General features: G+C 38.1%; 4 protein-coding genes across 4 annotated transcripts; all 4 read left to right on the forward strand.

The window, feature by feature from the left end:
- The first annotated feature begins 28847 nt into the window (after nucleotides 1–28847).
- Nucleotides 28848–96266, forward strand: LOC128741864 (T-box transcription factor TBX1-A). Its single transcript, XM_053837967.1, has 7 exons — nucleotides 28848–29091; nucleotides 53619–54132; nucleotides 73116–73272; nucleotides 73427–73594; nucleotides 74630–74697; nucleotides 92908–92975; nucleotides 95740–96266. The coding sequence occupies exons 1-7, from the start codon at nucleotides 28848–28850 to the stop codon at nucleotides 96264–96266; spliced, it is 1746 nt and encodes a 581-aa protein (XP_053693942.1).
- Nucleotides 84885–87008, forward strand: LOC128741862 (hexamerin-1.1-like). The gene has a single exon (XM_053837965.1). The coding sequence runs from the start codon at nucleotides 84885–84887 to the stop codon at nucleotides 87006–87008; it is 2124 nt and encodes a 707-aa protein (XP_053693940.1).
- Nucleotides 96267–105258: 8992 nt separating the features above from the next.
- LOC128743112 (splicing factor ESS-2 homolog) lies at nucleotides 105259–106924 on the forward strand. The gene is made up of 3 exons (XM_053839635.1): nucleotides 105259–105436; nucleotides 105498–105651; nucleotides 105716–106924. The coding sequence occupies exons 1-3, from the start codon at nucleotides 105302–105304 to the stop codon at nucleotides 106882–106884; spliced, it is 1458 nt and encodes a 485-aa protein (XP_053695610.1). The 5' UTR covers nucleotides 105259–105301; the 3' UTR covers nucleotides 106885–106924.
- A 6698-nt stretch (nucleotides 106925–113622) lies between these two features.
- LOC128739671 (uncharacterized) lies at nucleotides 113623–114709 on the forward strand. The gene is made up of 2 exons (XM_053835167.1): nucleotides 113623–113948; nucleotides 114268–114709. The coding sequence occupies exons 1-2, from the start codon at nucleotides 113623–113625 to the stop codon at nucleotides 114707–114709; spliced, it is 768 nt and encodes a 255-aa protein (XP_053691142.1).
- Nucleotides 114710–144179: the final 29470 nt, after the last annotated feature.

A 144179-nucleotide genomic window follows, 5' to 3' on the forward strand; every position in this document is an offset into this window, starting at 1 on the left:
AACCCCCACATGCCAAATTTGATTCCATTTGCTTAATTAGTTCTCGAGTTTTGCGGAAATTTGTGTTTCATTTGTATGGAAGCCCCCTCTCTTTGAAGAGGAAGGGGCTCAGCACACCATAGAAAAAATTCTTACCTCCAAAAACCCCCACATGCCAAATTTCGTTCCTTTTGCTTGATTAGTTTTCGAGTTACGAAGAAATTTGTATATTATTTGTATAAGAGCCCCCCTTCCTAAACAGGGGAGGAGTCTCAATTCAGCATAGAAAAAATTTTTGCCTTCTGAATCCCCCATATGACAAATTTGGTTGGATTAGTTCGAGATTTATGAGGAAATTTCTATTTCATTTAAATGGGAGCCCCCCCCCCCTCTTAGAAGTGGAAGGGGTCTCAGTACACCATAGCAAAAAAATCCTACCTTCAAAAAACCCCCAATGCCAAATTTGGTTCCATTTGTTTGATTAGTTTTCGAGTTTTGAGGAAATTTGTGTTTCATTTGTATAGGAGCCCCCCTCTTACGCCCTCCATAAAATGCTTTTGTTACCCCCTCCATAAAATTGCTGATAATTTTATCTATCCAACGACATATAAATTGTACAGTGTCGTTCAGTAGTTTAGTAGATATTAGCATTTGAAATCTTTCATTCAAACGTTACACTTCTATTTTCGTTTTCACAAAGTGCTATCCAGTCCCTAAAAAAATTCTGACTGTGAGAGAATCTTCGAAGGCCGAAATGTTCGCAAATTCAAGAAAGAATCTCTTTTAGGTTGCAACATTAGATCTCCACAAGAACGGTAGTAAAAATCGAAAATTCCGAACCAGTTGGAAACAAAATGAAATGTGCATGTCGATCGCAAATTGAAGATAAAATACAATGCACCGTTACTCTTCACCACGGTAAAAACATATGTTGTACGCAAAAACCACAACATGCCGCAAAGATGCATTTGTTGTTAAACAAAGCACAAACCAAGTGGTAACTTAGTTCACACATCAAGTTGGAAATCAAACCAGCTGCAGCACAAATAGGAAATTAATTTTTCATCGTGTTAGACTGTATTGTAACAAACGTTATGACCATGAAATGTGATTTCATTAGCATAATTATTCCCCTACAACTTAATTAGTAAACATTTTATTATCTTATAGATATCTATTCCACAAACATACAACAGTACAGTACTACAAATGTGATCTGAGCATCATCTAAATAACTGATAAAGCACCCGTTCATTTACTATACGAACCGCTATAGCATTCAGCGCATTGTATTAACATTTCTACACACCTCGTTTAACTATCTATTTTGAAGTTCACGGTTTACGGAAATAATTACTGTTTTAGCTGCTCGCCGGCATCTATAACAAGCATGTAAGGTAGAGGCTTATGTAAAAACACGCAACGGTTTACCCCTCCTAGCTGGATTCCATTCAAACAGATGCACCGCACCGGAAAACCTTAGATAGACGAATGATTTAATCCAAGTTTGACTAAACTTAGAGAGGGCTGCCGGTCAAACAACCAAAACCAATTGGTGAAGATCGCGTGGCCTACAATGGAAAGCGAATGGGAAACGAATCTTCGACAGAGATTGAGCTTGGCGAGTTGTTTTTGTTATTGAAACTAACAACTTGTAGTAGCACCTAGGTATAAGTGGAATCGCTCCCACGCTTGACCAGCTGGAACATCGATTGTCGGACCGCGTAAAGCTTTCGCGATTGCAGTCGAGAAAGGCGTAGCTACTCAATCGTTTGAACAAGACAAACTTATCTTTGCGACGGTCACTTTGTAATGAGTTTTTTTTAGCTATGAGTAATTTAGTCTCTGTACATCAACAATGATGTATTGTGGAAGATCCGACGCGGGAAAGCGCAGTTTTTGCTTTCAGCGTACTTAGAGCTTGATTCGATACACCCGGCACACAGTGAGAAAACCCCTGGTCCATAACCCCCAGGACCAAACTCGTGTTCTACATAATTAATCTTTTTCGTATAATCATTTAACCAAATTAAAAAAAAATGGGTTACTGGACTTTTCGAAGGACTGTGATTTTTTTGCTTGTATTTGTGTCGATTTCCTCGGTTTGATTTCAAATATGAATCTCCTACTGCTGGTATACCTTTACAAAGATTTTCTAACTCTGGTCAACTCCGTTGTAACATTCAGCGTCTACACCACATTTATTTTAAAAAATTAATTTATCGTAAATTCACATTTTCCCACGATATTGTCGAACTTCGATGTTTACCCACTGTGCACAGTTTACACAAGCACGCACTGCTATTCACGATCCGTAACGATTTCCTTCGGTGAGTCGTCATTGGTTCATCGTACATCATCTGCGTGTATGAGCTGCTGCTACTGCAGCATTTGCCAACATGTAGGTACTGTAAACGTCACATCTGTGCTGCACGCACCATTCACCAGAGCACGGCCGGGGAAAAGAGATATCTATTGTCGCACATGTACCGTTTTATGGGTTTGTCAATCCGGAACTCCGCCTTCAGCGCTGCACGCGAAGGAGATGACAATCCGACTAATTAAAGGAATTTAATTTTAGTGCAAAATCTATCATTTGTGTTCGTGGTCGATCGCAGCCATTAGAATACTCGAGCTCGTCAGTGTTTGATCCGATACACGGAGAAGGGGTATAGGCAAGGCAAAGTTTCTATATTTTATGTATTTATAGTGGCTGGCATTTAAAAGTCTCGTTAAGATTGTTCAATCAAGTGAAACTCTTTTAATACTCTGCGATTAATGTTTTGTTTCCAATCAGCGAAAATCACAGTTTATTCAATCAAAAAAGTCCAGTTAGCTTACGAGATACGATGCTGATCTAATAAGCCAGTCATCAGTCATCATATGTTCGAATCTCGGCTGACAAGGAAACATCACTATCGGTCACAGGCTTAGAGCTTCACCATAAACACCATAGTGTAGTCCTGTCGATCCAGAACATCACTGCACTGCTCGTATAGGTGTAGTCTATGGAACTTTTTTGAGAAAACTTAACTTGAAATGGTACATGAATATACATACAAGTAACAGAACAAAAAGAAAATTATATTGATTTAAAAAGGATGATTTTATTATACAACAAGCGTTTCTAAAATCACTTTTTTGTCCACCTGGAAGTGTTATTAAACTTTTCTCCTCGTTACGTTACACTTTTCATGTTATTTTATACCGCACCTTCCGCTAAACGGAACTCCGCAGTTTGAAAGTGAGACTGCACAGAACTGTGACCAAATTTCGACATACTGAATCACTGTCGTAAGAAAGAGAAACAGCAACAACATCAATTGGTATTAGGGTAAATAATCCAGATTTGGCTGGCAGGCACAATATCAATTTAAATAATCTCTGACTTAAAGCATTAGTTGTATATTTAATAAATCGGAGTTTTTCGCTGCAATTTAAAATAGGAAGCTCACATTTTACAACATCTTTCTATCCCGATGTTCGAGCACATTATTGTAGTAGTAGTGTAGCTTACAATGACAACGTCCCAAAAAGTAAAAAAATCGTACAAGATTCTTTTTCCTCAACCACGACGAATCTTCTTTCATTTACTACCTGCGTATGCTACGGATGCCATGTCGATGCGTTTTCTAACGGATACAATCCACCGACCAGAGAGCTTTTGATGAGTTAAATCATGAAATTTCGATTGCCAAACTCGACAGGATGGGACTTGGCGGCACCCTACTACTCTGAAGTCTGAAGTCCTATTTGGCTGATCGGTATTTGGATATTAAAATCGGAAGAAGATCAATATCCAACGAGCTTCTTGTTACATTCAGTATTCCACAAGGCTCATATTAGTGCTATACTTCAACGATGTAAACTTTCCACTACGAGGACTCAGGTTGTCCTGTGCTGATGATCTTAAGATCAATCTCGCGGTTAATAAAGTAGAAGACGCCGTTTTCCGAAAACGTAACGAAAATAGAATGCTGCTCAACATTAGCAAGTGGTCAGTTGTGTCGTTCTCCAGGAAAAAACGGCATCCTTTTCAACTATCATCTAGGGTCCAGGCGGCGAACTGATTAAAAGAGAGTCCTGCCTCAAGGACTTGGGAGTTCTCCTTGACTCACAGCTCACATGCAAGCAGCACATCAGCTACATCGTTGCTAAATCATCCCCCAAGCAGCACATATTTGGCTCTTTTAGTTGCAGCAACTCATTTATGACTAAAATTAGTCATAAATCGGTTGCCACAACCGGTTCGTAACAACTGTGCTACTAGGGCCGCAGTCTTGGCCTAATCATGAGAACTGCGAAAAGCTTTGATGATATGCATTGATTGAAGAATTCGTACTGCGTGCTTGTCCATTCGACGCTGTAATATAGCTCGGTGGTCTGGAATCCCCATTATCTCAACGGCGTTGATCGGTTAGAGAAAATACATCACAAATTCATTCGATTCACCCTTCGTCGCCTACCATGAAAGCACCCGCTCCAGTTTCCAAGATACGAAGCGCGCCTGATGTTAATTGGATTGGACACCCTAGCAATCAGGAGAAATCTTCACGATTTCACGATTTATTTACAACACAGTTTAATTTGTGGCAATACAAAGTTTGTCGAGTCAGCTAGTTTCTATAAAATTGAATATCTCTGGATTTCGCTGGGATAAATTAAATCTCTTTTCACCAAAGAAAGTTATTTTTATAAGCACTAAGCTTGGTATTTGCTTACAGCAATTGATTGTTTCTTAAAGTTTTGAGTAAATTAAGCTACCTTAATTTCGCGACGTTTACTGAGAAAATTAGCACAAAATGACTAATTTGTAGGTTAATTTTGTCGTGCACTTGTGGCATCGTGCAACTATAATAAATAGTGATTAAAACATCGGAAATACTCTCGTTTCTCTTGCTTATAAAATCAACACCTTCGTTTGGCCAAAACTGTAAGAACAGACGCGTGCAAGGACCACACCAAATGAAAAGTAATGGACGAAAAAAGTTGTCCGCAGATGATGAACGAATAGCCAGTGAGTAGCTCGAAACGTCCGAACAAGCTGGTATTTAAATTTTTATAATTATTTCGCCGAAATATGTCGATCAAATTGAGCAAACATTCAAACATTTTTGGTCGCCCAGTTAGCTTCGAGGTACAATGCTGGTCTAACAAGCTAGTCGTCGTATGTTCGAATCTCGGCTAGGCGGTGATGCTAGATAGAGTCAGTGGAATTTTTGCACTAGCCCCATAACTGTCCTGAAACCCTAACGGCCGGCCACAAAGTCTGTCAATAAAGAAGGGTCAAGTTATAGAAAGAAGTTTTAGTCCAATGCTTTGCTTTTTTCTTGAAGTTATAACGATGTTATTATTTCTCGAATTATGGGCTTCATAACCAATTGCGGTCGAACAGACTAAGCCCCCGTATAAAGGGCACCCTGTACAAGACACTTATTAGACCGGTTGTTCTCTACGGGTATGGTACGTGGACAATGCTCGAAGAGAACCTGCGAGTGTTCGGAGGTTTCGAAAGACTAGTGCTAAGAACGATCTTCGGCGGCGTACAGGAGAATGGAAGCTGGACAGATACGATGGATAGAGCTTCTTACAAGAATGCCGGAAAACTACTCTGCAAAGATGGTGTTCACTTCAAATCTGGTAGAAACATGACGACCAGGGGCGTAGCGAGCAAGATGGTTAGACCAGATGGAGCGAGATCTAGCGGAAAGTACTCGATAGCCTACACCCGAGTAAATTGGAGAAACTTTGTTCACCAGGCTTTGCCTTAGGATGGCAAGCCAACTAAGTAACTAGATACGAAAGTATTTCTCGAATTATAACGAATTCATTGTAGGAAATATGTTATTCAATATCTGTTCATTTGCGTTCCAAGTTTCTAGTGACGTTGACGGACCCTAAATTGTAGTTCATAAATCAAGCATCAAATAAATAGGGTTTATTTATTCCCGTCGTAGTAAGTAAAGCCATTTTAATTTTCATCATTTGCTGGATGGATTTAATGAATACTCCAAAAGTTCTTGTGCTGATTTGACTAAAACACACTTACATTCCGTTGCGTGAACTTTGAAATCACTGAAATGCGATTTTTAATGCATATTTTTGAAATTACGGAACTGACCTTATTTCTAAAATTCGTCGTACCGTTTTAAAATTCGTCCATAAAAATTTTTCATCGTCCGAACTAAAAATCAAAACAGTGTTTACGAAGCTAACGGGCATGTATTTGTGTAGGACGACATGACAAATGTTGTTTCGCAAAATTTCTGCAGGGCAGGCAAGTTTTCCTGGCTGTAGAATAACGATAATGCGCTGCGTGAGTTATTTTCATTTATGAATGACGGAAATTAAAATGATTAGTCGACATTTTCTTCTTCGTCGAACGAAAAAACGTAGGAAATTTGGATGGTAGGACTTCTTTAATGATAAAAAGCATTTAAAAAGATCTCAGTTCACTTTGATTGATCGCGTATGATAGACAACAAACTAAAATATTAGGGAATAACTAGTTTTGCATTGTGTGTCATAAAAATGCTGATATTTTTAATAATTTGTGTTGGATAGGCAATTACGACGAAGCAGAAACATACGCTAGTTTATGAAAATCAAGTCGGCAATTCGGTAAACATTCTGAAAAAAATCCACTCGCCGATTAGAGGAAAATTGCAAAACCAAAGTGGAATGATTTTATAATTTTCTTAAAAAAATAACTATGTCTATCTGGAAAAGTCTGCAAACTTGAATTTCAGTTTTCCGGAGAAATTCGCAACTCTTAAAAGTGTAAGACAATTTTAATATCTCCTATCTAGAGGAGTGTCGTCGTGGTTGGGCCACGTTTTGAAATTCGCCCATAACTTTCGTTTCAAAAGGGGTTTTGGAAATCTAAATACATTGTTACAAAGGTCTAAGAATAAATTATATTTCCGGAAAGTTTTGAACGGATTGCTTGGAAAATAAAAAAGTTATAGGCATTTACGTGAAGACAAAAATTGTTGTCATAGTCGGGCCATGTTGTACAGGTTGGGCCCCCGCAGAAAATCTAAGACATATTTATTAAAATTCTATATAGAGACATGAAAAGAATGAATTCCGTGAACAACGGCTCATATAGGTACAAATACCCTATTTTTAATTGTATATTTGCGAAATTTTGGCGATCTTGTAAAATCAATATTGCTACAATCGCCTTTTCCGAAGTGTACAACTACAATGAAAAAAACAACAGAAATCCAGGTTTTAATCGTACTAATTTTGCTTTATTTCATCATATTTTACGTGACTGACATTCTCTAGCGATTATTGCGCTTCTGCGCTTAAAATTATGGTGGCCCAACCATGACTACTCAAGTGGCCCGACCTTTACGAATAGCGCTTTTCTAGTATTTCACTTTAGCCTTCCCAAACACCTTAATGGAGGGGATTTTTCTATAGTCTTCGTGTGCAGCACAACACACTTCATACATTTTCAAAATTTATTTCGATAATTGCATTTCATGAATCATTTCTTGAAGAAAAGTTCATTGCACCTGGAAAACTTCTTTTGTAAGATTTAGTCACTAGAATTCAGTATGGGTGTTTTGTATATATACAAGACGGGAAGGAGGAGAAGTTGAGTTTTGTGGCAGAAGGGGGAGAGGAGGGGTCTGAAAAACAAAAATTTGGTGGATGTTATGTTTGAACCGTCCCTATCCGGTTTTTCTTTTTTGTCGGTTCCGCTCTTCCACTTATTATGTCCTGTTTTTCCATCTTTTCTATCACGTTCTTTTTTTATTCCGTTTTAACCCTCTTCCGTTTCAGTTTTTCCCCTTTTTTATTTTTCTGTCCCGTTTTTCCTGTTTTTCTGTTCTAGATACTCCATTTTCCTGATCCCGTAACTTCTCTGTTTCTTTTTCTGCTTTTCCATCTCATTTTTTCCTTTTCTGTCCAGTTTATCTTCATTTTTATTCTTCTCATTATGGTTTTTCCTTGTTTCCACTCAGTTTTTCTTCTTTACTTTACTTTAATCTCTACTTTATTCTCTACCCTATTCGCTACCTTATACTCTACCTTATTCTCCCTCTATCTCGCACTCGTCCTTTCTCTTCCTCGCTTTTATCATCTTGTCTCTCGCTCTTATCTTCTCTCTTTCTCGTTCTTATCCTCTCTCTAACTCTTATCATCTCCCTATCTCACTCTTATCATCTATCGATATCTCTTTCTCTTTCATTCTATCTTATCCTCTCTCATGCTCTCTCTCTCTCTCTCTCTAATTCTCTCTCCTATTCGCTCTCTCTCTCATTGTTTGTCATTCTCTCTAACTTCATTTCGACTTCAAAATGATCGAACCATCTAGCACGTTAGGCCCCTCCATTCCTGGTGCCGGTGGGGTTCTTGAAGAGAATGGATTTCACTGCACAGTTGTCCGGCATCCTTGTAACATGGCCGGCCCACCGTAGTCTTCCAACATTCGCCAGGCGTACGATGAGAATCTCTCTAAGCAGTGCCTACAACTCATGGTTCATACGCCTACACTACTCTCTACTATTCGTACTCCGTCAAAAATAATCCGCAATACCTTTCGTTCAAATACAGCAAGTTCACGTATGTTTTCTGTAAGCAAAGTTACTGTCTAAAGTCCGTAGAGCACTACCGCTCTGATTAACGTTTTGTACATCGTCAGCTTTGTGCGGCAGCGCATGCTCCTGGATCGAAGCGTCTTGCGGAAGGAAAAGTAAGCTCAACTTCCAGCTTGAATGCGTCGTTGAATCTTCTTACTCGTATTATTGTCGACGGTGACCAGAGATCCCAAATATCCCTTACAAATTGCACACTGCCTGAACTGGCAGCAAAATATTTTTACTTTTCTGTGAGAAGAATATTCTCTTAATAAAAAAAATGGAATACGGGATGAACTGAAAAATGTTTGCTATTAGGTAATTATTGACTCAGTGTAAATGGGACTGAAACCCTCAATTAGACTTTCAATTTCCAGTTAGATGTGTTGTCCAAACACACCACCAGGCAATCGGTTTTTCAGCGATTTTTGAATTTGAGCAGTTTTTCGACAATTTTTGAAATTTCAATTACTTTTTCGGTAAATTTTTGAGTTACCGCGGTTTTTTACGATAATTTTTGATTTAACATGGCTTATTTTTACAACATTTTTCGAATTACCGCGGTTTTTTCAAACGTTTTTCTTTTACACGCCACGTCAAAAATATTATGTTCTAAATATTCAAAAACCTTTCTTTCAAATTGATTGTTCGGTCAGCGTCGCGTTAAAAGGTTCTGTAAAAACATTCAAATAACGCACGTTAATGGCGGTTATTGTAAATGAACAATTTTTCGCCTGATTGTCAAATGCCATGCAAATTAGCAGCGTAAGCTTGCCAAGCTAAAACCATTTTTCGGCCATTAGAGATTATTTCACGGCGTGATGATAGGTTTACTTCTTAGAGTTTCATCACAATCTGCAGTGCAACTGCGTTAAGAGGATTGAGCATTAAGGTACTACGGCACACAATAAATTTCGTTTATGTCACCACCATGTGACGTACCAAGTACGTACGTAGCACATAGTAATTAGATAACAGTAACTTTCGGGTCCAAGCTCACACACATCTCGATTCATGTTATTCAAAGGTCAGTAATGGATCATAAAAGGGCCCGGCGACGTCGCCTTTAGTTACAAATCGCCATGTGATAATAAAGCAATGAATCTTTAAATTCAACTGAACTGACTCGATATTTCGAGTCATTACTCGGACTGGCCTTCATAAGTATCAGTAGCACTGGTTTTAGTTCAGCTTGACAATCACTTTTATCGCATTATTTTTTGTTTTGCTATCAAATACTGGGTAATAAACTAGCAGCCTTAAATAGAAATATTGAAAAAATGTGCAAGGTAACGCATAATCTAATTATGTATTCAAGTTAATATTTATGAATCGTGTCTCTCGTTTAAAGTTCGTTTGAAAAGTGATAAGGTGCTTTCAAAATAAAACTTCTCTATTGTTGTTTAAAAGTCAATTGTAGGAGAAATTCGTTTTTTTTTGTTTCGGCGATACTTTTTTTATAGGCACTTTAACCAGCTTGGGTCATTCGTGACTTCTGCGTGAATGTTAACCGCTACGCCGAAACTGACCTCGTCTGATCTGTTAATCAGAATGCGTAAACTGGTTCACACACAATTCTGCTTTATTTTTTTTTCGAAATAATACGATGTATCCGTGCACGTCGATTTCAAAACACAAAATTGTTTGGACACATATTTTTCGGTTGTATGAAGAAAAGGGTGATTTTTTAGGAAATTTATTTTTTACGACTACGCTAATATTACCATAAGTTCGCTAACTGGAAATGGGCCTATAATAAACAGTAACAAAGCGGTAAACAAATTTTAGTGTTTCCCGGTTCCTTACTACTGCAAAACAGTTTAGTAGTAAGCTGAATGGTACCAAAGGTTTAGCAAACCATACCATCAATATATCCTCCGAGTGACGGCAGATATTTTGATATCCTGCTTTGAACCGATGCCGCCGCAATGTCCGTTGGCTGCACTGTAAAGCAGTTAACCCTGTTCTCCGATTTTCGGTTTCAGTTCCACTGGATAAATATTTATTTATATTCTATCGCGATATGTACTCTTTATTTTGCCGCAAAAGACCGATCATGGTATACTTAATTTCTGGTTACGCAGACCAGGCACAAACACCTACCAGCAGCGCACCGCACAACGGCATAAGCAGACACTACCATATCAGCCAGAGAAGGACCTATAAAAACTCGTGCTCACCAGCCAGTGATCATGGGACATTAGAGCTGCTTCAAAGAGCGATCCCTTGCGGGAAACGGTTCAGTAGCATCGTAATACGGAAGGCGCACGGCGTGAGGAGGCAGATCGTTTTCTCAAACGAACGAAAATATTCCTAAGTAGAAATGCATGAAATGAAAAGTGTGAAAATAAGCCATCTTTCAACAGGTCGTACTAGCCTTCCTGTGACGTAGTTTGAATAAGCGGAGTTTCTTGTATAAGATTTGAGCTCGTTCGTGGGAAAAGATCACGTTTGAGTCGGTAGTCGAACAGGCGTAGGATTTTACTTCAAAAAGATGCAGCATCCACGCACCGTACCGTGCCGAGAAGGTTTGTCTGCTGATGCCGAAGTGTAATAGGAAGCGCAGATATAGACTCCCGAAATGTCTATGCCCGCGTGAAGCTGCGTTGTGACCGAGTCGAGCAATGCGCGCGCCCGGCACTGAGAAGCTCGCAACTGATGAGTAATAATCAGCAGAGTGCGACGGCACAGGGGCTCCCGCTTGTACCGAACCCGGAATGGAGAATCCGGCGGCCGTTGAGTGAGTGACGAGGCAAAGGGAAGCGAGTTTGTAAAAGTCATAATGGAAGTAATATTTTATATTTCATAATAAAAATTTAAAACCATCAGTAACGAGCTGGATGTTATTTTTAGACCGCTGTGAGGAATATTAAATATTTACACCAAACGGTTGTTAATTTTACACTTTCGAGGAAAATTCCTGCAGCGCTGGCTAGTGGGATAACACTTGTGCACTGTGTTATCGTTGCGGTAGAGGATACTTAAGTACCTAGTTTAAATTAGTCGTACTAGTAATAAAGCGAATACAAAAATGCCCTCATGTGTGCTTAAAGTGGAATTGTAAATCTGTTTTGTTTTCATTACCCTTTAATGTTACAGATCTTCTCCAAATTTCAACCGGAGGCCAAATCAAATAATTTAAAACGCGACGTTCCGAACCGACCAGTCGAAACTCGTTCCATTACAGCGATTAATTCCTCTTTGGCGCTTTGTTTTTAGGCGCGGTCGAAGTTGACCGATGGCGCTAACTTTAACTGTAGAGTTAGTAGTGGTTCCTGTCTCCTGACAATAAAAATCTTTTCCAAACTAATTTTAAGTATAGGTTTGCTAGCACAGGACTCTAACATCTCATATTGATAGAAATATATGAATCGTTTGTTTGAGAAACCCCACAAGCGGCATTTGGCATGATAACCCAAGCAACAATGTGAGTTTTATTGTACTCTTATGGTGGTCTTCAAGACCAATTTTAATCTTAAATACCATCATAAGAGTAGAATAAAACCCAAATTGTTACTTGTAGAATAAAACCCAAATTGGGTACTTGCGAAGTTAATGTTCATTACTTTTTGACAGTTTTAAATCCTCGAGGATTCCTACATCTTCTCTCAAAATTCCAGACAAGCTTAGTTCCACAAACCCATTTTGATTGGGGTTAGAAATATTACTGGAAAATCGGTTTTTTGTTGTTTTCCTACAATTGTGTCAAATGCACACGTGGCGTTTCTCAAACAAAGAATTCATATGACTACAGATATTTTTCACTGTATCAGATATAATTCACTGTACCATGGTTATACCTATTATATTGGGTAAATGATTTTGAAATGGACCTAGTCGAATTCTGATCTTGAATGGACCTATTTTTAAATAAGAATTTTAGGATATAATTATCAAGTCTTTGTACTGTATTTAGCTTTTATGTTTATCTTTAATCATTTCTTCATTTCATCATTTGGCTGGCAAAGGGTGAACATGTGCATTCCATAACCTCTGTTCATTAACTCCTATTCCTACCTCCACGAGGTGCCGGCTGGGGTACGCAACTTCGGTTGTCGTATGCTAACAGGAAAGGGGGCACAGTGGCTCCCGCCCACATTAAGATGGCAGCCCCATCAGCGGGATAAGGACCTTAGGTTAACAGCCTACTGTACCAGAACACACAAAAAGTTAATGAAAATGAAAGAAGAAATCTCTCCGGATTATTGGCAACGACCTTTAGCATGAAAACACGGACACGAATCGAAACATGGAATATACTGACCCTTGCCCAGCAGGGCAAGCTGGCTCAACTTGCAAGGGAAGCTAGCCGCCTGAAGCTTGAAATCCTGGGGCTGAGCGAGGTCCGCTGGCCGGGTACTGGCGAACACAGGACATCATCCGGGCAAGTCTTGCTCTACTCTGGCATACGAGGTGAAAATGCTACTCGTGAAAGAGGAGTTGGATTCCTACTGAGCCCAGGGGCACATGCGGCCCTGATGAAGTGGGATCCAATAAATGAGCGAATAATCGTTGCCAGATTTAGAACACGGGTTAGGAACCTTACGGCAATCCAGTGCTATGCGCCAACAGATGCTGCCGGCCTGCAGGAGAAAGAGAGCTTTTACAGCCAGCTGAACAGCGTGGTTGAGAAAATCCCGAAGGGGGACATCCAAATTCACATGGGCGACTTCAACGCGAAGATTGGCTCAAACAACGCGGACCTTGAACGCGTCATGGGACGCCATGGCCTAGGAGAGATGAGCGAAAACGGGGAGCTGTTTACAGAATTCTGTGGTAATAACGACATGGTCATTGGTGGATCGCTCTTCCCCCATAGACCAGTACATAAAGTCACGTGGGTTTCCCGCGACGGCCGAACAGAAAACCAAATCGACCACATCTGCATCAGCCGGAAATGGAGAAGGAGCCTTCTTGATGTACGCAACAAACGCAGCGCTGACATTGCATCCGACCATCATCTTGTTATCGCTGAGATACGTCTGCGCGTCGCGCGTGTCCAACGACGGGAGGAGAAAGTTGGGTGCCGCTACGACGTCCGCCGATTGGAGAATCCTGAGGTGAAAAGGGCCTTTGTTGAACAACTTGAATCTCGAGCCTCGGAGTTGCCATCTGGTGGAACCGTCGAAGAGCAATGGACCGGCATCAAGAACGCCTTCATCACGACCAGTGATGAAACCCTCGGCAAAGCGCGCAGTGGGCGGAGGGAGTGGATTTCGGATGAAACTTGGAGGAAGATCGACGAGCGGAGAGAGGCGAAAGCCGGCATTGAGCGAGCGCGGACCAGATCGGCTAAGACAGCTGCCCGTCAACGATACGCCGAACTGGAGAGGGCTGTTAAACGTGCTTGTAGGCGGGACAAGAGAGCCTGGACTAACTCCCTAGCCGAACAAGGAGAAACCGCCGCCGCCAATGGTGATATCCGTTTGTTGTACGATATTTCTCGCCGCCTTAGTGGTGCCAGGATGAATACAAAGATGCCGCTAAAGGACAGAGCTGGTCAGCTATTGACTGACCGTACAGAACAGCTTAAGCGATGGACTGAACATTTTGAACAACTCTTCCGAGTTTCAAATGTCAGAGACCAACAAAACCAGCAGCGTACGACGCCTACAGTTCGTCGAATAAATCGCGTGAACTCGGAGGCGCCATCGCTGGATGAAATTGTAGCAGCCATCAAGAGTATGAAATCCAATAGAGCGCCAGGGATAGATCGTATTTCAGCCGAAATGCTCAAAGCTGACCCATCTTTGTCAGCCCAGATGATGCATCAGCTTTTCAGCAATATTTGGGAAACCGCAACTTTTCCGGTGGACTGGATGCAGGGCATATTGGTCAAAGTCCCTAAGAAAGGAGACCTAACTGAATGCGGTAACTGGCGTGGCATCACGTTGCTCTGTATTACTCTCAAAGTACTCTGTAAGGTAATCCTCAACCGGATCCAGGAGAAGATCGACGCTACTCTCCGGCGGCAGCAAGCTGGATTCCGTGCTGGCCGATCATGTGTAGACCATATCACAACGCTCCGCATTATATTGGAGCAGATCAACGAATTCCAGGACTCTCTTCTGCTGGTGTTCGTTGACTTCGAAAAGGCGTTCGACCGACTCAATCACGAAAACATCTGGAGCGCACTTAGGCGTAGAGGAGTTCCAGATAAGCTAGTCCATCTCATCGAGGCTCAGTACGAGGCGTTCTCGTGCAAGGTTTTGCACGACGGCGTCTTGTCCGACCCCATAAGGGTTACTGCTGGCGTGAGACAGGGCTGCATTTTATCACCGCTTCTGTTTCTCATCGTTATGGATGAGATATTAGTTGGAGCAATTGACAGTAGACCAAATCGAGGATTGCCTTGGAATCCTCTAACGATGGAGCAGCTAAATGACCTCGACCTAGCCGACGACATTGTCTTGCTCGCACAACGCCGAAACGATATGCAGAGCAAGTTAGACGACCTCTCCGAGAGCTCCCAGGCAGCAGGTCTCACAGTCAATGTAGCGAAAACTAAGTCTATGGTAGTGAACACTGACAATTCCACCAACTTTACAGTAGCGGGACAACAAGTTGAGCAGGTAGCCGTCTTTCAATATCTTGGTAGCCAAACAACGCCCGATGGTGGTACCAAGACTGATATAGCCACACGGATCAGGAAGGCCAGGGGTGCCTTTGCAGGTCTGCGAAACATTTGGCGCTCAAACCAGATCACTCTACGTACGAAAACCCGAATCTTTAATTCAAACGTTAAATCCGTACTGCTGTATGCCTGCGAAACGTGGTGCGTCTCAGCGGAGACAACGCAAAAACTGCAGGTATTCATTAACCGGTGCCTGCGATATATTATTCGTGCCTGGTGGCCTGATAATTGGATATCCAATGAGGAACTCCATCGTCGGTGTCATCAACGGCCGATAGCCACAGAAATTCGTAAGCGTAGGTGGAAGTGGATCGGACACACCTTGAGGAAAGGAGCGAACGAGGTTTGCAGAGCAGCACTCGACTGGAATCCACAAGGACAGCGTAGAAGAGGCAGACCCAGAGGCTCATGGCGACGGAGCTTAGCCAACGACATCCGGGCTGTAGACGAGAACCTGTCCTGGCGACAGGTAAAAGCCATGGCGGGTAACCGTCAGCAGTGGAGATCTCTGATTTCATCCCTTTGTTCTGCCGGACCGGCGGACATGGACACATAAGTAAGTAAGTTTAATCATTTCTGAACGTAAATATATTAAAATTAAATTAAAATTATAGCCAAAACCACTTTATTGCCGCTTATTTAAAAGTAGCTGTTTTTCAGCGTTTTGGCAGTCACCATAGAGTATTTTCAAACTGTTACTACCCGGAACCCTTCTGGTTTGAAATAAAACAATACTCTTAAAATGATGCTAAAATATGTGTAATTTCAATTTAGGTATTTAAAAATTCAGTAAAACTAGTAAAATCTTCAAATTCCTTAAAAATGTTAACCCCCTTTTTTGATCTTGAATGGACCTAGTATTGATTTTAGAATGGACCTAGTTTTGCGCTCCGAGACATCACTGCCGGTAGCTATCATTGCCTACCACCAACGAACACGCCGTTGTATATTCCATAAAACTGCTTGTTGTCACTATAGTATCTCCGTTTATAATTAATCTATAAGCACGGGATATTGAAAGTAGGCTTGATTTATAGCCTAAATAAACACTTAATTATATTGATAAAACTAACTATCACTCATCCTTTTTCGTAGTTGCTTCATAGTGTTTGTACATTGTAGCCTCTAGTTTTGAAACTAAAAAGTCTTCCTAATTAGTTAGCTAACATATGTCATTTTATGCTTAAAATAATATAAACTTAATTTGTACAAAATCAGTATTGTACAAAAATTTTAACCATCATTGATTAAAAGATAAGATGGATCAAAAGATAAGACGGATACTAACTGCCTTCTGTTAAGGGGGCATAGTACCTTTTCAATTTATTAAAACCTAAATTTTTTTATTGATTATTTCGAAAGATTAACATTTTGACCATATGTGTTTGAAGTCGTTTGCATGAATTCCAAATATTGACAAAGTTACAGCTATTTGTACCGCGCATGTCTGGAGCGATTAAACAACGAGTAAAAACTTCAGCGTTGTTTTTCTCGAAACCAGGTTTTGAAAGTCGGTACCATAAATATCTCAAGAACGGCTCAAGCAATTCTTATGATTCTTTTTTTGATTGAAAGCCAACAAAATTATCTAGTGTTTGACCCATCCTTTTCTTGATATTGTAATTTTTATATTTTTTAGAAATGTTTAAAATCAATTTTTTCGCTTAAAAACCATACTTTTATGTTTCAATGTCCGCCATTTTGTTGTGTGTTCGAATTCTAAAAAAGGATGGATCAAACACGATATAATTTAATGTTCTTTTATCTCGTTTTGGAATTTTTCAATTCGGATAAGCCCCCCCAGCGCCAATCCATGGTACCACAATTCATGGTTTTTTTGAACGACTATCTTCAAGGAGCCGTAGGGGCTAGGGGAAGAGGTTCCCTTATGAAAACAAAATTGCAAATATTAGTATAAAATGCAATGTTTCAAATGCAAAAAACCCGATTCAATTTGCATTTCGCGTTATCGAGAAAAAATTATTTGAAATTAGGCAAAAAATATGGTGTAAAAGGTACTATGCCCCTTAAAAAAGAGCTATTTTTGCTTCATTTGCATTTAGCACAAAACCAGTTACACTTAAATTTTTCAATTGGATTTTACGTATTTGTTTTAGCACGAAGCAAAAGTGTAATCTATATAATCTATATAAGTAATCTATATAAGTAGAGCAAAATTTTCCCAATTTATTCGCCCTATGTAAAAAAATTCCCAAATTATGCTAAACGGGACAATTCTTGTATCATTAAAAGTAATGCACAGAAGAATGAAACAAGTTATTTGAGAATACAATTCTGAAGATTTATATATAGCTTTATTGTATAGGAAACTCTAATATCTAATACTCTTAACTATCTACAGGCAACATCATAAAAATGGTTGGAATCAAAATTTTTTTCATGGACAAATAACGCCCTGTATTTTCCATATAAATACAGCAAAAAGTTTTGCTGTAAGTTTAAGTTTTGACAAAACTCAGATGAGAAATAGTTTAAACACGTTAATCAAGCATATACCAAAGCTTCAAAACACCTTTAGCGCGCTGACCGAAAACCCTAAGGTCAATAAAATTCAACCGGATCCTGTAGTCACAAAATCAGACTCGTCTGAGTAAAAAGAAGCAGCCACTTCTGATGGTTAAGAACGCCAACTTCCTCACCCTCGTGAAACTTTGTGATGCCCAACCGCCCTACAAAATTACCCGGTTTGGCAATAAAATCATCTGTGTGTCAATGGAGGATTTAGAAATTAGGTAAAGGCCTGGATAATAATATGGTGCAAAAAATATAAAATTTGGATCAATATCTGGACCATTTTCGAACTGGATATGCCTAAAAAAATAATATTGTATTTGATAATTTTCTAGTTTAGTTAAAATAATTATGAGGCTCAGAATAAAGTAAAATTAGGCCATTACAAATATTTTATAAAGTTTTTGTCCTTCCGGTGTTGGGCCACTAAAGGGGGGGGGGGACAAAGTGAATTTTTTAATCGAGCAAAAAACATGGGTTTGAAGCATTTTTATTTAAAGTTTCAGCGTGAAAACCAAATCTGTTCTTGCTTTTAATATATACGTATATACGTTATTATTTTCCATGCAAAAATGTACGAATCGAGCAAAAACGAGAGAATTTTTTTTGGACGATTTTCGGAAACTCCGAATTCGAATTTCCATTTCTGTTTCGTGCTAGAAGTGTTAAGTACACTCATTTTTCGAGTTTTTCAGGCTGTAGAGCCCACGGACAATTGATTTTATACTCATATCCTCCAAATTTTTTTTAGCCACACGATTTTTCAAGTCAATTTCCAAAGGGGGGGTGACAAAAACTTACAAAATATTTTGCAAAGGCCTTATATTCCGCCGATAAGTAAGCAGGTTGACTTCACATCACCTTTTGGTCGATTGACAGATAGATTAAAAATCAGTTTAGTAAAATATTCAAAATCATGCAACCGTACTAACGTTGTACTACATCATCCGTGGTCGTATCTTATACACAACCCCTCTGATTTTTTTCTTGGGGGATGTAAAGTTTTCTTTAAGCACCTCTCCCCTCTGACTTGTGACAAAATTAATACCTCCTTGTCCACCGGAATTGAGTGACTCTGAGATCTAAAATATTCATTTTTGAAACTTCCTATTTTCTATCTGGTACAGTTCTTCATCGACTATCATTTAAAATTAAAACCTAGTATCTAAGCTTACCTTTAAACCTAGTAGAATTACCAAGTCTAATTTTTTCAAGCACCATTTACAGTATGATTTCGAATTTGACAACAAATGCGTGTCGCCTATGTTGCCAAAATCGAAACCGTGGCAAAATCTAGACCATTTTTTAACTGGAAAAATTGCATATAAATGTGTCAAAAATTGAATAATTACCACTAATTAACGAATTTTTCACGATTGCGACGGTTTTACATTCAAAATGTTCGACAGAGGCTGTCGCAAACCTTTAGATGCTTTGCAGTAAGACGTAGTCCTACGTCAGTAAAAGTCTGACCTTTCGAAATATGCAGTCACTAAATAAAAACTCGAACCCCACTGTACTTGATAAACTACGTTTAATACAAGTTATATTACATATTTTTAATGAATGGTTTAAATTTTTGAAACTAATAGGCGACATAATTTTTTTATGACGTGGAAATCGTTTCAACCATATCTGAACAACAGGTAATAATAAATTCCCAATATACAAATGTCACACACAGATACATACACAACGCATATCAAGTCACTGAAACATTGTTCAATTATTGGGCTGACATAAAAACAAGACCCTCGGTGACTGTGACCGATTTCAAATTTTTCAACCGACTTTCATACCTTTCTAACAGAGTATAAGAAAGGTAAAAGCTGTTCAACCTTGTGTCCTATTAATAAATAACAGTAGTATAGTTGTACTATTAAAAAAAAATTCTTTGTTATTATTTTGTTCATTTACATGGAAGAAACTATGACAATCCTAATTTAGGTCCATTTCAAAATCAAAAATAGGTCCAATTCAAGATCATGTTGGGTCCATTCAAGATCAAAAACAGGCTTTGGCAAAAAACGATATATTTAATAAAAGTTTCATCAATTATACATTTTTAAAGTACTGATAATGTAGAAAAAAGGTGGTACCTTCCAACAAATAGTAACATCACCACATATTATTTATAAATGACGAGTAAATTGAGCAGGAGTGCGAGTGGTGGTGTTAAAAAGCGCTAAATAGGTCCATTCAAGATCAATTACCCTACATAGATATATATATATATATTATTTACTTATCATTATTTTGAAAGTTTTTGTCACCCATTCCCTCCTTTTGAAACTGCCTTCAAATACCGGGGGGCAAAAAAGTTTGTTGGACATGTGTAAAAAATTTGAGTATAAGACCAATTTTCTGTGGGCTTTACAGCCTAACGTATTCAAAAAATGAGTGTACGAAGTGCACGAAACAGAAGCGAAAGTTCAATAATCAAAGTCAAATAATTAAATAATCAAATCAAAGCTCAAAGTGGAGGATTTGACGCAAATATTTGACGAAAAAATCCTTCTACGAGTATGGCCCAATCTCAATAAGAGTTATTAAACATTTGTATATTTTGGTTCTGTTTTCCTTAAATTAGCTAAAAAGCAAAGCCTAGGTGCTACATTCCGTTATCGAAACTTGACCTTCTGTTTTTATACGACAGACTTCGCAGCCAGCTGTTAGAGTGCAGGATAATTGCAGGGCCAGTTGCTACGGTTCTAACGATTCTATTCCTATTGATTCTAACAGCCTCTCCCAGTCGAAATTCGAACAGACGACGACTGGCTTATTAGGCCAGCGTCATACCTCGAAGCCAACTGGGAGGCCAAATTAGCTATAGTACAAAAAGTATGCCAGCTAGCTCAATTCTGTTGCTTTCATTCAAAAGCTGAGAAAATTTCGTACTGTAAATTTGCTTAAATTTCAAATTAAAGAAAAGAAAACTTTTTCCGATTAAATTTCACTAATAATTTTATTCACGACAGATACGTATTTCGCCTACGACGACGCAGGCTTCATCAGTGTCGGTTTTGGAACTAAACTGTCCTTAAACTTTCTATTTCAAGAAATTTAGTAACTTTTTAGAAGCAAAATATTTTGCAAAAAGTGTTTCTCGCGTGATAAAGTTTGATTGTTCTTATCTACCAATTTAAAGCTCTGGTACCGTTCTACAATTCGTTCTTTAACGTGAGACGGTTATCTCTTTAGTTTCATTGCAATTTAATTTTAGTTGTTTGTTTGATTAGCTTCTGAACTGTTCTCGATGAAATTCTCCAGTGTATTTACTGATGCAAGTTTGACGATTGCAGAGATATCCACAGCGACCGAGTGTGTTCCTTTCCTGGGTCATTCATTGAACAACCTCACCATCGACGAAGTGATGGTTACATCGGCCGCCGCGAAGTTGAAACTTTCTCGTGCCGTTGGACCGGACGGTATACCACCTGTGTTCCTGAAAAAATGCATCCACGCTATCGCTGCTCCAATGAGTCATCTTTTCAGCTTATCCGTTAACTCAGGTGTCTTTCCCTCAGCATGGAAATCGGCCTACATGTTCCCTGTGCATAAAAAGGGAAATAGGAAAAACGTAGATAACTATCGAGGAATCTCTGCTCTAAACTCAATTTCGAAACTGTTTGAGCTCGCCCTGTTTGAACCAGTATTTGCATTTTTCAAACCGTACATCTCTGATAACCAACATGGATTTATGCCCAAGCGCTCCACGACTACCAATCTCTTGACTCTCACATCCTACGTGATAAATAGTTTCGATGCTCGGTCGCAAACAGATGTCATTTACACTGATCTTTCCGCAGCTTTCGACAAATTGAACCACCAAATCGCTATTGCTAAATTGGATAAGCTTGGCATAGGTGGTCCGTTGCTGCGTTGGTTCCGTTCATACTTATCCGATCGCCACTTAAAGGTGAACATTGAGGGCAGTCTCTCTGGATCGTTCACTGCTCATTCTGGAATACCACAAGGCAGCCATCTTGGTCCTTTAATATTCCTAATCTACTTTAATGACGTCAACTACCTGCTTAAAGGTCCGCGACTCTTGTTTGCTGACGACCTCAAGTTATACTCAAAAGTTGAAAATCTATCCGACGCCGCTGTCCTTCAGGAGGAACTATCGACCTTTGATAAATGGTGTGTCGACAACCGAATGCTGCTTAACCCCAACAAGTGTGAAGTCATCACATTTTCCAGAAAGCTGAGCCCGTTCGCTTTTGACTACAAGCTGTCAAATACGCCATTACGTCGTGAAAACTGCGTCAAGGATCTGGGGATACTGCTCGACTCTAAACTTACATTCAAACAGCACATCGCGTACATCGTGGACAAAGCCTGCAGAAACCTCGGATTCATTATGCGCATCGGCAAGAACTTCAACGATGTTTACTGCTTGAAAGCTCTTTATTGTGCATTAGTCCGCTCCAACCTTGAATACTGTGCTCCAGTTTGGAGCCCATACTATCAAAATGGAGTTAGCCGAATCGAGTCAGTGCAGCGGAGATTCATTCGTTTTGCTCTTCGGAAACTTCCGTGGAATAACCCTTTCCAGCTGCCAAGCTACGAACAACGCTGTAAGCTCATCGACCTAGACCCCCTTCATGTTCGTCGCGATGTAAATAGAGCAACAATTGTTTCCGATTTATTGACCTCACGGGTGGATTGCCCGTATATATTGCAAAACCTTGATATTCACGTCCGGAGTCGTACATTACGCAATAGCCACTTTTTACACGTGCCGAATCGACGGACTAACTACAGCAGCTTCAGCACGATTACCGGTCTCCAACGCCATTTTAACCGCTTTTACACCAGCTTCGAATTTGACGTCAGCCGTAACGTGCTGAAAAATCGCTTTTTTTCAATAGCGCGTAGTTTTTAGGTTAAATTATCATTTGGGCCACAAGGCCTGTTGATGTACAAATAAATAAACAAATAAACAAATAAACAGATTATAGTCGCTTTAACAGCTTGGGTCATTCGTGACTTTTGCGGGGTTGGGATTCGAACCCGGGTCCTCGGCGTGAGTGGCGTGAATGCTAACCACTACGCCGGGATTGACCCCAGTTTAATTTTAAACATATCGTGTTGAATTAGTATCTAAAAACTGTACGAAATCAAACATCACGCATAGCAACATAGATCACAGCGCGCGACGGACATGATCTGACGCGTATGGAAAACAACAACGAAAAAGACGTTTCAGGTCTTTTTGGAACGTTTCTGACAACGACTGCAGCATCAAAATATATTCTCCGAAAGAATTCGGCGACATTTACCTTCGTTATGGCGTCGCTAATTGTTAAGCAAAGCCCAGTAGGTGTATGGCTGTAGATTGTTCGACAGTCTACTACTTAATGCAAGTGTGTAAACACAAATGCAGAAGTCGTTTTGTCACACAAGGATTTTAATACAGGAACTTTTATGACGACGCACAGTACTAGAGCTTTAAATTGGTAGATAAAATTAATAAACTTTATCACGCTTTTTAGTAATAATTTGATGAAAACTCCTCGAGATTCACGTTTTTCAAAACTTTTTGCTTCTGAGAAACTAAATTTCGTGAAGTAGAAAGTTTAAGTAGTAAAATTAAAAAATAAAATTTAAAAAAGTATAAAATTTTCTTATCTTGCGAATGAAACTAACAGATTTGAGCTATCTAGCATGCTTTTTGTACTAGTACTTTAAGGCTAACAGAACAGAAAATTAAAAATGTTTCATAACTCTGTAATGATTGAGACTTGAGCATATTCGTAGAAGGATCTTTTTTTGCGAATGTGGTCCTCTATCACCCCTTTGAGCCATCCTTTTTTCGATATTCCAATTTATGTATTTTTTAGAAACATTTAAAGTCAAATTTTCCACTAAAAAACTGACTTTTATGTTTGAATATCCGCCATTTTGTTATGCGTTCGAATTTTAAAAAAAGGATGGGTCAAAGACAAGATAATTTAATATACTTTCATGTCGTTTTGGAATTTTTCATTTCGGATATGCCCCGAGCGCCAATCCATGGTACCGCAATTCATGTTTTTTTTTCGAATGATCATGCTCAAGGAACTGTAGTTGAGGGGGGAGGAGGCTCCCACATGTAAACAAAATTGTAAATTTTAGTATAAGATGCAATGTTTAGAATGCAAAAATATAATAAAAAATAAAAAATATAAAATAAAGAAATAAGGCAAAAAAATGGTGAAAAAAGTACTATGCCCCCTTAAGCTTGCTAAATGGTTTTTTTGCTTATTTAGTTTTAAAGTTTTAAAAAGATGCAAAAAGATTTTAAAAATCGAAGATTACGTGTTTTGGATACACTCAAGTTTCGTTTTACGTCTACTGTTGGGGGACATAAAAAAATCTATCGTAAAACAAGAGGACGCTAATTCAAGTTTCGGTCGTAACAAAACGGGATGGCAATTCAAATTTTAATCTTAACCCAGGATGCTTTGAAATACGGCAGCTAAATTCTAATCTTTTTTATGATTTAAAATTCGGTTTCTTTGGGTTTTGAAAAAAATGGTAAGCGGAAAGAATGCTGAGTGGACAATAATCAGCCTCAGTAAAGAGTTTCTCAGTGTTCGCAATTGTAACAACCCAGCCGACATTCCGACATACGACGACTGGCTTGTTAGACCAGCATCGTACCTCGAAGCTAACTGGGCCTTCAGAACAGCCTTCAGAAAAGGCAACAGACATTTTTCCAGATATTCGTCCACATTAATTTCCTGGTTGGCTATCGGGGTTGTAATGAAAATGACACTTTTAAACCACTGGGACAAATAGCCTGTTAAATCAAATATTTCTCAACGAACTTCGACAGTTTCAAATGTTTGACGGTTTCCGTATAACGTTTCTGCTAGGAAGCTGTAAAAAGCTTGCCTTGACTTAAGTTTTGTCGTCCATTACAAAGCAAATTCGGGCCGGTAACGATTCAAAGATCAAACGGCAGACTGACGATAACGGTATATGAGCAGGGTTGCCACATGTACAGATTATTCTGTGTTTAACAGATATTCGAAAGAAATCGCCAGTACAGAATCTATATGCATAGAATTCAGATTTTTGCCAATTACACAGATTAAACAGATTTTTGAACTTTTGCATGAGAGTGAAAGAGATGGAAATAGTCAGCAAAATTACTCTTCGTCTCTTTCACTCTCATTGTTTTGCATTGGACAGATTTTTGCACAGATATTTTTGCTCGCTGTAAAGATGGCCATATTTTTTCAACAAAAAACACAGAATTATATGTGGCAACCCTGTATATGAGGCGAAGGAGATTCGTTGCAAATCCTAGAATCAATCAATCGTTTATGGGCGAAAATAGTTCCTAGCGCTCCGTATTCCAAAAGGCTGTTGATTTTATTAATCCTATTCCGGTTAACCCGAGGAATTTGAAAATTCATTCATGTGAAGGCATATGTTTCATTGTTCGTTGGCTTGGATACACAGACCATACGTTTAGAGCATTTCGTCGATTTATGGCTCAACAAGAGTAATGGCAATAATTTTACCAGGTTCAAATCCGATTTGTACGATTTCTGACATATACAAGAAATTTACCGGAAATTCATCCCACCTAGGCCGCCAAACTTTGGAGGGTTATGGGAGGCTAGGATCAAAAGCACAAAAACGCCTCTAATGAAGATTTTGCAAAATACCATTCTAAGTCCGAAGGATACCATCTTAGCACAAATCGAAGCTATCCTGAATTCACTTCCACTCTTTGTACATCCTACCAATTCTAGAGAGCCAGAAGCAATCAAGTTCGTTCATTTTCCCAATAATCATCTATTGTCGCAATACCAGAGCCTATACCAGAAGATGCAAAACTGAACTTATCACTAATAACAATAATTTCTTCGGTGTCCTACAACAACGATACCCAGTTGAGACCGTCCACTGTTGCATCCAGCGGCACCGGTAGCGATTGAACTGGTTCCTCTCTTAGACCTGGACGTTCGCAAAAGTACATCATCTATTGCAGACTATGATCAGTTGCAGTGTGAAATGCGGGTGCTCATATCGCACTCCAAACACAACAAGTTAAACTTTATAATTATGTAATCTATATATGTAACGGAATGTAATCTATGAACGTGAATATGTTTGTATGTTTCACCATAACACCAGAACGCCTTGACCGTTCTCCACCAAACCAACCACACATGTTCCTCGACATAAGGGAACCAGCACTAGGGGGTTGACAACCGCGGGGAGGAGTCCCTATCAAAAGAGGGGATGGTACAAATAAGTAAAAGATGTTGCATTTCTCTTGCATTTAGAATGATTGCAGTTGCGCAAGTGGCTGGAAAACAAGCTGGCATGGGGTTATGGGAGAGGGGTTAGGGAGGTGGGGTCCCCGAGAAGGGGTGTATAAAAGATTTTTGTTCCGCCATAACTCAGAAACCACTGAACGGTCCTTCATCAGATTTGGCACACATGTTCCTTGACATAAAAGAATCAGCGCAGTTACAAAAGGGGCAGGTTCAAATGGGCAAACCGGTCCATTTCTCTTATATTTGGAACGATAGAGTTGTTCAAGTGGCTGGACGACAAGAGAAGACTTCTGAAAGTGGGAAATATGGTGGCCATTGAAAAAGGGGAGGTTTAAAAATATAAAAAGGGCTTAGTCTCGCTTTATAGGAATTATCAAAAAGAGACAGATTTACAAGTGACTAAGGGTCAACGGGACGGGGGAGTTGACAAAAACTAGACACATTCAAACGAAATGCATTATGACAAATTTCGTTACAATAACAGATGTACAAGTGACTGAGAGACAAAAAGGCCCCGAGTTAGATCGGGCAATCAGCTAGTATGGATTAAAAAATTTACCAACACTAGTATAATAAAATTACGCTAAATTCATGCTTAATTAATATTTTGAACAAGATCGAGAAAAATTGTACTAAATATGAGCATATGCAACCTAAGTAGTGACTCGCATAATCAAAAAAGCCAAATCGAATACACCAAAATTAATTAAGGTAAACTGAGATAGACAAATAAACTAGTTACTACTTGGGAATTCTTTATCAGAAGCTTAACTAAATTAAACAAGAAAATCTTTTCAAGTACACTCTTGCACAAATAAACAATATTATAAATATTTTTAAAATTACGCGTACCTATAACGGTTATTACTAATCAATTGAATACCAATCGCTTATGTGTACTAAAATTCGTAATAAAAGTTTGAAATCTTTCCACGGATTTTCTCTGATATTGTATTCTTGATGCCTACATTCTTTCAAAGTCTGGACACTACAATGCTAATAAAATTTTTGCTTACAGCTATTGGTCATTACTTCACGAATTTGGTCATGGTAAACGAAATTCGATCGAATCTTTTGTTGGTCATTTGTTTTGATACTTATTGTTCGCATAGTGCACAGTTCGCAGTATAATGAATCGCTCTATATTTAAGCAAATATTTCTTAAGCTGTTAAAACGATCCCAGATTCATTCGCAACTCGGCTAGCTGCTCGGCGCAAGATCACTCTCCAAAAAGTTAACCATTTTTTGTTGCTCAGATTCTAGGTGTGAACGGATGGCCCACTAGTTGTCTCGCTTGTGCGCGTCCACTTTTCCCGCGGGCAACAAGAACAGAATTCTTTGGTTGGTGAGAATATGATCGTACGAAATTTCCCACTTTCACTCTTTTTCACACATTTGTTTTCCGTGATCGCACGCGCATCATTACTACTTTTCTTCGTTTGCCTTTTCACAGGCAGGCGAAGTTGCTTCCCCATCGTGCAGTGAAAGGCAGTACTTGCCGCACAGTGAATGAATGTGTGTTTTTGGTGACACGAAAAAGGTTCCTGGTATTACCATGAAAACCAAAATTTTGAAAAGATTGCGTATCTCGTCGAGACACATTTTTATTCTATTTGGCACTCCGGCTACTTTCAAGAAAAACACTGAAAACTCATAGGTCAAAACAGCAGCACATGTTAAAATGAATCCAAATCCCTGATGAAATTTTTTGGATCATTCTGGGATGTAAGAATGGGTAGTTAGATGATCGAACATTGTGTAACTTAAAATATCATACAACATTCTAAAAATTACGATTTGAACAGAAACCCTTTTGGTTGTTTCAAGAAGTCAAAAAGCCAATCTATACTAAAATTTGTTACCAAAAATTTTCACTTTTTCCCGTTGTAACCGATAATAGTAGCATGCTCTCGTTCTAGCGTGCACCGTCGATCAGCTTTCTATCTCGTACTTTCTCGTCCGCTCCCGTGCAGATGAGCTGCGTCGAATTCTGGTCCTTCGCGATCAGCCTGCCGAAATGGTTCAGGGTGTTAGTAGTTCACCGTCTATCACTTGAAGGAAAAGCGCCTTTTCCGTCGTCGGGATATCGTTTCTTTTGCTCTTTCCGGGACCCGGCGGCCGATCGAAAGATCGAAGTGCGCTCACACGCCGGGCAATATTCGGCAGGTCGGTTATTCTTGATAATTTTATTGTACGATCAACTCGGTTCGCACGCCCGCGGTGTTGCTTTATGGACCCATCTTCCGTCTAATGTACGCCGACTGCGGTCATTGATAGGGCCGGCACGGGGGAAAATTTTCGCTGCCGGTTGAAAGTTTAATTATTATTATTGTTCGGCCAGCTCGAGTAGTGTGTTTACTTGCTGATATATCGGTGTTTAGGCCATCCTCCGGATCGTCAAATAGAAGGCCCCGGGATTCTCGTCGTTTTTCAATGCTTTATGCCATTCGTGCGCCGCCTGCATGAGGTGTGAAAATTTTTGTGAAAGTGCGAGACAATTAGGTGTTGATCACTGGTAGCCGTGAATAATGTGCCAGCTTCTAAGTTACCTTGCTTTATAATTCATCGGCTATGCAACCTTACCAAATGGTTTGTTTGGGTGCTTCTCCTAGGCGCCGGAACAGATTGTGATCAAAGTTTTCAACGGTGTCAAAAATAATCGTTTTGATAACAGAAATATTTGGCGCCACTCTTCAGTGTGAAGTGACAACCAGAGGTGATCTAGAAAGGTGTATAGAGTGTGCGGAATTTGTGACACGCGGTTGTCGATTGATTTATTCAAGTGCCGTAGCGAAGCTGAGGAATAAGGAAACTACACAGCGACTATGCATCATCTGGACTTTGGCAGACATTCCGACGGCGGACCCGGTATTGGTGGTGGATCTATCGCACTCGGCATTCACGGCGGCTCCAATATGGGTATCACGTCCCCGTACGACGCACTACATACGGTGGCCACCAGTGTCGCCGCTGACATGGCTGTCGATTTCCATCATCATTACACCCCGACGGAGTACTGGAACTCGACGCCGTACAAAAATGGTTCCACCCCAATGAAGGAAATCGAAGGTGAATACGCAGACAGATTGCACCGATTAGATACGCATTTTGTGCGAAACCTTGAAGGTACTAATTTGAATTGGTTTTGAACTTCGGTGCTGACTGCTTTTAATTTTTGGACAGTATTAAAAAATTTCGTTTGGATTCAGCGCCGCTTCGCAAAACATGGGCAACCCATGAACTTGTTTGGAATAATAGATTTTTGAGGGTTTATTGTGTCCTGCTGAAAAAGGAACCGTAAACAAATATCAACAAAGTATAAACTCATGAAAAGTATCTTCATATTTGAATTAATAGTAAGCTACTTCTCAGAACGTATATTTTCTGAAAATAATGTCAGATGTGCAAGTGATAAATTTTTTTTCTGATATTTTTCAACATTTTAACGATTGCAAATTTAAAACCCTGCTCTTTAGAAATTTTAGTTCTATTCGAAAACCAGGTTTGTTTTTTACGAATTCTATTTGATCGGTGTACTCACTAAGCACTGACAATGTAATTTAGCATTTTTGTGACAATAACAACCATCTAGTCATTTTTCAAAAATATAGTAAAAAATGGGTGAAGAGGTTTTCATGATTTCATGCATTTTGGAATTATGTGAGCTATCGGTTAACGACGGCACATGACCGGTCATTAGTTTTACGAATATAACTCAGTAACAAAAAATAAAACTGTGGTGAACTAAGGAGAGATTCGTAGTTCATGTTTTTTGGCAAACTAGAAGATTCGCGAATTGAACCAAGTTTTAATGAAAACCTGATTCGTACCTACTTTTCTCTTATGCCTCCATGTTTGCTTGATATTGCGGAACACTTGAATTACAGAGGACTAGTAAAAAGCAATCTATCACCCCCATTCTGTATTTCGAACGAATTTATGTTTTATTCCAAGCTGTCATTTTATTCAACTTCAAATTTTGTAGCCCACATTTCGAACGTTCTTTTCGAATTGAAAAATAACAAAGTAAATGAAAGATTTTCGAATGTAAAAACAAATTGAGCGAACAAATAAGGGATATTATTTGCCATGTCGAACGCAATATTTCAACTCGTTCGAAATACAGAATTTAGGTACAAGGGTATGTTGCTACATCGTCGTGATTGCCAATTCCCGTCCTATCCAACACAAATTATTAAAAATATCAGCATTTTTATGACACGGTACGACGAATTTTAGCAATAAAGTCAGTTGCGTAATTTCAATAATATGCTTTAATAGTCGCTTTTCAGTGATTTCAAAGTTCACAGATCGGAAGGTAAATGTGTTTTAGTCAAATCAGTACAAGAACTTTTGGAGTATTCACTAAATCCATCCAGCAAATGATGAAAATTAGAATGGCTTTCCTTATTACGACGGGAATTAGAAAAAGACCCTATAACCATTATTATCTGTCTGTGGGTATGAAATGGGGAAGGCAACTAGGAAAAGCCCCCAAAATAGCTCTACCCAAGTAACAATCCACTAGCAAATTGGTCTTATGCATTTCTTATAGTAGTTTTATCAGAGCATTGCAAAATCTATCAGGTTTTATAATGTTTTTCCGCAAGTGAATGTTATCTTATTTGATTAACATTTCTGAAGTATGATTGAAGGAGACTTGAAGAAACACGCATAAAACTGAAATATCAATAAGTGTAATTCACCTTATAAGTGGTTTTAAAGGATACTTGATTTCTGCTCAAAAACGACGCTCCTTAAAACCTAGCAATAGTTTTGACAAAAATTTATGACATTCTTCTGCAAGATTGGTTTGTCTTAACAATACTACCATAAAACCGTCTTAAAACCGTATATTCTTGTAAGAGAAATCATACTCTGAAGAAAGAACATTCGAGCGTAAACAACTGATCTGTCAAAATGGACATCTGAACCAGGAGAAAATTGAACAAATATGGATCTTTTAATCGAAACTTATGAAAAATCAGCGAAATAAAAAAACAATGAATATTTCCAAATGAGCTGAGGAAGGACTATGCCGGTGATGATGCATCAATGGTAGATTTGTATGTTATTCGAAAATTTGGTTCGATTGTATTTTGACGGAGGCGGTGCCAGTGCCGGTTTATAGAGTTGTTTGTATTTTTTAAACTGAATATAGAGGTCATTAGCCGGTGTTGGGAAAATGTTCGAAGGGGTTGAAGCAGTTGAAGCATATTTTTTTAAAGACGGTTGTAACGACAAAGTATATAAAAAATTTTGCAGATTAAACTTTACGCATGGAACTGCCGTGCAGCCCTCTTTTAATTTTTAAAATCAATTTGTATTGATAATCATAATGACTGCTGTACTTAAAAAATATTAAACTCAATATAAGTAGGTGAACCTCCAGCACAAAAAACATCTTACATTGACACTTTGTTGACGTTTTCTTTGTGATTATCTATGATTATCTTGCAAAAAACTTGGTCCCCTTAAGTAATTCAAACAATTCTTGTTCAAGCACAACTTGTCTTCTTCAAGAATACAATAAGTATAGATGAACTTATCGACCTCTTGGAAAATTTTTCTTTGTCTTGTGCAAGAAATGTTAGTCTAATAAGCGCCTTCAGGTTGATTTGGATAAAACCATTGAAAAAATGGCGAACAGGACTGTTTTAATTACTTTTGAAATTCTAGCCAATTGCATATGGGCGTTTATAAATATGTTGTTATACAATACCATAAGTGATCTTATATTTTTAAATAAATGTTCGGACACTTAAAAGACTTTTTGCCGCAATTTGTTAAAAATTTGGTAGCTATCAACTTCTTCATGAAATTATTGAATTTTTTTTATTAATTAATTTTTTAAATAATCTAGCGAAAATAACCGGCGCCTTAAAATTTTCTAACTTTCATGTCACAAAACATCGACAAACTGAGCGTGACATGAAAAATTTCTCATTGATTGACAACAAAGCAGCTGCTTTTATTTTCAATTTTCATTTATATCCATTTTGGAAAAGCAATATCTGTGAATGCTTTTTCTCTCATAGATTTTAGTCAATTTAAACAAATTAAGACTGTGAAAAGTGCATGATGTCTTGCAAGTGTTCTTTGAGACGACAACCATAAAATCGTCAACACTTGTGGTGGTTTTCTTTTAGTTTCAACCGACTCTTGGAAGTCACTATAAATAGTTATCGATAAGAATTACAAGTTTTAAAAGGACCTTTGGAAATATTCTTGAGAACCTTCTTTAGTGTGGGCCTCCCCAGATTTATAAGGGTTTTATGGCTGTTTTATCGCAGATTTGTAGAATTGCAAGTTTTATATTCGGTTTTAAGGAGCAAATGCTGGAGACCTCTTCAAGTGCATCTTAAAATTGAATTTGTTACTTGGGTAGCCATCCCAAACCCCTACCTAGCGCCTCCACGTGGCCATACCTGAAAATACTTCAATTTGTATAAATGAGTAGCCAAGCTAGGAGGTGCGGGGTCGTGTTGTTTTTAGTTCCTAACCTTACAAATGTAGTTTTAGGCAACCATTAAACCACACGACTTTATTTTGAAGTATTGGAACCTAAAATGCATAGTTTGGGTTTATTCTACTGTGTTTAATGACGAAAAAGGTCTATCAATTTACATGCAATGAATCTGGAGGAGAATTTTCAAAATTATGGCGATAGGTCCTACTATATTCAAATTTGTCTATATTCAAATTTGATTAAAAACTACTATTATACTATTACTATTATTTTATGAGTAAATTGTGTAAGTTAATATACACCAATGTTGAGGCATTGCAAGAAGCAATCAAAAACGATATTTGTACGAAGGGTTCATTCAAAAATAGCGTAACAAAATCAGATCACAACGGGCGACTTTATAATTTACTAGCTGACCCGACAAACTTCGTATTGCCACAAATTAACCTGTGTTGTACATAAATCATGAATCTCGGATGATCTTTGTCACAATCTCGAGTTTTGCAAGCCCCCCAGTGGGCGGCGCTTCCGACACCGGCAACACTCGCGACCGTCTCGTCCTGAATGATCTAGTGTTACTATAGATAGTTTTTGTGGTCTTGTTATTGACTAATATTTTATGGAAGAGTCTCGAATTTCTCGAGTTCGATTAGTTTTTGAGTAGCGCAAAAATTTCTGTTTTATTTGAGTCCATATCCCCCTACCACAGGGGTGAGAGGTCTCTAACTATCATAAAATAAATTCAAGACTCCAAAATCTCCCACATGCCAAAATTCGTTCCATTTGCTTGATTAGTTCTCAAGTTATAAGGAAATTTGAATTTCATTTGTATGGGAGCCCCCCTCTTAAAAGGGGAAGGGGTCGTAATTCACTATAGAAAAAATTTCTGCCATCTAAAACTCCCACATGCCAAATTTGGTTCCATTTGATTGATTAGTTCTCGAGATAAGAGGAAATTTGCATTTAATTTGTGTAGAAGCACCCCCTCTTAAAGTGGGGAGGGGTCCTAATTCACCATAGGAAAAATTCTTGCCTCCAAAAACCTTCACATGCCAAATTTGGTTCCATTTGTGTGATTAGTTATCGAGTTATGAGGAAATTTGAATTTCATTTGTATAGGAGCTTCCCGCCCCCTCCTCAAGTGGGGAGGGGTCCTAATTCATCATAGAAAAAATTCTTGCCTCCAAAAACACCTACATGTCAAATTTGGTTCCATTTGCTTGATTAGTTCTCGAGTTATGAGGAAATTTGTTTTTCATTTGTATAGGAGCCCACCCTCCTAAAGTGGGGAGGGGTCCTAATTCACCATAGAAAATATTCTTGCCTACAAAAACACCCACATGCTAAATTTGGTTCCATTTGCTTGATTAGTTCTCGAGTTATGAGGAAATTTGTATTCCATTTGTATGGAAGCCCCCCCTCTTAAAGGGGAGAGGGGTCATAATTCCCCTTCTAAAGAGGTGAGGGGTCCCAATTTAGCATAGAATAAATTCTTGTCACCAAAAACACCTACATGCCAAATTTTGTTCTATTTGGTTGATTAATTCTCGAGTCATGCAGAAATTTGTGTTTCATTTGTATGGGAGCCCCCCTCTTAGTGGGAGGAGGGGTCTCTAACCATCACTAAAACCTTTCCTGGCCCCAAAAACCTCTACATGCAAATTTTCACGCCGATTGGTTCGAGTTTTCGATTCCTTATAACATCCCGACAGACAGAAATCCATTTTTATATATAAGATTTTATATATAAGATTTTATATATAAGATATAAAACACAGATCGTGAGCAATTACGCTGAAAAACATTATTGTAATGAAATGTAGTTGAATATGTCGTTGTATCCAATTCTTGCGAGACGTAATATAGGATTAACCATTGTTTAATAGCTCGAAAATACGATTACGATCTGTTTGTTCTACCATGCCCAAATCGGTAGAGCTACTCATAAGAGATAGTCACGCTATAATAACCACAACACTTTATTGTTTCAATTCCAGTTGCAGATTTGCTTAATTATATCAAATTTGCCTTTCCAAATTCAATTAACATCGTCTAGGTGTAACTAAAATGTGACCAAACTTTTTGTTCCCTCATAAGCTGTGCTAATGGACTTCTTTTTTGGGTCCCCGTGGTTTAGTCCTTCTCGGTTTTATTTTGAAGCTTTACTGATATAAATATTATGTAAATGAACTGAAAATGTTCGGTAATACATCTAAAAGTAGTATTAAGACATGAAGTTTTGTTCTGAAATACATTATTTTTAAAAGGTCCCACTTGCCCTGGGTGCTTTGAAGTGGCGATATGATTTCGACCCATTTTTTTAATGCCGTTTGTCAAATTAAACAACTAGTTTTCGGGTATAATTTGTTAATACACTCATTATGTTTACCTACTGTCAGAAAAACATGCACATTTACGTAAAGCCTGTGGCCAAAATATCATTTATAGAAAGGTGCGTCAAACTTACAACGTAAATTGAAAATAACGCTCAAATTTAAAGTCAAATTTTGATGTTTGGAATGCCTGCTAAAAATGATCTATAATTTTAATACATGCGTTTGAGTTGTATCTTTCATTTCTAGAAAGGTTCGGTTGGAGAAAATGAGCTCCGTTCCTATTTACCCCGTATTCCCACTTGCCCCGGGGTATCTTATATGATTCAAACTAATATTTTTGGCAAATTAATCTATTTCCAGAGAGCAAAATAAGGCCCATGCCTTGATCAATTGCAGCCTGGCTTCTGATCTAAATGCCATTAGTTCATCCCTGAGGGTTCGGAGTATCACTTCACCTTTATTAGCAAAGATACTCCCAACGACTATGAATAAATCATTATCTATGTACATGGGAAGCGTTTAGTACGGGAGATCCACGCTTTCTTCCTTCCCCTTGATTTCAAGGAGTTTAGTGGAACTAGGTATTTTTTCTGGTTCCACTTGATTCCTTGGAATTCTCTTTGCGGTACATGCTGCGCAGTAGTCCTGGTCGTTGACAAAAAAATGATTGATTCAAGTAATCGTCATTTTCCAGGATGCCTTCAAGAATTGGCTGCGTTAATGTGAGATTAGATTAGATTAATTAACCTTTATTGTCAGTCTGTTATAGTCAACTGTAGTCAACGAGAAGTTTAAGCTTACTGGATTTCAAACCCAGTATCCCGTGAGGCCCACTCACGAACAGAACGTATTTCAGCATTGAGGTTGTTAATAAATGTTGGTGTATGCTCAGAAACACACTAGCGTTCACTATATTCGCATTGATCCACTCTAAATCGTCTGAACACGTGTCCTTGTCAAGTAGCGTACAAAGAACTTCTTTGCCTCTTCTAGATGACACGCGAAATGGTCTTATCTTGATATTGGTACTGCATTGCGTCTAATGTACAGATCTGTAATGACCATCCACGGTTTCCTTTGAAGCAAAATAGTGACCCAGTCTGGTCACACGCAGCAGGCAAGATCTTTGAAAATAGTAGTACAAAACATCCCAAGAAACATTTTTGTTGTATAGTAGCTTATCAAGCGCTTGTTCCATTGGTACAGCTATACAATAATTGAATAAGCTACTTTAACACAAAAATGTTTCTTGTGATACCATAAGGGATTTTGCGGCTGCCTTGCGGGATTGGGATAGGCAATTGCAACGAATTTTGTTGGAATAATAGCATAAACCGATGACATCAGATGGCTCTGGAACAAGTAGGTCGACTGCTGTTTCCCTGAGTGGGCAAGGCTAAAATACTTAGCAGGTTGCTACGCGTTTCCTTGCAGCATGAAGGATTTCGACACTTCACAACGTAACTCATCAATTTAAAATCTTTTGTATTAAACCATGAGTTGCTATTAAAAAATGTGATTTTTTCATAATTTTTTCGTTCCTGTTTGTTTGTCTCATAATAACCGAATTTTCGGGTACTTCATGCGCATCTTGTAAAATAAATCAACAACTTGCTTATCGACTAAAGGTTTTTGTGAGCGTCTTAGTAGAATACGAGAATTATTTATTGATTATATTGATCAGTATGCAAGAATTTGATAAGATTGCACAATAAAGAATGACGCGCTGTCCCAAGCATGCTTCTTCCTGTCACCAATTTGCAATTTTCATCGGTTCTCATCAAAAACCAAGTAGCAGCACACGGCTATAATAACTTTTACTAAAATTCATACCAGTTTCCAGTTTCGAAACTCGCAAACCTGATCACATCTTCAAGAGCGATGCGAAATAACATACGAAAATAATGAACTGCCCTTCATTCCATTACCGCAACATTCTACGTGATTCGAAGGGACTCCAAAGTGTTCCTAAAACAAGCACGTGCAAATCACTCGCTCGAGAGTTTGATCAGCCACGCGTGTTTAAATGGAAAGCAGTTCTTGTGCAATTTCTGCCATGCCTCTTCGCGCTCGATTGCATCGTTTGCTGCCCTGAAATCTACGAAAATATAGTACGACACATAGTGAATTTCACTAGAGACAGATTTGTTTCAATCTCTCATTTCATCAAACACTACACTAGTTATCCTCCAAATCAAAAATTAACAGTTGAACTTACGCACATTTTCCTGTTATTGTTTATTCAATAATTCAATCAATAACAGGAAAATGCGCGTAAGTTCAACAATCAATTATTGATGTTGTCACGGTTGCTTGTCTTGTCAGACCGGAAGAAATCTGTTAGCTAGATCACACAGTTTTTTTGCTGCTATTATGAAGAATACTAAAGCTAATTTTTTTATGCGAGGCCATATTCTAATATTTTGTTTTAGCTCACAAACGAAAATTCATCAAAGCAAAGTGTTTTGCAGAAAGAAACTTATTATCAATCGTTTTTCCTGCCATAGGAAGTAATTAAAATGATTTAGCTAGAAATTGAGATTGACTAACTGAATATCAATTGTAAAATTTTAGTGGCGCGTTGATTTTATCCACATATCACATTAATACGCAAGATAAAATTTAACGCGCGCGTGCTGCAAACGAACTAATTGCTTAAAATTCATTATTTATTCTATGATATATTTTATTATGGTCGCTATAAGCTGGAATCACACTGACCGTCAGCGAATATCATCGGCAACGTATCGTAACGGACCCTCAGTGATGGTCGCATGCATTTTCAATGAGCGCATTCACTCGAGTGCCTTGACGTTTCGTGATGTGACATTCCGGACGCGTGTGAATGCGCACATTGAAAATACATGCGATGTGATGTGATGTGATTCCAGCTTAAACCAAATCGTTCAAAATGATCTTACAGTAAAACTTTAACTTTTCTGCTCACGGATGTATTTTCAAGTTGACGAAGCTAGATTACTAGAGAGAAAAGCGAAAAGCTTTATTAAATTATAGCGGTGACTGTCAAGCAGCGAAAGCTTAATCGGTTTTATTGCTGCTTTCAGCAGAGCGTGATCCGAGATCCGACTGCTTGTGCTTAAGTTAATGCTCTGATTCTTATAGAGGTAATGAAAACATTCTGAGGAGTGGGCCACTTGGCCAAAAAGCAGCTTTATAGCGGTCTTAGAAAGTTCTGGTGGAGCCCATAGTTTTATTAGCGGTTTTATGAAATTGGTCTTGAAAACCACTATACGAATGTATTAACTTGGAATTGTTATTTGGGGTATCTTTTTGACGTATCCGGCCCACCGTAGCCTCCCGAATTTCGCCAGACGTATGTTGGAAAGCTCTCTAAGAAATGCCTGTAGATCAAGACTCATACGCTTGCACCAGTCTCCGCTTTCAATTTGTATTTCTTCAAATATCGTCCGCAACACCTGCCGCTCGAACACGGAATGGACCATGGACGCCTATGTCCTCTGCGAGCAACGTCACAGCCACAAGTCCGTAAAGAACCACCGATCTAAAGAAGACTAAACCACTGTGATCATTGTAATAGTTCTATTGTGACTGTTTTACTTCTTTTAATTTATTTACTCGTATATGACTCCATACGCAGTCATGAGGTAAACTATTTTGAAGCGGGAGGAAGCATCTGATGCGAAAAATGATTAATTCAATGAACTGGAAAATTTCGATACAGACCAAAAATATTTTGGGCTGTGTAATGACAGGTGAGGCTCGCACCGACGCTTATACGGTCGGTACCCGAATGTTTACCTTGTTCTACCTTACTCAAAGTGCATACTAGTAACTCATCAATCTTAGCCAGTAGCCAGTAGATAGCAATATTAGATTGCATATATATCCCAGTCAGGCACTGTGCTTCGTAAGAAGTTTAATACCTGAGCCGGATTTTCAGTGAAGTTTTTGGAGCGTCTTTGTAGAATACGAAATCTGAAATTAAATAAAAAAGAAAACTTTCCAATTAAATTCTACTATGTATATTTACTCGCGACAGATACGTATTTCGCCTACGACTTGCAAGCTTTATCAAGTTCGAAAACAGACACTGATGAAGCCTATAAGTCATCTGTCGCGAAAGTTTTCTTTTTTATTTAATTTTTATTTTATTTAATTTCACGGATTTTCATACTAGATAGCAGAAGATTCTAGGATTCACTTTCCAAGGATACACAGTTTGCGTTGTATTAACCAAGTGCGCAAAATAAGTGCGCTAAGCTTTGACTATCAATACTGCACAAACGGTACGTTTCATCATTTAGTTCTCAGCTTCGTGAGATGATGTTTACTCAAAAAATGACCTGTCACTAATCCTCTGTTATAGTACTTAGGTCTTTTTGTTGAACCTAAGTAATAGACTAATCTCAAGATTTTAGTCTTGACCTTGGAATGAGGTCATACATATATTTAATATTTTTTTTTTTTTTTTTTTTTTTTTTTTTTGAAACGATGGTTCTACAATTGATGAAGGGACGGTAGGGGAAAGAAATGAAAATTTTTTTGGTGAAGGAGGGGGAAGAGCGGAAAGGAAGGGGGGGGGGGTATTGGTAGCTATGCTTGACAAGTAGTCATTTTGACTCCTACCTTTTGTCCAATGCTGGAAGGTGCATGAGTCGAACCAAGCTGTAATCTGAGATTATAACCGGATTCGAACCCACAACACCCTCCAGGGCATGTGGTTCGCTGGTACTTGTACCTTTGAACCATAGAGGCGCTGGACCATAGAGGCACAGTGCCGTCGTCCTGAAAGTAAATAGTAGTTAGATTAAAACTTCTCGCTCGGTGGTAATCTGCAATTGAAGCAGGAAGCGGCACAATATGTGTCGATAACACAACCAACACGCGTAGCTATCCTTGAGAAGTGGATTTTGCGGTCTCCTTTTGTCCAGCGCCTCTATGGTTCAAAGGTACAAGTACCAGCGAACCACATGCCCTGGAGGGTGTTGTGGGTTCGAATCCGGTTATAATCTCAGATTACAGCTTGGTTCGACTCATGCACCTTCCAGCATTGGACAAAAGGTAGGAGTCAAAATGACTACTTGTCAAGCATAGCTACCAATACCCCCCCCCCCTTCCTTTCCGCTCTTCCCCCTCCTTCACCAAAAAAATGAACCTAAGTACTACTCGATTTTTTTCACTATCTATAAACCTTTTTGATTGCCATAGTCAGTTTATGCCATTTGTTTTCATCGTTGTCTTTAACCATTCATCAAGCTTCGTTTTATTGAGTTCTTGATGAAACTTCTTTTTATTTGCTGAGATGAAATATTTGTAAATTTTTCCTGTCTAGCTACTGAAAATATCTTTCCCAACGTATATAACACTCTTCATTACAATATTGTGATAAACTTTTATGGAGTAAAAGCAACATTAGTCACAATTCGCAGCAACAACCTCTAATATTATCTATATACAAAGTATTCTAAGGTTTCCTTAGTCCAATTTTAAACGAAAACTCGACAAACACCAACGGTCATACCTGATGCCTCTATCCCTACACTTGATTTACCACAATTTTCCATCCTGCCGCCCGGGGTAACACATTGATCGTTGTTCCAGTGTTTACATTGTATTTCCATCACTCCAGACGTCCAGACGTACGCGAGGTCTTAGGTACATGAGAAAGCGGTCATGCTGTGAACGGTTTAGCCTGGCCACCGCCGGCGGCGCATCTCAAGTGTGTCGATGATATCGTTAAAATCACCACACATCTTTGGTAGACAGTTCACACCAAAAGTAGGTAACTTGTAGCGCTGCTCGTATCAACCAGTCACCAGAGCGAATCTTGTTCTAGTGGTGCGTCTCTTTTCCACCAGAACGCCAACACGGACTCGTCTCCCTTCTCGAGAGGTATCATAATTTACAATGTCATGTCTCAGGCAAATATTTATGTTGTAATTAGAGGATTTTTCTCTGACTCTTTTTTCCCTGAACGATTTTGTCTTCTGGTTGCTTGCCGGCTCTCACAGTTTGTATATGTTGAAGTCGTTCACGAAAATAAACAGTCCTCACTTCTCAGTAGCGGTAGTAAATACCAGTAGCAGAAAGACATGGGCACATAGGCAGTTCAGGCAAGAAAGATTTGCCTTACCAAATAAAATAGTTGATCCACGTTCCGGGAAGTTTCCAAAAACCACACAAAGGAGTGGACTGCGATTTCGATACAATCATTAATTAGACGCTGTTTGAATTCTCTAATTGATTGTCCAGCTGATGCAACACACGGGGGTGATCGAGTGCATCTGTGAATGACGGCGGAATTTAAGCTGCATTCCACGGTGTTCCCAAAGGAACTACAACTTGATGAAGCTAAAAGCAACGTTATTCCCACCTAAACCTGTCAGTTCATTAGACACTTAACGCCACGGTGTTTTTTGGCATTTGTTGGAATTTTTGATGATTTTGGAATTACGGTTTTAAGCAGTTCCGCGTTGAACCCATCATTTACACGCTCTAAGATTTTATTCAAATTTTGCAAATTAGCTGAGTGTGCTATATATATATACCTTATCGTTATATATCGAACTATAATCTGTGATACTTGTTAACATTTGACAAGAAATTTCGTTTAGCTTAAACAACTTAAACGCTTTGCTTTAGTACCAGTATTATCAATAAACTTATTTTTCGGTCTATTTTTTGTCGTCGCTAAAAGAAATTAAAGCAGCAGGCTTTCATTTGGAACATTATCAACCTATAAACCATTGACCGCAATTCCGCGAGATCCCAGCTAACTCGCTAACAGGTATTTGCTGACGCGATTGCGGCACACTTTAGTAACTTTGTTATTCAGCGGTTGTACAATAAATAGGTATATTAAACATAATAAACTAGATGTATCTGAATTGTACATATGGGACCATTTACGGGTTTTATTCTTGTCTAATGTTGAAATTAAGCTCACTGAAAGTTTTTCTCGATTGGCTAGTTACTTGACATCAGAATTATGATGTCCTATTGTACTCTGATGCGAACGCAGCTGACCAACCATTAATTCTATTTCCAAACAGCAATTGAAACATCTTATGAAATATAGAGTTTAAATGTCATAACAGAAATTTAAAATAGTTACCCTTATGTTCTTATAAAATAACACAAAATAAGCATATAATTCAGGCTAACAATATTAGTAATAGTAAGAGTAATATTTCAAATATAGTTAAACGTACCTTGCTCTGACAGTGGAAAGAAATAATAAAAGAATCGTTGCAACATTTTATGACTTCACCATCTGTACTTTTTCATTGAATTGCAATAGAGTAAGAAGGGGTAAAAGTGCGATTCAATGATTTATCGGTGCAGATTCCGAGTAAATTGATTGCATTCGCATTGAAAGGTGACTACTTTGACAGCTTGAATCTAATATAAACTTTGGTTGTTTACGAAGCATAGTTGCTGAGTTATGTGCAAATGTTATATTATGGCGGATTTGATGTAATTTTTCGTTATACGGCAAATACGATATCAACAGTAGGATATTACTTGTTGAAAATTTGTAGCAGCGTTTTACAACACTCACATGTCTATTTTAAAAATACGGTGAAAAGAATTTACTAAATATATTTCGCTTTTCCATCATTTAATCAAACCCCGTCAAGCGCCTAGCGGGGTGAAAGTGCAATTCACGAACGGGACAAAAGTGCGATTCATGGACGAGGCAAAAATGTATAGCTAATTATATACAGCTTTAGGCACTATATTACAGACACCTGAAATGAAAGAACTGCAGAAAACTGTGTGCTCTACAGATGTTGGCCGAAGGAAAACAATGTTTTCCACTGATGAAACAAAAAACAAACGTTTGGAAAAGTTTCGATCTGACCGAGACTAAAATACACCAGCGCAAAATAGAAAAGGTGCAAATTGAGAATATTCCTTGCCGAAACCTACCGCAGATTGAAGATAATATGGTTTTGATAGCTACTGCTGTGCTAATTTCATGGATTCGAGCTTCGCACTTTTACCCCGCTAGTGGGGTAAAACTGCGAATCGGCACTAAATCAGAAGAATGAAGGATTTATTTTGCATAACACTATTATTCCAGATGATTTATAGTTGAATGTAAAGATATTGAGTTACTGCATCACTACAAAATATATTTTGTTGTTGTTCTTTTTTATATCTCACAAAAAATGATGACAAGCTCAAACATCGCATTTATGCCCCGCCCTACTCTATAGCAATTTTACTAGAATTTCATTTGATGCTTGAGTTTGTGTTCGATAGAATTATTTAGTTGAAATGAGCAGGAACAACAAAGCGTCCAAAACTAATATAAAAATTCAATTTACCTTCTTTTCTTGCATTTTAAGGTGAAATTAGGCGTCATCGATTTTGTGAGTTTCAAAAGCAGTTTTTTGTTTGAAATAAAAATTCTATTCATGAAAATATATTTTCTGTGTTCAAATTTGCAAGAATACATTTTTAAAAACAGAGCCACTGTTTTTGGCTCAAAATCTGCTTCCGAAATTGGTCTTCTTATGATTTCTTATTAACATTAGTAGGAGGCTACTACATCATTTATTTATTTATTTAAACCATATCGCAAAAAGAAAAAAAAAATAAAGAGACAATAGAAAATAAAGTGTCAATCAAGACTTTACTGTGAGATAAGTGAGACCACCGCACAACAAAGCTAGTCTGGATTTAGTTTCAGCTAATATCGGACGGGTGAACAATGTTTTAATCACTGCTAAAGACACAGTAGTAAAGAAAGCGGCCGACCGGCGCACAAAGGAGTATTTGGATCAAAAAGTTGGTCAAAATTATTTCAACGCATCTTCAAGCTTGAATGGCTGTTAAATACCGTAAAAGTATACAAATATAACTTTAGATGATTAAATATTGGGTTTTATCCACCTAAAAGTGATATTCTGTCCTTTTAAATCATGTTTTACCTAATAAACATCACATGATGCTAAAATTCAATATTCTGTTTATTTGGAAGCATAAAATCTGCAATAAAACTGATCTTCGAGAAAGCAGTTGAATTTCAACGCAAAGCCTTGCATTTAAACGACTTTAAACTATTTGCCTCTTCTGTATTGACAGATTTTACAGCTGTTAAAATACAGGACAATTACGGGCCTAGTATAACGACCCTACTGACTCTAGCAGCACCACCCAGCTGAAACTCGAACATACTTTGACTGCTTTATTAGTCCGGTATCGTAATTTGAAGCTTACTGGATGTCCGGGCTTTCATTCATAAATAACACCGTTTACTAGTTATTTAAGACTAAATGACAAAAGAAAAGTCAGAGACTAATAATTTGAGGAGAGATAAGATTTATATCCTTCCTCTAGGTGGCCCTAATGGGCAAAGAAGTATCTATCCTCTATAATATTGCTGTTTCTCACATTCTCGGTTTTATAAGATGGGAAGGTCCCCGGCAGAGTTGAATAATTAGATAAACACTATGGAAATTTACATTGCCACCTAGGTGCCTAATTTATCAGTTATAATACTCGTCGTTTAACTCATTTGCTCAATTCTGTAAATTATTTTTGAAGAGACTGTAATCTCCCGGAATAGCTATTTCAAGCAGAAAATGCAATGTTTCTACTGATCCATTTGGTGTTATTCATTCTTGGGAAAAACGATCTTGGATACGAGGTGCTGCGAGCGTAAATTCAAGTTGACCATTTCGATGTGATGTTTTGTGTAAAGGTATAGTGTATTTTTCTTTTAAGATCTCCAATTTTCTATCCAACGACGCAGATGTATTCCAGCAACTACAAACAACTGTTTAAAAACTTTTTTGTTGAATGTTTGGGTGGATTCTGTTTAGTTAAAAGATCATGAAAAATAAATAATTCGCAAAAATGTAAAAACCCAGCGTGACTAAAAAATAGATGAATCGCGAATTCGCAAATTTTCGCAAAATGTACTTCCATGAACAGTTAGTCTGAACCCTACTCTATCAGACGACATCGAATTTTCAGCCCGGACGGACCCGGAAGATAAACAAAAACTATTTTGAAACAAATTTTTTTTTATCATAATAGTAAATGCCTTTGGCGTTCCTTTAAACTATGTTTAAGCTATAAAAATACTTTCTTCAAGACTAAAACATGACACATATCTTCTAATTGAAGAAGCATTTTGATTTACGTTGATAGTTAACTCCAACTTCAAGAAAAATGGAAATAAATTTTGGTAATTTTTAAAAGAAGTTTCATCGCTCCAAAAACATCAATATTTCAATAGCGGGTGCAATCCTAAAACAAAACGAAAGAATTCAAAATGGTTGCCAACTAATGCGCCAGATATCTAGGAACACAGATACGTACAATATGATGAATAAAGAAGCGTTTCGATATTTCCCTTTTTGACCAGCTATTTGAGCCAAATACTCCTCTGTGCGGCGCCGTGTCGTCAGTCATCAGAATGTTGAGGCACTTCACAGATGCGAATGAAATATAAAATTTAAAAATAATAGGGTATGTTGCTACATCGTCGTAATTGCCTATTCCCGTCCTATCCAACACAAATTATTAAAAATATCAGCATTTTTATGACACACAATGCAAAACAGGTTATTCCCTAATATTTTAGTTAGTTGTCTATCATACGCGATCAATCAAAGTGAGCTGAGATCTATTTAAATGCTTTTTATCATTAAAGAAGTCCTACCAGCCAAATTTCCTACGTTTTTTCGTGCGACGAAGAAGACAATGTCGACTAATCGTTTTAATTTCCGTCATTCATAAATGAAAATAACTTGCCTTACCTGCAGAAATTTTGTAGAATAACATTTGTCATGCCGTCCTACACAAATACATGCGCGTTAGCTTCGTAAACATTGTTGTGATTTTTAGTTCGCACGATGAAAAATTTTGATGGACGGGTTTTAAAACGGTACGTCGAATTTTAGAAATAAAGTCAGTTGCGTAATTTCAATAATATGCTATAATAGTTCACGGATCGGAAGGTAAGTGTGTTTTAGTCAAATCAGCACAAGAACTTTTGGAGTATTCATTAAATCCATCCAGCAAATGATTAAAATTAGACTGGCTTTACTTAATACGACGGGAATTGGAAAAAGACCCTACATAAAGTATATTTAGAATTTGCCACTGCTGTTCCATTACTATATTTATTTACGTCCATAACACCTAAGGATATGTACGTGGATCTGGATGTAATTATCAAAAACTATAAAACTACATTACTATAATTCATTTTAATTACCAATTACTACTTTATAGTTATCGGTAATCGAAGCAGATTCAGAAATCAGTAATGCATTGTAATTTAAGTTGCTACCCAAGCAACACAATTTTGGTACTTCTGTGGCGACTTATCTATAACCAAAATTAGTCATATAACTAGTTGGCATAACAACTGTATAACAACTGTGTTAGCGAGGTACAAAACCTGGTTGAGTTTCTAAAGCTCAAGTCATTTAATAACTTTAATAGAGTACTATATACTTTACCGCAGCGCTCTTAGTGGTCGGATCTGGAGTGGATCTGGAGCAGTTTGTCTTGAAATGTTTTCTCTTTCAGTGCTGAAAGATTCGTCACGATTAATTTTGTTTCAAAGAAGTTATACTTCATGGAAGCCGCACATGAAACAAAATCTAGTGACCAAAATACGTGTCCAAAAGTTGTACAAAGAGGTTCTTACGAAGTACGAAGGATGCATCCTCATGCACAATGAAACGTACGTGAATATGGATTACGGACAACTTCCCGGACAAAAATTCTATAAAGCAACTGCTCGAGGTGATTCAAATTCGGTTTGCTTAAAAATTCGCAAGAAAGCTTGTGATCCGGCAAGGTGTTTGCAGTTGCGGACAAAAAAATAGGGTTTCGTGACAAACAAGACTATGGATTCCAAAGTGTACTAGCGGGAGTATCTGAAAATACGTATTATACCGAACATGAAAACTCACAATAATGGACCTGTAAAATTTTCGCTTGATTTGGCAAGCTGCCACTATTTACAGCGAAGAAGTTCCTACTTTCCAGTGGTCGAGACAACGGGATGGATTTTTTCGAAACGGTCATCAATCCACCCAACTGCCCCAATTCCGCCCAATTGCGAAATATTGGGCTAAATAAACAATATTGTCAAACAGAAGTTGAACAACAGGGGAAAGGCGACTAGGGATGCGACAAAGACAAACGAAGGGATGGTGGAGCAAAATGGCCACTCAGATTAGCCAACAGATTGTCCAATAGAGTAAGGAGGGGTAAAAGTGCGTGCGGGTAAAAGTGCGATTCAGTGATTTATCGGTGCAGATTCCGAGTAAATTTTCTACATTGGCATGGATGGGTGACTACTTTGACAGCTTGAATCTAACATAAACTTTGGTTGCTTACGAAGCATAGTTGCTGAGTTATGTGCAAATGTTATTTTAGGGCGGTTTTGATGTAATTTTTCGTTATACGGCAAATACGATATCAACAGGAGGATATTACTTGTTGAAAATTTGTAGCAGCGTTTTACATCACTCACATATCTGTTTTGAAAATACGGTGAAAAGAATTTACAAAATATGTTTCGCTTTTCCGTAATTTAATCTAAACCCGTCAAGCGCTTAGCGGGGTAAAAGTGCGATTCACGAACGGGGCAAAAGTTCGATTCATGGACGAGGCAAAAATGTATAGCTAATTATATACAGCTTTAGGCACTATATTACAGATACTAGAAATAAATGATCTGCAGAAAACTGTGTGCTCTACAGATGCTGGCCGAAGAAAAACAATGTGTTTCCACTGATGAAACAAAAAACAAACGTTTTGAAAAGTTTCGATCTAACGGAGGCTGCAATACACCAACGCAAAATAGGAAAGGTGCAAATTGAGAATATTCCTTACCGAAACATAACGCAGATTGAAGATAATAAGGTTTTGTTAACTACTGCTGGGCTAATTTCATGGATTCTAGCTTCGAACTTTTGCCCCGCTAGTGGGGTAAAAGTACGAATCAGCACTTGATCAAGAAAGAAGAATTTATTTTGCAAAACACTATTACCGCAGATGATTTATAGTTGAATGTGAAGACATTGAGTTACTGCATCACTATAAAATATATTATGTTGTTGTCCTTTATATCTCACGAAAATTGATGACAACTTCAAACATCGCACTTATGCCCCGCCCTACTCTATATGGTGAGCGGGTATTCGAAGAAAAGTTCGAGATTTCATCAAAACCAAATCGGAATATTTTTTTCACTAGTCTTCTTTTAAATTGCAATGGATAACTTTCATTTGAGTACCGCCATCCAGGGTGAGATTGTGCCACTGGGGTGAGATTGTGCCAAAAACCAATGTTCATTTGTGAAAATTTATTATATTTATAGAAACTGGTGACCTAAATTCAAAATAATGATGAACATTCATAACTTAGAATGGAACACAGATGATATTAGCAAACTATTTAGCCTAAACAGCCCAGGTAACCAATAAGCATTTCCAATGCAATTTAAAAGTAAGCCAATAAGCATTTAAGCATTTAAATGCTACTTATATGCTATTTTGGCAAAATATGCGGCTACTTTACTGCTAGCCCTCTTATAGTGCTGACAATGCTTATTTCCAGCTAGTTAAAAACAAACAAGAAGAATTTAAATAGAATTGTGGATGCCAATTTACAACAGTTATGCAGTCAAAAAGCTGATAAACAACAACCTGCGGTATAAAACGCCAGGGATGCTAATAAACGGCTGATTTACTGCTTATTTTAATGCTTATTGGTTACCTGGGAGGGTTTCAAAGTTCGCGATCAAAAACACGCGGAAATAACGCCTGTAAAAAATGTCCCGCATAAACCAACTCAAACAAGAAATCGCATCAACTTGCTATCTTGAAGGTATATAAACTAATCATTTACAATGTATTGAAAGGTTATTAGGCGTTGGATAAGTTTTGATTACGAAAATAATATTTTTCGAAACTTTGTACTTTTCGAGCTTCACGGGGCCATAATGATCGATCCAATTTGTGAATTTCACATACACAACAAAAATACGTCAGTATACACCAGCACACTCACATTATTTACTATTGAGCACAATATTTTGACAGATTAGATTGCATCATCCATTTTGGAGCAAACAGCATCATAGGTCTGCTAAATAATTTAAACTAATTTTTACTTTTTCTCTGGAAATTTCAGATACTTTGAATAAACAATCTAATATAAGACGAATATATTATACCGTGTATAAACTGCCAGTTTTAAGGAAGGGGAAAGGGGTGGGATAAGCCACATGTTCTGCGGCCGCGGGTTCTCGAACGAAGTAATGGTTACTTTTGTTAAATGAACAAATAGGTATGCCCCCTTAGGATACACCCCTTCATATATCTCCCCCTTGTTAACCCTAGAAACGCTACTGACTATATAAAGCCTGTCCATTGACTGCGAACTCATTTTTAGTTATTTCAGACCTCTCCGGCTTATTTTCGTTCATACTTTTTGTATGCTGCGTTGTTTTTGGCCGACCCCCTGCCCCTAATAGTCCACTTAGTTCATGGACGGCCCCATGTGAACTTCTTTATACTAATATTTATGTGTATTGTTTATAAACATGCTAATGTTCACTGTTTAGGTTTTTAACCTAACTTTATGCTTTTGGCACAATGTCACCCCTAGAAGGGGTGATGTCAGAAAACGTCGATTAAAAGATGGATGCCACCATGTTCTGAGGCTCTTTTGTGGCCTTGGCGATCTGTCCCTCCGTTTTGGCAACAAAATTATTGGAGTAGATCATTCATTTGGGGTTCGCCCAAAATTTTTGGGGGACGTAAGAACGGTTGACAGTCTTCGGTATGTTTATTTTCAGCCGATGCATCTCCTCGAGTGATTGACATAATAGGTCAAGGCCATGTCCAGGCAAAAAATCACATCCCTTTCGCGTGATACTTCTTGATGAAAGCGGGGCGGGAACTTCCGGCAGGCACTTCGTACTCTACATCGTACTGTTCACCATAAGCCCCGAAGTAAAGAACAGCGACTTGGATGTTCCATTTTCGCTGGTCGTCAGCCACAAAAGGACCTTCTTTTGGGAGCTGAACCTGATATGAGGACAGTATCTGACGTCATCGTTTACCTCCTTGGTGGGGCCCGCAGTATCCAAGTAGAAGATCTCGTCATCCATTATGATCACAATGTCGCGCTTCACCGCAAAAATGTCTTTCACCAGCACCTGCTTCTTCTGGATGATTGTCTACTGCTCAGACACGGTCGGCCTCGATTGACGCTTCTGCATAAAAATATCCACCCTTATACCCTTATATTAGATAGACTCATATCTAATTTTCTCCCTCCAGGTTTAACCATTCCATCACGCACACATTCGCTCCCCCGCCAACGGTAAATATTTTTGCAAGGGAGGCAAGAGTGCGGCGGTAGTTTAATGTCAAAAACACTTGGGCGAGAGAGTGTGAGTTTGAGTCCCACCTGCCATTCAACGACCCAATATATTTGGCAATATGATAGGGCCTCATATCGAAATTTCCCAGTTTCATCTAGTTTATCATTGACTCCGCGCCAACTCGATTGGAACTTGTAGATTAAGCGTGTGCGGAGAAGAATTCATTCATCTATCTTTGAGGGATTTGTCCTAGTGTGATTAATCATTCTCCCTATCTGGATCACTACCGTGTACTGAGACTAATCATGGTGCAACGTGTTTTGCTTGTAAGTTGATCTTCCACAAGTATCTATTGTACATTTTTATTACTAAAGCATAAAAGAACACAATTATTCTCATGTACATACGATTTTAGCAAATAAGCATTGTGGGTTGGCAATTCGGCTTGTGCAGTGTAAATTTTACAACAAATCATAGTTTTGATATTATTTAGACTGCAAAAGCCGAATTGCCAACCCAAATACCATCCACAGTCGAAACCAATACAATTAGCATTGTTTTAGTAGAAAAATCAGACTAGACCAGTAGATTTGATTGATTCTGGTACCGTAAACGCACCTAATCCTGTGCATGGTGTCTAATTCAGTGCACTCCACATGTCAGTCAAAACTTCCAAATTCTTGCAAATTTTAACACATTTAGGAAAATATGTGTAGAGAGAGCTATTCATTAGAGAATGCACTTGAAATATTTCCATTTCTATGAAAGAATGAACGAACAAATGCTTTTAAGATTATAGTACAATAATAAAGTGAACATACTACCTAATTTTGCACCAAATAAATACTTAAGAAAGTTATCTGCTGAATTGAAGTTGAACGATGACATAAAGCAGTATATATTATTACTGCTCGGTTGTAACGTTGTAAAAAGAGTAATATTTCAATCTCAGTGATAGCCTTTCATTGCAGAACGTAAGCAACCGCTTTTTACGACACTTCGTTCTCATCACTCAGCACGCCGAGCAAAGGCACCTCGTTTAATTGCAGTTGCAATCGTATGCAACAACCACATGAATGTCCTCGGCGCGGCGCTGAGAAGTGTAAGCTGTGGCTGCTGCCAACTTGAGTACATACTATACGTGTATGAACCTGCGTCTGCTGGTGATGAGACGAGATTTATTTCTTGTTAATTTTAAATGATCGTCGTTTCATTTCCCTACGACAGCCGACATAAATTGAGCTGAACTAATTGTTTAATTCTGGTTATAGCGCTTCTTTTGTGCTGGTAGGTAGGCATGTATGCACTGCCTTCTGCCAGACAGTCTCGTTTTCCACTCGAATGAAATTTTCATTCACAGATTTTGCGACGCTAAGCATCCTTTGGCCAATTAGAAGCAAGAGCTAGGGAAGTGCGAGTGTTCAAGTCGTTTGATGCGCTTCGACAGCAGCCAATTCATCGTGTCGGTTACGTGTGTAAATATAGATTTCCTATTTGGTCAAATCAATTATATTCTTAGGTTATCATCGAAATTGCATTTATCTTATCTTGCACATGCACATGGTGAATCATTGCATTCCCTAACATAGATAATAGATAGAATTGTACGTATGGAGGATATTTCTGCGTCTTCCACAATACAACTAAATTAGAAATCCGTAAGAATATAAACCAACCAGATAGTCACAAACTTCTATAACGTGGTCCTTTTACCCCTTGCAAAAAGCATTAATTACAAACTCCTTTTTCTCTTTCTACTGAACAGAATACTTGTCTTTGGAGGTCTTACATCTTATCATTATGAATATCAGACCTTCTAGAAACAAACTCCACTTTTTAATCGGAGTAATATTGCATATCATTCAAACAACCTCTACGACTCTACTTGCACAAGTTGGTCCGGTCCAAGTAATTTTCGATGACTCAGTGCACTATATCGAGTACGATGATTGCTACTGTGGTTCGATTGTTTGCCCTAAGCTCACGAATTGCTGAACGGTTGGATTAACAAGCTTAAATCTGTGACTCAAGTTTCACGAAAAATAATCCAACGGTATTAACCAGTACGGTTTCGGCTACCAAACTGGTGTCTGGCGCATTTAGATTTCTGTCTTGCTAAATGTATTGTACGGCATGATGCGCCGTCCAGTCGAAACCTTATGTCGTCAATATATGTTTCATGCATACGGCCTAATGGCTTAGTAATGATCAATTCCACCTTGTAGAGTTATTCCAAAATCCAAATCAAATCGTCGGGAATACCTGGTTTCAATTGCCTAAGATTTTACAATTTTATTCGTCGTTGACTGTGGATCTCAGTTTGGAAAGTCGTTTGAAAATAAATACCTCGTACAGGTGATCAATTTTGATAGAGTTGGTTACCCTACTTTTTTAAACATTTACTCGCCGGATTTCAATAATATTTTAACTTTGTATGCTTATTTTGGTGATCGCATTATTAATTATCATTAAATCGAAAGTACTCAAACAAAAGTATCTTTTAAGTCTAGACGGATAATTATTATCATTCACTACTAGTTTCGCTCGAATGAAACCCAACAATTAAAGTATCAATTCAAGTTTTCCCAGATTTTCTTCACTTTGGGTTGACGAAGAAACCGAAAGAAAATCGAAACCATCCCAACGGCGTACAGCTGGAAATCATGTTTCCTTGGAGTTTTATTTTTTCCACATGTTTTGCATTCGCTCCCGGTTGGACGGCCAGCATTCCATGAATCATTCTGATGTCGCACTTATTGCTTCTCTCTCACCTACCCGAGGGCTGTCCCAGTTTGATAAATTACCGGCAGCAAGACAAGAACTAATTCGACAAAATTGTTTTCATTCCATTGGATCTTTTGTGTTTCGGGTTCCGGTTGAAGTACATGCTCCTCCAAGGAGACAAAAAGAAAAATGAACTGCTTGGCATGAGTCTAGCGCACTGTCACCGACGAAAACGGCTGCCTTACGGGTCAATTGTCATACTAATCGAGGGCGTTGAATGTTCTGAGACTAGTAGATCAATAATTAATCTTCATTTGTATCGCTGAACATCTAGTGGTAACTGACTTGGGAATGCAGAATGTGGGTAATGTAATATTACTTATGATAGATTATTTCGAAATTTGTTAATGTGTCGATAAATGCTTTGTAATTAAATATTGAAATATACTACCTAAACTTTCAAAAATCTTTGTTTAAATATAAATACATAAAATACCATGTCTACACATTTGCTATAAAATAACCAGCGCATATTGTTTCGATTTCCATTCAAGTATATCATTAAAACGAACAAAAATAGAAACCATTTCTGTTCAACTAATCTCAAAAAAGCTCGGTGATATTGGTAAACACAATCGTATTCTTCAAATAAAATAAGCCAGCATAAAATTTTCGTATCAGAAGCTTAAGACTTGTTTTTCCTATCTCATTTCAGCCTGCCTGCAGAACGCAAACAAAAGCCAATACAATCCTCTGGAGCAAGTCGAGCAGCTCAGCATCAATTGTGATAGTGATAGTCTTCATAGCAACAGTAGTATTCTAACAAATACCAACAATAATAACTCGTTAAGTAGCAATAAAAATCTCAACGGCACCGAGGGCAGCGCCTCGGGGGGTAAAAGTAGCTCCACCGGCGGTGCCGGCAGTCCGAACGGTAACGTTAATGGAATTGCCAGCAAAACGCTATCGAATAACAGCAAAAAATCGAACACCGCCGACGATAAACCTTATCATCCATCGCTCGCCAGCGTCATGGTCATGCTGGAGGGTAAACATTTATGGGATAAATTCCACGAACAGGGCACCGAAATGATCGTAACCAAGGCCGGCCGGCGGATGTTTCCCACCTTTCAAGTAAAGGTTGTTGGTCTGGAGCTTACCGCGGAATACCTCATGATAATGGATTTCGTTCCGCTGGATGATAAACGCTATCGATATGCTTTCCACACGTAAGTACAACAGACGGTTGACTCAGACTATCGTTTTCCAAAAAACGATTGCGTAACGGTTTAGCGCATGGCAGAATATTTCGATAGATAATGAAACCGTCGCTTCCTGTCCGTTGACGAAACTCGTTCACACAAACTTTCTACTATACGAACAGTAATGGACAAAAAATGAAGACCATCTAAAATGAAAAGCGTACTTTTAATGCCACATAAAAAATGTTCAAAATAACAGGACTAGTCATGACAGGAAACAGAGTCAGTATTAATTTTGAAATGATGTTTAACTTTCTAGAATATGAGAATAATATATAAATGAAGTTGACCACAACCTTAACTTGGCAAGGGTATTTCTGTTTGATGCTGTTGATCTGTTGCTCCTCACCCAGTGTGACTTCAAAGACGACATTTTTTAATGTTCACCTTGACACATTGTTTACCATTTTTCAAATGCAATACACAAGAATAGACAACAAACAGCTTCCGATGGAATTTCAATCCCGCAACAATCGATAACTTTGGTAAACAACAACTTTTGAAAAACACGGTTCAGCCAGTTTCAAGTTGGTCGTCAGCATTTCTGGTCTGCAGTATTATTTTGACAAATATTCTGACTTTTTTTTGCTGAAATTGATGCCAGTCCCAGTTAGCAATCAAAATGAAAATGCTCTCCAAATTGTTAGTGTACCACCACCACAACACTTGCTTATCTCAACATCCGGATCTTTATACAATTAATGGCCAGCCAGAGCAGACGACTAGCGGATCAAGATTCGTTTTTATTTAATCCGGAAGCAACATGTTTTTATTCTTCAGTAAGGCGATAGTATTTCCTCGCAAAAATTATACAGATACACCGTAAACGCACCAAATTCTGCGCACCCCACATTTCTGTGAAAACTTCCATTTTTGCGGCAAATTTTTATCTTTATGAACACATTTAGGAAAATATGTATACATAGAGCTATTTATTTGAAAATGCAATGATTTGTAAGAAAAATATGCGGTGCGCAAAATTAGGAACCATGTGCAGAATTAGGTGCGGTATGGGTCATTCCATGGGATACATATTTCCAGTCCAAATTTTTTTTTCGACGAAATATTTTTTTTCACGTTTTATGCCAAAAAAATCGATACGTATTTTTTTATTTCGATGTTATTGTTGGAAACTTCTTCTTCTTCTTCTTCGGCATAGAGCCGGGGTGGCTCGTGCTGTTTCAAGCATTCGTCTCTATTCAACTCGGTCTTGGGTCACTCGTCGTCAATTTCCTAGTCGTCTCAGAAGTCGCAAATCGCTTTCGACCTGGTCGAGCCATCGTGAACGTTGGGCCCTCCTGTTCCCGGTGCCGGTAAGTTTGATGAAGAGGACTATTTTCGTCGCACTGTCGTCCGGCATCCTTACAACGTGTCCGGCCCACCGCGGTGGGCTACGGTACACCGTAGCCTGCTATCTTTCGCTAGATGTACGATGGGAGTCTCTCCTGTAGCTCGTGATTCATACGCCTCCGCCACTCTCCGCTTTCAATTTGTACTCCGCCAAATATCGTCCGCAGCACTTTCCGCTCGAATACGGCAAGGGCGCGTATGTCCTCCGTGAGCAGCGTCACGGCTTCAAGTCCATAAAGAACTACCGGTCTAATAAGGAGTTTGTACATTGTTAGCTTCGTGCGGCGGCGTATGCTTCTTGATCGTAGCGTTTTACGAAGGACAAAGTAGGCCCGATTTCCCGCATGGATGCGCCGCTGGATCTCCTTACTAGTGTTGTTGTCCGCGGTCACCAGCGATGCCAAATACACGAACTCCTCTACCACTTCTAGTTCGTTGCCGTCAACGGTTACCATCCGTGAGAGACGCGCGTTTGTTTCCTTTGAGCCTCTTCCTTTCATGTATTTGATCTTCGACGCATTTATTTTTAGCCCAATTTTCGAAGTCATTTGCAAAGCCTAGAAGTTGGCTACCATTGGTAAAAATCGTACCTCTCGTTTCGATGCCCGTTCGTCGGATCACCCCCTCAAGAGCGATATTGAACAGCATGCAGGATAAACCGTTACCTTGTCTCAACCCTCGCCGCGTCTCGAAGGGACTCGAGAGTGTCCCAAAGATGCGTACGAAACACATCACTCGATCCAATGTAGCTCTGATCAGTCGCGTCAGTTTGTCCGGAAAACCATGTTCGTGCATTATCTGCCATAGGTTGTCTCGATCGACTGTATCGTATGCTGCTTTGAAATCAATAAAGATGTGATGCGTGAGCACGTTGTACTCCCGACATTTCTGCAAGATCTGTCGGATAGTAAAAATTCGGTCCGTAGTTGCGCGAGCCCTCATGAAACCCACCTGATAATTCCCTACAAAACCTTGTTCTATCGGTGACAACCGGCGTAACAGGAGCTGGGAGCAGGGATACCAGATTTGCAGATTTGTCTGCAAATTGCAGATTTTTGGAACGGTCTTGCAGATCATTATAAATTTGCAGATATTTGCAGTTTTTCTGACTTTTATTGTTTTGGTGCAGATTTTTGTTCGAAGCTCTTTAAACTTTCACAGACTTCCTAAAAAAGTTTGCAGATTTTCGCAGATTATTTTTAAACCAGAAAATTCGAGTAGACGGAAAACTGCTCGATTGTTTCGGTTTTCGAGCAGTTGCAGACATTTTTTTTAGAAAATATGGCATCTCTGGCTGGGAGAGTACCTTGTAGACGGCGTTTACCAGCGTAATACCGCGATAGTTGCAGCAGTCTAGCCGATCACCCTTTTTGTAGATGGAACAAACCACTCCTTCCATCCATTCCTCTGGTAGCTTTTCCTCCTCCCAAATCCTCGAAATAACCCAGTGTAGAGCCTTTGGTAGGCGGTTCTTCCCAGCGATTGGAAACTGCAAGATATAATTTTTCAAATGCTGTAAACAGAGTTTCTCAATAACTAAAAAATAACTTTGTACCGGTTATATTTACTATTCCTCAGGTTTTTAAAATCTGTATACCAGTATCCTCTTGATTATTTTTCAAACATTCGTCTATTATTCTCGAATAAGCAAGCAAAATTTGGAAATAGAAAAATGAAAACGTTGCAAACTATGAATCTTTATATTCAGCCGCGTACGTTAATTCTAGCGAATCAGCAAACGAGCGCACTTCAACGGTACGTCACCCATAACATCATCAAAGGCGGCGTATTCAAGAAGCTGCCGGTGTGTTAGTACTTCAAAAGAGCGCAATCGTTCGCTCGCACTATCGCGCGGTTTTCTCCAATTGCAGCTCACGGTAGTAAACACCAGCACCCACGCGAACTTCGTGCAACAAACCGTCGGTGTAACAGACTACATAGTCGGAAATTTTCCTTTCCATGTAACCTAACAACCACTCCCCTCTAGTAGGAAAATACCTTGAGAAAGTCCTATACGAAAAAGTACGCATGAGCGTTACATCGCAAGAGCAAACTTGTCCTCAGCAACATGTACGACCACAATCGAGTATGACCACTGGAACCGTCCACAGACTGCCAAAGGCCAATCGCGTGTGGTGGATAAGCACATATCTATGCCTGTTACTTCAGGTGGGAGTGTAAATGTTTAATATTGAAAATAGCTTCTAGGGCGGCAGTAGAAGTTGTAGTAAATGCTCCAGACATCGGTATTAAGCACATCTTTTGAATGGTTTATCTTTGTTTTGTCAGTCACAACTTACCCCCACAACCCTACGTCAGTATTCGTTTGAGAACTACCGTGTACAACCAGTGTATGTATTTGGGTTTAAGCCACCAATAGTTACCAATTGCTCGTCTACATTGCCCGAAGGCCATGCACGCCATTCGGATCGACATACTCCAGCGTGAGCTCCATTGGTGCTTCTACGTTTTGAAATTAAAACGATAGATGTTTTGTTCGGATTTACCGTAAGTCCAGATTCTCACGACCGCGTTTCCACAACGCGTAAAGCGTAATACCTGCTGCATTAAGTCAAATAATGTGATCAAACACATTTTAACTATTAGGATAAAATAGTCATCAGCAAAACCATATTCCCTTTTGACGAACCTTCATTTGGCAAACTCTGGCCTAGACCATTGAGTTTCCTCAGTAGCCCAACCGCCATAAGGTTCCATACATAAGGCGAGAGAACGCCACTTTGTGGAAGCAAAACCTGGGAGCTACATTCCATTTTCAAAACTTGACCTTCTATTTATATTCTACAGGCTTTGCAGCCAGCTGTTAAAGTACAGCAAAATTGCGGGACCAGTGTCACGATCCTCGGGCGCAGCGACCACGGGAAGAGGGGGGGCTTGGGGGTTCAACTCCCCCAGTAGCTTAGAGATGGAGTGGTACTTACAGTTTTAAGCTCCATTCAACTTCGGTTATTCGCCGCCCATTTCCCAGACTTCTCTGAAAACGCAGTTAAAAATTTTTTTAAAAAAATTAAATTTTTAAATTTTAAAAAGAATTTAAAAAAATGTCGCTTTAGATTTGGTCGATCCATCTCGCACGTTGAGTCCCTCTGTACTGGGTGCCGGCGGGGTTGTTGAATAAAACTATTTTCCTTACTTCGTAATTTCTCCGTAGCTAACCGACTCTCGCCAAATGTACGTCGGTAATCTCCCCAAGCTGTGTCTATTACCATTGATTCATACACCTCCGCCACTCTCCGCTTTCAGCTTGTACTGTACTGCACCAAATATCCGCAAGAGCACGCATGTTCTCCGTGACCATTGTATAATCCAGTGATGGCCAAACGGCGGCCCGCGGGCCGCATGCGGCTCTTGGACACACTCAAAATAAATTTCACGTTGAAATCATAGGAAAAGTTATGTGAATATTTTCCATCCAGCTTTCCTGTACTATTTACGTGATTTTCAGGTAGTTTGCACGCATACTAATGCGTTAACGTGAAAATCAGTTAGATGCTATTATTTTTTCCAATAACAGTCAGCTGAAAGTCACGTAACTGCTTGTAGAGAAATTTACGTGATTTTTCACGTGGAAAGGACGTGTAGATCATTTGGAGTGCATGACTCTTGCGGCCCGCGGACTGGTTTGATGGATGATGGACGGGAACTATAGGTTAAATTTATTAATGTCAGAAGTCATTTCGGGCCGCGGATCTATTGAGGACATCTGATTTAGCCCGCATTATGCTTATACCGTAGCCACCAATTTTTTTTTTTTTGTATGCCAGAAGGGCATTGGGTTAAAAGGCCACTGCGACAGCCACCAATGGTCTAATCTATGACAACTATCGCTCTAATTGAGGTTTGTACATTGTTAGCTCCGTACGGCGGTTTCTGCCCCTTGATTGTAGCGTTTTGCGAAGGGCAAAATAGGCTTGATGTCCTGTTTGGATCTCGTTATTTGTGTTGTTGTCTGCGACCACCAGCGATCCCACATACACGTACTCTTCTACCACTTCTGGTTCGTTGCCGTCAACGATTACCGTCCGCGAAAGTCGCACGTTCGTCTCAGCTGAGCCTCTGCCATTCATGTGTCTTCATGCGTCTTTGATGCGTTTCTCAATTTAAGCCCAATCCTCGTAGCCTGAGCGCCGTAGCAAAGTTTCTGGTTTTAATATCAAAGTCACCTGCGTAGCCAAGTAGTTTACTACCTAAAGGAATTGCTGGAAATCAAACCCCTCGTTTTGACATCTGCTCGTTAGATCACCTCTGCAAGAGCGATGTTGAAAAGTATGCGGGATGAGCTGTCAACTCGTCTTGATCCTCGCTGCATCTCGAAGAGACTCAATGCTATGGAGAGATGCCATTTTCACAGATATTTTCATACGCATAAATTTGGGAACCACCAGTTATGTCAGTTCCTATGAGTCCTGGTTCTACCAATGTGTCTGATAATTAAAGTACTTCATAAACTATGTGTATTATAGAAAAAATATACTAGCAAAATTAAAAAAAATAAATAATAGGGTTCCAAGTTTATGCGTGTGAAAAAATCTGTGAAAATGGCATCTATGCTATGGACTCTCCCAGCAGATTTTAACATTTGTCTTTATTATTGTGAATTGAAGAACACTCAATTTCAACCAAAATAGCTTTTACCTGAAAATAATTTCTTATTTCCTAAATAAATTCCTTGAAGCTAGGCTTTATCTGATTTTTTGTATACCGCCCCAAACATTTCTAGCTACGCCCCCGCTACGATTCTATTGTTTCTAATAGCCTCTCCCAGTCGAAACTCCAACATGCGATGCCAACTGCGAGGCTTCGTCACGCGGCACAATGAATAAAACGAGCTTGGGTAAAAATTGCCGAGGGCACGAACGTTGTTGACGTACAACTACAAATAAAGATACAATTCGGCTTATCATTTTTCAAACGTTCAACAGTTCGTTACCCAACTTAATGACTCTTAGAGTGCAATTAATTCTTCACTCTGAGAATTGCTGTGTCACGTCAAAGGCACAAATATTCCATCTAGGGTACGGGAGGGTATCGTCAGCAGGTTTCTAAATTCAGCCTATTTGCCTTTTCTTTCGCCAATAAAAATGCTTTGCCGACCTACAATTTTAAATGGTACAGTTGGATTTCGATTTTGGCATGGTTCGTTTTTGGCATGGTTCGATTTTGGCACGGACCGATTTTGGCAACAAAAGTATTCGTTTTTGGCAACACAAAAAATTATTTTTGTAAAATGTTAAAATAATCGGTTTATTTGAAATTGATGTTATTTACAATTACTAGACTCATGATTCAAATACACTGGTATCGTTTTTACGCGGTTTTACTCGACTGTTTTTCAGTGCATTTATGATCATACGCGGTTGTTTCTATGCGGATTGTGGAATTTACACAGTTTTTTATGAGGTTTTGATTTACATGATTCGTAATCTTAACGTAAAAAATGACTTCAGCGTACATACATGATACAGCCCGGACTCGATTATCCGGGTGCTCATTTTTATTTTCAGCCCGGATAATCGAATCACCCGGATAATCGAATCACCCGGATAATCGAATACTCATTTTTGGTACAAATTTTTTTTTGGTATGTCAAGTTTTTTGACTTTTAGGTATCAGAAATGTCTTATTTATTATTGATCTATCTTCCCAAGAGTCAGAAAAATCCTTTCTTACGATTTTTTCCACTGATGATTTTTTTTGGTACAATATTATTTTTTGTATGTTATGTTTTTCAATATTTAGGTATTTTAAATGTTTTTTTATTATTGATCAATCTCCCCTAAAGTCATAAAATTCCTTTTTTGCAATTTTTTTACTACTGATTACGATGATGATGAAAATGATGATGGTGATTATGATTTTTAAGTAAAAAAATTGATTTCATCATCGCAGGATTTATTTTTGTTTTTTTCGCCGATAAAAGGGATATAAGAAAGGAATTTTGTAGCTTTAGGGAGGTTAATCAATGCTTGTCCAGCTGGAACCATCATGTAGCATGAAAATTATAACATTTGGGCTTAAAATAAATCAGCGAAAAAAAAATTTTTTTTTCACCCGGATAATCGAGTCTAAAAACCCGGATAATGGAATCCCCGGATAACCGAATCGCCGGATAATCGAGTCCGGCCTGTAGTTCTCTAAAACTAAGCAAATACAGTGGTATTCCGATTATATCTACTCCTGGTTTAATCTACACCCGATTTTAGGTACCCCCGATTTTGTCTACCATTTTGACCCGGTTTTATCTACCTTTTTTTTAAATTGTTATTTTAACCACGCGGCATGAAAATTCGGAAGATTTCATGGATTTACGCATAACAGAAAATATTTCTTTGTATTTTATAGTTTACTATATGGTATCTGTGGTGTGTAATTATACACAGAAAGGGTATAGTAATGCTGAAGTCAAATACGCAAAGTAACTTCCATTTATTTTGTAACGCATAATTTTAACATTTCGCAATGTTCCTTTGTGAGATTTTCTATACCGTAACGCTTACGAGCACACCTCGTCTCCGCTAGGAACTATGGTTATCACCTTTCTTTCCTTTTAAATTCTCATCTTTTGAACCATTGAATCGATTTTAATGATTTTATTACAAAAAATTGTATTTCAATGAGCTTTTCAAAAAAAAACAATAAACTGACGTTCAAAGTTTTTTATGATTGCAATAACATTTTTTTAGAAAACCCTTAAAATCACTTAAAACATTTAAAATATTCGTTATCCATTTTTTTTAATAATACATTCAATGGCAAACTAGTTGTTTATCTATACCTATAAAGAAGGATTTCTGTCTGTCTGTCTGTCTGTCTGTCTGTCTGTCTGTCTGTCTGTCTGTCCTGTGTTCCTTATAGAATCAAAAACTACTGAACCAATCGGCGTGAAAATTTGCATGTAGAGGTTTTTGGGGCCAGGAAAGGTTTTAGTGATGGTTAGAGAACCCTCCCCCCACTAAGAGGGGGGGCTCCCATACAAATGAAACACAAATTTCTGCATAACTCGAGAACTAATCAAGCAAATAGAACCAAATTTGGCATGTGGGTGTTTTCGGTGACAAGAATTTATGCTAGGGTAATTTGAGACCCCTCCCCTCTTTATAAGGGGAATTATAACTCCTCTCCCCTTCAAGAGGGGGGGTTTCCATACAAATTTCCTCATAACTCGAGAACTAATCAAGCAAATGGAACCAAATTTGGCATGTGAAAGTTTTCGAGGGCAAGAAAAGTTTCTATGTTGAATTAGGACCCCTCCTCACTTTAAGAGGGGGGCTCCTGTACAAATGAAATACCAATTTCCTCATAACTCGAGAACTAATCAAGCAAATGAAACCAAATTTGGCATGTAGGTATTTTTGGAGGCAAGAATATTTTCTATGATGAATAAGAACCTCTCCCCACTTTAGGAGGGGGGGCTCCTATACAAATGAAATACAAATTTCCTCATAACTCGAGAGCTAATCCAGCAAATGGAACCAAATTTGGCATGTAGGTGTTTTTGGAGGCAAGAATTTTTTCTATGATGAATAAGAACCTCTCCCCACTTTAGGAGGGGGGGCTCCTATACAAATGAAATACAAATTTCCTCATAACTCGAGAACTAATCAAGCAAATAGAACCAAATTTGGCATGTGGGTGTTTTCGGTGACAAGAATTTATTCTATGGTAAATTGAGACCCCTCCCTCTTTATAAGGAGAATTGTAACTCCTCTCCCCTTTAAGAGGGGGGGCTTCCATACAAATTTCCTCATAACTCGAGAACTAATCAAGCAAATGGAACCAAATTTGGCATGTGAAGCTTTTCGAGGGCAGGAAAATTTTCTACGGTGAATTAGGACCCCTCCCCACTCTAAGAGGGGGGGGGGCTCCTGTACAAATGAAATACAAATTTCCCCCTAACTCGAGAACTAATCAAGCAAATGGAACCAAATTTGGCATGTAGGTGTTTTTGGAGGCAAGAATTTTTTCTATGATGAATAAGAACCTCTCCCCACTTTAGGAGGGGGGGCTCCTATACAAATGAAATACAAATTTCCTCATAACTCGAGAACTAATCAAGCAAATAGAACCAAATTTGGCATGTGAGAGTTTTAGATGGCAGAATTTTTTTTCTGTGGTGTATTATGACCCCTTTCCCTTGTAAGAGGGTGGGCTCCCATACAAATGAAATACAAATTTCCTTATAATTTGAGTACTAATCAAGCAAATGGAACCAAATTTAGCATGTAGGAGATTTTTGAGTCTTGAATTTATTTTATGATAGTTAGAGACCTCTCACCCCTGTGGTAGGGGGATATGGACTCTCATACAAATAAAACAGAAATTTTTGCGAAACTCAAAAACTAATCCAACTCGAGAAATTCGAGACTCTTCCATAAAACATTAATCAATAACAAGACCACAAAAACTATCTATAGTAACACTAGATCATTCAGGACGAGCCGGTCGCGAGTGTTGCCGGTGACCCGCCGTCGGAAGCGCCGCCCACTGGGGGGCTTGCAAAACTCGAGATAGTGACAAAGATCATCCGAGATTCATGATTTATGTACAACACAGGTTAATTTGTGGCAATACGAAGTTTGTCGGGTCAGCTAGTATACGATATAAAAAAACAGATGTGACATTTTTAGTTTTTGAGATAGTCTTTTTTTTAAGAAATAAAGATACGAAAATGTAATGAACTCGCATGGCGTTTTATTTTAGAGACGCACTTCTTTGTCAAAAAATGCTTTTATTACTAGTAAAAACAAAAACCATGCGTCTCCATTGTATTCTCGACACTTTTTGAAAACTTAGTTTCTTTGGTTTACACACCATGTAAACACAAAAAGTGAATGTTTTCAATGTTTTTGCGATAATAAAAAAACTGGGTTTCAGTCCAATATTTGTTCTGAAAAGCTTATTAAAATCTCATCTTGCTTTCCATTTGGTATTAACATCATTCAAATCGGTTCAATAGATCAAAAGTTATGAATTTTTATAGAAATAAAGGTGGAAAAAATGGTAACTTTTGGGACCACACTGACTCAGAAAAGAAAACCCTAAGTACCAAATAAAAATACGGTTCTAAAATTTACTGCAAAGGAATAAAGTACACAAAATTTGAATAAAATCGGAGCAATTTTGAAGTTCGATATGTCTTTTTTCATAATATGCTGAGTTGACGTGCATTATGGCCAATGGCTTATATGAATAAAATGAGCCCTATGCGCAAAATTACGCTGAAATAGTACACAATTGAAGAAAATGGTCAACATTAACAATATTTTTCGTTTATTTAAATTATTTTGGAGCAATTTATTTTTCCCCAAATTAGTCTACTTTCTAAATACAGTAATGACCCGATTTTATCACCCCCATGATGAATTTAGGGGTGACAAAAACGGGACAGTGACAAAATCGGGTATTTTTTCAATTTTTATTTTTTTGCAGATAACTTAGAACGAACTACATATATTTCATTCTGATCACTTTTAGGACCTTTCGCACTTCTTTCTACCTCTCTGTGGACATTTGTCACCTGTGCTGTGAGGTCCCACAGGTATGAAAACACGCGTTTTTTAATTGCGCCGAAATGGTTGATTATACTGGTTAACTATGTTCATAGAAATTTCATAGCGTAAAAAGCTCTTTCTTATGGTATGAACCATTCTTTGATTAATCCTCCTAAAAGTAAGATAGAAAATTTATTTTTCAAGCAGTAAGAGATAGAGCAAAACAATGTTCTACAAAATTTTTGAGAAGATTATTATAAAGAACTTTGCCAAAGAAAGTGACCTTCTAGCTATTATAGTTGTGGAGATAAGAAACAACTTTTGTGAAAACTCCACGATAATCCACACAGCTCTTTTCACAGTATCTAAACACATTTGGCATGTTTCAAAATGATTTTCAAACTAAGCTTTTGATAAATCAAAAGCGTGACAAAATCGGGTAAAAAACGTGACAAAATCGGGGGTGACAAAATCGGGTCAAAAACGTGACAAAATCGGGGGTGACAAAATCGGGGAGTGACAAAATCAGGTTACCACTGTATATCTACCAAAAATTTTCGGATGGGTAGATAAAATCGGTAAACCACTGTATTAGTGTTTCGGTCTATGTATCTCAATGTAGGATAAGCTGTTACTAGTTATTCCACTAGTTATTGCGCTCGACTGACACGTTTAAAACTTTCTAGAATAGAATACATTGAAGTCGCTTTTTACGCGGTTTGATTTTCAGTAAAGGTAGTAAACTTCTTGCCTACGCTGGTGACTTTGATGTTAAAGCCAGAAGCTTTGATACGGCGGAAGCGATTTGCGATAAGCTGAAAGCAAAGGCTAGGAGGAGAGGGCCTAAAATAATCACGTTGAAGATCAAATAAATAAATGACCCAGGCTCAAACGAGCCGAACTTCAGAGACACCTGGGAAATAGGCGACGAGTAACCCGAGAGCGAATTGAATGGACCTCAAAACAGCACGAACCACCTCGGCTGCAAGCTGCTGACGACCACGACGACGAGAAGGAGGAGGAGGGTCATCCTACCAGTCCCGTAAATTTTCTTGTGCTCTAAATAGCTGGCTGTGAAGTTTCAATCTTGAATGTGGAGAACAAATTTTCCTTTGACGCCGCTCCTGAAAAACCACGATTTTCAAACTTTATGTACCTTTTTCTCAGAAACTACACAACGTATTGGAACAAACTTTTTTTTTTGTTTTGTTGGTAGTAACTTGGCAAAGACTTCTATAAATTTTGAGGTTTGTAAACGTAACACAGCCTGAAAAAAAACGAAAAAGAAGAAGAAAAGATGGCTGAAAAAATAAAATTCTGTCTTCCGTTTCTTTTTTCTCTGGCTGTGTTACGTTTACAAACCTCAAAAGTTATAAAAGTCTTTACAAAGTTACTACCAACAAAACAAAAAAAAAGTTTGTAAAAAGTTATAAAATGGGGAGATAATTGTCATGTTTATAATCTACATGTTAAATACTATCCTAGTAACTATCCTATATCATATTGTGTGTTCAATCACAAGTGGTGACTTTTCAACACTATTAGAATTGCAATATATACTATTATTCTGATTTCTTATGATTTGTTACGACAATTAAGATTATTTAGCAGTAGGGATTACAACCTAAATGTAAGGGAAAAAAATATAAATCTTAACCTAATATCTAACCTAGCTAACTTATGATCTATAAAGAGACCTAATCATAGCAATAGAGGATTGCAACGATTTTTGACGGAAATTTGAAATAATTTTGTTTGACATAGTTTCTAGGGTTTCAACACCAGTAAGTCTATGTAATTCTAATGTACTAAACCAAGGAGGACGCTTCAAAATCATTTTCAAAATTTTATTTTGAATCCTCTGAAGACTCTTCTTCCTTGTAATACAACAACTTGACCAAATCGGAACGGCATATAACATCGCCGGTCTAAAAATTTGTTTGTAAATCAATAGTTTATTTTTCAGACAAAGTCTAGAATTTCTGTTAATAAGAGGATATAAACATTTCATATATTTATTACATTTTGCTTGAATACTTTCGATGTGGTCTTTAAAAGTAAGTTTTTTATCATAAATTAATCCCAAATATTTAACTTGGTCAGACCAACTCAAAGCAACTCCATTCATCTTGATAATGTGATTGCTATTTGGCTTAAGGGAAGAAGCTCTAGGCTTATGAGGAAAAATAATTAATTGAGTTTTACAAGCATTGGGAGAAATTTTCCACTTTTGCAAGTATTTGGAGAAAATATCCAAGCTTTTCTGCAGTCGACTACATATGACACGAAGACTTTTTCCTTTTACGGAAATGCTTGTATCGTCGCAGAATAACGACTTTGTGCAGCCAGCCGGTAATTCAGGAAGATCAGATGTGTATATGTTATACAGGATTGGGCCCAAGATCGAGCCTTGAGGCACACCTGCTTTAACAGGAAATTTATCAGATTTAGAATTCTGATAGACAACCTGTAAAAATCGATCAGTTAAATAATTTTGTAAAATTTTTACAATGTAAATTGGAAAGTTAAAATTTAGCAATTTCGTGATTAAACCTTTATGCCACACACTGTCGAATGCTTTTTCTATGTCTAGAAGAGCAACTCCAGTAGAATAGCCGTCGGCTTTATTAGCTCGTATCATATTAGTAACTCTGAGCAATTGATGAGTAGTGGAATGCCCATGTCGAAAACCAAATTGTTCATCTGCAAAAATGGAATGTTCAGTAATATGTGACATCATTCGGTTAAGAATTATTCTCTCAAATAATTTACTTATGGATGGAAGTAAACTAATTGGCCTATAGCTTGAAGCCTCCGCTGGATTTTTATCTGGTTTCAAAATAGGTGTAATCTTAGCAGTTTTCCATAAGTTAGGAAAATATGCTAATTTAAAACAGTTATTAAATATTTTAACCAAAAGTTGATAAGCGATTTCAGGGAGTTTTTTAATTAAAATGTAAAATATCCCATCGTCACCAGGAGCTTTCATATTCTTGAATTTCTTGATAATTGAACGAACCTCATCCAAGTCAGTTTCAAATACTTCATTAGGTGAGACGTTATAAGTAGAAATTTGATCATATTTTTGAGAGACATCGTTTTCAACTGAGCTCACCACGTTCAAATTTAAATTATGAACATTTTCAAACTGCTGAGCAAGTCTTTGAGCCTTTTGTTCATTTGTTAATAGAATATGATCGCCATCTTTAATTGCTGGAATAGGTTTTGATGGTTTCTTCAGAATTTTTGACAATTTCCAGAAAGGTTTTGAATAAGGCTTCAACTGCTCAATCTTATTCGCAAACTGTTCATTCCTCAAAGCAGTAAATTTTTGTTTTATCTCTTTTTGTAATTCTTTATAAATAATTTTCATAGCAGGGTCTCGAGTTCGTTGATATTGACGCCTACGTACATTTTTCAGCCTAATAAGCAATTGAAGATTGTCATCAACAATTGGAGTATCTAATTTCATTTGGACCTTCGGAACAGAATTGTCCCTGGCTTCAATAATAGCACTTCTCAAAGCTTCCAAAGCTGAATCAATATTGGTTTTACTTTGCAAACTTACTTCATGATTCAAATGATTCTCAATATGAGACCTGTATCTTTCCCAATTGGCCTTGTGATAATTAAACACAGATTTAATAGGGTTTAAAATTGTCTCATGTGATAAACAAAAAGTGATTGGGAGATGATCCGAATCAAAATCAGCATGAGTAATTAACTCGCTGCACGCATGACTTTGGTCGGTTAGAACCAAATCAATTGTAGAAGGATTTCTTGTAGAAGAAAAACATGTAGGCCCATTTGGACATAAAATGGAATAGTATCCAGATGAGCAATCATTAAAAATAATTTTTCCGTTAGAATTACATTGAGCATTATTCCATGATCGGTGTTTAGCATTAAAGTCACCGATAATTAGAAATTTTGAGCGATTCCTTGTAAGTTTTTGCAAGTCGCCTTTCAGAAAATTTATTTGTTCGTTTGTACACTGGTAAGGGAGATACGCAGCCGCAACGAATAATATTCCAAGTTCCGTTTGAACTTCAATCCCCAAAGCTTCAATAACTTTTGTTTCAAGATGAGGAAGAGTGCGATGTTTAATTTGACGGTGGATAACAATAGCAACTCCACCGCCAGAACTTTGAATTCTATCGAACCTATGTACCACATAGTTGGGGTTATATTTTAGTTTGATATTTGGCTTTAAAAAAGTTTCGGTAATAACTGCAATGTGCACTCTATTGACAGTTAAAAAATTGTAAAACTCATCTTCGTTCGCTTTTAATGAACGAGCGTTCCAATTTAGAAATTTTATAGAATTATTTAAAGTCATTGCTGAACTTCAACTTCATTACAATTTCATATGTATAATTTGTTCCAATTCGAATAGCTTCGGTCATGGAACTTGCTTGCAACAAAGAAGTCATTAGAGTAGACATTGCTTGTTGCAAAAATAAAAGTTTATCCTGGGTAATCATACCTAGGTCGTCATTAATTGCATCGTCCCTAGGTGGCCCAGGATTAATGGTTTTTTTGGAACTGCCTGGAATAACAGGTATGTCCAAGTTTCCGGCTAAGACCGAAGCATATGATTTACCTGACCTAGCTTGTACGGGTAGGTAATTCACAGGTTCTGCACTAACTACCGGTGGAATTTGCTCACGCTTAGGATTTTGTTTACCCTGATTTCTTCGCTGTAAAATAGCGATTCTAACAGGGCAATCAAAAGAATTACTTTTATGATTATTACCACAATTTGCGCATTTAAATTGGTTTTGCTCCTTCACTGGACAATCGTCCTTTTTGTGTGAAGGACTGCTGCAAATCATGCACTTGGAGTCCAAGTGACAATTTTTTGTGCCGTGACCATATTTTTGACATGAGCGACACTGAGTTAAATGAGGAATATTTCCTCCAAACTTTTTGTATAGTTCCCACTTTACACGCACGCGAAATAAAACACGTGCCTTTTCTAAAATATTTAAACTATTTACCTGATTTCGGTTAAAATGAACCAGGTAAAATTGCTGTGAAATGCCTCCGGTTTCCCGAATTTGACGTTTTTTCTTCATTTGAATTACTTGGATAGGGGAAACGCCAAGTAATTCCGTTAATTCAAATTTGACCTCATCAACGGATTGATCGGTTGAGAGACCTTTTAAAACAGCCTTGAATGGTCTTTCATTCCGGCTGTCGAATGTATAAAACTTATACAACTTTTCAGTTAAATACTGAATAAGCAAATTAAACGAGTCTTCCGTTTCGGCCAGCACGCGACACTCGCCTCTACGGCCGATTTGATAATTGACCTTAGCGGTAGGAACTCGCAAAGAAAGTTCCTTCCGAAAATTTTGAAATTCGGTAACATATACCACAATAGGTGGAATTTTACCCCTTTTGTTAACGATATTTTTTTCATTAATAATATTAGTATCTCCGGCTTCTTGCTCGGAGAGAACGGAAAATTGATTTTCACTAGCAACGCTAGAATTTAGAAAGGGTATATCCCTCTTTCTCTTCCCGAGGCGAGCTTTCTTACTTCGACCTGACATTTGGCGACCTGACATTTGGCACGGTCTCGATTTTGGCAACATAGGTGACACGCGTTTGTTGCCAAATTCGAAATCCAACTGTATAACCATTTTCTCAAAACTGTAAGTAATCTACCATTTTGTATTCAAAGAACGTCCAAACCGCCTGTTCTTGCACTAGAACTAGGTCATAGGTCGAGAAAATAGATGCCATCGCTTAATGGGTCGAAAATACCCTCCCGTGCTCTACCTTGTTTTCATACAAGACTTCAGTTTCGATATAAATTATTTCAGCATTTCGAAATGATCGGTTGTAAGAAAGGGATGGTTGCTTTTCACTACGAATACATTTTACGTTCAGGACATCAAGTTCGTCTAGGTTCAATGTTCAATCGATATTATCGTAAATACCATCGAGGAGAAGGGCTGCGTTTAACACTTTCATAAAACCATTTGAATACACGACATCAACTCGGTCTAGGCTTAATCGAAACAAATGATCTCTGAGTTGTTAGAGAGCTGAATGACCCTTCAGGTTAAAGGCTCTATAACAATAACCAAACCCAAAAAATCTGATTTGCTGGACGAGGAAACGCTCACTTGTTACTAAAAACTAGTTAATCGAGCAAAATGGCAATGGCAAGCAAAAGCTTACTTACATGTAATTGGTTGATTCGCTAATTGTTCATGCAAATATTTAGAGATATTCCAATGAAAAATGATTGCGTTATAAGCGTGTAAAACGTAACCATTTTTCGTTACATGTTTTTTTCGCGTACTTCTAAAGCACCCCTCCAATATATAAAACAAAAAGTCCTCTACTGCCATGTTTAGCGCCACAACTTTCTTCGCTCTCTGAATCCGAAGTTTAAAGAAGTACTCCGGAAAAGTTACTGTTGGCTCACCGTGTCGCATTACTTTCTCGACAGGCGTGTGGTAGCTGTCAGCAGCCATAAATGTATAGCCTGATTCGAAGTACTTGCAAATTGATTACCTTCTTATTTTTTTTTCTTCTGTGTTCAGTAAAAGCATCAAATAGAGGAATAGATTCCAATTCTTGTTTTGACTTATGCCATTATCAAGCCAAAATGTGGCTAGCTCGTTATGTTACATGCTGATCTTCCAGCGGTAGACTCGTCTCATACACACGCAATGACTGGAAACATTTAGACATAGCTACTGAGCGGTCCAAAGCTTTCATTGAATGCTAACGACCGCTTGTTCAATACGATTCACTTCAACCCTTCCATACGAGGAAGCTGGATAACCTGTAATTTGAAAACCAATAATAAAAAAATCACCTTTTGAAGATCCACAGCGAATACGATTTCCGTTGGATGGAATTTGTCTCCGTACTTACGGTAAGCTGACCGTGAAACTGTTGCGAAATGTAAATGTTCAACATGCGACTTACAATCAATACATACATTGATAAAGCTATTTTCTTCTATGTGTCCGAATGCATTCTGATGCAGCGTAGCAGTGACACATGTTTTGCACTGTTCTTGCCCAAGTTTTACCGGCGAAATATTCATTTGCGTCATTCAATGACTTTTAAGTAGAACGAGTAGTTTACTTTCAGGACAAGGTTAGCAGAATGTTGGTAGTTTTTATGCATAGAAATTGCTGTCAAATCGAAAGAAAGGTAGTATTGTTTTGGTGCGTGTGCTCATCGGTAGTGTGACACTATCGGGTTATAAGAAAATATATGAGATACCACTTTCATTTTAGCACTGTTTCTCATAATCGTTTTTAATACAACGAATGCAATGTAATATTTCTAAAAATAAATAATAATTAATATAGATAGGTTTTTCATAACATAACATTTAATCTACCCGCAATTGTCTTGACAACCAATAGTATTTAAAAAAAATTACTACAAACTCGTACAATTTTCCTGTTAATCAACCGAAGATTCAAAATATAGGTGAAGTTCTTTTTCGGGTCGCTTGCAGTTTTTGCGTCAGGGCAGTCCAACAATGTAAATAATCTATAATGGACCTGGGATAATATCATATATTGCATTGTTCATTTTATGCAGGGGGAGGATGTGGCATCCTGGTATGTATAGCAATTAAAAAATTTGCCTTGAATGTTAATGATCTATTATTTGGGTAGCTGCCTGTAACCGCGTACACCGCTGGCACAGAGAGTGTCGGTTGACAGCTTCCCGCGTAAATGGGATGAAGTGGGTCAGTTGGTGTTAGATGTTGAACCGCAGGACATCACAACACCATCCAGTGTAATAAAAGCATTTTTGCTTTGCATTTCCATTTTTGTTTAGATAAATTGACTGCTTGTGATTGTTTTATGCTTAATTCACTTGCACTTGCCGATTTCAACAAACTCATAGCGATCGTGCGGCATAAAGCAACTTGCGGGAGTGAAAAAAAGCAAAAAACAGAAGAAAAATTTTGTTCGTCATTTTCTCCATTTGTTGTTTATTGCCATAGGACTGTTGTGCGAAGTGGAGCAACGCAGTTTAGTGAAGTTTTCACACGACCGTCTATTACTTACAGTCATTTTGGTTGCTCACTTTCATTTCCAGTTCCAGTTGGGTAGTGGCCGGCAAAGCAGACCCCGTTTCGCCACCCCGGATAAGCGTTCATCCCGATTCACCCGCCACCGGTGCCACCTGGATGAAGCAAACTATTTCGTTCGACAAGCTAAAACTGACCAACAATCAGTTAGACGATAATGGACATGTAAGTTTTTCGCACTCGACCTCTTGTCCCATGCATCCAGATTTCCACAGGTCGTTAAATTGGACCATTAGCACGTCACTGGTCGTTCCGCAGTTGTTCACACCATCACGTTCTCGCTGTTTTTTTTTCGTTCTTTCTTTTTCGGGTCAAACAGATCATCCTCAACTCGATGCATCGGTACCAGCCGCGGCTTCATGTTTGTCACTTTTCCCGCACAAACAGCCACGGCGCTGTCAAAGACGAAAAAGACAGGTTGACCCATCGGACGTTCATCTTTCCAGAAACATCATTCACCGCGGTCACGGCCTACCAGAATCAGCGGGTGAGTTTGCAGATTTTCAGGTTCCAATCATTTGAAGTTCAATCAAGATTCCAGTGCTACATTCAGCTTACGCATTTGCCCCCTTTCTTTAACTTCTGGCATTTCATATGCTCCTGTTTATACAATTTCGCACTAGGAGGTTCGGTTTTTGGTTTGATTGAAAATCATAATCACTTATATCCTCAATCAAGATTGGCTAAACAAACCATCGTTGGCGCATTGTTTACGTACATTGAAGTGTGCTAAAATAAATATTCATAGTGAATGAATCTTTGATCAATTAACAACAACAAATAGTGGATTTCAGAATATCGAACTCGAAATAGCGACAGGGAATGTACAATCCGGTCGGGTATGCTTGGTTGAGTGGTAAAATTCGAACTATTTTTAGCTCCATACGCTTGTCTTGGATGCTACATTTTCAGAAGTCGGTCCTAGTAAAATGTAATGAAACTTCTATACCTATATAGTGACAGCAATCGTTCTATGTCTGGAAATTAAATCAAAAGAAAACTTAATACGTATCTGTCAAGAATAAAATATACATAGTAGAATTAAATTGGATAAGTTTTCTTTTTATTTAATTTCCAGGTTTCGTATTCTACTAAGACACTCCAAAAACTTCAGTAAATCGTTCTATGCAGGGCTGTCATTCGCTCACACTATGCGCCCAATGTTCCAATATTATGCCTTGTCGCACAGAGCGATTCGGCAACACACCTCTACAGCTACAGCGTACGAGCGATAGCGGAGTGGGAGCGAACGACAGCACTCGGTGAAAATCGCCCAGTGAGTGATCATCCAAACAGCACTTGGTGCTGCCCTTTGCCACACTCCGTGCGGAATTAACGCAGCAAAATTGTTTTGTATTTACAAATTGTCTGCCCTTTTAAAAGTGGAAATACACGCTGTACTGAACAACTACTTCTATGAATAAATGAAAATATCTTATAAAAGTATCAAGCGCAGTTCTAGATATAATAAGATAAAATGGTTGATTGGCAATTAATTATTTCATTGTTTTCTTCTAAACAGGTTACGCAGTTGAAAATAGTTAGTAACCCTTTCGCCAAAGGCTTCCGAGACAACGAAACTAATGAAGAGTAAGTATGCTTTATTAGATCTCTCAGTGATAGGTACATGGCTGAACAAAGACATTTGGTATTTATCAATATATCTAATCTTTTAGGAATTTTACTCATGTATTATTTTTGCAAACTAGCAACGTAGCTAAAAATGAAAAAAAACTAATTCAAATTCTATTGTATCCCGTAAACAAGCAAAAACACTTATTTCAAAAATTTAACCGTTTCATCAAAACTGTTTACTATAATCCATCGTTTCCGTAATCTCGGAAGTTTTATTATCAAAACAAACACAGACCGTAATTGGCCAATAAAGTGTGTTAATTGGTTCCATTACACGCAGCTCAAAAACTCATTTTTCTTCTGTTCAGTATACAAGCTTTAATATATTTTTACTATGGGATTCTTTCTTTCTTACCACGAAGCTGGAGCAGCCGGCAGCCGGCGCGGAAAATTCACCTTTCATTCACGGATTCTTTCACAGAAAATTCTGCATTTACAATGATCGGTCGAGATGCACGCGGCCGCCCGACGGGAGAACCATAAAATGTAACCCACTTGAAATGTACGCGCGAGATCGCGTGTTTGACAGTGGCTGTCACCGTGTTTGTTTTTATGGCTGACTGGCTCAATAAACATAATAATTCTGCCGTCTCAGGTTCAGATCAACTCATTAAGTCTGCGGGTGAATCGTGTAAGAGATTCGGGCTTTATAATTCTTCGGTACCTACCTACCGCTTTTCTGGATGACGGCCGCTGAAAAAATAAGATGCACCCGAGGGGGCTTGCTTGCATTCTCTTGGGAGCGCAGTAAATTACAAGAAATTTTTCTCCCACTGCCAGCTAGCCGGCCAGGCAGAGGCCGTTTTTCTTTGCGCCGAGTTTCCACTTCCACCACCGGACGTTCGTCGGAAAAGGCGTATTTTAATATCTTTATGTTATTTATGTTATTTATTGTATGCAGTTTCCGCCAACTTTTGACATCGGAAAAAATATAATGTGCATGAAATATCACCCTTGCCGGTTGTTCATGTTTTTGTAATAGAGGTAATAATTTTCAAATTTATGTTTTTCTTTTGTTAAGCAAACGGTTGATCCAGTTATGGAAAGTTTTTGGTTTTTCTTTACACTATTTACGCTTCTGTAAATTAACCTAACCGTGTCATGGTACTAAAACAAGTAGGTTGAGTTTGAGTTGCAAAAGCACGCTGGGCTCGTCTATTCCTCGTCCGGGTTGGTGGAATCCTTTTTCAAGAAAACAGATTTCCTTTCGCCAGGTGTACAATAGATATCTCTTCCAGGCACTGTTTGAACTCGTGATTCATCCACTTTCGGTATATACTCCACCAAAAATCGTTCTGATCATTTATTTTATTTTTACCGACTGTCAGTCTCATTAAATCAGAACAGATTTTCAACTTTGTGCGACGTTTCGACTATATTTCTGTAGTCTTAATCAAGCAACTCAACCAAGCTATAATGGGAGCCAATTATAATCGGATACGAACCCAATTTTTCCCCAGGCCCTGTTGTTTGCAGTTATTGGTGAACCTTTGAGTCACAGCGTACTGGATTAACACTACGTTTGGTAGCAACTGAGTTCATGAGGAACACCACCCTTGCAGGGTTGTCCGGCATTCTCACAACATGTCCCGCCCATTGTACCCTTCCAGCCTTAGCGACTTTCTGGATTCATATTTCTCCTCCATAAACCATTCTGATATATTCCGCTAAAGTTGGTCCTAACATCAACGACTCGAGGTATACAATTTCGTCTACTAAACTCGTTTCAATCGATTATAACATTATTGCCTATGCAAGCTCTACTGTAGTCGGTTCCTCCTGCTAACAGATACTTGGTTTTTAACGCGATGTTGAACAGGAGGCAGGAGATACCAATGCCTTATCGAAACCCCCTACGTATTTCGGACGGGCTGAATAGCGCACGCGATATCCTAATCCCAACACAGTATTGTACACCATCTATCCTGACCAGAATCAGTTTTATTAGATTCAGGGAAAGATGTTTTCGTCCATTATTTTCCGAAGCTCTTCACGATCGGTATTATCATATGCGGCTTTGAAATCGGTGGTGCGTAGTGCCTTGAAATTCGTGATATTATTGGAGGATCTGCCACAACACAACGATTTGGCCAGGTTGTCGATCGCCAGTCCACAAAACCGGCTTGATAACATCCTCCAAAGCTACTTACTAGCAGCAATAGACGACGAAGGATGATGTGAGAAAGCATTTTATAAGCAGCGTTGAGTATAGATCTCACATTCCAACTTGACGCCCTTCTTGTGTATTGGGCATATTACATTCCCCTTTTACTCCTCCGGTAGTTGTTTTGTTTCCCAGATCCCGTTTATTTGCCGGTAGGCGGGTAGTCAAGCTCTCCGGGTCCATCTTAAGGTCCGCTGCGATGCTATTCCCGAGGATACGCAGTCTGCGTTGTATCAATACTCGGCATTCGCAAAGTAGGTGTTCCAAGTTCTCAGGCTCAAGATAACAGAAGCGGCAAATATTCTTATTGAGCTTGTCTATCTTTATGAACCTAAGCAGAGTTTGACCTTTTCTGATACTAGCTGACCCGACAAACTTCGTATTGCCAAAAATGAAACTATGCTGTACATAAATCCTGGGGGCTACTCCCCGCAGTGGCCGGCGCTTTCGACGGCAGGTCGCTGACAACATTTGCAGCCTGCGGCCGTCTCACCCTAAATCATCTAGTGTTACTCTAGGTAGTTTCTGGTGGTCTTGTTATTGACTAATGTTTCATGGAAGGGTCTAAAATTTCTCGAATTCGACTAGTCTTAAAGTTACGCAAAAATTTCTGTTTCGTTTGTATGAGAGTCCGCTCCCACTACCACAGGGGTCAAGGGTCTCAAACAATCATAAAATAAATTCATGCCTCTAACATCCTCCACATGCCAAATTTGGTTCCATTTGCTTGATTAGTTCTCGAATTATGAGGAAATGTGTATTTCATTTGTAAGGAAGCCCCTACTCTTATAGGTGGCAGGGGTCATAATTCCCCTCCTAAAGAGGGGGTCTCAAAACACCATAGAAAAAATATTGGCCTCCAAAAAGACCCACATGTCATATTTGGCTCCATTTGCTTGATTAGTTCTAGAGTTATGAAAAAATTTGTATTTCATTTGTATGGGAGCCCCCTCGTAAAGAAGGAAGGGGTCCTAATTCATCTTAGAAAAGATTCTTTCCTTCAAAAACCTCCACATGCCAAATTTGGTTCTATTTGATTGATTAGTTCTCGAGATATGATGAAATTTGTATTTCATTTGCATAGAAGCCCCCTCCTAAAGTGGGGAGGGGTCCTACTCCTAATGCACCATTCTTGACTCCAAAAACCTTCACTTGCCAAATTTTGTGCCATTTGCTTGATTAGATCTCGAGTTATGAGGAAATTTGTATTTCATTTGTATAGGAGCCCCCCAGCTAGCACCAACTCATATATCAATGTACGAAAACTATCGTAAATATCTCCGAACAAACTCAAAATCGTAACTAAAGCTGGATAAAGTGGGATCAAGTTGATTTTCTCGTCGTATATAATGATAATGACTGACATGCATACGATTTTCAGCACAAAGTCGTAGAGTAGTACTGAGCGACTCGCGCTTAATCGGATATATATACTTATATAGTCGTAACGCTCAAAAATATTCGTAATCACGTATATCGCCTCCAAAATAGTACAGATATGCCAATTTTGCGCATGAAATACGATTTATTTAGCATGTATATCTGTACGTAATGCTGATTTTTTCATACATATGAAAATGCTAGCTGGTCCATCTCCCTCTTGAAGAGGGAAGGGGTCATAATTCCTCTCCTAAAGAGGGAAGGGGTCTCAATTCACCATAGAAAAAAAAATTTGTCTCCAAAAACACCCACTTGCCAAATTTGGTTCCATTTGATTGAATAGTTCTCAAGTTATGAGGAAATTTGAATTTCATTTGTATGGAAGTTTCCCCTTCTTAAAAGGGGGAGGGGTCATAATTCCCTTCCTAAAGAGGTTAAGGGTCTCAATTCACTATAGAAAAAAATCCTGCCTCCAAAAACACCCACACGCCAAATTTGATTCCATTTGCTCGATTAGTTCTCTAGTTATGCAGAAATTTGTGTTTCATTTGTATGGCAACCCCCCTCCCCCTCTTAGTGGAGAGTCTAACCGGCATAGGAACCTTCCCCGGTCCCAAAAATCCCTACATGCAAATTTTCACGCCAATCGGTTCAGTAGTTTTCGATTCTATAAGGAGCATACGGGCAGATAGACTGAAATCCATTTTTATAGGTATAGATTGTTTTGTGAATAAAATGGAAACTGTAAGCGTCAAATAACCAAACGCATTGTGTGTGTGTGTACATGCAGATTGACGAGAAATGTTATTAAAACACGGGATGAACATTATAACATATGATGAACATTTCAGCTAAAGTCACGCGAGAGCTTAACACAAAATTCGCTGGTATTCTTTACCCAATGTAATGTTGCCATATCTTCTGTTAGATTTCTTTATTACATGACGAAAAACCAACAATTTTAGTATTTTATATAGCATCACTGGCTTACTACGAGCAAAAACTGAAAGAAAGAATACGAACATCCCCCTGTCACATAAAATAGATGCACTCTAAAAAATCGGCAAGTTCATTAACCGGAATAATTTTGGAAACATCTAGTTTACAGTCGGCATGCATTTCGTCTTATATTTTAAAATAAAATAAATAAAACTTACTATAAAACTTGGATTTTCAGATAAAACGGCTTATCCCTTTAAGCACGGAGGGTTTTAGTTACGATATTTTTGGTTTTTGGATCAATATAAATTTTTTTTATCGCTCGAGATACCAAAACCAGTGTATTCTACACATTTCAATAAATGTTTGCTAAATTTAGCAACCTACACAATTGTGTGGGTTCGGCCTTATCTTATACCATTGCACTATGGGCAAAAACGAGCCGAAAAAACGGATGCAATTAAGGTATGGCCTGCAGGCTGATAAAATGTAGGTGATCTTATGTAAAATTTTCCGGAAAATCGCATGGTGCCCACCGCTTTCCTGTTTGTCATCGGGAAGTGCCCCATTTTGCTCATTTTCCCCTATTTCTAACATTTTTTACCCTTTTTGGACTATACCAAGCCAGGCTTTGAAAAAACAAAACATGAAAAACCTAATTATTTTGTGTAAAGAAGTCCACAGAATTGAATAGGGTGGACCCCGTTTAGTTTAGAGCGAGATCATCGCTTCGAGGCTCATAGACTTCACCTTCTGAAGCAGCGGAACGGTCGCTACGTAGCTATGGAAATACGCGCAACTTTTTGTTAGTTAAGTTTTTACTAACCTTAATACAACAGATATACCGGAACGTCCAGATTGGCTTAAAAACATTCAAATGTTAATCCAAGAATTTGTCTTAGAAAATTCCGTAGTTGAATACATCATTTGCCACACTTCTTTATTATTTTACAATTTATAAATGACCAGTTTTAGGTTCTGGTAGTACTCTAAACGGAAATTCCGTAGTGTGGAGCATGAACGAATGCTCCACAGTATAATGTATTCATTCTTACTGACTCAAAATGAGATGGCAGCAGCAAATTTCGTTTTATTTCATCTATTACTTATGACGTGAAAAAATAATCCCACTGCGATCTGGAATATCGCGTAAATTTTTAATTACATCAATTAGAAATACTTATTACCAATAATTTTTTATCTAAGCAATTTCGAAATACGGATCCAATAAGAAAATACGACAGATAAAACTTTTTGCTGTTTTCACAAGATTTTGAAGATTAGACAATAATTAATCCAAACACAAAAGAAAACTTCTATTCAGCTATTTTCTATTTTTTTACGAGTTACGATGTTTACACAAGAGATTGGCGCCATATATGTAAAAGTACGACGTTTAGAAAGGAAAGGAAAAATTTTTAAAAGTAGTCATGGGTCACCTACACAATTGTGAGGGCTCGGGCTTAAAGGGTTATATGATAACTTATAACGGCTTATAACGGCTTTAAGAGAAAAGCTTTTACGCCAGTTGTACATACAGATTTTTTCATAGTGCATGCAGAGTGTCTATTGCATGCGTAAATGTAGATTGGGTGCTCGTGTGCTTTCATATTTTGTGAACTTGTGCCAACTGCGGAGATATATTGACAGAAAGTGAGCCAGATATTAATGTGCTACAATTAAATGTTTCTAAATCCTACATTTCAAGTTAAGTGAGTGTCCGGTTTTGTTTAAAATATTCAAGTAAAATGCGATACACGATGAGGTTAGTGTTGTGTGCGTTTTTTATGCTGAGTTGATTTTGAAGTGCATGTGCATAAACAGTTTTTTCGTCAGAAAAACATTTTTGTTAGTGGAACTGAGTGGCATATGAAAGATTATCGATAATGTAAGGCAGACAATCATTTATCCCAGCGAATCTACTGTACTAAAATTGCAACTAAAGAGCCATTAAGACCTATTTACTAATACACTCAAAGCAGTCATGGTAGTCATGGTAGTCATTAATGCACGTTGAGGGCTAATTTCTTCTGGAATATGAAATGGGGAAGGCAACAAGGAAAAAGCGCCCAACATAGCTCTGGCCACCCCAAGCTACTACCTAGCGCACCCCCGTGGCCATACGTGGGAATACTTCAATTTGTTCAATTGCGTAACCAAGCTGGTCGTGTGTTTTTCAGTTCCTAACCTTACAACTGTAGTTTTACGCAATCATTGAACCACAGGACTTTATTTTCAACTAATATTTTTGGTAGACTAATCTATTTTAAGAGATCGAAATAAGGCAAATATATCCTTGGCTAGTTGTAGCCTGGCTTCTAAATGCTGTGTAAATGCCTTTAGTTCATCCACGAGGGTTCGGAGTATCACTTAACCTTTATTAGCAAAGATACACCAAATGAATGTAAATAAAACATTATCTATATGGGAAGCGTTCGGTACGGGAGGCATTGGCGTAGCTAGAGGGGGTGCCTGGGGTACCAGCCCCCTCCAGAAATTTTCCTCATTGGAATTGGAAACCGGGAAAAAACTCAGTGTATATGTTCCCGCTGTGTAGATATTTTCTTTTTCACTAGGCATCGCAAAAGCGTAGTTGTCGTCGTCGTCAGTAACTTAGTAGCCACCCCAGCTCATGCTGTTTCAAGCGTTCGTCTCCATTCAACTACATCTTGGGCCACTCATCGCAAATTTCCCACTCACAGAAGTCGCAAATCACTTTCGACCTGGTCGACGTTGAGCCTCCCAGTTCCTGATGATGGTACAGTTGTTAAAGAGAACTATTTTCGTCGCACTGTAGCCTACTGACTTTCGCCAGATGACGATGGCAATCTCTCCAAACAGTGCTTGTAGCTCATGATTCATACGTCTCCGTTAATCTCCGCTTTCAGTTTCTACTCCGTCAAATATCGTCCGCACTACCTACCGCTCGAAAATAGCGTATGCCTAGCGTTTTACGAAGGGCCCGATTAACGGGAAATTAGCAGTCATTGATTTTTCGTTGGAGAGCCCAGTTTCGGAAGCAGTTTTTGGGCCCCAAAACGGAATTCTGTTTATACAAATGTAAATTCTGCATTCTTCTTGTCAATCTGAACACAGTGAATATATTTTCATGAGCAAAATTTTTGTTTCAAACAAAAAAAACTGCTTTTGAAATTGGCAGAATCGATGACGACTAATTTCACCTTAAATGCGCAACTAGATCTTCTTACTAGTGTTGTTGTCCGTGTGCACCAGCAACCCCAAATACACGAACCCATCTGCCACTTCTACTTCGTCGCCATCAACAGTTACCGTCCGCGAGAGGCACGCGTTTGTTTCCTTTGAGTATTTGATCTTGGCCGCATTTATGCACACCGCAGATGCACACGAAACACAACACTCTCTCCAATGTAGCTCTGCTCAGTTGCGTCAGTTTATTCGGAAAACCGTGTTCGTGCATTATCTGCCATAGCTGGTCTCGATCGACTGTATCGTATGTTGCTTTGAAATCAATAAAGGTGTGACGCGCGGGCATGTTGTACTCCCGACATATCTGGTAATTGCGCGGACCCTCATCAAGCCTGCCTGATATTTCCCTACAAAACCTTGTGCTATCGGTGACAGCCAGAGTAACAAGATCATAATCAAAATTTTTTTGGAAGGCACCCCCTAGGCCCCCTCCTAGAAAAGTTCCTAGCTACGCCAATGACGGGAGGTCCACGTTTTCTTCCTTCTCCTTGATTTCAAGGAGTTTAATCGAATTAGGCATTATTTCTGGTTCCACTTGATTCCTTGGAATTCTCTCTGCGATACATGCTGCGCAGTTGGCCAGACAAGAAAAATGATTGATTCAAGTAATCGTCATTTTCCAGGATGCTTTCAAGAATTGGCTGCGTTAGTATGAGATTAGATTAGATTAGATTTGGTTTACTTTAATTTCTTCTAGTTTAGTCTTAGTAGTAATATTCTTTTCTAAGTTTATCAAATGGTGAAAGAAAATTTCAAAAATATATTTAAACTCTGGCCGTATTTACGCATGCAGCTGTATCGTGTTTAAATTATTTCTATCGTAAAGCTCTTTTCCAGCCATTCTTCGATTATAGACTAATTATGAATGCTTGCCTTTGAACCACTGCTAGCCTACAACTATAGATAATCTACTAAATCCGAGCTATTCGTGTTATGCTTCATTGATTATTTTTGCATACAGCAACGAATCATGTGCACCACTGTGACCGGATCGGTTCGAATTTAAACCGGCTCATGATCTCATGAGCTCATGAGCAGGAAAAAAGACAATCCATATTTTTTATTATATAACTATTTCAGCATAACTCTCACAGTTTCTAACCTGCCGTGTTTTCTTTTTATGATTACTTTGCTATTGGTCTAAAACTTCATTCATTACTACTGATAATTTCTTCGCCCGCTGCCGTTACCTTTGAAATTCCCAACCAAAATTTTATCGCTTGTATTTTGTTTAGAAATCTTATTCTAAACAAGTCTTATTTGATAATTCTTTCGACGAATTTTAGCGAAATTCACATTTTAATTACTCGATTTGTATTCAATTTAAGTGAACAAATTATTTTTATTTTAACTTTGACTAGAGTGAAATCAACATTCACAAATTGGGAATATTTGAATCAACTCCAATTGGTACTATGAATAATTTCAGCTCAAAACACTTGCTATACAGAGTCATTGTCCATTCTAGGGAATGATTTGGGTCATCTGCAACATATGCCTCTCTTTAAGGTTTTTTTCGGCCAACAGCGTACAAGCCAGATAAGGAAAGCATATCATCCCACCCGAAGAAAGAGGCCCTCTCGGACGTGTACACAGAAGATCGAGCGCAAGCAGAAAATCGATTCACAAGATGTGCATAAATAAACGATTGCTGGGTATGATTTATTGTTTGTTTACAGTTTGTTCTAGTACCGAGCGCTTGTTAAAAGTCATCGGACCGAATTTTTTTTTGGGACCTTTTTGTGCCAACTGCATTATAGCTTAAAATACGGTATTTTTTACTCTGTTTCGTGAAACCAGATGAAGCGAATCATAACTTACAGGTTGTTTAGAGGTTTTCAAGTCGGTGCTCTCATTGATCGGATAAGCGTAGCATTTTGTTTATTTGTTGTTTTTTAAGGTGGCGAGGTTTTTTTTTCTTCAAAATGTGGGTCGGATTTTGGGTGAAGGAATAAGCGTGTCATTGGCGTTATGATTGGAAACAAACTGCGTTGTGTTGTTGACGGTTAAGATTCTATAAGCTGTTTTTTGTACAATCCAACATTTTGTGGAATTTAGTAAGGACAAAAAATAATTCCCAATTGACAATATGTTTAATTATATTCAACACAAAATAAATTACACTTTAAAACGGACATTATTCCAATTATTATGCATCATTTTTCCAAATGCAACGCTGAAGCAGCTTTGATGCAATTTGAACTTTATTCGATTAAATTTAACCTTCGAAATCAATAGCGCTACCTTGCAACATTTTGACTGCAAGACTATCTTGTGTTTTACTTTTTACGATGGGGGCAAGTATTGTACAAAATAATGCTACCTGATCGACTGCACTCCGGTCAATATGTTCGCTATTATCTATACGCTTAGAGATTGCGGGCGAGCATAAAAACGCTTCGGCCGATTGCTTCCAGCATCAGTTCCGAGGATGAGAGCGTTCACAGTTCTGGTTCTGGCAACGGCATTGGTGCTGGCTTCCGCCGCCTTTGTGCCTAGCACCAGCCAAGTTAAGTACGCTGACAAAGAGTGGTTGCATAAACAGGAGGATTTGCTGCTGCTCTTCCGTCATTTGTATCAAAAGGATTGGAATCCGCAGTTGGTGGCCTACGCAAAAAATTTCGCAGTAAAGAGTAGTTTTCATCTGTACAACAATGTGGATGCTGTGAAGGAATTCTGGACTTATTATGAGCATGGTTTGCTACCGAAGGGTGAAGTGTTTTCCGTATTCAACGAGGTACATCGTGAGCAAGCCGTGGCATTGTTCCACCTATTCTACTATGCAAAAGATTGGGATACATTCTACAAAAGTGCTGCTTGGGCTCGCTACTACGTGAACGAGAATATGTTTGTCTATGCACTGACCGTAGCCGTCACCCATCGGGCCGACATGGCCGGCTTTATTCTTCCTGCACCGTACGAAATTTATCCATACTACTTCGTGAACACTGAAGTTATACAACAAGCTCAACAATACAAAATGCAAGGATACCACGGAATGAAGAAGGTCGGCGATGTATACACCGGTGTTATCACCACTAACTACACTGGCTGGTACATCCACACTAATCCTGAACAAAAAATTTCCTACTTCACCGAAGACATCGGATTGAACACCTACTACTACTATTTCCACGTTGACTATCCATTCTGGTTGGGTGGAAAAGAGTTCGGCTTGTACAAAGATCGTCGAGGAGAACTGTATCTATACGAACATCAGCAGATTCTAGCCCGTTATTACCTGGAGCGCCTCTGCAATGGTCTCGGCCACATTCCGGAGTTCTCTTGGTACTGGCCCGTGGAGACTGGTTTTTACCCCGATCTACAATATTATAATGGTCATCCTTTCCCGAGTCGTGACAATTATCACATCGTAAATCAGGAAGCAACATACCATGAAATTCAAATGGTCGAAGATTATGAGCGTCGAATTCGCGATGTAATCGACCGTGGTTTCCTAGTTCTACCTGATGGTAAAAAGGTTAATTTCAGTGATCCCATGGCAGTCGATGATCTTGGAAATGTAATCCAGAGCAACCCCGATTGCTATGACAGTCGTTTCTACAAATATTTGAGCATGTTCTCTCGTATCATCATGGGTGCTGCAATTGTGCCTGTTGAACCGTATCAAGTGATTCCAAGTGCTCTGGAACATTTTGAATCATCGCTTCGCGATCCAGTGTTCTATCAGATTTACAAACGCATCATCCACTATTACTATCAGTTCAAAGATCACCTTCCACCATATACCTACGAGGAGCTATACTTCCCCGGCGTTAAGGTGGATGACGTGTACGTCGATAAACTTGTTACCTATTTCGATAAGTTCGATTTGGACATTACCAACGCTATCGACATCGAGCCCGAGCACGACGTTACAAATAAATACGACGGATTTGGAGAGATCGAGTATAAACCGGACCCGGTTGTAATAAAAGCGCGCACAGTTCGACTGAACCACAAGCCTTTCAGCTACAAAATGAGCGTAACCTCGGAAAAGACTGTCAAATCGGTAATTCGAGTATTCATCGGTCCCAAATACGATGAGTTTGGAACAGTCTACCGTCTAAACGAAAACCGTGAAAACTTCTACGAATTGGATTATTTCGTGTACGATCTTGTAGCCGGCAAAAATGTTATCACTCGCAACTCGCTTAATTTCAACGGTTACGTTAAGGATCGTACTTCGTTCTACGATCTGTACAAGCGCGTAATGGTGGGTTACACAACGGATGAAAAATTCCCGCTCGATATGTCCGAAGCTCACTGCGGTTTCCCGAACAGGTTGATGCTGCCGAAGGGCACCAAAGGTGGCATGACGTTCCAATTCTTCTTCATCATATCACCGTACTATGAACCGCAGGTTCAACAGTACACCGGCTTCGATCCGGTTGTGTCTTGCGGTGTCGGTTCCGGTGCGCGCTACTTCGACAAATTGCCTTTTGGATTCCCGTTGGATCGCAAGATTGACGAAACCTACTTCCACGTACCGAACATGTTCTTCGAAGATGCGGTTATCTTCCACAAAAAGGAAGTGGACACTGTTGTCGTTTGAACGAAAAAGCACCTTGAGAGGCTCCGCCTCTGATAGACATTAAGTCTACGAATCTAGGTTTTCCACTGCAATAACAGCGTAAATTAATGGGAAACCTAGATTTGTCCATACTAATGTGATACTGTTTGTAATAAAAAAGATGATCGAATGAAGAGAAAAACACGTTTATGAGGTTCTTTCATTTATGTAGAAGAGGTGGGTGCACTTTTAATTTTTTCACACACGGCCTGAGCCGATTAAGGAAATTCGGTTTGTTTACACGGGGAATCGTTGGTAGCCTGCCAGAGATCGTTTTTACGTTGCACAGACCGCGGGACCGGCTTCTGACAGTGTGTTTATTTATGTTTCCAATTGGAGATTTGGAGTGTTTTTGAAGTTCGCTCGGTTATGGTGATATGGGCACCATCTGCCGAATCATCGTGCCCGGGCGGTTATAGTTTATCGAAGGAGAAGTGAAACGAAGTGTTACGCAATTCATTTTTGAAAGAATATTTTTCTGCGTAAAAAATGAAGGTTTTCCAAAATAAAGAATGTGTTTAACCAGTGACACGTATCAAACCCAAATATATTCTAATTATATTACGCAAAACAAACGTAGAAGCATCTAACATGTCTTTAATATAGTGCAAAAAAATTGTTGAGACACAAACAAGCGGAAACCCATATCTCAATTTCAATTTCATTCTGATAGATGTAGTCCGTCCTTCCTAAGATGTTAATTATTTTGCATGATTTCTCCAGACCAATGATACACTATTGACTAAAGCTTGGTTTGCAGTTTTTATATGTCGCGTTGAAAAGTAGCAATTTATTGTTGAATTTGCACAATATACTTGTTAAATGTAAGTCTTCAGCAAAGAATCAATAATGTAAAGTACAACCATTAGAAGTCATCCGCATTGAATTCAGCTGCTCTGTTCAACGGTGGTATGTTGGGCTAAGACGAAGACCAATACGATTGGTAATTATTGGTAGGTAATTCCCTGTCCCAACAGTCCCTGTCCCGATGATTTGTATCTATGTGCTATAAGAGATTATTCCAAACTGAAATCTTATACGAACATATATTACACAGAAGTCACTTTTGACGAGGCTTCTTACACAATTTGTTTTTTTACGCGACTATTTTTACGAGAATCTAGAAATTTGCACGGTTTTTTACGCAAATTTCAGAATTTACGCGGTTTTTTACGGAAGTTTTAGAATTTGATGGTTTTTTACGCAAATTTCGGAATTTACACGGTTTTTCTACGGAGTTTTGATTTATGCGGAACGTATCCTTCACGTAAAAAGCGACTTGAGTGTATTTTTTTACAAACAGAAAATAGACAAAACGATTACGATAGACAAAATGTTGAAATGCAAACGGCCATGATTAATTCGGGATATTTAGAGATTAAAGAGAATGTTGTAAATCACAGGAATAAATTAGCTCGTCGGCTGTCAGTAGGGCTCACACACATCCGCAGTGATGTTAGCTCTTGTCAATGCAAAGCAAATAAAATAGAAGTGCCAGTTAGATAATTTTGGCACGCAATACAGGGTGAGTAGTAATAACTGTCAGTGTTTTTTGGACGTGTTTAATTGAAAATAGGTTAATCACAGATGTGTCTGCATATTCTTCGTTTAAAGTGTATTCAAATATCACCTCAGCTTGCAAGTTTGTTTTGAATTGTCATTCGTTTAAAAGCCGTGGTAATCATGGACGCAAGAAGGGAACTTGTGATAAGACTGTTGTTGAAAAATTTTCGACCGTGGGATTTAAAGAAACTAAAGCCCGAAACTTTCGAACTCCGAACACAAACACTGATGAAGCCTGCAAGTCATAGGCGAAATACGAATTTGTCGCGAATAAATATAAACACAGTGGACCCCCGTTTGATTGAACGATTCCTCATGCAAACTAACGGGGTTACTTTTTAATTTGAACAACTGGCCACCCTAAAAATGCTGAAACTCGAATGAACTAGCCGCCCTGCTCTTCGTTATTATTTTGATGGTTTGATTTAGTTGGCAGTTGTGAGCAGCGGATATTTCATTCTCCGATCGGATTTCTATCATAATCGGAAAACGGAATGTGAACCAGATTAAACACGCTTGGTCAGTACAAACAAATCGTTTGTATGTGCATTCTGTGCATAAGCAAATGATGTTATGTTGAGAATGACCACCGTGGTCCAAATTAAAAATCAGAGGGGTTGTGCAGAAAACACGACCGCATAGGTGACGTAGGACTACGAAACTTTCTTTGTAGCGATAGTAGGATGCACCCATGCTTGTAATAATATAATTCATCATGTATACATGCTACATGCATTGTACGTAACGTTTATCAAAGTAGGAACATTGTATACGTTCAATCCTCAACAGATTTAGGAGTTATTTCTATGAATTGATTTAATCTATTTTATTAAAACGAATCAGTCGCACTAAACCAAACAGTAAATCAATTTTCATGTCTGTTTCTACGTTGAATAGTGCTTTTTCTCTGGTAATCGGTACACGGTACGCGCTAGTTTTCAAAAAGCTGAAAATTTTACGCAAAACTTTTCTGCGGCTTACAAAAGAAAAACACTGATTTACAAGCTACAGATGTTTTGGAAGTGGTAGAAAATGTCGTCCGTAACCAGCAAACTTTTTCCCGCCATTTGTTGGTCGTCCGCAACGGCGAAAAATTCAACTTTTCCCTCGTTGCCTGTGTTATTATCGTATTAACTGGACAAGAAAATATAATAAACTCTTGGTTCAATTGTTGCGTGGTCCTTAAAAGAACCGATTGTTTGATTATCATAACTCCAGCTTGCAATAAACTTGCACTAACGTACTTAACGTAAGTTTCTTTTCGGTAAATTGGAGTACCAAATTACCGATAACCGCAAACCAAACACGGCTTGTTGCAACGAACCAACCGGAAAGCCACAGCAGCTATGCGATCGACGAAGCCGTTCGTGTATAGTCATGAGCAGAGCTGCCACAAATACAGATATTTGTGCATACATAAATTTGGGACCCATCAATTATTTCAGTTGCCGTGATTTCTGACTCTACTAATGTTCCTGAATTTTAAAGTAGTCCATAAACTATTTATGTTATTTAAAAGATTAGATCGAGAAAATTAAATACTCCGGAGAAAACGGTAGGGTCCCAAATTTATGCATGCACAAATATCTGTATTTATGGCAGCTCTGGTCATGAGTCACGATGAAATACCAGTCCAAGTGGCCAGCTGCAAGCGACGTGGGACAATTCTGGTCTTTTTGTTGTCGTGAGCAGCACTTCCGCAGTTAATTATTCCATCACGGCAGCCAGCTCCAGCTGCAATAGTTTGCTTTCCTCAGCAGCCGATGAATACGACTGCAGACGTGCACGTCACGTCCAGACATGCCAGTAAGATACTGGCAGTAGCTCAGCTAGCGTTTCATTAATGCTGTTCACTGGCTTACCTCGTGTTATGTATCAGATCAAGCGACAAGAATTGGTTCCGCCTATTTTTCGTGGTCCGTCATTCCATTATCTATGTTGAAGAAAATGGAGCATTCCAATCTCAGTCTGAACAAAAGAGTAAAGTTACCAGTGAGCCGTTGACCTTTTGCTGCCAAAGAAAAATTACGCTACGTATTACTTTAGCATTGGTGATGGATAGATTTGTGTTGCTAAAGAAAACCTAGTTCCAAGAAAAGCCCAAAGTTCCAAGTTTCCTAAGTTTCATCAATTACCGAAAACCGTCCTTTTAAGAATGAACAAATTCTTATATGATGATGCAAAAGATGTTACTAAAACAATTTCAATCCATAGTTTTCAATGCATTTTGACGCTTGACCGAACACATTTACTTGGAGCTGGTATATTTGTTGACTACTTTGGTACCTTCCGAGACGGCCAACTCAACCGGCAGTAACAAGCGAACAGAAGCGCGACCCGGATAACACAAGATCGTAATAGAAAGTTCACATTAAATCGTTTTTATGTCAATTTTACATTGAAATTGTATAATGATTAGAATATGTCAAAACAAAGTGAACAATAAGTTGTTTTGCAGTCGTGCGTGTCCTCATATACAACTCATGACTGTGAATTATAAAGCAGTATAGATGTTTGCAATATTTAGTTGTATCTTAATCATATATTCAGGAGTATTAAATTGCGTGTTATAAAAACCGCTGTATAAAAAGCAAGATATAATTACAAATAATTGTCAAAATTTTCGCACGTATATTGCCTCCACTTTGGTACATATATGTTCTTATCTGGCGTGAAATATAAGTTTTTCATTCAGTTATGATGTCATATTTCTCAATTGCAATCGAGATATACAAACCAAATGGTTTACTGGGGAGAAATGATCGGTTAAAAATTATTTAATATGAAGCGAACAATTAGAATCAATCGAATTAAATTGGATATCAGTGAGCGAAAATTCCTTAAATCTTTATGAACATTATGTTTCGTTCTTAATAGAACGGTTTTTCGATGTGATCTGTTGGAAATTTAAGCCTTCTTTTCCATCTTCTTGGGCAGCAACAAAACAGCTTGGAAGTTCGGAAAGACACTTCTCTGAGCAGTGGTGACACCGGACAGCAATTTGTTCAACTCTTCGTCGTTGCGGACTACCAGCTGCAAGTGACGATAATTCTGGTCGTTTTGTTGTCGCGAGCAGCAGATTTCCTGCCAATTCCAGAACTTCAACAGCCAGATACCGCTCGTGTTGCCGTTGGTGAAACATCACAATAATAAGGATAATAAAGAATAACAATAAGGAATTTTCATGTCAATTAGCATTCAACGAAAAAGAGTAGGATTCCATTTAATTCTCTTGTTATAGTAGAATTAAATAGAATTTTCCATCAACTTTCTCGTTGGTCCCTGAATTGTATCAAAACGTCGAAAATAATTGGAAATTATTCCAACCAATCACGAAGCGAGAATTTATACCTCGACGAAGAAATGAACAAGCTGCTGTCTAACTACCGAGTTAGAGTTATTTTCAATTTTTCAATGGCTCGCAAAATCAATAGTTTTCTATATTTTCCAATTCGATTTTCCGATCTATTAGTGTAAATATCTTGGAAATCTATTAGGAATTGACTGAATTATAAACCGAAGCGTGAAAACGCATTACCACTAGGATTACCAGCTGGGTTTCTAGACAAGGTTTCATTATTTTCAATTTTTCAATAGTGCACACTTAAAAATCAATAGCTTTCTTTATTCGTGTAGATACGTAGAAGATTTGGCCCGCCCAGTTAGCTTCGAGGTACGATGCTGGTCTAACAACCTAGTCGTCGTATGTTCGAATATTGGCTAGGCGGTGCTTGCTAGTTAGAGTCAATAGGATCGTTGCACTGGCCCCGTAATTTTCCTGTGCTCTAACAGCCGGCTGCGAAGTCTGTCGATAAAGAAGGGTAATGTCTAAAGACGGTATAAACCCATGGCTTTGCTTTTTGCGTAGAAGATTTTCCGATCGATTGGCGCAAAAATATTTAAAATCGATCGGGAAACCGCTGGGTTATTAGCGCTCAAAACCTTTCATTTTTCGTGATTAGGTATGGATGAGACATCGGCTCCTGCTCAGGTTATTTATCGGGGTGTAATTAGTCAACCCTCGAACCGATACCAATGCAAAATCACCATGAGAAAATTTGTGAACTGTAGAATTTCCATTATTCTAAATTGTATTATTAATCTTTAAATCTTTTAAACTTTTGATCTTTTTGCCAATACTGGCAAAATTAAACCAACTGCAGATTAGAAGTCTCTGGAATGGAGGTTCTAATTCTAATTCCAATTCTAAGATTGTTTAATTATAGGTAGTGCCTATGAAATATGAAATATTTTTTCCTTTTTGAATTTTTGACTCTGCTAGTATGGATTGTAACTATAATATTTGTTTTCCTTTCAGCTCTCAGGACAGGATTACATCTATAAATGATCGAATGAAAAATGATCGTGGAAACACAGGTTATAAAAGTAAGTAATAAAAATTATTGCCATTAATTATATTCTATTTGCGGTGGGTTAGCACAAATATCACATCCGGCCAATGTGGTTATATTATCCAAGTGAATTTTTTATACACCAAGGCTGCTCTTACTGGCAATCAATCAACTTTTAATATGACATGAAAGTGATGTTGATCTTGATTTTCTCATTTTGTTGTAGGTAGTATAGACGACTCAACTAATCAAATTTGTTTGACCACAGAAACATCAAAATTAGAATATGCGTTTTACCTCATAATCAACCACCTTAACCTTCCTAGTGCATTGGGGTCGTTTTCGACCCATCGGCATACTTACAAAGCTTGATACTCAGTAACGGTACGAGCTAGAGACTTGAAATTTTCTGACTTTTCCTAACTTTGGAAAATTAGCATTGTGGGGGAGTTTCAGCTTTCAGCGACATCTAGAAGAGCCACAGCAAAAAAAGTTACATATTATGCATTAAGGGTCGAAAACGACCCAAGTTTTGAAATTGCTCTCATTCATCCATTTTCAATCCGAATTTCGTTTTCTTTACCTCGTTTGAAAGATATGGCCAAAAACTAGCACCCAAGGTATGTTGGGGAATATTTGTTGACTGATGGCCACTTCTGCGTCGGTTCCGAAACACCCACTACCAGGTCCCGGGAAAATTTTTATATTTTGAGATAATTCATTTTGCGGCACATCAAATCACATTGGCTTGATAAAATAAGACTAGTGGAAGTACAATGGGGACATTTTGGACCCGAATGGCCACTTCCCAATCGGTTACGGAACATCCGGTTTTTGAGGCCATTTTTGAATTTTAGGATGATTTCTATTGCGGCACGTCAAATTTCATCACATTGATAACATAAGACTATTGAAAGTATAATAAACACATGTTGAAGGCAAATGGCCACATCAGCATCGGTCCTGGAACATCCGGTACCCGGTTTTTGGGGACATTTTTGTATTTTAGGATAACTCATAATGCGACATATCAGATCACATCGGCTTGATAAAATAAGATTGATGGAAGTAAAACAATGTCATTTAGAAGCCAAATGGCCACTTTACCATCGGTACTGGGTCATCCGGTACCAGTTTCGGGGGACATTTTTGGCTTTTGATATAATTCACCATGCGGCACCTTAAATCACATCGGGTTGATAAAATAACAACAATGGAAGTATAATGGGGCGTCAGTCGCATATAATCCGGTACCCGGTATTTATACCGTGGCAGATGAATTACCCTGTAATCCAAAAATGCCTCCAAAACCCGGATAACGGATGTTCCGGAACCGATGGTAAAATGGCCATTTGGCTTCTAAATGACCTTATTTTATTTTCATCAGTCTTATTTAATCAAGCCGATGTGATTTGATGTGTCGCAAGATGGGTTATCCTAAAATACAAAAATGGCCCCAAAACCCGGGTACCGGATGTTCCGAGACCAATGCTGATGTGGCCATTTGCCTTCAAAATGTCTTTATTATACTTTCAATAGTCTTACGTTATCAAGCTGATGTAATTTGACGTGTCGCAAGATAAATCATCCTAAAATTCAAAATTGTCCTCAAAAACCGGGTACCGGATGTTCCAGAACTAATAAGGAAATGGCCGCTTGGGTCCATAATGCTCCTATTGCACTTCCATTAATCTTATTTTATCAAGCCAATGTGATTTGATGTGCCGCAAAATGAATTATCTCAAAATATAAAAATGTCCCCCGGGACCTGGTAGTGGGTGTTCCGGAACCGAATATTCCCCAACATACCTTGGGTGCTAGTTTTTGGCCATATCTTTCAAACGAGGTAAAGAAAACGAAATTCGGATTGAAATTGAATGAATGAGAGCAATTTCAAAACTTGGGTCGTTTTCGACCCTTAATGCATAATATGTAACTTTTTTCTAATGCATTAGGAAGGTTAAACTGTAGCTCAGAATTGGCACGCATATTTAGATTTTTTGCAGAAACCAAGGAAATGTGTAATAAGCCGATATTGAAATACGGATTGTTACACAATCTTTTATTTTTTTATTTTCCAGATTTTTCTACTTTCCAATTTCTCTCAGTTTCAATTAAACTCGGTAATTTATAACATTATCTGCAATTCATTGCCGCCGAACTAAGTCAATCAATCCAATTTTTCACAATCATTTTGCAAGAGATGTCATTTTTCTTTAACAGAAAATTATCAAACATACTTAATTTTTACACGTTATCGCGATTTTTTAAAAAGGACAGTGAACTCGAACGCTACTAGGTACTAGTGTTTTAATATTCGCATAGCATTATATTTTTTAGAGTCCTTTGGCGGTCGAAACGCTTTGAAATAATAAACGTCAATTGAAAAAAAAATCATTTCCAGCAGCAGCGGCAATGTTACGTTTCTTTGGTTTCTAAAGAAAATAAATTTAGTGTTATACCACTTTGTTGACAGCCCATAATCCGTTCAATGTCGTAAGGATTTTTATTAAGTGCTTTCTCGGGTATTTTTATCTCCTTTTGCGCATCAGTGATGAAAACATAAAACCTTCATTCACACTCTTCTGCTTACCACTTTTACTATAAGCGGCACAGTCGTGTGTCTTTCAGCAATACTTTGTACAAATGGTAATTCATTCAACTCTAGAAAAAACACACTTTTTACATGCCTCGGGCCACCATGTGTTTAAGCCTCCAGCACGTGACTTACTCTCACTTTCAGTTAATGGGCAATATAACCGCAAATGCATGACTCGCTGTCTTTTTTTTATTTTCAGAGGAATCCGAAACAGCAAATACAGCTTCGATGACAACAACGGCGGTAACGCCGATGACAGGTCCCGCAATATCCCCCAGTTCTACTGGCAGCAACGGTGGAACACCTACAACCAACGGAGGCGGATCGAGTGGTCTCACTAGCGGATCTGGCATGTTCCAGGCTGCCTTAGTAAGTCCGTCAACAGGTCTGTCGCCGTATGCTATCAGTCCGCACACCAATCCGACAATACTAGGCCAGCCATACGCAACGGAACCGAGCGGTTTCGGTCCGATTTATCATCATCATCATCACCATCATCACGGTCACAGTCCGCTATCAACGCACCACGCAACCTATATGAGTTCCTTTGACAAGTACGATAAATACAAAATGGCATCGACAACTCCGCCACATCACACCAACCATCCGGTATCGGCCACACCCACCTACAGCAGTCATTATCAAGGATTCTACGGAACACCCACCAGCACTCATCATCAGCTGATGAGACAGAACAATAGTTGTATAGACTATGTGCAGAGATAAAAATTGCGACAAATGTTGCCAAAGATCATTGTAAATAGTTGAATGTTATGCTTAAGAATACGAAAACATGCTTGATTTAAAAAAACGAATTAAATCTCTACAAAAGAACCCAAAGATCAAAGTGCCGTAGGTTAAATTGACGTCTGTAACTTATTTCACTAATTTATATTTCTCTCCAGGTGCCATAAATAATAAAATAATGCAAACAAATAAAAATTCGTTTGAATCTGAATCAGCTCGAGTATTGAACAGTCCTGTAGGATCATTTTAACGTAGATACATTGTTCACATTCGGTAGGACAAGTTGCCGTTGCAAACTCTTAAAAACGACATAAAATTCTTGTCCAGGAATTCCGGATACGACCTTGCAGTACTAGGATTACGAAACTCCTGTCATTTTTTGCCACGTCTCTCGATGACCACTTTGGAGTCCATTTAAAACAAGCCGAAAAAGCAGCTGACTTTGAAAAGTGGAGGTTGAGCTGATTGAAGACATGTAATTTTGAAAATTTGAAGTATATGTATTTCAATCTCTAGCATTAATGGAAGTTTTCTTTCATTTTAAAATGAAACTTTAGAAAATTTATTTGAAATTTGTACAAATGCTGACCGCGACTACGCTTGAAGTGGTTTATAGAAAGAGTTTATAGAATAGTAGTCCAAGCCAAAGGATTAATTAGTCAATATACTCGTCTTTTAATTTATCCATTATATCCCGTGATATGTCCCAAATTGCGCCGTCTTTTTGAAATCACACATCGGACAGGTCGATTGCTAATATTTGATGCAAAAAAGTGCTGCACAGTAGTGCCTCTAGCGCCCAACCTTGCCATTTGTCGGGTCAAGGGTATTTCTATTCAAATCCCTAAATTCCCTTAATTTTTATATATTAATTTACATTCATATATATTAATATACATTCATAACTTCTGATTACAGAGTAAATAATAATAACTGTCAGTGCAGTAAATGTTCACAAAAATAAGACGCATGCAAAAATTTTAATTTTGAGTGTTGTATTTTGTGTAAAGTTTATCCAAAATATTTGTCTTAAACTAGTCGCATTCAGATCTTTCTCCGTTTGCTTTAATTATCAGTCGCAATCGTTGTTGAAATTTCAGCTGGCACGCACGATATCCTAAAGCATTTCATTCCAATTCTTCTCCAAACGTTACTATCCACAGTCAATTCTTTAGTGCTTCCTAAGTTGCTTATTATATAATCCCCTGCATAGAAGTCGAAAGGATTAAAATCAAACGAAAAAGCCACACCTTCGAAGAAATAAAATCCAGAAAACTATCCTCACACCGAGCCTTGTAGCTTTCGTCTGGTGAGACGGTGCAGAATCTTGTTGGAAGCAGCAAGGTGCATTCTTGTTATTTTTTTACGGTTAAAAGCAAATGGTTCTTCAAAACATTACCGATGTAATATTTAGTGTTGATTTAACACCAGATTCAATGAACAGCAATGGAACCGCCTTCAAATTTTTGGAGGAATATCCCCATATTATCACCCTGGAAATATTCGGGAAACTTTGAAAAGCCTATTTGTCCCGAAAAATATCAAAAATATGTGTTACATATATCCGGTTATTTTGTTAGTTGTGGTGATTGTGTAGCAGGAACATTTTTTCGTCCGAAAACAGAATTTCACAATCACCTTCCGCTTGAGTAACTGCCGACATCTTTCAACTCTTACAACGTTCTACCTTTCAGTCAAACCGTGTACCGGTTGTTTTTTGTATGGAATCGATCGAAGATCATCTTTCAATCTTTCTTTCTTCATGGTTGACTGCGAAGTTTCTACTTCCCAGTCCCTTGGCAATCTTACGTCCAGACTGATCTGGTCTCCGTGCAATTCAAATTTTCAAAACCAAACTTATCACAAGTTCCCTTTTTGCGTCCATAATTACCACGACTCTTAACGAATGAAAATTTAAAACAAACTTGCAAACTGTGTTGACATTTGAATACACTCTAAACCAAAAATATGCATCTGTGATTAATCCATTTTTAAATAAATAGGTACAAAACACGCTGAATGTAATTCAATTAAAAAAAAAATTTCTTCTTTTCTTTAATTTCAGTGGTCCAGAATTGTAAAAAAGCGAACATTAGCATATGGGTAAGAAAATGCTTAACATTTCAAGGGTAGTGTCTTTGGAGAAGTTTATTGGTAAAACACACTACAATAAGCAACTTTGCTAAATATAGTAACTATCTATCTCTTACTGGTTGCGAAATATGATGTGTATAAAAAGAGTGCTCAAAAATTATGCTCAATAACTACGCACACGACTTTTTTATTGCTTTCAAAGGTTCTACAAAATTATTCAGTATGACAAGATACATACTTTCTCTGAAGACTGTTTGTCGCTAGGATGCATATTTAATGAGTTTTCGATTTCTGGCAACTTCGCGCAAACCAACAACTTTCATAGAAAAGTACTAAATTTGGTCCAGAAAAAAAATTCGTTAAGAGATCTCCGAACCATCCTCGAAAAAAATGTATTTCTAATATTTTATCAATCAACCTTTCTCTTTGAGCCTTATGTGCAACAGTAGACTGATGAAACCTCGTTCTACAATCATCTTGTAATTAAAGTTGATAATCCTCAGGGCAAACTTCTGATACTCAATCACGCTAATTAGCTAGAATCAAGCTCTAATTGGTGCATATTACCTTAACCGTGACACTTATCACCGAACCGTGCGGTGTGAGACAGAGTCGTGAGAATTACAACAGAAGCAGCATACTGCCGCAGCTAGCGCAGCCCCAACACATGCATACGAGCTGTCAAGCCGTAATTGATTGGCTCAAACCGGCGTGCGGGTGCGGTGTCGGTCGCTTGTTTATTATGCTGCTATATTCTGTCGGCCCTCTCCACAGTGGGCACCTTCCTCCTGACACCTACTATAGGAAGAAACTGATCACTGATCGTCTGCCGATGCTGACAGCCAGCGGTGCGGATGACTGTAACCAGATGCGAACGTTACTTGCCCGACGTCGCCCTCCGCATACAGTTGTTTAGTTCCGAGACGCATCAGTGTCAATCATAAAGTCACTTTTTGGACTGCCGCCCTATTGTAAAGTAACTTTCGGAAAAACCACACAGAAGAGCACTGCATACTGTAACAAATTGTAGAATAACAAAATGTTCCCAAAAAGTTCTTGTTCCGTTTGTTTTTCACTGATTAATTTTAGGTGCTTTCAAAATTATTAATTTCTAACCCACTGATTTTTTGACAAGAGATAATGTACAAGTAATGTGGAAAAATCCTACCCAGCACTCGTTCACCAGACCTCCCACAGAAGTGTTTTTGAAAATCGATTAGCCGAACCTCTCAAGTTCTGTTGTAAAACATGTTCGTTTGTCCTTTCGCCAGTCTGGTTCATATTTCCATGTAGCGCAGCAGGAATTCGTTTCGAGTTGAACTCCTTTCCAAAGCAGTGTAGTTCACTTGAAAGTCAACATCATGACAGGAGAAATGCATAAATAATGTGCAACTTCGCTGGCTCTACATATGCGTGCGCATTTGTTTAACATCCGCCATAATCTGTTCCCATCATCGAAGGGTTAGAATTGACTCAGAAAGGTTATCCTGGGTACATGACAATTTTAACACCACTTTACTTTTGAAGTTACACACCGTTTGCCCTTCTGAAGTGCAGATGCACTTTTCCGCTCCTTTCTGTGTGCCTTTTCCTCGGGTGGTGGGTTACGGTTCGGGAAATTTATTGCCCATTTCCCATTTTCGAAAGCATAAATTTGTATAGCAATGTGGTCCCGGACATTTATCTTTTCTTCTTGCCAAATGCGCCATACAAACGGGACGCGGCTGGGAGCATCGAAAGTTGAACTTAATAACGAATGATGGTTTAATGTTTCAGGTCACCCACAGCATCCAGGAAGAAAAGGCAAAGAGAATGCTGTGTAGATTTGGTATTCTCGGGAGCATGACAAATGGGCCGAATAAATGTGTCAAAATAAACCATAAATTATACACGTTCCCATATGTGAGTGAAGTATTCGAACTACAACCGTTTGTTTTTGTTTTTTTATATATACCTACATTTGTCACAACTTTACGTGTTGATAACCACACTGCCAGCTAGTGATGACAGTAACATCCTTTTCCTTAGTATTTAAGTGAAACCTACCGACTTTCGGTAATGTAAGTATTTTTTTTTTTTGTAAATACCTACTAAAAATGTTTTTGAAATATTTTTATTTCGGAAACATTGATCAGTGAACATCATTCTATCATTGCAAAAAAGAGAATAAAAAATTGGGGGCGAACGAAAAAGAATCACAGAGTCTCTGGGATTCCTCGCATTAGCAACGTGCGTGGAAACTGGAAACGTACAGAATGCCTTACATTTCTGCGATTTTTAAAATACAGCAGTCCCACGTGAAAGAGATAACTATTTATACTAAGCGTTACCTACGTTTACGATAGGAGAAAACCTGCACCTTCCACAGAATTTCGTCCCATTTAGACCCAAAAAACTCTTTTAAAAAGTGCGTATTTATTTTATGAGGAATTGTGTTTGAAAAATCGTATCTCGAAAACTATGGTTTGCTCCAAAATTATGTATAAGCATGAATTGTAGAAAATTGATTTTTTAACAACTTCAAACATTTTAAACATTTAAACAGAAATGTGTTTGGTCCGCCCTCAGAAAAATGTGAATATCTCAGCGAGCGTTTAAACAAACGTCCATACTGTCTTCGGCATAGCTGTTTGTCATAAAATTTCCCATCTATAGGATAACTACGCTGCTGTGAAATTCTATTCGATACTCTGTTTCAGTGTTGGACACTGACATTTATTTAAAGGGTTATAAGGTACCCCGGGGCAAGTGGGAATACGGGGTAAGTGGGAACGGAGCTTATAACTCTCTTCAAACTCATTTTCTTCAACCGAACCTTTCTAGAAATGAAAGATACAACTGAAACGCATGCATTAAAATTATAGATTATTTATAACAGGCATTCCAAACATCAAACTTTAAATTTGAGTGTTATAAGCGTTGTAAGTTTGACGCACCTTTCTATAAATGATATTTTGGCCACTAGCTTTACGTAAAAGTACATGTTTTTCTGACAGTAGGTAAACATAATGAGTGTATTAACAAATTACACCCGAAAACTAGTTGTTTAATTTGACAAACGGCATTAAAAAAAATGGGTCGAAATAAGGACGGTACTTCAAAGCACCCGGGGCAAGTGGGACCTATTAAAAATAAAGTGTTTCAGCACAAAACTTCCTGTCTTAATACATTTTTTAGATGAACTACCGAACATTTTCAGTTCAATTACATAATATTTATACCAGTAAAGCTTTAAAATAAAACCGAAAAGAACTAAACCAAGGCGCCCCAAAAAAGGAGCCGATATGCACAGCTTGTAAGGGAACAAACAGTTTGGTCACATTTTGGTTATACCTAAACAATGTTAATTGAATTTGGAAAGGCAAATTTGATATAATTAAGCAAATCTGCAACTGGAATTGGAACAATAAAGTGTTGTGGTTATTATAGCGTAACTATCTCGTATGAGTAGCTCTACCGAATTGGGCATGGTAGAACAAACAGATTATAGTCGTATTTTCGAGCTATTAAACAATGGTTAATCCTAAATTACGTCTCGCAAGGATTGGATACAACGACATGTTCAACTAAATTTCAGTACAATAAAGCTTTACAGCGTAATTGCTCACGATCTGTGTTTTATAATTATTATATTATTATAAAGTCGCCCGTTGTGATCTGATTTTGTTACGCTATTTTTGAATGAACCCTTCGTACAAATATTGTTTTTGATTGCTTCTTGCAATGCTTTAACATTGTTGTATATTAACTTACACAATTTACCATTATTTTATGCTTTTTAATCAAATTTGAATATAAGTCCCACTTGCCCCGGTAAATGGGGCAAGTGGGACCTATCGCCATAATTTTGAAAATTATCCTCAAGATTCATTTCATGTAAATTGATAGGCCTTTTTCGTAATTAATCCTTCGAAGTGATACCACTAAAGAGTTTCTGTGCTGAAAGAATTTTGAAATAATCATAGGTATAGAAAACACAGTGGAATAAACCCAAACTATGCATTTTTTAGGTCCCACTTGCCCCGGTGTACCTTATACAGTAAGAATTTTCGAAAAATCGATTTTCTGGTTTTATCATGATCACAGTACAGTACATATATTTATGTAGTCACACAGAAAATTTAATGCCAATCCGTCAAATATTAACGAAGCTATATGCATATTTGTAACGACGGGTCAGACCGATTGACGAAGGAACGCGAAACTTTGAACGCATGTTTCTCAAAACAGTGTTTTCAAAGTCGGTAAGCAAGATTTCTTGAAAATGGCTGGACCGAATCACTTCAAATTTTGACACAAGTATTCTAAGGCTAAATTCTAGAGATTTATCGAAGGTTTTTCCTCACCGATTAATATTTCTCATTTTATGGACAATTTAAGAGCAAAATTTATACCAAAAATCGACTTTTTATGTTTAAGAAGCCGCCATTTCGTCAAAAATGATTATATTGCTAATTTCTTCGATCATTCTATAGATCAAATATTTTAACACCGATTTCTTGTTGGTTTTTCGATTTCCGACGCTTCAGTCCATAGATATCGTGCTCACCGTAAGACGCCATATTTTAGAAGAGTTCCGGGAGATTAACTATAGCAGCCATTTCAATACCTTTTTTCAAAAGAAAATATGTTAGAATACAACCAAAATCTACCATAACATGTACACAAATTTTCACTTTAATCAGTTAAAGGATTTTCTCTAGAAAATTTCTAGAAAAATCGACTTTTTTTAAGCCTCCAAGGGGTCTTAAATGAAATTCTCTCTTCCTCCCAGTTGGCCTCGAGGTAAGACGCTGGTCTAACAAGCCAGTCGTCGTATGTTCGAATCTCGGCTAGGAGAGGCTGTTAGAGTCAATAGGATCGTAGCACTGACCCCGCACTGTTCTGTATTCTAACAGCTGGTTGCGAAGTCTGTCGTATAAAACACAGAAGGTCAAATTTCGATAATGGAATTAGCACCCAGGCTTTGCTTTGCTTTGCTTTTTAAATGAAATTCAGAAAATTTCAAAATTTTGCCGAATTCAATAAATTTCTGTAACCAATATGACTCCTGACATGCCACGGTAACTATTTTAATAGCTAAATAAGGCCTTTGCAAATAATTTTAAAAGTTTCTGTCACCCCCCCCTAGAAATTGGCTTGAAAAATCTGGGGGCAAAAAAATAATTTATAGAATGAGTTAATTTTTTGTTTTCATAAAATCAATTGTCTGTAGGTTCTACAGCCTGAAAAACTCGAAAAATTATTGTACGAGTTGAGTTAATGCTTTCTGGCACGAAACAGAAATGGAAATTCGAACAACGGAATTTCGGAAAATCGGCCGAAAAATTTTTCTTTCGTTTTTGTATTTTTTCGTAGATTTTTGCATGGAAAATAATAACGTATAGCATATATTAAAAGCAAGAATAGATTTGGTTTTCACGTTTAAGGGGGCATAGTACTTTTTACACCGTATTTTTTGCCTTATTTCAAATATTTTTTTCTCGATAACGCGAAAATCGAATCGATTCGGGTTTATTACTTGCTAAACATTGCACTTTATACTAATATTTGCAGTTTTGTTTGCATATGTGAACCTCTTCCCCTCTCTCCTACGGCTCCTTGAACATGATCATTCGAAAAAAACATGATTTGCGGTACCATGGATTGGCGCTGGGGGGCTTATCCGAATTGAAAAATTCCAAAACGACATGAAAGAATATTAAATTATCTCGTGTTTGACCCATTCTTTTTTTAAAATTCGAACACATAACAAAATGGCGGATATTCAAACATAGAAGTAAGGTTTTTAGCCGAAAAAATTGACTTTAAACATTTCTTAAAAATACAAAAATTGTAATATCGAAAAAAGGATGGGTCAAACACTAGATAATTTTGTTAGCTTTGAAACAAAAAAAGAATCATGAGAATTGCTTCAGCCGTTCTTGAGATATTTATGGTACCGACTTTCAAAACCTGGTTTCGAGAAAAACGACGTTGAAGATTTTATTCGCTATGTAATCGCTCCAGACATGCGCGGTACAAATAGCTGTAACTTTGTCAATTTTTGGAATTCATCGAAATGACTTGAAACACATATGGTCAAAATGTTAATCTTTCGAAATAATCAATAAAAAAAATTTCGATTTTTTTAAATTGAAAAAGTACTATGCCCCCTTAAACTTTAAGTAAAAATGCCTAAAATCAATTTTTTTTGCTCGATTATAAAAATCTCTTTGTTTTTTTTTAGAAAAATGGTGATATGCCGGGGGGTCGGATAATCCGGCCGGTGAGTGGGTCGAAACGAAAATTTTCTCGCAATTTTCAGGAAAATCACTAAATATCTTCACTGCTCGGAATCCTTAGAGTAAAAATTTCTATTGTTTTGTGATAAATTTGATGCATCTCGCGCATGTGGATTTTCAACGAAAATACTTCTTCAGCAATTCATACGCCCTCCCTTGCTTAGGAAATGTAATACATAATGGCAGTTGGTAAGGAACGACATTATTAGTTATCTAATTACGGTGACCGAACTTTTCGGGACCCTCTCTGCAGCTTTACATTTCAGATTACGTTAACATTAAAAATCCAAATTAAAAAATTAATTTGCACGCCTTTTTCAAATCGTAATAATGTGCTTTGAATATTGACGAAAAAACAGGATTTACCTAAACGGCACGTATGGGCACGTATTACCCCAGGCAGCCCAAAATATATTCACCACGATGCCTATACATTCCACCAGTGAACAACAGAGGGCAGTAGGCTGGAATTTCAGGAGGGTATGAAACAGTGACGTCATCATTCATCTGTCCGTATGTGTCAAAATTCGAAGCATTCGCTGCTGCGTCCTCATTCTGCACAAATCAAAACAATACAGCGAAGTTGAAACGTATCAACAAAATTTGCTTTTTTAAACAAGAATAATTATTTCTAAAATGTCTAAGCCAGGAGAAAAGGCTCTTCAGGCAATGTTGGAAATGGAAAAAGCAGTAAATGTTTTTAAAAAACCTGCTGTTCCCAAAACTAAAGTGGAGAAAAAAGTTATTCTTACGGAGGAGAAATACTTAGAGGTAATAAAATCTTAATGATATAAAAACGCATTAAATTTAATGCTGAATTCTTTTTGAACAGGAAATGAGTAAAATCATACAAAGAGACTTTTTCCCGGATTTGCAAAAACTAAAGGCACAGAATGAATATCTTGATGCACTTGCCAGCAATGACATCGTCAAATTGAGACAAATTTTTTCGAAGTACAACTCCAAATCTCCACTGCTCAGAGAACGTACGTATTTAAATGTCGATGCCAGCATATATACCTAAATTTACATTTCCCAATATTTTTACAGCAAGTCCTGCTACGTTCGAAACTCCACTGCCAAGTGCATCACTGCACACTGAGGAACCCCGTTCTACTCGGTCTAACGTCAGTGCCAGCTCTAGCAAAAGTTCCAGTAAAACGATAGCGGATAAGCATTCGCTAGACAGCTTTCTCCACAACTACACCAGCGAAGATAATGACAGCTTTCAGGAAATTATTGAAGCAGCCGATCGGAAAATGAGACAAAAGTTTTCTGTATTATATGCAGCGGAAGACAGCAGCAAAGAAAGTCTTATGCAGAGCTTAACATTGCCTAGCATAGAAAACCAGTTCGATGAAAAGGAAAAGCCTAAGAAATTGGACATGTGGACATATAGAAATAAAAACTACATTATGTATATTCCTGATGGCGTCGATAGGAGCAGAGAAGAAGAGATCGAACTGGTTAATAAAAAACAAGAGATTGTTCATAACAATACCCGGCTTAAAACTAATCCTTTTAACGAACGGGAAAGCAAGCAGGCCATTACAGAAGCCGCTCGATGTCAAGCCAAGTGCCTCCCCGAAAAGATTGGTGTGGATGGGAAATTGGTAGAAGCTTCACTAACGCCAGCTGTACGAGGATTTAATTTTGTGAAAAGTCCTTCCCCATGTCCTGGTGTTACAGACAGCCCGCTGTTCACATGGGGTGAAATTGAGGGTACCCCCTTCCGTCTAGATGCCGCAGATACGCCTCTACATCCAGCCTCGTCCGGACCATCGTTCCGTATCGCAGAAACGTCCAAACGAGAAGCTCTAGGATTGCAGTTAGCGGAGAAGGCAGCCGAAAAATCACGCTCGAAGAAGGCTAAAGCAATTGAGGCGGCTCGTCGAAATATTGCTTCACCAATGATTCGCAACACATTTGACAGAATTGCTAGCATGTCACCCGCGGCCCGTCGACTTGCGTCCAACAAACTCGGACTTATAAGCAGTCCCAGCCCACTGCGTTCGCCAATAGGCTCAAACAATTCGCTCAAGAGCCCACTTTTGAGTAGGAAACCACGACCAACACCTTCCCCAACGGCTATCGTAAGAAGAAAGACACCACTGATAACAGCGCCCACCAACAAAGCAACGGATTCGGTAGTACTAACAGATAATTTGCTAGACATTCCCTCTACCGCAAAGCGTCCAAAAGCTGCAGACTTTTTCTAGTTGAAAGGATTATATTGAAGGCGTATTTTAAAGATGAATAGACACATATTTATATACAGCCAAGTGTTTGATTTTTTAAGTCATTCTTACATAGAAAAAAATTAGTTCGGTACATCAAAAAAGTGCTTTTTGAGCTTTTTTGAGATTAACCATCATGTTTCCCAAGCGGACGCTTACTATTTTATAATATAAGGCAGATTTTTTTCAACAATTTAGACAAAACCGATTTAGTTACCATCACTAAAACGACTGTGAGAGAGTAATTTCTTCCATACAATTTTTTTACAGAATTTGTTTCCTCTTTTTCTTGGAAATATATTTAACATATTAGGCCGTATGAATAAAACAATTTGCTTTGCTTTTTCCGTGTAAATCTTATGGGAGCATTTGCTCTAACTCTTTTATTCATACGGCCTATTGGGTAGTCTTTGCCGCTTAACCTAACAAGAATTTTTGGTTGTATTAAAGCTTATTAAGCGCTTTTTCCACGGATATCAGCTATATTCATCATCTAGCAATACATAGCCGGGGTGGCTCGAGCTTTATCAAGAACTTGCCACTACTGTACTCGGTTCTAGGATATGCACCGCCAATTCGTTGAGCCCCTCTATTTCTGGTGCAGGTGGGGTTCTTGAAGAAAACAGGTTTCATTGCATAGTTGTCCGGCATATTTGCCACGTGGCCGACCTACCGCAATCTTCCGAATATCACTAGATGTACGAGAGAATATATCTAAATAATGCCTGCAGCTCGTGGTTCATACGCCTGCGCCACTCTTCGCTAGTACTCCGTCAAAAATAGTCCGCAACACCTCTCGTTCAAATACAGCAAGAACCACGTGTGTGTTTTGTAAAAAAAACTTACAGTCTTAAGTTCGTGGAGGTCTATCTGTTTGATTCGCGTTTCACATCGTCAGCAATGTGCAGTGGCATATGCTTCTTAGTTCTTAATGAAAGCGCCTTGCGGAAGGAAAAGTAAACCCGAGTTCCAGCATGAATGCGTCGCTGAATCTCCTTACTCGAATTATTGTCGGTCGTAATCAGAGATCCCAAAAAATTTGAATTCATTAACCACTTCTAGTTCATCGGGGGGGTTCAAAATACGTTGGTTACCCTATACGCATTGATTTGTGACCCAATTCTCCTAGCCTCCGTTTTTAGTCTGGTATGGATTGCCTCCTCCGTCCCAAGGTTTCTAGTAATGATATCAAGGTTGCCTGTGAAAGCTAGCAGTTGGCTACTTTTGCCGAAGATCGTTCTTCTCGTTTCGATGCCCGGTCGCCAAATCATACCTTTAATAGTGATGTTAAACAACATACAGGGTAGTCCATCTCCATCCATTTGCCGCAAACCTCTGTGCAATTCGAAATTTGTCGTACCTCATCGCGCTCGACTCTATCGTATGCTGTCTGATACTGCCTAATATGCCGCCTGAATGCCCCCCTACGAAATCTTTTGCCATTGGGAGTAGACGACTTTCTGATCAACGGAATGCCGCGCTAATTTCAGCAATTGCAAGTTTAGCTTTAATACAAAGACAACATGTTGCTTAATTCAGCCGTCCGCTCTGGATCAAACGCGGTGGTGAGCCGCTCAAACCTGGAGTACAAACGCGCACTTGGTTGATTTGAATTTGTTGATTTGTACATCAACACGCCTTGTTGACCAAATGATAACCTAAACTTAAAAACTACGTGCTATTGATAAAAAACGATTTCCAAAGACGTGCTGAAGCTGCTGTAGTTAGTCCGTCGATTCGGTACGTGTAGAAAGTGGCTCCGGACGTGAATATCAAGGCTTTCCAATATAGACGGGCAACCCGCTCGCGAGATCAATAAATTGGAGACACATCGCGACGAATATGAAGGGGGTCTAGGTCGATGAGCCTACAGCGTTGTTCGTAGCTTGGCAGTTGGAAAGGGCTATTCCACGGAATTCTCTGAAGAGCAAAACAAATGAATCTGCGCTGCACTGACTCGATTCGGCTAGCTCCAACTCAGATTGGAGCGGACTGATGCACAATAAAGAGCTTTCAAGCAGTAAACATCATGGAAGTGCTTGCCGATGCGCATAATGAACCCAAGGTTCCTGCAGGCCTTATTCACGATGAACGCGATGTGCAGTATGAAAGTAAGTAAGTTTAGAATCGAGCAGTATCCCCAGATCCTTGACGCCGTTTTCGCGACGTAATGGCATATTTCACAGACTGTAGTCAAAATCGAACAGGCTGAACTTTCTAAAAAATGTAATGACTTCACACTTGTTGGGGTTTAGCAACATACGATTGTCGACACACCATTTGGCAAATGTTGATAATTCCTCCTGGAGAACAGCTGCGTCGGATAGATTTTCAGCTATTGAGTACAACTTGAGGTCTTCTGCAAACAAGAGTCGCGGAACTTTAAGCAGGTTGTTGACGTCATTGAAGTGGATAAGGAGTATTCAAGGGCCGAGATGGCTGCCTTGTGGGATTCCAGAATGTGCGGTGAATGATCTTGAGAGACTGCCCGCAATGTTCACCTTTAAGTGGCGATCGGATCGGTATGAACGGAACCAACACAGCAACGGACCACTTATGTCAAGCTTAAGTTTATTCAGTTTGGCAATGGCGATTTGGTGGTTCAATTTATTGAAAGCTGCGGAAAGATCAGTGTCCGACCGACCATCGAAGCTATTTAACACGTAGGATGTAAAGTCAAGAGATTGGTAGTCGTGGAGCGCTTGGGCATAAACCCATTTCGAAATTGAGTTTAGACCAGAGATCCTAGATAGTTATCTACGTTTTTCATATTTCCCTTTTTATGCACAGGTATTTCCATGCTGAGGAAAAGACACCTGAGTTGGCGGATAAGCTGAAAAGGTGGCTCATTGGAGCGGCTAGAGCGTAGATGCATTTTTTTTTTCAGGAAAACAGGTGGTATACCGTCCGATCCAACGGATCGAGAAAGTTTAAACTTCGCGCCGACCGATGGTCACTTCATCGACGGTGAGGTTATTCAACGAATGGCCAAGGAAAGGAACATACTCCGTCGCTGTGGGTATTTCTGCAATCGTTCATCAGTAAATACTCTGGAGAATTTCATCGAAAACAGTTCGCAAATTTGCTCGCCGTTTTATCACCCAGGAACATAACCGAGCGTAGACCGTCATCTTTCCGTTGCTCGTTGACATATTCCCAAAAAAATTTAGGGTTTGGTTTCAATCTTCGCTCGACATTTCTCAGGTAGCTTCGAAAGTAAGAATGACTCAGTTGTTTGTATGTCGTGTTGATCGACAGGTAGTGGTTGCGGAGGGGTAAGGTCATGTACCTCGAAAATTTCTTTAGAGCAGCTTTCCTTTTGGATTTGAGACGACGTAGCATAGTGTTTAGTAGTGTTCGATATCGGAACGAAAATTGAAGTCCGGGTTCCGGTCCGGTTAAAAATCGGAACGAACTTTTTTATTCTGACTTTATTCCGGTACGATTTGGCTCTGTTCTGGTTCCGGAGCCGGAACAGAGCCAAATCCGACCAGAATAATGCCGGACTTAGAAAGTTCGTCCCAATTTTTAACCGTACCGGACCGTCGCGACCAGTCCCGAATGAAGTCTGGTCCATCGTTCGATGCCTGTTGAAAATGACGATATTCCGCTGCTTCCCTGCCTGATGACTGCTCTCTGATTGGTCGTGGATTCGCGTCCGACTGTCTTCTCACCGCTGGCTGCTGCTTATAGTTGCTAGCGTAGATGTTGCTTCCTTCGCGTTCGTGTAGTGAATGAGGTATGAGGAAACTCACCGAGGGACAAGCTTTTATATAGTTGCAGCATCGTGTGAAGAAAGATGTTTCTGCCGTCGTCGCTGGCTGATTGGTGGAACACTAATTTCTCAATAACCATTTCAATAATTATTAATTATTTAATTTTTTTATTTTATTTTGCCTTAATTGCTACACGGACCGGACCGGACACTAGTGTTTAGCCAGGGTATCTGGTTCAGAGCGGGAGCAGTTCTTTTGGGAACGAGGCGATCGATAACATGGTTCAAGATATTAGAGAAGGTCGTGGCGGCAGTGTTTATATCGTCATTATCTAAAACTGTGCTCCAGTTGAAGCAGTTTAACACATTTAGAAAAATCCCCAAAAAAAGCGTGGGCTAAGCCGAAGAAGACGATCACGTCACGGAGTATTTGTTGTTTGGTGATTAGCAGAGCTGGATGATGCAGAACATGCTTGACAAGCGGGGAAGGCGCCATCGTTACTTCCGGGGCCTAGCCACGAACACCGGCAAAGCATAGATCAAGGAGGGGCCCATTTTTGTTGGGTATATCGTTTACTTGTTGAACGGTTGCAGTACTATAGCAATCGAACAATTCAATATTGATTGGCGATAAAGTTGACGAACCCATGCCAGCGTACTGGTACAGGTACCCGTTGCCGCGTTCACGCCATTTAATACCAGGTAGATTGAAATCGCCCAGAATAATAATGTCCATTCCAGAATAATAATAGATCCGACGCAGATGCTATCGATGCTAAGGCTTGTTCGCGACCAAATCTGGACACCTCAATTTTGCAATAAAAAAAATTTGCTAGAAGTTTAATTCATGAAACAATTTTATATCAGTTATGTGTGTATCGTTAATAATTATCAAACAAATTAACATTACTTATTTAGTCTGCATGAAAAATTGGAGAACTTTGGAGTTTACCATTGCCATGAGGGTCAGCGCAGACTTGTTGACAACCAATTTAGCTGGAACTTGAACTTGGCTTTCTTCTTTGTCCTAAAATGCTCTACAACGTCATTCCGTTTCATGGCAGTGTAAAAAAAACATACCAGGAAGCTGTTTAAAGTCTTTTAGGATATACGTTTCATAGTCCATTGTAACGCATGGAAACTTCGTTAAATATTCGCGATAAAGCTAACGAGCGCGTGTTTTGGCCGTCGTATTTTGCTTATCATTACGGTCTGGCACAGTCCTTACTTTGAAAGACTTCATGCCTTGTCGTTGCTTAGAAGAGTGCACAAATGTAGGCGACATTTTTATTTTACGAGCAATTGGTACGTACAGAAAGATCTGATCTCCTCCGTAATATTTGTTTTACCTTCGCATCCTTGTGGTGGTTCCTCAGATCCTTTTTTGTTCCACTTCCCTTCTTGCTAGCTGTTGTCAAGTGAGTATCGAATGATTTTAAAACACTGTGAACAGTGTTTGGAGGAAATCCAAGCTTTTTGGCAGGTTTCTTAACGAGAGATCCGGATTTTCATTGCGACCGTACACAATTGCTTTTCGCACCTGCTCTTCTTTCGACGCCATTTTACGCTGAGCGCTGAGCGCGTAATATAAACAAGTGTTATATTTTCAGAAAGAACAGACATACGTCTACCACTCTGCAAAATATTTCACTCATTGTTAATGTAATTCCGAAGCTGTGTGTGTTTAGGGATGTCCAAATTTTGTCGCGAACAAGCCTTACTCTGTTATTCAGTTAACAGAGAAAAAGTTTCTCAGCTATCCAGACAAAATATCAGATAAGTAATTTTTCTACAAAATTTTCAGCGTCGGTGGAAAACTCCGATGAAGTTGGAATCACCATGTTTTAATTCTTAAAATTTTTTTTATAATATTTTTTTCTTGCTTATGGCCAGAAAACTTAATTTTTCTTAACATTTACAGGAACCATCACATGGCAGGCTAAATATTCTTTTATGAAAATGTATGTACATTTTCTTGGCTAATTTTTAAAATATTTTTTTTCACTGATTGATAGAATTTTATTGACAAAAATTACATACTAATAAACGCAAATTGCGAAGAAAGCGAGTCAAATTGAATGCAATCATGACATAAAAATCTGACATTAACTGATGTTTCGCTTAAATTGCTAAATTTATCAAAATGATCGCATACGAAATCGCTAAAACTTTAAGCTGATCAAATTTTGATCAGTTGATTTTGATCATAAACTGTATACAAAATTGATTCAAAATAGAATTTGAAAAAATTACCGAATTATAGATTTACAGCGGAACCTATGATGACACAGTCAAAGGAAACTACGGTAAGTAAGGCAAAGAAGACTGGATTAAGGATAGCGGAAATTGACATGAACCGCAAACTGACAGACGGAACACAGTGCGGCACTGCGTGCTGCTATCGTTCTTGACATTGCTAGCTTGAAAGTAGTACTCGACGAGTTCCTCAAACCTTGGCTCACTGGAAACTTACAGTAGATTCAACGCACAAATACGGCCAAACAACGCATTTTAATAAAACAAAATAAATGGTTTTTATTCCATTGAAATCTACATTTAAATTAGATAAATATAAATATTTTTTCAAGCCGCAAAGGCTTTATTAAGAAGAATGTCGCAAGCTGCAGCCTTCAGTTAGCGGACAGAAGACTGTTTGTTGAGCGGCGACGACCTGGTGCACTGCCAGGTGAGCTACCTTTTTTTTATCGGTAGTATTTTTGAACTTGAGCTATAAACATCAACAACTCGTGCAGCTATGTGACAAAACCCTCAGCGCATCCATTGCGCAACGAATTACAGCGATCTGCACCAATGGCAAAGACTGGCACGTTATGTGTTGGGAAACCTTGTTTGAACCAAATACCATGGCTAATCTAAAGAAGTAAACCTATTTGCTAGTATAAAGTCTTTAACCTAGTAGCGCCGCGTGATCATTTCCTAAAGAGTATACCATCGAATGCAAATCGAATTCCGGGAAGTGCAAACCTTATTTTCACCCTAGTAGAATGAAACCGGGGCTGATAGTGATATGCAGTCTGGCGCTGCTAGTGATCGCCGGTGGTTCTGTGATAAAGTGCCCGAATTGCAATAAAAACGAATGTGAGTGCATACATAAAGTGCTGAAGGCATCCACCGTTCCGCCATTCCCCTTCTGCAAGGTGAAAATCTGCGAAGAAATGAACCCAGTGGAATTTCAACCGATAAAGGATGTATGTTCTTGCATCGATCTAGCCGCCGTACGGCCCGAGCGGCCACCAAAGGATGAAAAACCTCTTTTTGCACCGGATACTTCGTGTGAATGTGGATACAAGGATAGTGGGCAACTTCCAAAGTAAGTGCAGCGAAGGCCGAACAACATTTGTGAAACTTATGCGGATACTTTATACGAACTGTTATTAGTGAAAATTATATTAGCAGATACTAAATTGTTCTGGTTTATGATATCAGTGTGTTAATGAAATAGTATCTGAGTGACTCGATGAAAATTTAGAATCATCGCAAAACATTTTCATACTGTGTGAAATACTTAACACAAATTGAATAATTGAAGGCAAAACATTTAACAGATTTCGCCACATCTAATTATTATGATTTGTTTCGTTAACGAAAGAGTTTTAAAAAATATCAACTTATCTCTTCTATTTCCGTAGAAAATACTTCGCTGATCCGGTTAGTCAACATCTAGCCAATATGGCCGCTAGAAAGAAGCAAGTGTCAGTATCGGAAGCAGATTTGCACTTCCAGGGACACGCCATTAAAGTTAAGCCGCAAATGAAACCGACGTCAAACGTGATGGAAGAACGGTTACATAAATTCAACCGTCAAGTGATTGAATTGAAGCCATCGCGGAAGAACCGCGTTTATCAACCGGTATCGTCTGAGGAAGACGAATCTCCCTGTAACCCTAAAAAGCAATCCTACGGGGATATTTGTTACGATAAAGTCAACGCTCCAACGCCCATGTTTGAGCAGATAAAGCCCTGCGACAGTCCTTGCGAACTGTGTGAAGATAACGTTCCTATTGATGAGCCTGATGATGACGAGTACGACGAAGAGGAAAATGATGATTTGGACGAAGCTGTTGATTACTAATTTTAAAATTATGTAAATATGTAAAAACATCTTGACTTTGAAATATGAGACTGAAGTTCTAAGCTTTGCAGCTTTAGTTGAAATAAGCCAAATGATACTGATATAATTATAACTAAAACGATTTGTACAAAATCAAGTATATGTATCAGAACTTCAGTTTAAATACTCACTAGTACACTGAAACTCTATTTTACTAGAGTAAACAATTGTGTACATAAATGGAGATAAAACTAGAACATAAGAACATTTCGTATGGAAAATAAAACCTATTTATTTTGTTAAATCCATCAAAGATTAAAAAAATCCAAAAACAAATTTTATTTTAAAATATTTTTCCATTCCTATTTTCGACATTATCGACATGTCGCGTCTACAGTCCACATCCACTGTTTTTAATAAATATTTTAAGAAATGTAAATGTAGGTATAATCAGAAGCTATTTAAAGGATCCAGAAAACTATGCCGTCGCCGGTTTGTAAGAAAACAATTCACAAGATTTCGCACAATAGTCCTAATATTATTCGATGAATGAACAAAATTCCAAATCGAACAATCATGCACAAACGAAAATGTTTGGAACTCGTAGAACTTAACATGCCAAGCTAGTGAGACACAATAAAATATTTAAAATTATGAAATTTTGATATAGGAAAACATAAGACTGAAGGCTGTAAGATCCAAATCTAAAAAGTTGAAAAGTGAGTTGTTATTCCGACCAGGGTTGATTTGCTCTTTTTACTTCTTTTTTTCCTCTTCTGAATACAGCGCCTCAGCCAAACAAAATTCGAAAAAGTGATTTATAGGACAAGTGTAGAGTTACTTATTATCTACAATATTATTGAAGAATTTGGTAATTTGGTTATGTTTTTCTTGTCCGGTCGTGGATATTACCTTTAAAAAATGCCAAAACACAGGGCCGAAACGTCAGGCAGCGTAAAATATTGCCGTTTTCGATAAATAACTGACCGGTAGATCTAAACGCCGGTCCCTGTAACAGTGTCCAGTTTACGTTGTACTTGGCGGCAAAGGCCGCAGTGTATGCGGAGGATCAGGAACGGAATGGCTAGTGGACTGGCTTTTGGACGAGTAAGGAAGATGTGCTTAGTGAAAACGGGTCCTCACCGGAAAATAAGAAAGATTAGTAGTACGTATGAAAGTGGGAATAGTGAAACCAGAAGTAGCTGTAAATCTATACCTATAAAAATGGATTTCTGTCTGTCTGTCCGTATGTTTCTTATAGAATCGAAATCGCCTGGCTGTGGCTGTGTCTAACCGTGACTTACAAGACCTAATAAGATGTGATTTCTGCGGGAGAATGGTCACACCCCCCCCCCCCCCCCCCCCCCCCACAGTGGCCGGCGCTTTCGACGGCGGGTCACCGGCGAACACTCGCGACTTGGCCGTCTTGCCCTGGTTCATCTAGATTCTAGAAGACGTTAAATATATGAATTATGGTAAATGCACATTATGTTTCTCATCCATTATGGCATGTCTTTATGGCTCCCGCATATTATGGTAAACACACATTATGCCATTCTTACGTATGGCAACCATATTTATAGCTCTCGTCCGGTCACCAGTTCCTCCCATCATCTATAAAAAGGATGAACGTGGCATCACGCTGATACAAAGTGCTCTCCCAGATCTATCCCCGATAGCAACCCCAAAAGACCAAAATAATTATCCCAGTGGTACTAATTATCCGACAAAACAAATCTCCAATAACAGGATAATTCGTGGGGCAGTACCAGACGGGGTTTTTGGGGATCCGATTTCTCACTCCGACAAATTCTCCAGGAATGTCGGGAGCACAACATGTCCACGCATCATATTGTCGTGGATTTCGGCATTCTTTGCGTCTGTGGTGCCACATTTCCTGCCGTTACCTTCCTTCTGCTTAGTAGTCTGATGCTTCGTGATCGTCTGATCACTTGGGATATGATTAAATGTTTGATTCCGAGTTGTTTACCGCTCCATCGATGAGAAGCATTTGGATTTTCGCAGAAAGTGCCCAAATTTTCCCGCACTATCTCTTGTTCCAAAGATATCACTAGAGCAACTAGAGTAATAGATATAAAAGACTTGTTTAAAATACAAAATTAAAATAAATCCAGCTTTTTCTCCAATTATCTCGAAAACGGTTGTATTTAGGAAAATAATTGTTGTTGTCATATTATACTTGAAAAATCGCTAGCTAGTTGTTCTAAGAAGTCCGTTCATGAAAGTTGCTCCATTTCAGAACAATTATTAAAATATTGCAAATTACTTCTATTTCCAACTAGTTGTTCTATTTTTTCCAATAATTTAAAAAAAAAGTCAAAAATGTATATTTTTGATATTTTAAATTTTGGTTTTATTTTCAAATTTTTGAAAAACTGGTAAATTTTTTATCAGTGCATATTTTTCATGTTTAGAAATCAATTTTCTGCAACTTTTCCTTTGACATTATTTTTGAACAATCGCAAATTTTCGATTCGTGCCGTGTAAAGAAAACCCGTTTAAAAAAACCGCGTTAATTCGATAATTGTTGTAAAACACCGCGTTAATTCAAAAAATCGTCGTAAGATGAACCGTGTTAATTCAAAAATCGACGTAAAAAAACCGCGTTAATTCAAAAATCGTACAAATAAACCGTGTAACAAAAGACTTAAGTGTACGCCCTTTTAAAAAATGGAAGGTGCATATTTCCTCCGGTTACACGTTGGTAAAGTTTCATTCAAATCAGATTGATCCAAACCGATCCAAACAGATCTGCTCGAGCCAAAGATGCTGATACCTGATACCTTCATCCAAATCAGAGAGTTTCAGCTTTTTTTAGACGACTTGGCGTGGAATAATTGCTCATTAGTAACCGAAGGAAGCATTTTGTCATATCAGCATGTTTTTATATCATTGAAAGTAGGGTTTATTTCTAATTCCCGTCGTAGTAAGTAAAGCCCTTCTAATTTTCATAATTTGCTAGATGGATTTAATGGATACTCCAAAAGTTTTTGTGCTGATTTGACTAAAACACACTTACCTTCCGATCCGTGAACTTTGAAATCATTGAATTATTAAAGCATATTATTGAAATTTCGCAACTGACTTTATTTCTTAAATTCGTCGTACCGTTTTAAAATCCGTCCATCAAAATTTTTCATCGTCCGAACTAAAAATCACAACAATGTTTACGACGCTAACGAGCATGTATTTGTGTAAGACGGCATGACAAATATTATTTTGCAAAATTTTTGCAAGTCAGGCAAGTTTTCCTGGCTGTAGAATAACGATAATGCCTTACGTGAGTTATTTTCATTTATGATTTATGAATGACGGAAATTAAAACGATTAGTCGACATTTTCTTCTTCGTCGCACGAAAAAACGTAGAAAATTTGGCTGGTACGACTTATTTAATGATAAAAAGCATTTAAATAGATCTCAGCTCACTTTCATTGATCGCGTATGACAGACAACAAACTAAAATATTAGGGAATAACTAGTTTTGCATTGTGTGTCATAAAAATGCTGATATTTTTAATAATTTGTGTTGGATAGGACGGGAATAGGCAATTACGACGAAGCAGCAACATACCCTACTACGCAGAGGGAGTTGTCGCGTATCCGAAACGTGTGCTATGCAAACAGTCCGAAGTCGGCAAATTTTTACTCGTGTTCGATGCAGGGAAGGCCTGTTAATGCTAAGGCGGTGTTCATTTAGCCATTATGCAATATAAAAAGTTTGAATTCCTTAAAAAATCAACACTTGTGAATGAGTGGTGCGTAGGTGACTAATATAATGCATCTGGTATTTCAACTTGTCGTTTATTTTGCTTCTGCTTTCCTACAATATACTTTCAAAATAGATGACCAAACAGTTGTGTTTACATAAACAAATATGCTATCTAATGCTAAATAACTCACAGCTGACGCTGTTACAAATGTTCATCAGTACGTGACTTTTATGTCTTGTAGAACATTGTTGACCAGAGTTGGCTTTACATATTCCGTGACATCACAATATATCAATTGTGCCTACCGCCAATTTGATCTGTTTTTTCGCAAACCAAACAATGACTGAGAAATAAAATTCTCAATGCTCACGTCAACATTACATTTCGTTGCGTTGACAGATAACAACGGCCAGCGCAAATTGAATAACCAAACCACCAAAAATATGACTTCGTTTGTTATAAAGCTGTCTTTAAAGCTTGTGGTTCAACTAGTAACGATGGCTTTCATAATGAATAAATCGGTCATTAGCCTGTTTATAGTGCTTATTATATCAGCTACAGTAACACAATCCAAGGTTTTTATGGCGGTATACAAAGAAGAACCCGAAAATACGTCTAACTGGTCGATTTTATAATTACAGCCGCAAGGGTGTTCAGCTTGTGGATCATCCCATGAAGAATTAGCAGAAAAGTGTTGCAACAAATGTGAGCTGTGTCGAACCAGTTTCGATGTGGAAGCCCCGCCATCACCTATTGGGCAAAAATGTAAAACCTATTCTTACAACGTAGAACGAAATGAAACTCCCTGCTACGTAGAACCATACCAAACGCACGACGTTGAATTTGAAGCACCTTGCGATCCGGAATATCCAACGTAAAATTCAAAGGAAAGTGTAGTGATTCATTTGTTTAAAAATATTACTTTACAGTTGTTCTAGACAACATTTTAGAGTAGAGCGACCACCTCGACCATCATACAGAGAATATCTGGATACCTTCGACTTCGAAGTAATAGCTCCACCAACCGGTCCTCAGTGCAAGGAACTTCGACTGTCGGCCAGTGTTGACCACGTTCCAAGGGGTTCGTGAGCGAAAATGCATCTAATTTTTGTTTTTCTTTTAATTATAACTTGACTTTACTTGCAGATTGCGAGTGTGATTACTGCCGGTACGGTCAATACAGAAACTCATCTTTCACAAACAATGAAACATATTCACTCCACGAAAATTTCATCACATGTAATCGCACACTTGCTAATCGACTTAAGCAATCAAATTTGAAGTCTGCAATAGCTAAACGATTTCGAGAAGAATTTAACATTTCCAACAACTTTACGGTAATTCCGTTACCGAAAACGATTCACAAACGATCTTTCGACAATCATTTAGTGAAAGAAGGATACGTTTGTCGTTGTGTTCCCGCAAATGAAAGTGAAAGCTTATTCCAAAGCGAAATTACCCCAACAACACGCACGCCACTGTTGCGTAGATTGCTCACTAATGCAAACATTCTTCCAGACATTTATATTGGTGATTCGGTCTTTGTAGGTGGTGACAATCCACCATCCTATGAGATGATTAAAAATTACCTCAGTGGGGTTACATTATCTAGAGCAGTCGCAACCGAACAGTTATTTGTAGAGCTTGCTGAAATATATTACGAGATTTATAAAATCAGTCCTCAACGGAATTATTCGATTCCGTTGAAGTACGGTACAAAAGAGACTCACGTTAACAACTTTGGGCTTCGCACATACGACATACAGCCGGTTGATGGTAAATACCAACCGTCAGCGTTCAACAGCTTTGTCAGTTATTCGAATCAATTTTTCGGGAAATTCATGGATACGGAAAAAGCCAGCACTAAGCTGTTGAATAAGTTAAGGAATATTTCCACCAAACATAGACGTCTTTTCAACAGATTGACCGGAAGCAATGCAGAATAAACAAGCAGTGTATAAATTTCTACAATTACTATACCATAGCTGCTGGACTAAATTTTAATGTGTATAATTGTCATTCATTCATCATCTCTAACTACCTAATGTGATTCAAATCTAAAATATTTAATATATTTATTTTGAATTATTTTAGCGACTGATTGAAGACTGCATCCACGATCAGATTGGCAGGAATTAGATAATTAGATGAACAATGCGCCGATTAGCCACTATTGTGTTTTGCGGTAAAAATTACAGGATAAGCTTTTGTTCCCTGTGAAACAGCATTTTCCACACCAAATAAGAAGAATAAAAATTTTTTATATGTTCTATTAAACATGCTCAATATTTAAGAGAGATATGTAATCCCAAAAATAACGAAAACACCTTGAATGTCATCTTGATTTTTCTCTAAAATCTTTATAGTTTATAGTTAGTAAAATCAATTTAATTCCTAAGAGCTCATAATCTTACTAAAAAAATGGCCTAGCCTAGCAAAAAAATGGCCTAGGATTATTATTCACAGTTCGGTAGTTATTTCAGATTATCCTACACAATAAAGGTAAATTCACAGGTAAGGAGAAAAATGGGCAATCGGTTTTTATTTACTACAAAACTTAGAGAAAATAACTACCCTACTAGCACAGTTGTTGCAAACCAGTTATGCCAATCGTTTTATGACTGATTTCAATCACATATAAGTTTCTGTAACCAGAAGTGCGAAAAGTGTGCTGCTTGGGTATTGATTCGCAGTCTTATTTATACGTTAAATGATATAACAAACTCAGCGAAAATGCAGGAAATAACTGATTCTATATTGTTTAGTTTGAATTTGTCCATAGTCAGGAATTAATTATTCGTTGAGTAAATAATATAGGAATTAAAATTTAATTCCTTAAACTTAAAACTAAATAGAACGGACTAGGCGCGTTCATATCCTACCTACAGATTACTGTGAAGTAATCGCAAAAGAGGATTTCATGCGACACTGTAGCACGTTACACGATGTAAGCGTTAGAGAATTAAAAACAGAAGTAAAAGGATAAAAAAAATGTTTATAAATACCAACCCCATTAGGTTTTGTTTCCAAGCTCCGATAATTTAGTTATTCAAAGTCACGTTCGCACAACTGGAACAGCAACTGATTTATTCTAAAAAATTCAGTACATCATAATAGCTTCGCAAAGGATGAAACACAAGTGGGCAGCATTGACCGTTACTGCGGTAGTAATATTTTTCTTCCCGGAGGTAATTTGAAAAGTTTACTGTAATTTCTGTGATTAATAAATTCGTTTTGTGCAAATTTCTACATTCAGACGAGATATTGTGAAAAACGGAATGAAACTATTAGGACTACAACCGATCACCATAACTTGACGGAAGATAATCATGTCGATCTCACTGCCTTTCTCTATTCACTGAAGCGATTAACAGGCAAAAGTCACACAAAAAGAGACATTAATTACCAAACCGACTGTTTTAGACCAGCCAGTTCGCAATGCTGTAGCCGAAGATCAAGTTCCTGTGGATGCCGATCATACTCTAAATCAGCGGGTTGTATTAATACATTCCTGATTGAGCAGTTACAAGAAACGAATGACAACATTAATCGCCTCTTAGAATGCTTGGCCAAAAGATGTCCCAGGGAACGTAAAACTTGCGCTAATTTAGCTTTCCAAACCGAATGCGTAACAGAACCTCCAGTTGTCCAATGTACAACGACGGAGCAGCCACCCATCGGTGTTCAGTGGTTAGTTAATGATTTTGCGGAAATTTGGCCCGAAGATTCCACAACAACGGACGACCCAACAACGACAACGGAAGATCCCACGACAACAACGGAAAATCCTACAACGACAACGGAAGAGCCAACAACAACAACAACAACGGAAGATCCTACAACGACAACAGAAGATCCTACTACGACAACAACGGAAGACCCTACTACAACGACGACCAAAGATCCATGCAAATGTTGCAAGAACTGCAAAATACGTGTATGCTGTAATGAGGATGATGATGATGAATCCTAAAATTATTAATCTGTAAATAAACGCTAATTTCAATTTAATTTATTAAATTTAACTCCTCTAATGTATTATTTTCTTGAAACGGTGGTTCTACAATTGATGAAGTGACTGTAGGGAAAAGTAATGACTAAAAGTATAAACTTTTGACTTTTTACTTTTTACTTTTTACTTTTTACTTTTTACTTTTTACTTTTTACTTTTTACTTTTTACTTTTTACTTTTTACTTTTTACTTTTTACTTTTTACTTTTTACTTTTTACTTTTTAAAGCTTTTCAAATCAAAACCATGATAAAAATTATAAAATGTCAATTATCTCAAAACCATCCCCTCCGATTTGCATAAATTTTGCTTTTTTTAAAGATAGCTTAAATTAAGCCCCAAAATCCCTAGCATACTAGTAATGGAATACTAGTTTATGAAATATGCAGATGCAGAGGTACTATCTGTAAGAGGATTAGTATTTCTAGAGTTTTTTCTGTAAAACTTGCGAAATCGATACTATGTTCAGCTCAAATGCATTCTCAATTACTTACTTATAAGAAAGCTTCAGTCACTCTGAAAGATGAGTTTTCCAACTGACAACTTTCGCAGGGAACTTCATTATGCAACAAAACGCATAAATGCACATGCATGCAACCTTGGCTGCTAGGGTTGACATTGGTGGTAGATAAATATACAGTCTTGGCTGCGGTTAGAAAACGCATCACAAGCGTAGTCGTCACAGTGTTACGAAGTCTTTTTACGATAGTCGATAAATGCCTGCGTCAAGACTGACACAATGTTGACCGTATTGCTCATTTTAACGTTAGTGCTATCAAACTGTTCCTGTCAATCGGTAAGTACAGTAGACATCGCTACCGTAGTAGCAACCAAAAAAGTACGATCGACTTTCGCCCAGTTGACCCCAATCAACGAAAATGTTAACTCAGTATCGGGGCACGTGTTGCGTAAACGCGCAAATACGGCTGCATCATCACAAAACCAGCAACGGTCTCCGCTGATAGAAATTATGTTACGAATACTGGACACCATTCAAGTGGTTCCGAAGAGACGCTCCCGAAGGTTAGCTGAGCTAAGCTATTCGACCGCACAGCAGCAGATGATAAGGATGCCAGATTCATTCAACCCAACCAAGGTTACTTTTTTTACTTAGTGATAGTGTGGTGTGCTTCCCTAGATTACGGTTGCAGGATTTAGAGTAGACTATTCACGCCTATCGGAAGTTCGTAAACATCGGTTTCCTCAAGTGCACAAAGGCCAATATTTGTGATATTTAAGCTAGACGCAACCACGTTATCAAATTACACGTGCACGCGGTGGTCTGGTGCACGTGGTGTGAATAACTATTAACAAGAATGTTGACCGGACTTACTATAATTGAGATACGATTAGTATCCTGTGAGTATTGCACAATGTTCTTGAAATTAGAGTTTTTAAACGAACCTGTTTAGTTATTAACTGCTAACCGTTTTGATCAATCAAAAATGCTGAGTTCTATTTCAATGTATATGAGGGACGCAACGCAAGGAGTGCTTCAAAGATACGAATATTTCTATTGGTGAAGCTCGTTCAATCTCCTTTTCGTTACATCCTAAAATTCATATCACGCTAAAATTGACACAGGAATTAACCGTTTGGTTTTGGTCATTTTGGCATTATTCTTTGACGCAGATTGCATAAAAGAGCGACATACTAGGTATTCCCATAAGGCCCAAACAGAATGCATACGGATTTTACTACGTTGCGGCAAATTGACAGTTTTTCCATGGGTTTTCTGTCAAATTTCCGCAGCGTAGTAAAATCCGTATGCATTGTGTCTGGGCCTATACAATGAAAGTGGGAACGTTGAAAATGCTTATTTCCACCATCCCCGTACCCGAAATTTTGAGTGTTCGCATCTATAGGGCTTTTGCTACACACACATGCAAGACATCTGTTGGGCACACAGTGCATATTTTCCTATTCGATGCAGCAAAAACGTGCTGCATAAAATTATCATTTTTTCTAAAATTATTCATCATTTTAAAGCAACTAATAGTCAAAATAACCGACAAATGTTCCCTGAAATATATGCTGACTTTTGGTAACTAAGGTTTCGGTGAATTCGCGTTAAATCGGTGTCCCAAATATACTGTTTTTTGAAGCAGTATACGGCATAGGCCAAGTTGAAAGTAACGGAATATAAAATTGGGTTTAGTATAATAAATTGCTTTCTTAGCCGAAAGCAACTGCTGGCTATTGATATTTGTTTAGTTTTATCCCGCTAACATAGGTCATAGTTACATTTTTGATCATTGCTATAGGGTGTTTGCAGAGTGCATATGTATTGGAGATCTGTTGGGCAGGCAAAAGTGACAGCTCCATATAAAACACACGGACTGGGAAGAGCAAAATTTTTTAATTGATTTATTTTCTTTATTTAAAACAGAAATTACAAATTGCTTCATACATATGGCAAGGTAATATATCTGTTTACTAAATAAAAAAATTATTTTCAACAGAAAGCTAAGATGCGGTAGCAATGATCAAAAATGTAACTATGAGCTATGTTAGCGGAATAAAACTAAACAAATATCAATAGCCAGCAGTTGCTTTCGGCTAAGAAAGCAATTTATTATACTAAAACCAATTTTATATTCCGTTACTTTCAACTTGGCCTATGCCGTATACTGCTTCAAAAACAGTATATTTGGGACACCGATTTAACGCGAATTCACCGAAACCCTAGTTACCAAAAGTCGGCATATATTTCAGGGAACATTTGTCGGTTATTTTGACTATTAGTTGCTTTAAAATGATGAATAATTTTAGAAAAAATGATAATTTTATCCAACACGTTTTTGCTGCATCGAATAGGAAAATATGCAATGTGTGCCCAACAGATATCTTGCATGTGTGTGTAGTAAAAGCACAGAGAACAGACATCCATTCAGGAACAAATTTTTCGCGAATTCTTGGATAAAATTTCAAATTAAAATCACCTAATATGCTAGCGACACCACCACTATAGTTTCCCAACTAAATGATTTTTTTGATTTGCACACTGACAACCTTTGGCTCTTCTGGCGCTAGTATATATGGACTATATGCGTTATGCTAGCGCCAGAAGCTAGCTGTTGTGAGTTTAGTGTAGAATTTCATGCGCCTTTAGCGACACCATCACTATAGTTTCCCAACTAATTTGACATAAGTTTTATCCAAGTGGGGACCTTTCGCTTGGATGTCTGTTCTCTGTGGTAAAAGCCCTATAACATCTAACATGTAATCACACGTATAATCACGTATACCTAGGTAATTATTGCAACTAGAAAAACGCTCACGCCAATCACTCCACTATCTCATTTCTATCGAAGCAATCTAACGGATAACAAAAAATAAAATGTCAGAACAAAATCGCGTAATTTCTGTGCCGAAAAAATTTTTCCGTTATATCATCAAACGAGTCAATTCGGTTAATAATTACCAAAATGAAGGTTGTGACTTGGAGGAATTGATCGCTTACTGCTACTTGAAGAGCAACAGAATGTACCGTCTCGAAACAATTGAAATGATGGTACTGACAGCAGTGGAGAAACTTGCATCTCATGGTCTGCTGAATAAAACCGAAAGAGGACTATTTCGGCTTAATCCATTAGTGTCCAACCAAATTTCCCTTGATGAGTACGTCAAATACGCGGTCGAATACCACGACCAAACAATATTAAATTTTCCTGAATGTTCGACCCATGGTGCCCGATTTAACACAGAAGAATTCTTCGAGGCACCTGTTCAACTGGTTGATCGTATGGGAAAACCTGTCGCCATGCCAAAGGTTGTAGGAGTCTCAAATAAAAACGAGACCGCAACACCAGAACCGGAAGGAGCCATGGAAGAAACTGTTGTTGTGGATAATCGAGAAACCGGTGAAACGAACCCGAAAGAAGAAATGAAAGAAGTGGTGACTGAAGTGACTCTAACAGTCTCAAACAAAAACGAAGCCGGAACATCGGAACCGGAACGGGCCAGGGAAGACTCTGTTGTTGCATATAATCAAGAAACCAGTGAAACTAACCCGAAAGACATGAACGAAGTAGTACCCAATTTGTCAAACGGGCAAGAAAGATCCAATAAAGATTAACCCGGGCAGCAAACTGAAGATTTTAGATAAACCATTAAACCACAAATGAACAAATTCAAAACATTTAAAAAAAACAATCGCGGATAGTTTTGTGATTTTTTAGTACTATTTTTGTTTTCTGTCTAGAAACCAGTACAGTCAACTTTGGCTAATTCACTAAGGTCTTAGCCCACTTAGTGAAAGAGTTAATTAGACTGGGTTATCGAAACCGAGGGATGATACATCGAGTGTTTTTATCGAAATCGTCGCAAAAAGATTTTTAAAAATATATACCTATTAAATACGGAATCAAAGTGGAACTTAATCTTTTCGTTATTGAAATTTATAGCGCGATTGTAAACAGTAAACGGAAGAATTTCATATGACAATGTTAATATATGTTGGCATTTTTAACCGTTTGCGTGATGCTAAAAATGGGAGCGTAAAACTCAAAAATGATAAGAAAACGAAATGATGTAATTGTATTCAATTTAATTAATTTTATTATTTTCTAAATAAATTACTTTCTCCATTCGTAACAGTACATTCAAGAGCCCCGGAAGACAAAAATACGCTGTCAGAATGACGTTTAACTTCGTTTTAGATGGACCATAGCCCAATTAACAGGAGCCCGATTAAAACGTAGCCCACTTAAAAATAACCCAATGAACGAAAGTTGACTGTACCGTTGAAGGAGTGTGATCCAAAATCCTCACTCGCAATCCCTTGCTCAAGCGTTTCAGATTTGTAAATTTTAGAAATCGAAGTACCTATATATAAAAATAATTCTTCAGCTTAAGGAACTAATATTTTCCAAAGTATTGCTCATTTCCAGCGATTAATTCCTCTCATCTTGCTGTCGTTAATGAACTCCACCTCAGAGAAGGCTTTAGTTCCTCGATCAATTCAGCTTTAGTTCAGTGACTTTGTTTTGAACCTATTGAGATAACTGGTAGTGTGATTTTCTACCGTACTGTTTCATGTGATTTATCAGTTTCTACCGTGGACAATTTTGTGAAAAATTTTGTCCAAATAATAATTTTCCTGGTACCTCAGATAATTTACTCACATTTTCGAGCAAAAGATGCTAATCAATTTTCTTGGAAAATAAAATACCTCCATATTTTCAAATATTGTTTTCATTAATAAGTCAATCAATGTTGCAAGCCCCGCACGGGGTCTAAATTTTTCACACACGCGTTGTCGTTTCAACGAACACACACTGGCCCCAGCTAGCATTTTCATATGTATAAAAAAGGTAAAAATCAGCATTACGTACATATATACATGCTAAATAAATAGTATTTCATGTGCAAAATTGGCATATCCGTACTATTTTGGAGGCGATATGCGTGATTACGAATAATTTTGAGCGTTACGACTATATAAGTATTTATATACGATAATATCCGATTAAGCACGAGTCGCTCCGTACTACTCTACGATTTTGTGCTGAAAATCGTATGTATGTCAGTCATTATCATTATATACGACAAAAAATCAACTTGATTCCACTTTATCCAGCTTTAGTTACGATTTCGAGTTTGTTAGCAGATATTTACGATAGTTTTCGTACATTGATATACGAGTTGGTGCTAGCTGGGGCATGAGTATCTCTTTCGTACTCTCTTTCTTATCTTTTCATGCCATGAAACGAGTTTTTGCGAGTGTGTATTTAGCTATCACCACGGTCGTTGTTCCGGCACGTCATTGCAACCCTATTTCTACTACCGACACACTCGCGAGCACACAGCCTCGAAGCGCCGTTCTGCGCAGCCCGCTTACGGAACCATCAACCCGCGAGCGTGAGTAGAGTGTATGGCTGCAGACAGGTTTGGCACGGTATTTTCGCTTCAATTTTGCTCTTTTGATTACTGCACACAGTGATGGTTCGATCACTTTGACTCAATTTTGATTCATTTAACAGTACCGTCTCAGCCAAGCAAAATTCGACAAAGTTATGTATGGGAAATTTGTAGAACTAGTTATTATCTACAATTTTGCTACAAAGTTTTGCTATATCGTTAGTACTTACGGTGCTACGATGCTAGTAAGTTACTAGTAGTAACTCATTAGTGACTAAATGAACATTCACTTAGTCAATAATGAGTCGGTAATGTCGGTACTGTCAAATGAATCAAAATTGAGTCAAAGTGATCGAACCATCCCTGACTGCACATCAACTAAGCAGAATTTGAAACAGTGATGTATGGGGCATATATAGTATTACTTATTGTCTACAATATTGCTGAAGTAAGTATTGCCTTTTGTATTTATGGCGCTATATGGCGTTGCGACCATGCAGCGGCGTAAATACTAAAGATAATACTTCACTTTCTTCAGCAATGTTGTAGATAATTACTAGCTCAACAAATGCTCCATGCTTCACTTTTTCAAATTCTGTTTGGCTGAGGCGCAGTAATCAAAAGCGCAAAATCAAAGCGAGAAGAGCATATCAAGCCTGTCTGCAGCCATACATTATACTGGGCTGTTGACAGCTCGCGAACTGTTGGTGTCGTGAGCGGGCTGCGCAGAACGGCGCTACGAGGATGTGTGCTCGCGAGTGTGTCGGTAGTGGAAAGTATACACACAGCAACAGCGGTTGTTTGAAATACGCTTGCTTCAATGGATGCCATGCTTCTCATACTCATAACTCATTCGCGTACGGCTCGGCATCGTTTGCTTCTCGATTTCAACATTGAAGTCAATAAACAACGCCCGCACGCAAAATTTCATGAAATTCCGAGGTCATTTTATTTATTTATTTATTTATTGATTCTTTGATTTCGAAAATACTCGTACAGACTGCTGTTGTTTGTACGATAATTTTGAAAAAATGCCGTCCAAGACAATTACTTACTCAATTTGAAGTAAAATCAAACAAAATAAATTGATCCAAATTTGAGTCCAATTTGAAGTAACATGTCAAGTCCACTAAACTCTAATTTCAAATATACCATATATATTATTTGCAAAATATACCAAAGACTTTACGCCATATTCCAACGGAATTTGGCTTTCTGCATTTTTGTTCAACTTACCTCACGACCAGCAGTGTACAAAACGACAATTACGAGGCAACTGCGTTGAGTCAAGATTCGAACATACCGCGTCTGGCTTGTTAGAACAGTATTGTACCTCGAAACCACTTGGGAGTCAAGTTCTATTTCAAGCCTAATTTGAATTACAACTCCAGGTGAAATTTAACCTCAGTCAGCCCAATAGCATACGGCATTACATGGAAAATTTTATGTATCTCTCCATAAAATGAAAACAAATTAATATCGACGTCATTTTACAAAACTTATTCGAAAGCGAATGGCTAACGTATGCATTAAAAAAAGAAACTCATTTCGATTAAAAAAACTACAAAAGAAAATTAAAAGCAACAAATTTTTCTTTAACTCTACGTTTATTAAGCATGTACCGTGAACGTACCATATTCTGCGCAGTTAAGACATTTTTATGATTCCTCCGCTATTATAAGTATTCTAGAGTTAAATTGATAACGTTGATAGCAGCAACATGTAGTGCTACGGTCTATAATATATGGTAAAAAACATGGGAATTAAAAGTCGACCAACAATTGAGTATATCTTTCGTTTTGTAAACTTATCCACGGTGCCTAATTCTGCGCACTCTCTTGCCCATGTTCCTAATTCTGCGCATGTTTGTTCCTAATTCTGCGCACCTAAAAAGTAACAATAAACATTCATACCATATAGTTTATGTCTTTATACGCTGAAAGCACATCAAAAATCCGACATTAGCCATTACCATGATTAAATCCATGATCTGGCCTTCTTGTGCTGTCCAGGTGGCACAGGAACATTATTATCATTTGGATTGGCTTATTTTAAATATTTTATTGTCGATAACGTGAAGGGTGAGTTCATTCGGGTTTTCTCTATACTGAACATTATACTTTAGACTAATATTAACAATTGTGTTTTCATATAGAAACCACTTCCCCACTCCCTGACAGCTCAATGAAGTTCGACTGTCACAAAAAATCAGAAGACATGGTTCCATGAATTGGCGTTCGTAGGTTCGGACCCCGAGCCGTAACACAGGATTCCAATCAATGCAAGTTAAAGGTTCTACTTGAATTTCTATGCCTCTATACCTCAGCCATTTGGGAGAAGTTGCGTATTTTTTCGCGATTTCTTCATAGGATACATTACTGCGCAGAATTTGGAACATGAATAAAAAATCTGTGCCTAAATCTGCGCACTATTGCATCGCATTTTTCCAACGAAAACAAGGCATGCAATCACTCTTTTTGCCTAAAACATGACTAAAACTAATTATTCTTTCTAATTATGCTGGGTAATTTCATCATTGCAAAGAATTTCGATCATAATTTTGTTAATTTTCTAGAAGGACAGTTTTAGCATTGGCGCTAACGACGTTGTTTTCTGACATATAAAATACTTTCAGTTTCACTTTAATTTATTTCGCTGTCAAATATTATGACCCTTTTGTGAATAATGGCGTAATATTCAACAGAGATTTATAAAAAATAACACAATGGCCATAGTTATGCACAATGTTGAAAAATACATATATAAAGAAAAATGCGCAGAATTAGGAGCTGCGCAGGATATGGTACGTTCACGGTACATAAAAAAATTTAACAGCGTTATCAGTTGATTTACGGCAGCCCTGGCAATAATAGTGAAGCAATAGTGCTCAATGCTTTGTTCGTATTGCCAGCTCCACTGTAGAGCGAAGAAGTTGAGCATATAGATATAGACATATGTATAGATATAGGCCGATCCGGCGTCTACAACATCATCTCGCTTCTGAAGAAAAGCGAGAGTGCCGAATAGTTCTGGACGGTGCTGGTGCAGTAGAAGCTGAAGAGGAAAACCGAGAGCAAGGTGACGCAATGTAGTAGACAAAATAGATTACGTACCACTCTACTTGACGCTGGACGACAGCAATTACGTCTCCCGCCGAGAAGGTAAGCAATGATGTCAAATATAGCTCCCACACCAAGCTCGAGTATGAACAAAGCATCGAGCGTACTTACTTCACTGTTTTCGCCATGGCTGCCTGAAATCAATTGATTCTGTAAATCAACTGTCTTTTGTAAATCAACTGTCTTTTGTAAATCAACTTATACATTGATTCAATAACATCACAAAGCTGAAAAATTTACTCGATTTTCGAGATAATTCTCGGCCCCAATTTCCGTTTCAATTTAATCTCGATTTCAAGTAAAATTTGAAACCCAATTTCAACTCTGATTTCAATTACTTAATATCAATCCAATTTCAATTAATGTCAAGTCCAACTTAAAGTCTAATTTAATTCTAATTGCAATTTCAAATCTATTTAAGTGCGGATAAATCAATCAATACAAAATAATTAGATTGCAATTTCAACACCGATTTTAAATCTGATATCAAGGGCAATTGCAAGTTCAATCTAAGTCCAGTTTCATTTCTCATTTTAGATCATATTTCATGTCTAATTTAATTACAATTTCAATTTCAAATGCAGTTTCAAATATAATTCCAAGTGGAATTTCAAGTCCAATGTAAGTTCAATCTCATCTCTAATTTATAGAGCAATTTTACATCCTATTTCAAGTCGCAGTTCAAGTCCTATTCCATCCAATTTCCAATTCGGTTTTAAGTCCAATTCCAAATACAATCCGCACCTTTTGAACATGTCTGAGCACGCCACTGCTTTTGATCTGCATGTGATATATATTGTATAAATTGAGATTGTTTATTGAAGTCGGCAGTACAAATTGAGACGGATGTCTTGAAGCCCAAGATGTTAAAGCAGCATTTGTGGCTTGAGCAGCACATTCCTCACAATGCCAATGGTGTGGAAAATTTGTGTCTCTAGATGACAGAGCAACCAAGAACACAACTACGGCAACGTTCCATCTGCAATCCTCATCATAATGCATGTTACTTTCACAAGCATAATTTTACATGAATTTGTGTTTTATCATTATTCAAGCTACCTGAGTTTTTCATCAAGTATTGACTGATTCTGTTTTTTTTGTACACACTAACCACAGTTCTCATTATTTGGCGAAGTTCAAGAATCTCCGCTGATGGAATCATCGCTGGAACAGACACTAGATGTAGACGAGCCCAACATCCAACCCATGCAATCGAGGCAGTCTCCACCATCGCACGATCCACCATGTTCAGGTTCAGATGAAATGACAGAATGTCCGGAAGACTGTACATGTGAGCAGCAGCAGCAGCAGCAGCAGACAGAGGTTGGAGTCCTTTCTCAGGAAGAACCGGACGTGAGAATCTACGACCTGCTGCGGAAGATTCTTCAGGTTTTCGACGAACAAGCGCACAGAGATTCCGATAGAGCCCGAAGGCTGTTGGATCTGCGTCTACTCAGTGCGGGGCAGTCCAAGGATCAAGCGAGCAATGATGATTCATTAAATTCTAGCATCGACGAATAGATTGTGTGTTCTTCTGATAGGAAAATAAAACTGCCAATTTGAATTAGGATAATATTCGCTTGTTCACAGCCAGACCTGTTAGGTCGTTAAGAATTTGATTTGATATTAAAAAATATCGAAATAATATAATCCATTTTGGAGCGACATGATAGATATGCAAGCTAGGTGGAAGCTACATACAATGATTACAATTTATTTTTCTACACGAAATAATGAAAATTGTGAAACGTTGGTTACATGGTACATCAATGGGTGATATGTTAAACAAATTTTTGAGTTCTCGTTGGAAACTATATTGATAGGAGTGTACAGTGGAGATAAGCATGTGATATTGACATTTACTTCATGAATCCCTGCTCAGAAACCTCGTGAATCGACTGACGAAAGGAAAATATAAATAGGCACATGTATAAATATTAAACAATCACAAATGTTTGACGAACTCTTGATACCAGAACTGAAAGAATCTCTTATTTGTATATAATGAAAAGTCAACGTCCGTTAACAGCATCGAATGATTTGAAATATCACTTTAAATTGAATGGATCAACACCCTGCCGATCATATAAATAGATCCTACTTTAACGCGACCCAAAGACACACCGGTGAAACGCCAAGCCAGGTCAACACAATCAGTCTCAGTCTAGGTAATGGTTGAACCGGGAGGAGCGAGTTTATGTTTCAATGCTTTCGATTGAAATAGCGATAAGTACACTATCGCCAAGTGTCATCGTGGTCATACGATGCGACCACTACACCCGAACACGACAAAGTTTCTGGGAATAACCTTAGAAAACGAACCATTTTTTCGAACAGTAATGTACCACATAACCTCTTGATAATGAGTACATACTTACTGATAGGGTGGTTCAACTTAGTGCCGTTCATTAAAACTTTGAAAATTTGAAAATAAAAGCACCAATTGCACGAAATATTTCCAGTGTTTTGAATAATAGCAGTAACATAGTAGAAATACTACTTTCTCCAACTGCAAATAACCTTCATTTTGCACTGTTATTTGTTTTTAATTTTTTTCAATTTTTTTTGTAACTGATGAACTTCCCTAGTTCATAAATTTAACAGCTTGACATTCGCCTTCTGGCAAATCAATCCCGTTCAACGGAGCGTGCGGACAGTATGTGTGCATCATAACAAAACCTCATGATTCGTCAAAATATAATAGCCAGATCGGGTGCGACGACATTGGACATTCATACGCGATCAGTCGTCCGGTAAGCATCCATCCGTGCGCGGCCATACGTTCTAGTTCGAAAACTCACTTCCGTAACGAAAAGTGTCAAACTATCCACACATCAAAATGGCCAAATTGGGACTGTTGTTCATTGTTATTTTCTGCATTGTCCAGGTATGTATTTTAGCGGGCAGAACTAGATGTTGTGTCTAATTTCCGGTGATTGTGTGGCAGAATAGTTATTGAGGAATTAGTTTAATAAACAGAAACTATCGAACTGTTATTGGTTTGCATTTAATAACAGCAGTCTATACAAAAAAAAAACTTGTAGCAGATGTAGTGCTTTGAACGTTATAGAATAATTTAACGTTACAACATGTTTTGAACAAAGTTTTACATTTTAGTGTTGGTCTTATTCAAAATATTTGTACTGATTGCTAATCCAACAAGCCAGTCGTCATATGTTCGAACCTCGTTTGGAAAAGACTGTTAGAGTCAATAGAATCCTAGCACTAGCCCCGCCATTGTCCTGTACCTATGCTAACAGTTGGCTGTGAAGTCTATCGAACAAAAGAGCAGAAGGCCGAATTTGAAGCGATTTTGAAGATATTGCTTTTTTACCGTAGCAAATAGGATTTACAATCTTTCGTATCTTTTTGTAGTAAACAAAACAGATCGAAGTTGACAGAAAAGATCGTAGTATATGTTACGGTAGGACTAAAAGGAACATTTTTCATACTTCTCCGTAAATTCGCGAATTCTGTAGTTACCTCACTTACAAACTATTCATTCGACGAAAAATGTAGATGAGTGTCGTCGTGGTTGGGCCACGCTTTGGAATTCACCCATAAAACTTTCGTTTCAAAAAGAATGTCAGAAATCCAAATAGATCGTTTCAAAGGTCTAAGAATAAGCTATATTTCCGCAAAATTTTGAACCGATTGCTTGAAAAATGAAATACAATACAAAATGCATACAAAAAATGTTGTCATAGTCGGGCCATGTTGTACAGGATGGGCCACCGTAGAAAATCTAAGACAAACGTATTGAAATTCTATATAGAGACATGAAAAGAATGAATTCCGTGAACAACGGCTCATATAGGTAAAATACCTTATTTTTAATTGCTTTTTTGCGAAATTTTGGCGATCTTGTAAAATCAATATTGCTACAATCACCTTTTCCGAAGTGTACAACTACAATTAAAAAACAACAAAAATCTAGGTTTTTATCGTATTAATTCTGCTTTATTTCATCACATTTTACGTCACTGACATTCTCTAGCGATTATTGCGCTTCTGTGCTTAAAATTATCGTGGCCCAACCATGACTACTCAAGTGGCCCGACCTTTACAAATAGCGCTTTTCTAGTATTTTACCTTAGCCTTCCCAAACACCTTACTGGATTTTTTATAGTGTTCGAGTGCAGCACAACTCACTTCATACATTCTCAAAATTTATCTCTATAATTGCATTTCATGAATTATTTCTTGAAGAAAAGTTCATTGAGCCTGGAAAACTTTTTTTATAAGATTTAGTCACTGAATTCAGTACGGGTGTTTTGAATACACGATTGAAACTCACATATTGTGAAAAGTCAGCTGTCACAGTAAGAAGTTTTACAATGGTTGTATCATAGATATTATGAGTTACTAAAACTGTAAAATCGTGATGGCCTGACCATAACAGTGGTCCGACGATAACGACAATACCCTACATTGTAAAAAACTAAAAAAACAGTCTTCATAGGTAGTTTTTGAACGCCACGCACCTTGGTGTAGTGTTTTCTTGTAGCAAAAAAACGGTTTGTTTACACTTAGGCATTAGATATAGAAAATGTTATGGAATGCTGAGCAGAACAAAAACAAAGCAAACAAAAAACGGAAAATTCTGTTATTTCCAGCCTCACGCGGCAATTAAACATTTGTAAACTGGTCATATACATATATTTCACAAATTCATAAGACAAATCCCTTCGACATAGCTGGTAACGATATCAGAGCTAATTTTTCATTCCGAAATCGGCGCCATGAAGATGTTCATTATTTCAAAGTCATCCTAAGAATTGTAAAAGACTAATAGCTCAAACAATAATAAATAGTTCAAAAAACGTAAAAGCACAACACAGAGCAAAATTGGCGACCGCTAATGCAATTTTTTTGTTGAGAAAACCATGTTTTAATATAAGACAATTTCGATATAAGACAACTTTTTAAAATTAATAATTGTCTTATGTCGAGGTATCCCTGTAATGTATAAATTATTTACCGAATGTACCATAAAATGCATCCAAGTATGATGTATCAATGCACCTAACACCGATCATCGATTTTGGGGAGTGATTCTAATTCCGATCATAAGTGTACCTAATTCCGATCACGCCATAAAACGCTATTTAAGTAAAAAATTATTATCGACTAGTATCAAATGGATCTAAAATGCTTGATGTTTATGTATTCGGATGTCAATCTCCCTACTCCTCTTTTTCAGCTTGCATTAAAGAGAAATGAGTCGTCATTAACTTTTCGAATTTGAGAAGCAGTTTAATAAGAGTTAATAAGAGTTTAATAAGAGCAAAATAAGAGTTTTGCTTTCAAAAATATATTCACTACATTTTTCTTGGCAATCTGAGCACATAAAATACATTTTTATAACCAGAATTTTTGCTTCAATTGAATAAACTGCTCTCGAAGTTCGTAGAATCAATGACGACTCATTTCTCCTTAAAGGCCATTCTTATCATTATGTATAATAATAAGAATATTTTTTCGAAAAGCGCATTTTGAAACTTTTTTTTAACTTTTCATGTGTTTTTCTTCTGTGACGCGAAACGTATCCTTCGCGTAATAAGCGACTTGAGTGTATTATCATAAATTGAATTTAAATTTTGTTCACTATTGTTTGAAATTTAATTTTATTCGCTTTAAATTTGCCAAAATCAAGGCACAATAAAGGTAACATTGAGGAATACTACCAATTCAGCCAATAAATAACGTAGAATCCACAGCAAATTATAAATTACTTATCGCTCTCCAAAGTGACAACAAAATTGGTTTTAACACAACGTACCAACTGAACTCCACGAATAATTTTCACTAAAAGATCGAAAAAGTCGCGATTGTCGATAGCCTTAAACGTCTTTCTAAGGCTTGATCCTTCTTTACCGACAGATTACGCGGCCAGCTGTTAGGAGTACAGGACAGTTGCGGGGCTAGTGCAAACATCCAACTGACTCTATCTAGCAGAGCACCGCCTAGCCGAGATTCGAACATACAACGATTGGCTTGTTTGATCGGCATCGTGTTTTCAAGCTAACTGGGCGCGAAAGTTATAAATTATGTTTTAAATATTTTTTCTAATAAAAATAGTTAAACGGAATAGTGTTATAACGCTGCGAAAATGAGCCAAAAAGCAAGACATCAAATGGCCAATGGCCCTAAATAAAACTAAATGTAGCTGTCAAATAAAAACTACATGAATAAACAAAATTCGGGGTCAAGTAGAAGTTATTACAAAAATCGTATATTAAGGACTCGAATGAACGCCTTGCGTTTAAGAAGTCCTAAACTAATAACAACAACAACAACAACAAATCGGATATCAAATGAAGTTAACTAATAAATTCATACTTACTAACTAACTCTGATGTGATATTAATTAGGATTTCACCTAAAATTTAGAAAGTCGTTCGTTGAAAACATAACACAAATTGAAGCAATTTACTACAACAGCAATTTTCAAGTTAGACTGCTATATGCTATAAAATTTTAGTATCCCTCTAGCTATTAGAATCTGGGCACAAATAATGCTTTGTTTAGACTATTATGTCAAAATAACTCTATCTTGCTGTATTGTAGACAATGCAGAAATATATTATTTCCTACTGACGCTAATTACTGTGACACTTTGTAGACGCAATAAATTATTCACCCCCATGAGTGTCCAGTAAGTTTTAAGATATAGATGCTAAACAGTGATAAAGCAGTTTTTTCATGACTGCAACCACTTCAAGGAATGATTGTGCTATACTATGCGACGATGATTGATGGAAAAACTGTGCAGAGACAGCAATTAGTTTGTTTCGAACCCGAGATTTAAATGATTGAGGTAGTAGACAGCAAAACTTGCTTTTATTACTTAATCTTTATTCTAAAATTACTTTCAAAATTGTACTATAGGGAAGGCTTGGAGGACAAAGCCATTCTGGGAAAAAATAGGATCCCCTAGAGCCTAGAAAAAAAAGCAACAATTTTTTAAAGCTTTGAGAAAACTGTAATTTAGTGAAACTTTACCTATTGAAAACACGATAAAATGTAGGAAAAAACGGCGGCTATACCCCCTAGAAATAAGTACTAACTCCGCCCGTGGTGAAACTCCTTTATCGCCAACTTTGAATAGCAATAAAGCAACCAGCTTTTGGAATTTAATTGAAATCAATCCGAACTTGCAATAATGTTGAAATATGGCTTTTTAACATGTGTTTCTCTTATCATCGTTTACAATGCTGCACAATTGCAGTCAGTACACTGTTTCGAATTAATACACCGTAATTCAACAAATTGTTTTCGATCATTTCAGCTGACACTGGCCGCTCGTGTCCGACGGGATGCTTTGGATGATGCCGTTGAAACCGTCAAGAAGGGAATCTCCGACACCTTCACGAAGGAAAACGTGGATGTAAGTTCATCATGCCGCAAGATGCATAGCTAGACAGTCATATTTCATCATTGCATTTGCCCATTTCAGTCCTTCATTGGAAAGCTGTCCGAGCTGGGAGATGTAATCAAGACCAAAGCCACCGAAATCGGCAAGACCCTGCAGGATAAGGCCAGTGAAGCAATGAACAAGGAATCAAGTTAGATTGTTGTCCGAGAAACTAGTGTATTATAAGTGGAAAATGAACTATCTTATCCAGCAGAACCAGTTGTTTAAGTTAAGAATGGGTTAATGTTTAAATTTTGATAAGAAGGAAAGTAAACGTAACCAACGGCTAATTTGTGGTATTTGTAAAATAATATGATTGATATCACAGCCCATGAGGCATCATTCTTGTAATGATGCACATGCAAAAATATAATAAGACTCATACAAACTATTACGAAAACTGAAAATCACTCAAAACTCAAATAAGTTACGAACCACGATGCCAAAATCGAACTTTTTCTTAATAATTTAATTCAAAATTCGGTTGAAAAAGCCCTACTATTTTTATTTCTAAATAAAGCAATTTTATGATCCATAATTTGTTGAAATTTTAAAATAGAGTAATGCTTCATTCGCGAGATTTTGACGAAACGAAAATAAAAGTGTAACGTTTGAATGAAAGATATCAAATGGTAATAACTACTAAACTACTGAACGAAACTGGACATATATGTCGTTGGATAGATAAAATGACCAGCAATTTTATGGTATCTATATATATAAAAATAAATTTCTATCTGTCTGCTTGTTTTTCTGTATATATGTTTCTTATAGACTCGGAAACTGCTGTACCGATCGGCGTAAAAATTTGCATGCAGGGGTTTTTGGGGTCGGGAAAGGTTCATACCATAGCTAGACACCCCTGCTCCCGTAAGAGGAGGGGGCTCCCACACAAATGAAATACAAATTTACTCATATGTCGAGAACTAATCAAAACCAAATTTGGCATGTGGGGATTTTTGGAGGCATTTTTTCTATGGTGAATTAGGACCCCTGCCTACTTTAAGAAGGGGGATCCCTTACAAATATGCAGTTTACATTAGTCTTTGATCTAATGGTCTGATATAGTCCTGCGTCATGGCTGTATGCCTTGTAGTTTTTTTAAAATTGTCGCACAGTTCGGGTAGTTTATGGACTTATAAGGGAAAAAGGCATTTAAAAAATTTGACACCACCAATTTTCAAATTATTACTTTTAATCTTGTTCACTCATTTCTCCAATTCCATTCTACGACAGAGTATTTTCCATTCCTGAGTTATGGACGAAAAGAACTAAATTCCCTGAATATTATCTATTCTAAAAATGCATAGCTCACGAACCAAGAATCACAAAATAAAACAAAAATATTTTCCAAAAATTTAGAAAGTGTCAGAAAAAAGCTTTTTGAAATCATAAAAAATTGTCAAACACTTTTTTTTGCTTGTTTGCTAATCCCTGATCTTATAATCTTAAAAAATATCACGAAAGATGCTATTTTCCGTTTTTGAACTATGATCGAATGACTAACGACTAAGTAATTTGCATATTATTAAGGCTTGCGACATCTATTTACCGCTACCACGTGATTAAAAGCAACTGAAATCGTTACAGCAATCATTAATTATTTTGATTTCCTCTGCCATTTAATTCAATGCAATAATAAATGACAGTGCCATATAGTTTTAAAGCAACAATGGGATTGATACTGCGTTGGTTTTGATTCTAAACCTCAATAAGGTGAATAAAACTGGCATAAAATAAAATATATTTCACATTGTATTTATTTTTGCTTAGATACAGGTACTGATTTGTTAATCAATGCCTAAAACTTTTTTCTGAAAACACAGCATAACAAAGATAATAATAGATCCAAATAGTTCTACTCTAGAATCAACGAGGTTAAGAATCAACTGCAGCCACCACAATTCAATTGTCTCAGCTAGTCGTTTTCAATCAATTTCATACCTGACCGGTCAGCCATACCCTGTACCGCCTTGTTGGTCGGCATGCCACTAAACAACGGTATTTTTCCTTACTCACAGTCACTTAAAGTAACTAATTAGCGGTTTTATTTCAATACTGATTCAATTAGAGCAAAACCTACTGCAGTGTAGGCAATCAACAGAACCAAGCTTGAAGTTAAATTTGGCGAAGGTCACAGTCAATAGCATCGTATCGTTCTGTTTTCAAGGCGGCGCCCATTTGTGGATCGCAATAAACCGACCATTAGGGCTGTCGTGGTGCAGTATAGGAAAGAGACCGTAATATGAGAAGTGGCGCATTCTGTGATACGCTCGACCGAATTTGCTGCGCCTGCGATAAGCATTTTGTGTATATGCATCGTACCTACCTACCAACATTGAATGAACACTAGTACTCGATCGTTGCTACTTTGACTTTTGTCCAGAGTGGCGAATTTCATTGCGGTGGCAAAAGGTTATCAACATCGGCAGATAGAACGACCGAATCCGATGTGGTCACAAATCTAGGTATGTTTCCAACAATTATGTAACAAATGCTGTGCATGCTACTATCTGGTATAATGTTGTACTATGAAGCTACTATCAGTGTTAAAGAAATCATGGAATTCCCACCCAGAATGCGAGTCAGATGGGAAAAATTTTAATCCAATGTTTATACTGCGAAGGTTATCTTCTTTTTGAAAAGGATGTAAAAATTCGTTACCCACCATTTACATATGATAATCATGGTGTTTTTGGAAGTAATTATTATTGAAATAAATCAAAGAAATTTTGTAAAGTCTTCAAACACACTAAATTTCTGAATTAAATTTTTATTATTAATTCAATTGTATGATGTAGAGTTTGCCCACGCATAATAATATGATCTTATTTTCGTGGATTTCAAGGCAGCATACGATACTGTCGAGCACGAACAGCTATGGCAAATAATACACGAGTACGGTTTTCCGGGTAAACTGGCACAGCGGATCAAAGCTATCCTGGAGCGAGTGATGTGTTACATGCGTGTTTCGGGGGTACTGTCGAGTCCTTTTGAAACGCGCAAACGGTTTCGGCAAGGGGATGGACTGTCCTGCATGTTATTCAATATCGCTATTGAAGGTGTAGTCCGGCCAGCGGGCATCGAAACGAGAGGAGCGATCTTTAGCTTCGCAGCGACTTCGACATCATTACTAGAAATCTTAAAATAGTGGAAACAATCTATACTAAACTAAAAACGGAGACTAGCAGGATTGGGTTACAAATCAATGCAACGAAAACCAAGTGGTTGATGAGTTCTTATATTTGAGATCTTTGGTAACCGCTGAAAATAATACGAGTAAAGAGATTCAACAACGCATTCAAGCTGGAAGTCGAGACTACTCTTCTCTCTGCAAGACACGTCGGTCAAGAAGCTTATGCCCCCGCACAAAGCTGACGATATACAAAACGCCAATCAGACCTGCGGACTTGAGACAGTAACTATGCTTATGTGCACTTGCCGTATTTGAATGATTAGTGTTGCGAACTATTTTTGGCAGAGTACAAACGGATAGTAGAGAGTAGTGTAGCCGCAAGGATGTCGGACGACTGTGCAGTGAAATCCGTTCTCTTCAAGAACCCACCGACACCAAGAATAGAAAGACCCAACGTGCTAGATGAGTCGACCATGTTGAAGCCGACTTGCGTGCGTAGAGACGCTAATTCCTTGCGTGCCTCGACTCTCGCAAGTCGGCTTCGATCTGATCATACCATCTAGCACGTTGGGCCACTTTGTTCCTAATTGCAGAGAGGGCTGAAAAATACAAAGTTCGCCATCCACGCGACGTAGTCAGACTGCCGTTGTCTTCCAACTTTCATCCGATGAACGAATGCGGTGTTTGCACGCATGTCTTTTGTGAGAAAAGTTACAGTATCAAGTTCATCATGGACTTTTCGACTAATTAGCGTTTTGTACATCATCAGCTACGTGTTGTGGCATGATTTTACGAAGCGTAAAGAAGGTAATTTCAATGATGCGTTCTATTCTTACAGTCACCACACTCACCTCGCTTTACTCACAGGCGCGATTCTTACAGTCACCCTCATTTCATCCTACCAATTTACCGTCACCTCACGATCACATAGTAGCAGTATATCTACGCTCAAAACTATCAACCGTATACCAGACGAGTCAAAGCCGTCCTCCTCGGCTGTACATTGGTAGTTAGATAAAATACAATCTGCCAAAAACTACGCATCAATCCTGGATGAGGCACTGCCTTCTTTCGAGGAGTTAAGTGCTTCAACCATCGAACACGTTTGACGCAGAATACGCCCGGTCATTGGAAAAAGGTCGCTACAGCGATGCCAAGTGAGAAGTCCCGGAGTATACGAAATAATTGGAATGATGGAGAATGTCAATAAGCGGTGGAGAGTAAAAAATGGCATAGAACAATTTTCTGAGAGAGCTTACCCAAATACCGACGAGCAAGGAACCAGTTGACCGCGATTGTTGAGGACGCAGCCGTAATCCCTCGGTCGACCTAGCAAGACTCAACGGTGACAGGTGACGGATGGATAACATAGGGAATTGAAGGAAAAAGGGCTAAACTAAAAACATTAATTAACGTGGTAAGGAACTCAACGTGCCTCTCTTAAAGTTATTAAAATTACACGGTGTTACACGGAAAAAATACTTCTTAAATGACCTAGTGTACGTTGTTAGTCATACCTAGTACATCATAAAAACACATTTGAAATCTTCCTAACACCCCCAAAATTTTAAGTTATTGTGGGTCATTTTTAAGGTCACTTTAAGGACCCCTAAAGTGAGAAAACTTTTAATTTTTTGGTTAGATATTATATTTAATTGAAAAAATCTCGTCTAACTTTTGTAGAACCATAGTGAATGTATATATATCCTGAAAGCTTATTCTCTAAGCTTTCCAAAAATGTATAAAAAACTTAAAATTGCCAGGAAAGTTATTGAGTTATTCATGATTGTATGTATACACCTAGCCAAAAAACCCGAATTAATCCACCTAGCGGCGTGACCTAGCCTTTCTACTGCCACAATAATCATTATTTAATTTCTCAGGAACATCTATAATTAACTTGACTATATTTTTACATATCCGTTCCGTATTCCTCAAAATCCTTATTTGCCAGTAAAATTCACAACGTATTGCGTAGAATAATTATATTTTCTTTCCTTGGGTGCGTAAATACTTGTAAGCGTCATTTGATTGATGAACACCTTATTTAGTTTTATAATCGGTCGGCCTTAACTTTTGGGTTTCAGAGCCACATACGAAACTTGTTTTGAACTGACAATATGAAATATGTGTTCATAGCATATATTTTGATATTTTTTTTGAGTGGTTTTAGCCCAAAGTGTAGATTTTTTTTGATATTTTGATATTACATAAT

Source organism: Sabethes cyaneus, chromosome 3, assembly GCF_943734655.1.
Source record: "Sabethes cyaneus chromosome 3, idSabCyanKW18_F2, whole genome shotgun sequence".
NCBI classification, from domain to species: Eukaryota; Metazoa; Arthropoda; class Insecta; order Diptera; family Culicidae; genus Sabethes; species Sabethes cyaneus.

Bases quoted from the DNA above. Each gene is read 5' to 3' on its own strand.
- LOC128741864 (XM_053837967.1), top strand. From the start codon at position 28,848: ATGCATCATCTGGACTTTGGCAGACATTCCGACGGCGGACCCGGTATT. The intron at 54,133-73,115 runs GTAAGTACAACA...TTTCATTTCCAG, and splicing joins TATCGATATGCTTTCCACAC to TTCCAGTTGGGTAGTGGCCG. The intron at 92,976-95,739 runs GTAAGTAATAAA...TTTTATTTTCAG, and splicing joins TGGAAACACAGGTTATAAAA to AGGAATCCGAAACAGCAAAT.
- LOC128741862 (XM_053837965.1), top strand. From the start codon at position 84,885: ATGAGAGCGTTCACAGTTCTGGTTCTGGCAACGGCATTGGTGCTGGCT.
- LOC128743112 (XM_053839635.1), top strand. From the start codon at position 105,302: ATGTCTAAGCCAGGAGAAAAGGCTCTTCAGGCAATGTTGGAAATGGAA. The intron at 105,437-105,497 runs GTAATAAAATCT...CTTTTTGAACAG, and splicing joins CGGAGGAGAAATACTTAGAG to GAAATGAGTAAAATCATACA. The intron at 105,652-105,715 runs GTACGTATTTAA...ATATTTTTACAG, and splicing joins ATCTCCACTGCTCAGAGAAC to CAAGTCCTGCTACGTTCGAA.
- LOC128739671 (XM_053835167.1), top strand. From the start codon at position 113,623: ATGAAACCGGGGCTGATAGTGATATGCAGTCTGGCGCTGCTAGTGATC. The intron at 113,949-114,267 runs GTAAGTGCAGCG...CTATTTCCGTAG, and splicing joins GATAGTGGGCAACTTCCAAA to AAAATACTTCGCTGATCCGG.